Source organism: Orcinus orca, chromosome 19 (assembly GCF_937001465.1).
Source record: "Orcinus orca chromosome 19, mOrcOrc1.1, whole genome shotgun sequence".
Lineage (NCBI taxonomy): Eukaryota > Metazoa > Chordata > Mammalia > Artiodactyla > Delphinidae > Orcinus > Orcinus orca.
This window is the reverse complement of record NC_064577.1, coordinates 43,776,336-43,915,468: the sequence shown is the minus strand read 5'-3', so window position 1 is coordinate 43,915,468 and position 139,133 is coordinate 43,776,336. Positions and strand designations below refer to the sequence as shown.

Here is a 139,133-nt window from a genome sequence, read left to right as displayed (position 1 = left end):
ACACTCCTCATAGAGTTATCATAGAGAATTAGATGAGCTAATGCATGGAGAGCTCTTGGCATAGATCCTGTTTTCCAAAGGGGGAAAGAATGAAGGCACAGCACTTTTAATGGAATTCTTGAGTAAAAAAACTGAGGAACTTGCAGGTAGTGAATGGGAGATGAAATGAGGAGAAAGATTTTTGTCGAGAGAAGCAGGAGAACTCCAGGGCCAGGCTGTCCCTAAGAAAGGACGGGGAGTGGGCAGGAGGAAGGGACATACAGTGTGGGATTGACCTTCTTCGAAAGGGAATGAGGCTTGATGGCTGGAGGGACAACGTGAGGGACATACCTGGGGTCCCCACCATGTTGGCATGGTGTGTGCACAGTTGTATGGATCTGTGTAAACATGGGGCTGAGGCGGTTTCCTCAGCAGGATGTTAAAGTGAACACATCTGGGTGCAGGTGACCCTCAGCAGAGTCTGCCCAGGAGCCCTTTGCCAGCTGTGCCACATCAGCAGCGGGTTGGGGTGGGGTGTTGAGGACCTACTGCCAGCCAAAGCCAGAGCTAGGGGTTTGCTGAGGTGTCTGGGCACAGGAAGTGTCAGGCCTGGGCCCGTCTCTGCCTGGACGTGGCACTGTGGGCGGGAGCTTGAATGGCATGGTGTGGGGAGTCAGGGCTGCTGCCACACCCAGGACTGCAGATGCAGGAGCGGAGAGCTGGGCAGGCTCTGGCCTGGGCTGGTTGTTGGCTGCAGCCACTTACGGCTGTTCTTCCCATCTTGACGGCCCGGCCCCACTTACGGCAGGCAGAGATGAGCTGCTGCCACCTAGTGACCGGGGATTATAGGGACGCGTAGAGAGAGGCTATAGACCGCCCCCTCCCCCGTCTCACTGCAGTGTTAATGTACTTGTCATTCCTCCCCAGTAATTCTCTCAACCTTGCACACCCCCACCCCACCCAGGTTCTTCAGTCTGCCAAGGAACAAATTAAATGGTCGTTACTGAAATGAAGGCTGTGCATTCAAGGCTCCCTGCCCCCAGACCATTCCCCCAATCCTGGCAAAAGCACAAAGACCCCAGGGGACACCAGAGACCCCTCTATATCCCCAGGCCTTCCCAGAACTGACTCCCGAGGTCTCCGGCCAGGGACTCTGAGATGCAGAGGTTTGGTTTCAACACTGAGTCACCCCTTCTCACTGTCCTGGCCTGCTCTTTGGGCCTTCAGAACCAGCTGAGCTGCCTTAACTCAGACCTTAGGCATCCCTGGCCCCAGAGCCCAAATAAACCTGCTTTTGTCTCCTGCCAATGGTCTCTTTCTCTCTTGACCTGGGAAGTGTGTGTGTGTGTGTTGGGGGGGGGGGTGGTTCTGATAAGGGCTTCTGCACTGTGGGGGGCTCATCTCCTGGATGCCCAGTTCCAGGGTGTATCCTTGTGGTTGTGTGACTGGGGAGAGGGGTGGGTCAAGGGAGAGGAGACAATTTAACACAGTGACGGGGTGCGACACTGATACTGGGGCCCTATATGTGGTGTGGAGGGCTGGGTATGATTGTGTGACAGGGTAAAAGAGTCATAATGGGAGGAATGGTGCATTTGCGGGGGAAAGGAGAGCAAAAGATGGTGCACACATGGTGGCCCCGCTGGGATTCTTCATCTCGCTTTTTCCATTCTCAGCCTCCAGGAGGGAAGGGCGTAAGGTTTCCTCTGGACAAACTGAGGAACAGCACGCCTGTTTTTCTTGGCTTGCCTGGGAGATTGCCGCGGAATTCCTCTGCTGGCATATACCCTGGGCACTAGAGCCCTGCAAGCTTGCCATGGCTAGGCCCAGATACTAGGGGTGAGGAAGCACCGGCCAGCTCCCGCCTTGTATTTGTGTCCAGAGCACCCAGTGCGCTCGAGGGTGTGAAGAATTGCAGGTCCAAAGGGGGAGACGGGCGGAGGGGCATTCTATAGGCAAATGGAAAGGATGGAGTGACTTTCGGGGGACACGACTCCCCTTTTCTCTCCCCGTTCTAGAAACGCCCCTTTCTCCCTTTCTTTCTCTGACATATACACTTTCTGCGTCACGTACAGAAGTCCCCGAGAGTGTCTAACGTTTCCGCCTGGGACAGCTCGTTTCCCTCCAATCCCTAAGTAAATGCAACGCGAGTCTACGCCCCGCCCTGGCTCCGCCCCTCGGCGCCCCCCGCCGCGGGGAGCCCCTTCCCAGGACCTTATCCACGATCCTATAGCGCCACCTGGAGGGAAAGGTGGGAAACGCGCTCCCTCCGGGCCCACTCCCCCTACTAACTCCGCCCCCAGGGAGGGGACCGAACCCTGCTCCCGCGAGTTAATCGCTGGCCTCCAAACTCGGAGGCAGGGCGTTGCTCTAGCAACCAGCGGGCTGGATACGCCCTGCGAGCTCTGCTCCAGCTGTGGCTCACGAATTTCAGTGTGACGCTGCTGAAAGAAAGTGGCGAAACCTGGGTGTTAGTAGAGACAGTCCCTGCGGGTTATCACGTCCTACATTATAAAATTCTCCAGAACTGGATATTTATAATGGGTATGACTACTTTTGCAATTAGAGAAAATGATAAATATACAGTTATGTAAACAGATTATAAACACTCTGTACACAACCATTCCACCAAATAATGCGACTCCGAAAGGGAAAAAAAGAGTATGCAATTAAATGCTGTCGAGTTCGGGGGCCATTGTGGCGACGGGAAATGAGAAATTTTCCAGAAATACTTTGGCGAATGTTCGGCCTTATCCGGTGCCCGGCTCCATCCACCGCCTCTTAACGACCGCAAGAACCGGAGGGGCAAATTCGCTTCCTAGCAACCGGGTCGCGCCCTCTCGGGTGCTGCAAGCCCAGTAGTGCAGGGACTGGAATGGGAAGGCCCGGCCGTCACACAAACTGGCTCACCGAATGCTGTGGACTATGCGGTGCTTCCCCATTTTACCGAGAGGCACACCGAGGCTCTGAAAGGTTAAAGTATTTACAACAGTTTCCGCAGAGCCGGACTCAGGAGCGGGCACTGCTGGAGCGAGGTGGCTTTCCCGCGCTCCCTATCCAAGGGCCGTCCGAACCCCTCGCCCACACAGGGACAGTACGGGGTTAGGAAGAATGAGCCGAGGGGACATGGCAATGCGGGGAGGCCACCAGAGAGGTGTCCTCGCTCTTTGTGGCCAAAGGACTCTGGGGAGGGGGGCTGCAGCGAAGCAGCCGACCCACGCCCGCGTAGGGGAGAGGGCTGCGCGGAACCGCGCGGGTCTCCGGGGAGCGCCGGCAGGGTGGGGTCGCGGCCTCTTCCTACCGACGCCAAATTTGCAGGCCCGGCTCTCCCGGGCTGAGGCGGAGGGCCCGCTGCATCCCCAGCCCCCTCTCGGCGCCTGCAGCCTCGCGGAGCCGCCAGGACGGCGGGTCTGGTCGTCTGCCTCGAGCTCTGCCCGCTGGCCCCGGCGCCTCCAACCCCTGGGGTGCGCAGCACGCTGGGCAGGGGCGCCGCCTGCCCAGGTCCAGGTTTTGGGAAGGGCAGTCGGCCGTTCCTGGCGGGAGCGGCCCCGGGGCCTGCCTTCCCGTCTGCTCTCAACCCTGGGGCTCCTCCCCGCCTTTCTGCCCTCGTGGGCGACCCGGCGGGTCTTGAGTATCTGTGGGGAAGGGGCTTCAGGGCGCCCCCTTTCCTCCTGCCGAATTGGGACCGGGACACGTCAGAAACCGAGACCTCAGGGGCCCGGGCCCAGCCAGAGGGCGCACGCACACTTTAGCACTGGCCCGGGGCTCGGGTGCAGGGGGGACGATAGATACACCTAGACCAGGATAGGGACACAGAGGTAGTACCACCAGGCCCTCGGACCCCCTTTATACCGTTCTCAGCCGATGGCCCCTTCTCTGGCTCCTCTCGCCCCCTGCTTTCCGGCCATTGGCTGGCAGGAAGGCAGAGCTGGTCGGATTGGTCTGCGTCCAGACAGTGATGGATGGCTCCGCTCTGACTGGACAGCGGCCGAGACGGTGTCCGCTTCGCGGCTCAGTTTGGCTAAGGTGGGACCAAACAGCCCTGGGGAGTGGGTAGGTGGATGAGCTGGAGACCGGCCTAAGGCTCAATCTTTCCGTGCTCACAATCTCCCTTTAAACTCTACAGAGAAAAAAAATCCTACCCCTAATTCCCTGTAGATACCCTTTAACCCCGGAACCTGATGTAGGCAAAATTGAATAATTTACCCAAAGCAGTTTGGACACAACCCTATGGACCTCCCTTTCCCTCCAAACTGGGTCTCATTCATTTAACAATATTCGTGCATTCCGTTTGTTCGTTCACTCGTTCATTCATTCACTCAAATATTTGAGTGTTTGCCAGGAGCCTGGCACTAGGGAAAGAAAGGGAGACTGATTAGCAAGTGATTGGGCCCAGAGGTGGCAGTGGGGTGGGGGTGGAGGGTTGAAAGGAGAAAAGGGATGAGAGATATTTCAAGGTAGAAATACCTTTAAAAATCCAACGGTGGGGCTTCCCTGGTGGCGCAGTGGTTGGGAGTCCGCCTGCCGATGCAGGGGACGCGGGTTCGTGTCCCGGTCGGGGAGGATCCCACGTGCCGCGGAGCGGCTGGGCCCGTGAGCCATGGCCACTGAGCCTGCGCGTCCGGCGCCTGTGCTCCGCAACAGGAGAGGCCACAACAGTGAGAGGCCCGCGTACCGCAAAAAAAAAAAAAAAAAAAAAAAAAAAATCCAACGGTGTCCTTTATCTGAGTGGTGTTAAAAATTCAGAGTTTGCGTTCTGTGTTCTTTCCTGTGGGTAAGTCATTCTTAACGAAAAAAGTAAATTAATCAAATGGCTGCCAGGTTTGACTCTATCGTCAGCATCTGTGTGGTCCTCATCTGTCTGCTAATCTCTTCTTCATCTCTTATCAACTAAAACTGGAAAATACCTTAGATGAGGATCCACAGAAATCAGAGTGATTGTGAGCACGTGTGGACTTTATATTGTATATACAGACGAGTACCATCCCTCAAAACAGACTCTTTGGTAAGAAAAGCAGTATTGATAAAAGTAACAATAGTAGAAGCAAAATTAAGTTTCTTTTGGAATAGATAATTTCAATAGACATTTATTAACTGGCTGTTCTGAGCCAAAGACCTTTTAAAAAATGTATTAATTAATTAATTTGGTTGTGCCGGATCTTAGTTGTGGCTCGCAGGCTCCTTAATTGTGGCATGTGAACTCCTTAGTTGCAGCATTCATGTGGCATCTAGTTCCCTGACCAGGGATGGAACCCGGGCCCCCTGCATTGGGAGTGTGGAGTCTTATCCACTGCGCCACCAGGGAAGTCCCCCCACCAGACACCTTAATGGGGGTTGGTGGGAGCTTCTAAGATGAACTGGAAGACACGGTTCCTGACCTAAGGAGATCACAACTTGACTGGGAACAAAGAAATTAAAAATGTTGACAAAGGAGATGGTGTTACATAGTTATTTCACAGAAAGAAGTTGGGGGGAAAGACACCACAAAGGGAGAAAGTGTGTAAGCAAAGCAAAGAGGCAGAGAATCCCTGTCTAAGGAATTGCAGGTAGGTACATGTAGCTGGACTGGAGGATGTGTGTCTCTGTGGGGAGGTCCGGGTATGCTGAAGCTTGAAGCTTCTCCCTAAACAGGTTGTGACCGGATCAAGGCCAGTGTTGAATGTCACGGTAACAAATCACTGCAGTTTACTGAGTTGACTAGTCTGTGCTCCTTAGAAATACTATTGTCAAAAAAAAAAAAAAAAGAAATACTATTGTCTTCAAAACAACCTAACCACTTAGATGCTGTCAGACCTATTTTTACAACTGAGAGCCCAGGAATTTGAATAATCTGCCTCAGGGCACAGGTGAGATTGAATCCCAGGCTGGTCTGACTCCAGTGCCCACTCCTCTTTGCCCCAGCCACGGAGCCTGATTTGTATTCTGAAGGTGATAGGGATTTTCTAGCAGTTAAGGGATATCAACTCTGTGTTTTCAGCAAGGAACTCTGCCGGCAACGTGGAATGTCTACTGAAGGGGGAAATAACAATCTAGGCTCAGCGCAAGACCTACAGAAGGTAGTCATTTTCTTTTTTTAATTTTTATTTTATTGGCCGTGCCACATGTGGGATCTTAGTTCCCGACCCGACCCGGGATCGAACCTGCGCCCCCTGCATTGGAAGCCCGGAGTCTTAACAACTGGACCACCAGGGAAGTCCCAAGGCAGTCATTTTCATTATAGTCACTTCCCATTCTTTATCTAAACAGTGCCATCCAGCTTGATTGTGCATCTTGTCACCAAACAGCTGACAAAAATCAAGTCTACTCAGAGTTTGAAGAGTTACTGCTTTTGAATGAATTCAGATAATTGCAGGGAATCATTCCACAACAGGGCTTCCAAAAGGACCACTTTGTTAGGGACAATGATTTGACATTTATGTTCTGAAAAGTATGTTAAAAAGTGATAAACCAGTGGTTTCCAGTAGGGAGAGGGAAAGGGAGAGGGGTAAATTAGGAGTAGGTGATTAAGAGGTACAAACTACTATGTATAAAATAAATAAGCCACAAGGGTATACTGTGTAGCACAGGGAATATAGCCAATATTTTATAATAACTGTAAATGAAGTATAATCTTTAAAAATTGTGAATCACTATGTTGTACACCTGAAACTTCTATAATAGTGTACATCAACTATACCTCAATAAAAAAATTTTAAAGTAATAAATCCACTTTATAGCTTATATATTTGGCTCCCTTTTATCACCCTCACCTACACCCACTCTAAAAATACACACACACACACACACACACACACACACACACACACACACACAAATGAAAGAAAAAGAAATGGCAAGAGAGATCTGATTCCTTTTGACCAGATGCACAGTTTGTCTTTATCCAGACACCTGATTTTTTTTTTTATAATAGCTTTGTTGAGATATAATTCACACACTGTGGAATTTACCCTTTAAAAAAAATTTTTTTAAAGATCTTTATTGGAGTATAATTGCTTCACAATACTGTGTTAGTTTCTGTTGTACACCAAAGTGAATCAGCCATATGCATACGTATGTCCCCATATCCCCTCCCTCTTGAGCCTCCCTCCCATCCTCCCTATCCCACCCCTCTAGGTCATCGCAAAGCACCGAGCTGATCTCCCTGTGCTATGCTGCTGCTTCCCACTGGCTATTTTACACTCGGTAGCATAGATATGTTGTTGCTACTCTCACTTCACCCCAGCTTCCCCCTCCCACCCCGTGTCCTCAAGTCCATTCTCTATGTCTATGTCTTTATTCCTGCCCTGCAACTAGGTTCATCAGTAACTTTTTTTTTTTAGATTCCATATATATGTGTTAGCATACAGTATTTATTTTTCTCTTTCTGACTTACTCCACTCTATATGACAGACTCTAGGTCCATCCACCTCACTACAAATAACTCAATTTCGTTTCTTTTTATGGCTGACTAATATTCCATTGTATATATGTGCCACATCTTCTTTATCCATTCATCTGTCGATGGACATTTAGATTAGTTCCATGTCCTGGCTATTGTAAATAGTGCTGCAATGAACATTGTGGTACATGTCTCTTTTTGAATTATGGTTTTCTCAGGTTATATGCCCAGGAGTGGGATTGCTGAGTCATATGGTAGTTCTATTTTTAGCTTTTTAAGGAACCTCCATACTGTTCTCCATAGTGGTTGTATCACTTTACATTCCCACCAACAGTGCAGGAGGGTTTCCTTTTCACCACACCGTTTCCAGCATTTATTGTTTCTAGATTTTTTGGTAATGGCCATTCTGACCAGCGTGAGGGAGACACCTGATTTTTAAGGCATTGAAAACATGTATCGGGACTTCCCTGGTGGCGCAGTGGTTGAGAATCCTCCTGCCAATTCAGGGGACATGGGTTCAGTCCCTGGTCCTGGAAGATCCCATGAGCCGCGGAGCAACTAAGCCCCTGCGCCACAACTACTGAGCCTGCGCTCTAGAGCCAGTGAGTCACAACTACTGAAGCTCACGTGCCTAGAGTCCATGCTCTGCACCAAGAGAAGCCACCACAATGAGGAGCCCGCACACTGCAAAGAGTAGCCCCCACTCGCCGCTAGAGAAAGCCCGCGCGCAGCAACGAAGACGCAACGCAGCCCCAAAAAAGTGTGAACTGTGAACTTATTACATGTATGTGAACTGTCCCCCCCCCAAAAAAAAAGATTAAAAAAATATGTATCTTATTCTCGTGGCTGCAATGAGCCCTCATCCAGGAAAACTTGAGGGTAGAAGGAAACTCTGAAAGTCATGGGGGCAATGTCCCTTCCTCCAGGCAACAGCTTCTTAGTGATTGACAGGGATTCATGGGGTGGGTATGTTGGGGACATATGGGAACATATGTGGAGACATGGGTTCTCTGATGGAATGATTGGAAGAGACTGGCCTCAGCTGCTTCTGGGTCTCGATGGTTTAGGGATCATCCCTACCCCTCTGGAGGGTCGAGGCGTGTGTTCGGAAGGTTAGGGGGCTCCTGGAACAGTCTCTCCTAAGAAATGGCTGGGAAAGTCCAGAATTCAGAACTTGGTTATGGGGAAGCAGATGAGATTTTTAAAAACTTTGGAAACCAAAAAATATCTCAGGGTTCTCCGAAAGCCTGCAAGTAGAATAGACTCTCACAGGTCTGTCCAGAAGATGGCGCCGTAAGACCAGCCCCACTTCCTTCCTTTCTGGCGGGGCGGGGATCAGGATGTGGCCGTGGAAAGGCCCGCAGGAATGACATCTAGCTGAGCCTTGGACCCTAGACCACAGAGCAGAGCCTGGTGCGTGCCGGTGGGGTGGGGGGACCTTGGCTGGGAAGAGGGGCTGAGAGACCCTAGGAACTAGGGGCAGTTGTGCTGAGAAAACAGGGCCCCTGTTGAATACAGTGTCAAGAAAACCAGACCTCCCTTCCAACACTTCAGATTTGACCCCGTTCCCCAGGTAGCTTGGAGGTTGGGGAAGGGGGGTGAGGGACTCGAGCACTGAAGAAAGTTTATGCTTTGAGGTAGGAAAAGGAAGTTGGGTGGTTCCGGGAGAACAAGCAAAAGAGCTTCAGCTGAGGAAAGTGAAGCTCAAAGGATGACTTACCCAATGTCACACAGCGAACAAGTGACAGAGCTGGGACAGCAGTGGGGGTTTCCTGAAACCCTGCTTACCTCTCTGTGACCCTGGGCTCTCTTGATTCAAAACCCTAATTCACATGTTCTTTGCATGTTCTCAATCAGATTTATTGAGGTATAATTTACATACACTAAAATTCACACATTTTAAGTCTACATTTCAGTGAGTATTGACACCTGTCTGTAGGTAGTTTGTAGAGTTTCTAACTCCATAGTGTTTTCTGTTTGCTTGTTTTGGCCACACCGCCCAGCTTGTGGGATCTTAGTTCCCTGACCAGGGATTGAACCCAGGCCCTCGGCAGTGAGAGCGCTGAGTCCTAACCACTGGACCGCCAGGGAGTTCCCTCCACTAGTGTTTTTTTAAATAATGAAATAAATGACTGTCATCAACTGCGTTTATCTTCGAACAAAGGAAGGAGAATTTATATACAAAATGCAGAATAGCTCCTTGTACAGATTTCTTTAAATAGGATTTATGTAAATAACACACTTGTCAAGTTCTGTGAAAGAATTCTGTTTCCTCCACATAAGTAATTGTATTTGCACTCCCAACTGCTGTGAGGGAAGCAGGTGTGTCCTCCCCACTTGACAGGTGGGGCAACTAAAGCTGCTTTCTGGTCTTGGGAGCAGAAGCAGTGAGGTCTGAAACCCCATAGGCTTCACTTTGAAGAAAGGTCTGTCTTCTGTTAGAGCACTGCACTTGGACCCAGCAGGTCTGCCTTCCTGTTTGTTCCCTGGTGAGCCCAGAATGTTTGCTGGAGCCGGCAAGATGGAGCATCATGACTGACAAAATGGCTGGGATCGGGCTAATGGGTATGTGGGTGGGTGCGTGAGTGGAGGAAGGAGATGGAGAATCACACACACTTCCCCAGATTCCAGTAGAAGCTTTGGGGGCACTATTGCCCCCGAAGTGAATCAGAGAAGGTAAGGTCCTGGAAAGCCTTGCAGAACACTGTGCCACCCCCGCCCCTCCCCCCAAGGAGGATTAGGATGTAGGGCATCTGTTTGTATGCAACAAGGATGAAACAAGTGTTTATGAAGGCTGCAGAAGCATGCCAGGATGCTAGTCCAGGCACAGAATGAATTTCTAGGACCCGAGATTAATCCTACTCCATCCTGAAAAGCTGAAAGAAACAAAAAGGGTAGGTCTCTTGCTTTGTACCCCCTTTACCCTGGGGGGTGCATTTGGAGTCTCCTTTAAGTTCTAGCTGAATAAACTGAGAGGAGCTAAGGTGTAGCTCCTGGGAAAGAGACAAAGAGGGGCTAGGAAGGCAAGGAGGAAGTATCAGGGGAGAGACAGGAGGCTGGGGCTGAGAGAGCCCAGGGCTTGGGAAGGCTCTTGTCTACCCTGCCGCATGCATGCACAAGCACCCCTCCAAGAAGGGGCCCTCCAGAGGATGCTTAACTTAAAGCTGAGACCCTGGGCAGCAGCCGGGAGGGGGGAATTGGGGTGTCCCAGGGCAGATCAACTCAAGGGAGCTATTTGTAGAGTCAGAGTCTCAGAGTCTGCTGCGTTCTAGCTGCTTAGAGCTCTGGGTGGCAAGAGAAATAAGGAGCTTCCCTGATGACAATCTTTCTCCTCCTCCTCTTTCTGACTCTCTTCTTCCTTCCACTCTCCTTAAACCTACTGAATCCCTTAGGCAGCTGGGATCAACATAAGCTAGAGACTTATTCGTGTACAAGGGAAATTGGGGAGCCTGGAAACAGCAGAACCTGGGAGAGGAATCCGTGTACAGGGCAAATGAGGGGAGCCTGAAAACAGTTGAATCTAGGGAAATGGAACTGCCTAGTGAGAGAGCAAGAGGGTTCTGGAAACTGCCAAACCCAGGGAGGCCAATTTGTGTCCCTGGGAAACATGGGGAGACCTGGAAACAGCAGGATCTGGGGAGACAGTTCGTGTACAGGGGGGCAGAGAGAGAGAAGCCTGAAAACAGTTGAATCTGGGGAGGTAGATTCGTGTGCAGGGGGAGCAAGGGGAGACTGGAAACTGCACAATCTGGGGAGATGGGGCAGTGTACAGTGGAAGCCAGGGCAGCCTGAAAACAGGGGCTCTCAGGGGATGGATCTGTGCAGGATTACAGTTGGGGGATGGGGGGAGCCTGGGAAATCTGATGAGGCAGATGGGGGCAGGGACACAGGCAAACACAGGAGTGGTCAGAAAGGTGGTTGTGTGGAATTGCGGGCGCAATGGAACCCCCTTCCGAGTAGGTTTGAGTTAAGACTCCTTTGCAGCCCCTTCTTCTAGACAGGGCAGGATAAGGGAGTAGATCTCCAATGGGGACCCAAGATTTCACATGGCAAGAAGAGAAGGGTCTTTTTAATTTTTTTTTTAATTTTACTTATTTTATATTTGGCTGCATTGGGTCTTCGTTGCTGCGTGCGGGCTTTCTCTAGTTGCAGCGAGCGGGGGCTACTCTTCATTGTGGTGCGCGGGCTTCTTACTGCGGTGGCTTCTCTTGTTGCGGAGCACGGGCTCTAGGCACGCGGGCTTCAGTAGTTATGGCTCGCAGGCTTCAGTAGTTGTGCCTCTTGGGCTCTAGAACACAGGCTCAGTAGTTGTGGTGCACCGGCTTAGTTGTTCCGCGGCATGTGGGATCTTCCCGGACCAGGGCTCGAACCCGTGTCCCCTGAATTGGCAGGAGGATTCCTAAACACTGTGCCACCAGGAAAGCCCAAGAAGAGAAGGGTCTCTGTGGGCAGTTGCTCTCCTGGTCCTAAAATGAGCAAAGCCTGGAATTCTCTAGGGTAGCTGAGGGTTGGAGAGGGTGGGGATGAGGAGGTTGAAGGAGCTGCCCTGTCCCCCATCTTCCCCACCCCTCTCTGAGAGGGACAGCCCTCTTTTTCCCTGTCCACCAACCAGCCTGACCTCTCCCCCCAGAGGTTCACTTCTGAGTGACAGACGGACAATGACAAAGCTGCAGACAATCGACTGAGGGAGGCCCCACAAAAGCTCCCCCCCCCCCAGAGGGGCCCTGGGCTAGCGGGCCAACGGGTACTGTCACATCAGTGGAGCGCCTTCAGGTGACAGGCCTTCAGAAGACAGGGTGACGTCAGGCTTAGAGAGGCCTGAGATTCTTGGGATTCTGCCTGTGCCTCTTGGAAACCAGTTTCCCAGCCTACTGCCTCTGAGAGAAGAAAGGGAGGGGCACCAGCGGGCTCCTAGCAGAAATCGAAGCCGGCTTCCACTCTGCTGGCTGTGGGATCTTGGGCCAGTGATGGTCCCTGTCTGGGTCTCAGTTTTCTCATCTGTAAAATGAAGGATTGATCTAGAGCTCTCTCTAACAGGAGGATCCTAGCTGACTCAGGAGAGACAGCCCAGAGTAGCATTTCTTCTCATTCACTGATATTGCTCAGGACTTCACAGGCAAACACAGTGGGGGGAGGCTGGCATTTTGGATGTTGTGGGAGTGTCTAAGCAAGCTTTCCCTGGCTGGGATGAGGACTTCAACACTTCTTATCACTCTGAGGGGTCCCCTCCCTTAAAGCAAAATTATTCTTTCCGCCAACCACCCTGGATTTCCGGGCTTGTGATTTAGCCTGAAATGTGGAACCTGCACCCTGTCCCACATGCTTTGCCCTGCTTCCATGCTGGCCTCCCCCCAGCCCCTGTGTCCTCTTTTGCCTGTGGCCTCTGTTATTACCCTGTTTGTCCTGAAGCCAGGGATGTTTGGGAAGGGGGCCATGTTTGGCATCTTGTCATGCAGCCTCAAAGTCTCAGGGAGGGGACCCTCCTCCCCCAACAGAGAGACCTCGAAGTACCCCAAGGCCCTGTGGCCTCACAACCACCCCTCGCTCACTGCCAAGCCTGGAGAAGGCACATGTGCACCACTCGCGAGACTGCCTGCTGGCAGTGTAGCTGAGACCACCTATAGACCAGGACTGGCAGCGTGGGGAGCACACTGTGTATGTGATGGGGAGGGGATCGAAGGAACGTGGGCCTAACTCAGGCCAGGCCTGTCTCATTTGAGTAGCAGCCTCTCCATTCCTCCTCTTAGTCTGAGAAACCAGTAGGCGTAACACAGGGACACATGCTCTGATTTCTCCAGAAACCCTCCTCCCCTCCAGTCTGTGCAGAAGAAATGATTTCTAGCGCTTGCAGAATCAGAATGGAAGAGTCCTGCCCAGGTGGAGGGGGCCTAGGGTTGCTTGCCTCACCTCTCTCTCGGGGGTCTTCGGTGACCTGCCTCAACATAACCAAGGAGGGGGAGGAGGAAGAGTCTCTGGGGAATAGTGCTGGGAGCTGGACCCTGGGAGTCCAGTGCCACCAAAGATGGCCTCAGGTGCACAGAACCTCTTCCCAAGGGCAGCCAGTCGTTCCTAAACGCGGGAGCACACCGCCTCTCTCCCACTCCGCTCTCCTCCGCACTATTAGGGACGCACCCGCAGTTTTTAATGAGCCTCGAGGATGTGGGAGTTGGAAGGGTAGTGGGCTGGGCAGAGGAGGGTGGGCTCCGCCAGGAGGCAGGGAGGAGGGGGAGGGGATCTGATTAGAATCCGGGCCGTATGGCGAACTCTGCGGAGATGGAGGTAATCACTGAACGGGCGAGACAGCGTGCTCGGCGACAGCAGGCGGCCTGGCCGTCGCCATGGCAACCGCGGCCTCCGGGGCGCGCCGCTCGGCGCTGCTCGGCGTCCGCGGCGGAACATCTGCTTTGCACTGGGCTGCTGGTAGCCCGGGGGCGCGGGCGCGGCTGCTCCCCCCACCCCGCAAAAAAGAAACAAATTAGGCCAACTGTCCAATGAGGGGCCGCAAATGTATTTATTAATGCGAGGGAAAGGTTGTTCCGGAGCGCAGTTTGATTAATGTTTGAGTCTTCAGCTTGTCAGTCTGGTTTTGTCTCCCGCAAAAGGGGAAAGGGAGGGGGTGGGGGGGCTGGAAGGGGAATGGGAGGAAAGAGACAACAAAGCGGGAGGGGATGTTAATAGCCAAATAGGCTCTTTTTCATGTTTCCCTCAGCCTGCCACCCTTGATGGATGGCTCAGACAGAGACCGGAGCGCATCGGGGAGACGCGAGCCCCTCTGGAGAGCTGGGGGAATGGAGGAGGGGGGGGCTGCTGGAGCCTGGCTGGGGTCTGTGGGGAGGGGACTCCCGGAGGGCTGCAAGGAAAGGAATGGCCCCAGGAAACGGGCAACTCCTGGAGGAACCGGAGGAAATTGTCACAAACTGTTTACAAGTCTCCCCTGTTTGCAACCTCGGGGCCCCGAGACAGCACCGGAGGGTGGAGGGTATATGTCCTCGCTGGATTACAGGGAGGGAGGGGAGCTTTCACCCGTGGTTTAGGGCTGGGAGAAGGGAATATGGCTCCACATCCTTCTTTCTCTCCTCCACTGTTCTCTTTGCTCTCACCTCCTCTGCCATATTTGCCATCTTCCCTTTTTGCTCCATCTTCCCTCCCTTTCTCTTTGTCTCTTCCCCTATTGTTTCTTTCCTCCATCTTCCCCGCCTCTCTTGGTGACATCAGCTGGCTGTGACAGGGTCTGCCTTGCTGAGATGTCTTCTGTGAACACAGTCTGAACACATACAATGCATCCTATTTTGTGTCTTCTTTTCTGGAGAAGGAACCAAGTGCCCCATTGGAACCCCAAACTTGACCTGAATTACGAGAAAACACACCCCTACTCCTTCTCCATCCTCCCCACCAAACCCTCCACAGCCCCAGCCCACTAGGAATGCCGGGTGGAAGCTGAAAATTACAGATTTCTGGCCAGGCCTGGGAGTCAGAAACACAGGAACGGGTCTGTAAATGCAGATCGTTCTGAGGTTTGAGGCTTCCTCTTTACTATCCTTTGCCAAAAAACAAAATAAAAAGAAGAAAGTAGACCTTTAAAGCCCAGGCCAAATTTAAATATGACTTTGCTACTCATTTTATCTTGTTTTACAAAAAAGGATTGAATTTATACACCCAAAGAGCTTTGCAAGAGTGAAGTTATTAAACATTGTAAAGCTGTTTGAGCAGATCAAAGCCCCACTTTCCTTGGAAATTTTTTATTTATTATCATTGGTGTCACAATTATTATTATCTAAAGCCTTGGGGTGGGAGGATTACCTTTTTCATGGCCATAGCCAGGGCTCTGGAATTAGACCATCTGTGTTGAATCCTGGTTTTTCTGCTCACTATCTGGATGACCATGGGCAAATTACTTAGCTTCTCAGAGCCCCAGTTTCCTCATCAGTAAAATGGGGATTATAACTGTCCATAGATCACTGGGTTGTGGGAGGGATCAATTAGATAATCTGCATAAAGTGTATAGCACTGTGTTTGATGGTTATTTTGTGCTCAATACATGTTGGCTGTTATATTATTATTTGGTTATAGACCTTTTTCAAACAGATTTCATGATCACTAACCTGAACATGCATTGTGTTCCAATTATATAAATGGCATTACATCAAATATAAGATGAGAAGAGAGCTAAACATGATGTCTTCTCTTGAAGGGCTTACAGTCTTTCTTAGGAGAAAGAATAGATACATTAAAATTACAAATCATCTAAGGAGTCATGTGCCAAGTGCCAAAAAAGCAGTATAGATGCCAAATGTTTTCAACACTCAGCTCTGAGAGAAGGGTTGCAGGGTGTGGAGCTTGGGCCCCCCCATGGAGCCATGGAGCCTAGGTCTCTAAGGAAGTGACAGAGTGGAGTAGTATGGAGAGGTGAATGAATGGCAAGAGCAAAGGCCAAGAAGAAGGCTTGCTCATGGATGAGTTGTTTTGGCTGGATCTAAAATGGAAACTTGAGGAAAGTATTAAACATAGACACATGGGGAGATGTATATATATATATATATATATATATATATATATATATGTACATATATATATACATTTTTTTAAAGGGAAGATTAGTGATAATACGTAGAATATATCAATAGGAGAGAGACTGGAGACCAGGGAGCCAGTAAAGTGGGACCTGGACCAGAATGGAGAGGAAAGAGTAAATGTGAGAAATGTGAAAAAGTTTGATGACCAGATGTTAGGAAGACAGACAGGGAGAAGGAGAACAATTAGGCACTAAGCCCTAAGGCTTTGAACCTGGGTGCAGGGGAGGAAATCTACAGCAACATTGTTTGGTTATCATTAACTTAAGTTCCGGTTGGAGCCCCATATGCCTTAGTTTAGCAGGTCACTGTACAGCCTGCTGCCACAGGCTTGTTCATGTGCATTCATATTTATTGGGTGTCCATTATGGATTGAGTAGGTGGGAAGTCAATGTTATCCATCCTCCATCAGTGTGACACGTGTTTTGAGTTGTTGGGAATTGATTACCCTGTACATCTTCGTTTGCCCACCTACCTCCTTCATGCCTCAACTTAGAGGTTAAGGGTTCATCCTATGTGGCAAGTATAAATAGCCCTTTTGGGGAGCAAAACCTGGGGCTCAGCTCAAGCAGCCCAGTACTTTTAACAAATGGGCCCCAGAGAATGTGTCTATAACATAGGCGCTATTCTCCAGGAGCTGAAACGATAAGATGGTGTGCAGTTTGACTGTCAAGTCATGAGGCAAATTTATAAGCAAATGCTCTAGGAGTCATTCCTCTCTTTGAGGAAATTTCCTCCAAAGTCATCTCACCAGGTGGCTGCACTTGTTACAAATGCTTCCATTGCTTGAAACATTTGTGAAGGTTTCATGAGAATTAGCTTCAGAGTCTGTAGCACATTTGTTCTGCTCTCCTCAGGGGTACCAGATTTTCATCCTTGGAAGGTGGGATGCTTTGACTGTTTTTCTTAGGTTGGCATTTTCCCAAAAAGTTTCCAAACTGTTTTTAGCAAAGTGTTGAAATAAAACCACAGTCTCCTATAAAGAGCTTGACTACTGAACGATCCCAGACTGGCTCCTGGACAGGGGGTGAAGGGAGGTGGGGATGGAAATAGCTGTAAAGGACATTGCTGAGAAAGTTGATGAAATTTGAATGTGGACTGTGAATTACATAATAGTCTTGCGTAATGTTAAATTTCGAATTTTGGTAACTATACTGAGGTTGTTTGTATAAGAGAATGCCTTTGTTCTTAAGAAATACATACTCATGTATTTAGAGAAAAAGGGACACGAGGTCTCCAACTTACTCTCCAAAAGCTCAGGAAAAATATGCATATGTAAACATGTGAACAGAGAGGAATAAAACAAATGGAGGTAAATGTAAACAGTGGGTGAATCTGGGTAGAGAGCAAATGGGAGTTCATTGTACTACTTTTGATAATCTCTACTTGAATTTTATCAAAATTAACAGTTATCAAAAAACCAGCTCTATCCTCCATTTGAAGGAGAGACTCATTTAGACGTTGATTCTTTCAAAATAGTCCTCTCAGGAGGCACAGTATTCATCAGTGCTTTATAGGGGGTTGGATGAAGATGCAGAAGACGAGCTCATCAGATCTGAGGCTGAAACAGCTGGTGAATATTTTGGGTGACGGGTTCAGGATCTAAGACATCAGTAGGATGGGAACGCTGGCCCAAATTGAACACAGTGAAACACAATAACGCTCTATCAGTGTTAGTTAAATTGAATTAAGTGAGGTAAAATTTTAAAGGGTTAAATTATAAGTTTTATATTTATTACTAAAAGTATTAACTCAATAGACATGAGGATGACATGGCCTAAGGGTGGCATATACCAAAACAAATCAGTTGAGGTGACCGCAACCTCAGTATGCTGATACGATATAGAGGCTACTATGATCTGTAGTGGCCATAGAAAATTCTACAGTCTGATCTGCATTAATAAAAATACAGTATCCAGAACAAGGGAGGTAATAGTCTTTCTCTGTCTTGTGCCCATTGGACTTTATCTAGAGCTTCAGTTTAGGCCTGTGGCAGTGTTTATAAAGAAAGACATTGCTAACGAAAAGCGGCACAGAGAAAGAGAACAGTGAGATTTTGAAATGAGAGCAGTTGAGGAAGCGCTGAAGGAACTAGGGATGTTTAAATTCCCAACGGTTTCAGGCTTCCCTGGTGGCACAGTGGTTGGGAGTCTGCCTGCCAGCGCAGGGAACGCGGGTTCGAGCCCTGGTCTGGGAGGATCCCACATGCCGCGGAGCAACTGGGCCCGTGGGCCACAGCTGCTGAGCCTGCGCGTCTGGAGCCTGTGCTCTGCAACGGGAGAGGCTGTGACAGTGAGAGGCCCGCGCACCACGATGAGGAGTGCCCCCCCCCCTCTGCAGCTGGAGAGAGCCCTCGCACAGAAACGAGGACCCAAAGCAGCCAAAATTAAATATAAATAAATAAATTCTCAAGAGTTCCTATTGATGGCCTTCTAGACATTGGATTGGCAGTTGAACTGAGGAGGAAAAGTTTACACATTCTCTCTCCATTGCTTCACAAGGTAAAAATAGGACAGAATGATGGGAAGTACAGGGAAACTTAATACGAGAAAGGATTTTCTAAACGTTAAAATAGTCTGAAAATGGAAAAGGGTTACCTTGTGAGGTAGTGAGTTCTCTGTCATTGGAAGTATTCAAAGAAATATTATCAGGGCTACTGTAATAAGAATTCTGGCAGCAGGAAGGACTCTGGGTTAGATAGACCTTTCTAGTCCCTTGACATCTGAAATTCTAGGCAATCAAGTGTCTGTTTAGAAAAAAACAACCCACCAACCTCATTACTCTGTGGTCTTCATTATACCATGTTTACAGAAACTGCCCACGAGCCCTCTGCTTGTATGAGGCTTGGGAAGCCTGGACAAGGAGCCTCCACGTTTTGAGATCTGCTTCTCTGTCCCTGCCTCTGTTCCAGCCCCCATCTATGCCTTGGCTGCCTCTGCCCAGACTTTTCATATCTGTCTACAGAACAGGATCTCCTCTGAGAGATTTGTAACGATGACGGTTTTAGGCGAAGTACCAGTCCCCTACTTAGGCTGACTCTAACCCATGTTTCCAGTTGCTTTCTGAGCACAGTTCCCGCATTTGAGGAGTTTAGTCGAGATCCCAGCACTCCTGCTTCAGGTGGCAGAAAGCGGGGTAGAGGTGTGTGAGTTCCGAACCCGAAGTGGATCTAACCCCTTTGGACAGACTGCAAATCTTAAAACAAAAGGAAGGTAGAAAACAGAGATAAGAAATAGGCTCCCCTTCTCTGCTGTAGTCTCCCCTCAATTCTTTTCTGTTTTAATCACAGGAAGAATGATTAGTCAGCCGAGGAAGGACAGGGGAAGAAGGCAGATGAGTTTTATCTGGCTGGGGTCTGCCTGAACCGCAGCCATGTGACTACCTGGCTGACCTGGGGTCTCCATCATGTCCCTGCCTGTCCACAAGACGGATCAGTCTGCCCTTCTCCCGCCCTCCCCCCACCTCCTCCCCGCCTCATTCCAGGAGAGGGTTGCTAGGATAATTAAAGCCTACTTGTTTCTCTCTCTCCTCTCCTACTCCTTGGGGTCCTAGAAATATTTTCTTAGGGGACTGAAAAACTTCAACACTGTGGCAAATGAGAATCTGGAAGGTTCCCTTCAGCAGAAATAGTGAGATTAGATTCTTCAGAAATCATCACTAATTTTCCCCCAATGTTAACTGGGAACCTCTTGCTTTGCCCTTCATCTGAGCAACACAGAGCCTTTTCCCCAATATTCAGGCCTTCTCTGCTATCCACAAAGCTGCTGCCCTCACAGGGGCCATCTCTCTTATTCAGCATTGGAGTAAACAGGCCTGGGTTTGAATCCTTGTTCTAACCATTGCGAGCTCTGTGACCTTGGGCAAGATGTAAAGTCTCTCAGAGCATCAGTTATTCCACTTGTAAATCCTTATACCTACTTCACAGAATTTTTGCAAAGACACAACCAAATAGTATATGTAAAGCCCTGAGCCGGTGACTGGCCAAATCCTCTGGCTCACATGCGTCCGTGCTAAGTGGACAAAACAAAAGGGGATGGTGATGGTTAGGGAAACAAACCAGGAAGGATACTCAAAGAAGAAACGTTGAAAGGGGTGGATTTGCTTACATGTGGGAGGGATGGCAGAGAAGGAGGAAGAAACCCAGAGAAGGAAAGGAAGAGGAGGGCTCCCTGGAGACTGGCCGGCAGAGAAGGAAGGAAAGTTGGAATGGACAGAACAAGACAGAGGCGGGGAAGGAGATGGACAGACAGCAGATAGAGATGGACAGACAGATGGGAAAGGAAGATGTAATAACAAAGATCAGGGGAAAAACCCAGCTGGCGTGAGGCAGACAAGAGGTGCTGGAGAAGAGCGACAGAAGGAAAAGAGAAAACGGAGGGGGGTGAACGAAATGAGATGGGGGAGCAGGGACAGGACAGACAGACTGAAAGCGAGTGGGGAAAGCATAAGACGGACAGACAGATGGCAGGGAAGAGAGGGTGCCCTGGGTTGCCTACATTCTGCTGTGTTTACCAGCTAATTGAGTTAAATTGTTGTCAGAGATGTAATTAAAGGGTAGAGAGAGCTCTCTGGCAGGCCCCAAACAGATGGAGGGGGCTTTAATTGGTAATTAAATTCTTCCCTGGCAGCTGAGGAAGGAGCCTGTGCCTCAGCCTCACCAGGCCACGGGTGGCCTTCCCCCCTCTCCTGGCCCCTCTCAGGGGCTCTTTGGGGAGGGGGCTGAGCTTTGCACACCAGCAGCCTGGTGGGCAGGGAGGCCTGGTAACTGCAGGAGAATGCCAAAGCAACCCTGCCCGCCCAGGCTGGCTCAGCTCCCACGGGCTAATCCCAGCAAACCCACCCCCGGGCCCGCCCCTCCTGGCCTCCTCACTCCCACCCACCAAACTAACACTGACGGATGAATTCCTTCGTGGCCCCTATCGCTTCACTTGGGATCTCACGGAAGAATAATGGGCTCTGGCCCTGCATGCGGATCGGCTTGGGAAGGGTTAGTTGGTTTAGACAGGGACCCACGTGGACCCATCTGTTGGCACGGCTCCCATGAGCCTCTCAGCATCTGCCCCCTCCCCACTGCCCTCCCTTCCAGGAGGCACTGTGCAAAGATGCTATTCTGCCTGGCACATCAGTGTCTGGCGCTGACTCTGCTCCCATCCGCGCCTCCCCCCCTCCCCTCCCCAGCAGCAAATAAGATAGGATGGGATCAGCGGCCTTGATGGGTAGATTGGTTAGAGTTTCTAAGATGTGAGCATTTAGACTAATCAGCTTTCAACTCCAAATCTCAGTCTGACCTGCATTTCATTGGAGAGGGACCCTTGGGATGGCAGATTTCCCTGAAACCCACATGTTCTCCACGTGTTCCACTTCAAAGAAAGAGATAAGTAAAAAGGGAGCAAAGAGGCAAGGTTTTTAAAAAGAAAGCTGAAAGGGAAATTAGGCAGAAATAAAATCCAAGGCAGACAATGTGGAACGATTGTAAAATGCATGGCTGACTGAGTCAGTAATACAGTGCTGCCTCTTACGAAAACAAGCTCCACGCTGGATGCCTAAATAAAGAACGTGGGGGTCATTCTCTCAGTTTAGCTCAGCTGATCAGACAAAAGTTCTTTGTCTTGCTCTGGACTCCATGGAGCCCAGAGAGTCACGGAGGAGCTTGGAGGGGTTTCTGGAAAGGGCCAAGGAAATGACAGAAAGTTTCAACTGTATGGACTTTCACTCGGTTCATTGAGGCCCGCTCCGCTGTCCTACCTTCAGCCCTACACATGCCGTTCTCTGCCGGGAACTATGCTCCCCACACTTGCATCCTCCTTCCGGGACTATCTAAGGCCGTGGCCCCTCTCTCGTTTCTTCAGGACGCTATCCCTCACCCCCTCTCCCCAATCCCAACGTCTCTCCTATACCACACCCCAACACTGGTAGTTTAATTCTGACTCCCTCACAAGGCTGTACGCTCAAAGGCCAAGGATCAAGTCCATTTCACTCATTGCTGTCTCCCCAGAACCAAGCGTAGAACCTGGTAGTTAGTAGGTGCTGAATTAATTTTTGTGGAATGAAGAAATAAACCCAGAACATTCAACATGCTGGCAAACTCCAAAAGTCATCAGTAAAGTTATTATACAGATGAGGGGGCTAGAAGTGCAGCAGAGATTTAGGTTAGCTGTGGGTAAGAACTTAAAAGAAATCTTTATTTATTAAGGGAGAATGAGGAAATCTCCTTCAGAAATAGAAAGAGGACAAAGTCTAATTGATGGTCAGCACTGATCGTAGCCCTCCGTCTCCACTGCGGGCAGCCGAGAGAGTAAACCTCTTGAGAGTGGACCAAACACTAGAACCTCTCCCCCAGTTGGAGATTTTTAAATCAGTAAGTCTAGTGGCAGGGGCAAGAGATGGTTTTTTTTTTTTTTTTTTTTGCGGTACGCGGGCCTCTCACTGCTGTGGCCTCTCCCGTTGCGGAGCACAGGCTCCGGACGCGCAGGCTCAGCGGCCATGGCGCACGGGCCCAGCCGCTCCGCGGCATGTGGGATCTTCCCAGACCGGGGCACGAACCCGTGTCCCCTGCGTCGGCAGGCGGACTCTCAACCACTGCGCCACCAGGGAAGCCCAAGAAACTGTATTTTTAAAATCTTCCCAGGTAATTCTGATGACTGGCAGATTTAGAAGCTACTAGATTAAATACCAGGTTTCTTTCAGCTAGGAACGTTTGTTTTTCTTTTCTTTTGCTTGCCCCTGCCTCTCCACCCCCGCAAGAATGAATCAGTTGATTCTAATAGGCCCGAAAGAAAGCAAGCTTTGGGGATATTGACTTCTGTATTCAGGGAATCTAGGCAAATACAGAAGTGACGCTTGCTTGTCAAGTGGGCCCTTTCACCACAAGCTGAATGAGGTTCTGGTCCCTGTCGACCACCCTCTACTTTCTCCATTGAAAGGACTAAATTTGAAATGAATATGGTTTCAACCCTGGTTGAGCAGCCCCATTCCACAAAATGGTACCGAAATGCGAAAGTCAAGATCAGGAACTGTGGGAGCTTAGGATTGAGACCTGCATTTGAATCCTGGTCTCTGCCTCTCCTGTTCGGTGGTGTCCCCACCCCATGTCGGTGAAGCCATTGTGTTCCCCCCAGATGCTCCAGCTCTCTGTGTACCTGAATGCACCCAAGTGGCACACCACTTCCTTTCCTCCAGGAGGTCAGGAGGACAGGGGTGGGGAGGTGAGGCAGGGAGAGGTGAGGCAGGGAGAGGAGATGGGTGACACACCCTCCCCTAAGGCAATCTCCTCCTCCAGCCTCCCTTCGAGAAACCTCCTGATGCGAGACTGCACTAGAGGCCACCAAAGGCCTGGGACCTGCAGCGTTAAGCAATTACCGGAGTTACTTCCTGACTCATCAAAGCCGATTTGCCCACCCAGCCAAGTCTTGATTAGCCAAGTCCAGCTGTAAACCCCAAACCTCTTTATCGTTCTTCTTTCTCCCTCCTGCGTCGCCTCTGTGGCCTGTTACTTAGACTTGGAGAATTTAGAGCTGGAACGAATCTCAGCCTGCTGGTATGACAGTTTTCAAGTCCTGGCTTGGGGCAAAGTTTGGTGGGGAGGGGGCACTTCTGCTTTAACCAAAGCAATTCTGCTTTTCTCTGTTTTAATACTTAACACGTTAGCGTTCTGGTCAGTGGTGTGCTGGTAAAAGCTTAACAGCTTGTTCTCACTGGGGTGGTGATGGAGAAGCTCCGATCTGTAGCATTTGCCCATTTCTTTGGTGTAAATACTCCCACCAAAGCCCATTTCAAGCGATGGACTGGAAGTCACCCAGGGCAAAGTTGGGAAATGCACGTAACAGGCTCTTGAGAGTCAGGGCAAGTTAGCAAGTTACACAGCACTAGCTCTGGGCCTTCTACTTAAAAAGAAATGTGAAGACCATTGTCTAGCACTACCTTTTAAAGATGAGGCAACTGAGGCCCAGAAAAAGAGTTGCTGAGGGTCGTACAGCTAACCAGGGCCAGCATCCAAGCCTCTGATGCTGCACCACAGATCTGCTCAGCTTGAACTAGGCAGCGGGGAGGGAAACCAGAAATAACCACAGGCAGTGGCTCTGGGGATGCACAATGTCAAAATAGTGGCGAAAGGGTCTTGCAGCCAACCTTTGCTGGGTACCCAGCAAAGACTAAGCTTCTCCTTAGTCTTCATGGGGGTGAAGAAAAAAACCCCAAATCAAAAGCCCTCAAACTCAAAGAGCCCTATTTTCAACCAATGTCATTCACGTCCTCAGGGAGTGAATTACTCCCCACTCCCAGGCGGGATGACACAGGAAGCACCCTCACCCCCTTTCCCCAAGTCAGCCTAACTTCCAAACCTACTGGAAACCCTTGGGCAATGTGTTGTGCGAGTTGAGGGGGGCGGGGGAAGAACGGGGGGAGAACAAGCCCTTTCAGACAAGTCCAGGAATGATCATTTTAGCAGCTGTTTTATGTTCTTACTGGGTAAGAAGCAAGGAGGGAGTGTGGTGCGATGCTGGGCAAAGGGGCTTGGGCTTCTAGAACCCTGGATTTTAACTCTGGCTCTGCTACTCATTTGAGTGGGTCTCTTCCCCTCTCTAGGTGTCAGTTTCCCATCTGTACAATGAAAGGCTAGAACTTAATGCTTTCCAGGATCTCTTGCTTTTAAAACTCCATGAATCACTAAGGGGAAATGTGTAGGAGGCCACCCAATAATGTTTCTTCTCCCCTCCCCCACCCGTTGTCCCACTCTTTTTCTTGCTTCAAAAGGGCCCTTTCCTTGCAACTCGGAAGATGCTCCCCACTCTACAGACAATACCCCACAGAGGCTCCCTCCCTCCGATCTCTCTGTACATGGATAGGAGACATGAAGTCTCCCGGGACTGCCTTGGGGCTGCCCCAGCCAGGCAGCTGGCCTCCTGTTTCCTAGAGATTCTTTGTGTCTGTGTTTCTTCCCGAGGTGCTGGGGTCACGGTGCCAAGGAGAAGGAATGAGAGGTGAGGGAATCATCTTTTTTTCCCAGCCTCTGCCCATCTCTCCCCGCTCCAGTCTGGTTGCCAGTAGAGGGGAGGGAGGGTGGGGGGAAGTGGCAACAGAATCCCAGCCTGTCCTGCAGCTTCTCACTCCACTGTTCCCTCCACAGAAGGAACACGGGTCACCCCCAACAAGGGCCTTTATCGCCAACCTTGCCCTGCTGCTGCCTGATAGAGCCAAGCCCTCCCCCACCAGATCTCATTAAGGGGTCACTGCTTATGCTTCCCAGCCGCCCCCCATCCATCTTTGGCCACGGTTGACAGACTGGGCCCGGGGGCTGATGTCCGGCAGGTGACAGGGTTAATGGCAGAAGAGGGCAGAGGGCAGAGGGCAGCTAGCTCACAGGGGCGAGAGGGCAGTCTGGGGAGGCCCTGGGTCCATTCCAGCTGGGCAGCCCCTCAAATTATGGCACCTGGGGGAGGGATGAGTCCTGGACCCATCCATCCCCGGGGAAGCAAGGTGGGCAGTGTCGGCCATCTTGGGAGCAGATGGTGGGAGGAGAGACTGTTAGCCTGAGAGCAGGAGAAATAAGAAGCTTAGAAGGGGGAGAAGGGCTGGAAGGAGAGGGAAGAGAATCCCTGTCTATGTGCGCTCGGTGAAAAAATTGCTTCTTAGATCCCTGGATGCTCTTTGGCAAGAAACACTATCTTGCTGATGTGACCAAAGTCAGGTGAGTGTTTTGGAGTGCGTGCCCATGACCCGTCCTGTTTTCCCTCAAAGCTGCCTGTTACAGTGGCCCAGCACTGTGGTTAGGAGCAGGGTTCCAGGGTCAAACAGTGTGAGTCCAAGTCTTGTTTACATCCTCCCTGTGTGAGCCCGGGTTGGATACAACCTCTCTGAGCCTGATTTTCTCCCTCTATGCAATGTAGATCTAATAGTACCCAGCTCCTATGAGGATGAAACGCCACGATGGATGGAAAACACGGCACCTGGCCCACCATGAGTGTTCAATGAGTTTTAGCTGCTCTTGGTAGTAAGAGTATTGTTACAGTATTGGTATCACCTCTGTGGCCTCTCCTCCATCCCTGGGCTTTTCCCAGGCGTTCTGCCTCGGGACCTCCCCTCATTTGACCTCCTACATGCCCAGGATCGCCTGTCTGCTCACCCAGGGAGCTGCTGAATGCTGCTTTGGGGGCAGCTGCCCCCCCTCACAGCTCCCAGAGGAGAGGCCCCACAGGGGCAAGGGTTCGTCATCCCTCAGGGCCTTTGAAGCCCAGGGAGGGGAGGGGCTGCCCTGTGATCCCAACCTGGGGGGGTCCGGCTCAGCCCTCCACCTCCCACCGTGGGAGGAGAGCCGAGAAACAATGGGCAGAGGAGCGCTGGCTCCGGAAGACCGGCCAGCTGGCAGTCAGGCGCGGGTGTGGCGGGGAGGGGGGGGTGTGGGGGTGTGGGGGTGTGTGGGGGTGTGTGGGGAGGGGGGGCATGCCCTCCCCACAGCCAGCAGAAAGTCCTCCAGGAGAGCTGATGGTGGCTGGGGTCTCCCCACAGGGGCCCCAGATGGCCAGGGTATCCTAGGGAGAGGAGGAGAGGGGTTGTTGCAGTGCCATCTCTTGGACTGAAGTCCAGAGTCCTCCCGGAGGAGGTGCCAGGATCCCCTCCCCAGTCCCAGGGACCCCCTCCAGTGCACTCGGATCTCAGGGTGGGCAGAGGCACCGACTAGCACGTCTCTGCCCTCCTTCCCGAGCCTGGCTGGAGTGGCTCCCTTGGTGCTGATCGCCTCCATTAGGCCCTCAATCTTGCGAGGATAATGCATGGCCCAGGCTGGGCTGGGGGAGGAGGCCCTCCGGCAGGGGAGCCAGGAGGCCGGACGCAGGCGCCTGAGCAGAATACCAAGCAGCCAGCCTCAGCTCGAGGCTGCCCCGTGTGGCCAGCAAACCTGGGCCAGGGCAGGAAAGGCATGGAGTCGGGGGGTGGGGGGTCCGTCCCCACCTTCCACAGCCCCTGGCCACCTCTGTACCCTCATGCCAGCTCTACCAACTCCCCACTGCAGCTGAACTCCCAGGGCCTAAGGGGGGCTTCTCCTTGGGGACCTCACCTTCTCCAGGCTTGTCAGCCCTTTGTGGTACCAGAGTCCTGGGTAGCAGGAAACAGCAGCATCTGCCCCCTCAACTGGACCAGAGCCCTGCTCAGCTCAGAGCCTCTGAGGATGACCAGACAAGACCAGAATCAAAAACACCTTGAATAAGGGTGGGAAGACTCAGAACATGAGAATAGTTTCTCTTTCATTGACAAATTCAATCAACTATCACGTGTTCTTCCAAAGGCAGTATTGCTATGGTGTGGCCTGCTCATTGCTAAATTCAGTCCCCTGGGGATGTTGCCAGCTTCCTCTGATTGTCCATGCCTCTAATCTCAGTTCATCCCACCGCAACCTCTTCTTTTGCCTTCCGTTGGAAAAGCCTTTTATATCACCGTGTGTGTGACCACTGTGCACTTGACAGTAGCACCCTTCCACTGCCATGGGCGTGTCTGAGTCTCCCCACCCTGCCAGGTGGAAGGACAGGTGTTACTGTCCCCAGAAGGCAGCGGAGCCTAACAGTGAGGGGCTTGGGCCCTGGAGTCAGACAAATCGAGGTTGCACACCAGCATCCCTGCTTACCAGCTGTGTGACCTCGGGCGAGCTTTTGAATTTCTGGGAACCTGAGTTTCTTTATCTACTAAATGGGGATTAAACCAGCATTATCATACACATTGGTTATAAGAATCTGTTAAATAAGATAATACTGGGAATTCCCTGGTGGTCCAGTGGTTAGGCCTCAGTGCTCTCACTGCTGAGGGCCTGGGTTCAATTCCTGGTCGGGGAATTAAGATCCCACAAGCTGCGCGGCATGGCAAGAAAGAAAAAAACACAATAATAATACTATTAACATAAGGCATTTAGCACAGTGCCTGGCACATTATAAATGCTTAAAAATGGCAAAGGGAAAAAATAACTTTAAAAAATCCTTATGTTATAGGTGAAGAAATGAGGCCCCGGAAAGTGAGAGATTGGGCTGAATCATAGAACTAAAGACGGTGCTGAAGTGAGGTCTCCCGACTCCCAGTCAAGTGCTCTCTCCACAACAAACCTGACAGGTGACTTCCTGCCCCACCTTGGCTGGTTCTTTCTCACCCTCCTGCCCCACCCCTCACCCAAGTTCTCCTGCTTCCAACTCCGGGACAGCAGGCCCCGCGCCAGCCTCTGAGTTCTCCTCGTGCGTGAAAGGCTGACTCTTCCTTCCTGTCAGGACAGAGTGGAACTGTTTGCAGTAATGGGAGCTGCAATCAGAATTCAAGGCCCATAATTCACCGGTGATCAGATAGAGGAGAGGTGCCAGGACAGTTATATTAATAACTGTGTCATTAAAAACTAGCAAGTGAAGTTCTCCTAAAGCAGGTGCTGGTCAGGATGGCTGGGTTTGTTTATTTATTTATTTTTCCCTGCAGGAGCAAACAGGGCCACCGAGGGAGAACATTTAATTATCTCTTGAAATGATGCTAGTAATAAGTTGGGCGGGTTAGGAGAGCTGTCAACAGCTCCCACCAGACCTCCTTCGACCTTTCTGAACTCCTATCTTTTACTTGGCCTTGTTTTATAAGGGGCCAACGACTCCCTTCTGGCTTAGCTGTGTCCCTTGTTTAGAGCTGCTGTCTGTATAAGCAAAATGTGCCTTTTTTTCATCAGCCAAGCAAGTGAGAGTGACTGTCTATTCCTTGCCAGAAATCAGAATGTGCTGTGTGACATGGAAAAGAGAGGGGACTTCTAGGGACAAAGCCTTTGAAATAAGCGTTGTTCTGGAAAATCAGGTCCACAGAGATCCAATAATAATAACATAAATAACCCTCATAATGAACATTTATGAAGCATAGACAACGAGCTAGTTTCCCTCTGGGCACTTTGCATGTGTTAAACTATTTGATTTTCATAATAACCCTGGGCAGTGGGTACTATTATTATCCCATTCTATGAGTGAGCAAAGTGAGGTCTTAAAGCTGGTAGGTGGTGGATCTGGGATTGAGTCCCGGCCATTCTGACTTCCCAGTCTGTGTTTTCACCAGCTACACTGCCTCGAATATTCTTCTTCTCCGGGTATGGGAATTCCTGGCCTGAGCTAAGTAGATCATTCCTGAAGTCGGAGAACTCCTTCCTGCCTAATACAGTCACACCTCTGGTACCCTGAGTACCTCCTCTGAGCCAGGCACTAAGCTAAGAAACATGTTATGTGCATGATCTCACTGAGTATGTTACCCACGAGGTTGGTGGTTCCCACTCTGCAACTAAGTATATCAAGGCCCAGAGGGGTCTAAAGGCAGACTGTAGCTAGCAAGTACCACAGTCACAACCAGGGCTGACTCTGCACGCCCAGCTGCCCCATAAAGGCAGCTTCTCCCACTTCCCATGCCAAGATTTTTATGATTCTGGTACTCCGGGATCAGGTTTGACCAAGCCCCGTTGTCAGGAGTTTAACTCATGTCTAAGATGCCCAGATTCCCAAGGGTGGGGTCCTAGGCCAGGCGACCCAGCCAGAGACAGGCACAGACAGGAAGGCACAGGGAGTCTTTTAATTTTACATTAGAAGAGAAGGTTCCCTCCCCCATGCTCCTCCCCCTCCCCCTGCCTCAGCTCCCTTCCAATCACGTTAGAGACCCCAGAGGGGGCTTGACCTCTGTCCTCAGGGGAGGTCAGCTGGGGTGACCCTGCCTGTGTGCAGGATCCCGTGAGAGAGGCCCAGCTGCAGGCCCCGGAGGGCTGGAAGCGCACCCGGAAACGAGCTCGGGGTCACTGGGGGCGGCCGGGCTGAGGGAGGGGCTTCCCTGGCCCTTTGTGAGCTGACGGGCAGGGGGAGATTAGTTCCACAGGCAGCCCCTGTGTCTCCAGAGAAAGGAGCTATTATGGAGCGACTCAAAGTACAGGGCACAGCTCGCCCCACCTCCCCTTTTATCGCCATGGAGATGAGGGAGGCGGTGGGGGGAGGGGAGGGGGTTAGGCAAGCAAAGAAGGGAGGGAGAAGGCAAGGCAGGTGAAAACGGGAGGAGAGGGAGGTAGCGCGGACGTCGCGTGCGTCCGGGCGGTGCGTCGGGCTGCAGGAGAAGATGGCGGTCTCCACAGACAAATTATGAAAACAGAATATATAGCCTGAAAGTAGAATGTGGACCTAAATACCCAGAAGCACCTCCATCAGTTAGATTTGTAACCAAAATTAATATGAATGGAGTAAATAATTCCAGTGGAATGGTGGATGCACGGAGCATACCAGTGTTAGCAAAATGGCAGAACTCATACAGCATTAAAGTTGTACTTCAAGAGCTAAGACGTCTAATGATGTCCAAAGAAAATATGAAGCTTCCACAGCCACCAGAAGGACAAACATACAACAATTAATTTTAGTGGATTTAAAACTTGTCTTAAATCAACAACCTTCTATTCATGTTAATGTCTTGATTAAATATCACAATGCAAAATACCCACACATTAAGTAAGATAATTCCAGCTGGTAAACATGACCTGGACATCTGTAAGAGTATATTTAATATATGTACACCCATTATGTTTTCAGGTAACAGGAGGAAAATTCAGCACAGTTTTTTTTCTTGTTAAGGCACCGTCATTTAAGCATGAACCTGGAGTACTCAGAGTGGAACTCAGGTTTCCAGGTGGAAGAACAGCAAGAAGTGTCAGATGGCTGTGCAAGCAGATGTGTTTCTGAAGAGAAAGCCCAAGAAGGAAAACCCAGAATGGCGTGCTCTCGCTTAGTGAAAGAGCTTCCGTTGAAGTGGTCTAAAGTGGCAGGTACAATGAATATTGTCACAAAACGTGTTCATTTTCGAAGCGGTGTAGGTGCTGACTACTAGTAGTATCAAAAATACGTTCAGGATTGTTTTGATACCTGTATTTATAATAAAATTGTTGTGGGGAAGTGGACGGATTTCCGTTACAAGCTGTTCCTGGGTGTTCCATGTACCAGACGCGGTGAAGAGTTGTTTACAGTCTTTGTTGGACAAACCATGCATTTACATTTAAATGAAATCAACAAAAAGGAAATAGATATATGGATATGTGATTTTGAGATTAACGTTAGTCTTAAATTGTAAATAAAATGTGGAATGTGTCCTCAAAAAAAAAAAAGAAAACGGGAGGAGACGCCAGGAGGTGGGAGTAGAAGCCAGCACGAGGAAGAGGGGAGCTGGCCGGAGGGAAGAGCGCTGAGCTTTGTCTACCCAAGTGGCTGGAGGGAGCTCTCTCTCATGGCAGCCTCTCCGCATCCTGCCCACCGGGTCACAGACACTGCCTGGGGGCTACCAGGGCTTGCCCACTACCCTGCAGCTGGCCCTGTGACCTCTGAGGGTGAGGGGTCCGACCATCTGGGATTACCTTTGAACGTGGCCACGTGGAAGGCAGCTGGTGAACAGCTGCTAGGCCTTGTCGAGCTTCTGGCCATACCAGGTGCCCCCAGTCCTTGACTCTCAGAGTCATCTTACCCAATCTCCCATCCTCTGCAGCGTCCCCACCAGGTATTGACCCCGCGTCAGCCTCAGGTCCTCAGTGATGGTGACTGTCTCACCTGTGTGTGCTCTGAGGAGCACCTTTGGTTGCCATAAGAGGCTTCCTTATATTAGGTAGAAACCTGCCTTCCTCTTATGTCCACATACAGGCTTAGTTCTGCCCTCTGGGGCTGCACAACCGAATAAGGTAGGCATGTAATGCATCTTGTAGAAAGAAAGGATAAAAGTCTGACACTCCTTGACATGAACTATTTGGAAAAAGCTGCTGAGAAGGTAAATTTGTTGGGAAAAAAAATAATAGTCCATAGTTTACAAAAATATCCAAAGCTAACTGGAAGTACTGGGATGGGAAGTGATTCCAGCCATCGAACGCAACACTGGGTGGGCAGAAGACAGGACATTTCAAGATGCCAGTGTCCTGGGTGCTGCCCTGATGTCAACGCAGGGCCTTTGTATGTTTCTGTAAACTAGGCATTTGGTGAATACCTAGCCCAACGGACACAGATAGAGCCCAGGGTCGGAATTTGCCAGGGGATTGTGACTGGTCTTTGGCCCTATGCCTTGGTATCCCTGCAGCAACCTGGAGAAATGTCCTCCATTGCAGATAGGATGTTCTTGAAAAGAGGGGCTAGCTCCTAGCAAGAAGCCAGAGGCTGTGTGTTCTTATCAGAAATGTAGAAAGGAAAGGAATGTCCTCTTTGAAAGCCAGAAGTTTCCAGGCAGAAAGATTTGTGATTCCATAGTTTGGAGAGACTCAAGGCTTCTGGGCCAAGGAATTCCCTGGCAGTCCAGTGGCTAGGACCACTTGGCAATCTCAACCACTGCTGAGATTGATCCCTGGTGGGGGAACTAAGATGCCGCCCTCCCCCGCCACAAAAAAAGGATTCAGGGCTGACTGGGGTCCTCCAATTGGGCAAAATTACAAGTTCCAGCCTGTACTCTGGGAAGCCTCTGGCCTAAGGCTCTCCTTCCAAGGTTGGTCAGTCATGAGGCTGCATGGGGCAGGGAGGATAGAAGAGGGACAGAAGGCAAATCCCATCATGGAAGAAGAAGAACTTGGGGCTCTCTCGTTACCTTTTGGTTCCTCCCCGCACTGCCCCGCGTCGGGAGGCTTAGGAAGCAGCTGCACAGGCAAACATTTAGAACAGGTGCAGTTTGGGTGCGCCGGGCAGCAGAGATAACATGAGGCTTGTGGTCACGCTAACAAAGACAACATCCTATGCTCGAGAACAGTTGTTTCAAAATGCCAGGCTTTGGCAGATGTTGGAGACGGCCCTGATTCTTGCATTTGAGAGAAAAAGGAGAGGAGTCCAGGGCTCCTCGTTTGAGCCTTGGCTGTCAAGAAAGGCAGGTGTCGCTGCTGTTGTCTCTTCCCATTCAGCACTGGGGCTCCTGCCCAAATGCTCGTGTCCAGATTGTATTTATGACTGTTTTAAGAAGGAGTGACAGAGCCTTTTAATATCCCTGACAGCCCGGGATGTTTTAATAGATGGTGGAGCCGGGATGCGGGAGTTAAGAGAAGAGAGCTGAGTTGCTGAGAGAGCTGTCAGGCCTGGTTTCTATGACAGACCTACTGATCCACTCGACGACGACAAAATAAATACGGGGCCATGTCTCTCCTCGGCCCCGTCAGGTTGACAGACAGTTCGTCACCATTGTATGTCATCTTTCACCTCCTAATCACTCGGGCTTAGGGGACCTGCCTTTAACGGGGAGTCCCTACAGGATTTCCACCCAGTCTGCCTCCTGAGCATGAGGCCTCCCTTTCAACCACCGGTGCTCCAGCTGGCATTCCCCAATTTTCTCCATTTCAAACAGAACTCTTCTACCTATAGAGTTCTGCCTCACTTGTTGCTTTTTGTTAGAGGTGATTATAGGTCTGATGCGACAGCTAGATAATCTGCAAAATCAGATGGAATGAGTGGTGGGGACGGTTGCACAACGATGTGAATGCACTTAATGCCACTGAATGCACAATGCCATGTACCTGCACAAAGCGGTTTTTTTGGGGGTTTTTTTGGCCACTCCACGTGGCATGTGGGATCCTAGTTCCTGACCAGGGATTGAACCCGTGCTGCCTGCAGTGGAAGCGCAGAGTCTTAACCACTGGACTCCCAGGGAAGTCCCTGCACAAAGGGCTAAAGTGGTCAATTTTATGTTCTGAGCTGGGTCAGGTATTTTAACACACACACACACACACACACACACACACACACACACGCATGGATGGAGGAAGAAACAGAGAGAGATGCCTTGGACCTTTGATCCCTTCTAACATGGGTGTTCGACCGTGTAAACTTATGACCTGTATAACCTGTGGCAAGACTATTCCCAGGGTCTCTACTCCCATAAAAACAGTCCTCCGCCCTCCTCCCTGGGCCCAAGGTCATTTCTGGAGTTGAATTTCTGGAGGCCCCCTAGACACATGTTTCCAGCCCCAGGTTTGGGGCTAAAGCCGCATTGGTCACACCATCAGCAGGTCCTGGCAGGTGAGGCCTAAGGGGCTCTCTCACTTTTTTTTTTTTTGGTCAGGGAAAAGAAGGGCAGCAAATCCAGGGCCACGACCTTGTTCTTTCTCGAGTGGCTGAAAGAAACCCAAAAGATGGCACGGAGTACCCCCTTCCCCACGTGTGAAGTTGTGCTGGATCTGCTCCCCGCCACTCGGGGCTCCCCTCTCTCCTACCCCACAACGATGACGATGGTTAAGGGGCAGCCCTTGTGCTCCTCGATCCTGGTCCCCGGGCCGCAGCTACAGACAAGTGCCTCCCTCCACCCACACCGGCCCAGGGTTCTGCGTTCGAGTCCTCTGCCAGGAGAGAGTTAAGGGCTTGGGTTTAATTTGCCCGTTAATCACAGTTAAAAGAAGTAATGAGCGTCTCCCCAAAGCCTGGGTGTTTCTCTGCAGATTAAGCAGCAATTTGCATAGCCCCTTCATTCATCCCCCGCCTCCCCCTGTGGGGCGCTTGTCCTTTCAGACACAGCCAAGCGCAGCCTGCGGCAGGGCTTTGACAAATGGCTTTGCTGCGAGAGGTTTGGGCGAGAGGGAGGGAGGGGAAGGCTGGAAGGGAGAGGGCAGCTCCCGACACTTATGGATAGCTGGGGCGTTAAATAGTGCAGAACTTTTTATTTAGACAGGCAGGAGAAGTTTAAATATTCAAACTTGTTTTCTTTGTAGCCTGGGGAATGAGAGGAGGGTGGCAGGCAGGAGAGGTAAGAGTTTACTCAGGGCTGATGTACCCACCACCTGAGAGGAAGGGCATCTGGAGGACATGGAGATCTGTGGTCAGCTGGCACCCTGGGCTTCTTAGCCCGGGAGCAGGCTTGACACCCTCCTCCTGGGCCCTGGGATCTGCCTTGCAGCCTGGGAGCAGCTCCTGGGGCCTGATGACTCGGGGTGCAGAACAGCTTGTTCAGAGCCCAGCATGTGGGCAGCACTCAGTAAGCGGTGTGGGTGGGGGTGGTGACCCCAGCTTCGGCAGCAGACCTGGGTCTATGAAGCAATGAGATCTGCGAGAGGATGGGACAGCAGCTCTCCTCTCTAGAAAAGCCCTCAACCAAACAGGGAGAGAAGAGAGGCAGGCCCAGGAGATCCTCCCAGGTCAGGCATACTCACGAGACAGCTGTGGATTGGATTTTAGTCTGACCATTGGTTCATTTTAAAAGCCGGCTTAAACCCAATTTCCTTCCCAAACTTCTTGATGGGACTTTTCTTTTTTTGCTTAGTTGTGAGCCATTTTAGAAGGCAAAGTCAGCTGAGGCCCAGTTGACTTAAGTCAACTGAAGTTTGGAGAGGTTAAGTTTGAGATTCCAAAGGGGACACAAAAACGAGCAAGACCCAGTCCCTGCTCTTAAGCAGTTCAGTCTGGGGCGCACACCATATGAAGGCACTGTCATATAGTTGATAGGTGCTCCCCGAAGGGCATCTACACACAGCTTCAGGGATGCTGCCAAGGAGGGAGGGGCTCATTCTGCCTGGGAACTGGCAATGTCCACAGAGATGCGTTCAGGCCTCAACTGAGCTGGGTCAGAAAGGCTAGGTGGGGCCAAGAAGAGGTTTGGGGACACACGTGGGTTTGCTGTTTTGGGTGGATACCCAGGCCGGAAAGTTAGGGGGAGGTTCGAATATCAAGGGCTGGCCTGCTACACTAGGAATTTGGGGAGCTGAGGGGGCATCAGAGTTTCTAAGTAGAGAAATGATTAGGGTGACAAAGCACATGGAAAAGGTGGATTAGAGGTGAGCCAGCAGAGACTGGGAGCCTGTTGATAGAATAGAAATAGCAGATATCAGGGAGGGATGCAGGGTGGGACGGGGATGATAATGGGCTTGGTTTGGGACATGTTAGGATATCTGGGACATATGGAACCAGGACCCGAACACAGGTTTCTAACCTCAGTCCAGGCTATTTGCAGTCCACCACCCCTCACAAGCTGACAGGTGAGTCTTCCCGTGTCAGGCACCATCTGGGTGCTGCACACGTTCACCACAGCTACCCACCCTGAGGTTGGTAGTATTGTCCTCATTTCACTGGTGAAGGAAATGAGGTGCAGAGAGGTCCAGGGACTCACCCGAGGTCGCACTGGTAGCAAGAGCAGAGCCAGGATTTGACCCAGGCAGTCTAGATCTAGAGAAGATGCTAATCACTACCGCGTTGCTTTGCCTGCTGTCTTCTTGTTACTGTTATTAGATTGTGTGTGTGTGTGTGTGTGTGTGTGTGTGTGTGTGTGTGTACAGGAATGGGGAGGAGAGGAAAATAAACAAGTGGCAATTAGAAGATGAAATAGGGAAAAAAAAAAAGATGAAATAGGGGATGGGAATCCCCTGGTGGTCTGGTGGTTAGAACTCGGTGCTCTCACTGCCAAGGGTCCGGCTTCAATCCCTGGTCAGGGAACTAAAATCCTACAAGCTGCATGGCACAAACAAACAAAAAAATTTAATTAAAAAAAAAAAAGGAAATAGGGGAATTCCCTGGCGGTCCAGTGGTTAGGACTCTGCGCTTTCACTGTCGAGGGCCCGGGCCCTGGTTGGGGAACCAAGATCCTGCAAGCTGCATGGTGCAGCTAAAAAAAGAAAAAAGATGAAATAGAATTGTAGTAACAGGACAGGCGGGTGGATGAAAAGGCAGGAAGAGCCGCAGGATCTGTTTCTAGGGGAGAAACTGTGTAAGCAACACCTGTAGAATTAACGAGGGAGACAGACACGAGAGAGCAGGATTAGCTCCTGTTCCCCAAGGCCTGGGATCTGCTTTTGTTTTTTTGGTCCTCAGCTCCAGGCCAGTTCTCTGGAGCAGATCATATGAGTGAGATTTTTGGCCTGAATGATGCAGAGAATCCCCCTGCCCCGCACTGGCTTTGGGAAACTAGTTCTAGATGTGTAGGACCCCACGTCTCCCTGGCAAGCCCTCAGTGGGCAGCCGGAACCCAGATGAGTAATCATTAGCATCTACTTAGCCCACATTCAGGGTCAACCATCGTGGGCTGCAGTGCAAATGGATCCTACGCTTTGAGAACCAGACTTCAAAAGGACACAGTAGCGTCTATGCAGGAGGAAAGGCTTCATCTGAGCAGAGAGATGGTGAGTAGGCTTGGGCATTGGCTGGATTTGGCTGGGTGAGAGGATTTTGGAAAGGTGACTCTTTCCTTATCTGAAGCAGGTAATGACTGGACTTAGCTTAAGAAGTGAGAGCCTTAAATCTCTGGGAAGAGGCGGCACTGAAGTAATCATAAAAGTAGAATGTGTTCTTGACAGTACAATTCGCATCAAACTAAGGATTCCAAGGGTGTAATCTGGGCTCATCTCCTCTTTCTCTCTCCCTGGTTTAAAATTTTTATTTATTAATTTTTGTGGCCATGCCATGTGGCTTGAGGGATCTTAGTTCCCCGACCAGGCATGGAACCCGGACCCCTGGTAGTGGAAGCGTGGAGTCCTAACCACTAGACCGCCCAGGAATTCCCTGTTGTTTGTTTTGGCAATTCCAGAAACCTGACTGCTCAGAACTTGGTCCTCAAGCTCTACAAGGAACCTCTCACCTCCCCCTTCCAAGAAGGAAACAGAATGAAGAGTCCTTAGCTTTGTTTCACAAACCCAAAGTAAGAGCTCACATTTCTCCAGCGAGCACTTACTCTGCGCCAGGCACTGTTCGAAGACCTCTGTGCACATTAACTCATTTAATCCTCACAACTTCTGAGGCGACTCTGAGACGAACAAGCAGGAACCTAAATACAATCAGAGTGATGCTCAGGGAAATCTGGGAGCAGATCGGAAAGACACAGAGCTGCCCTCCTGAGGGGTCAAACAGCCAGGTGGGATCTTCAGTGCCATAGGGTGGTCGGGAATGTGGGACCCAGGAAGCAAAGCACAGGGTCAAAGCCAAATGGGGCTAAAGATTCTGGAGAATAAATCCAATGTTATGGAGTCAAAGGCTTTTAAGAAACCAGTTACATGAACCCAGGGGTTGAGTGGGCCTTCGTTTCACCAGATAAGCAGTGAAATGAGCCCAATTCCTCTGAGAGAACAGTCCCCTAGCCCCACTGCTTACTAAGGTGGCCAAACTCTGCTGAGAAAACCTTCTATTAAACCCACTTCCTGTCCTGCAAAGATGGCCAAATTTCAGCACATCCGGTGTCCCCCGTCGGCCCCAGGCAGGGCAGAGAAGGCAAGCAAGGCACTCCTCTGCGAGGGCAGAAGCGAGAGCTTCGGAGGCCTGAACCCAGCCTGCCATGGTCACATGACCACAGGCTTCTCCCCAAAGCTGGGCGCCAGCGAGCGAAGAGCCCATGTAATAGCTGGTGATTGGATGAGGGGCATTAGAGTGGGCAGGCGTAGCTTGCCTCGGTGAGCTGGTGGCAGCTGCCAGGAGCAGGCCAGAAGGCCGGTGGAGCCAGCCGCCAAACAGGTGGGCCAGGAGGTAGCGGACATTCTCTCAGAGAGAAAGGGACTGAGAGACGCAGACAGCGCCCCCCGCCAAGAGCCTTCGCAGCAGCTGAGGGCAGGATGCAGCCCGCTCAGGCCCCTCGATGTCCTTCTATTCCAAGGACAGTTTTACCTCGACATTCCATACCAATATTTTTCCATCTTCAGTTCCTAGACTTTCAATCCCCCCAAAAGGAGGGAGGTGAACAGGCGAAGATTGGGGGGAAGTGATGGGCTGACATTAATTGATAGGAGCGGCTTCGAGCAGGTCATGCCGCCTTATCTCTCTCTCCTCTGGATAGCGTGTGTCCGCTGGAGTCCGCGGGGTCGGTGATTAATAGGGGCCATCACTCACTGTCCAGGACGGCTGAAAGGCAGCAGGGAGGGGGCGGCCCTCCCCAGAACTGAGATAACAAGCAGCAAGAATAATGAGTGGTGTCACTCCACTTTTCATTTTGATGGAAAGTCATTACGGGAGTCAACGCCAGCGACAAAGAGCCATGAATCAACTGCTCTGCTATGAAATTAAAATCGAATTGCTGGCCACCCCCAACCCCTACCCTTCCTGGGAAATGGGGATGGGTAGGTGGCCGGGGAGAAGGGTGCTAGCCTGGGGTGGGCTCTACCCAATCACAGAGCAGCCAGTTATGGGTAGGAAGTGGACAGGCAGGTTGTGAAGGTGACAACTCCTGTCTCCACCTTGTTTATCAGACCCTTCCTCTGCAAACCGCATTTTCCCTCTGCCTAGAGGTAAGCTGTGATTAAAAGGAAAATACAGCTTTGCTGGCTCCAACAAGGCTGCCACTTGACTGCTCCCCTTGGGCTTCTGGCCTGGCTATGGAGAGAAAGGGGCCCAGCTGACTCAGCTACCCCAGAGCCCCTTGCTGAACCATTTGTAGATATTAATCGGGGCTCACCCCCGTCACCAGAAGCAAAGAGGAAAAGTCCCCAACCTGGCACTCCACAGGATCAAGAACCCCATGCAGCCTCAACCCCAGGCCCAGAAAACGGCACTATCAGTAGTGAAACAAGAGTCCCTTCCTCTTTTATTAAGTCCAACTAGATAATGAGGAAGAGCAGAAGCTGTGGTTTGAGGCTGATGGGTCACAGGACCAATTAAGACAGCTTCTTGCAGAGAGTACAGTGAGTGCCAAGGTAACCATCTGGGTGATGGTTCCATCTTGGGGCTTTCCGTCCTCCAGTCAGCCTGGTCTCTTGCTGGGAAGGGCCCCCGGCTGTCCCTCCTCCATCCTGAAGGCTGAGAAGACAGGCAGGAAGAACGGGGAGCATCTCACAGACAGGTTCCCATCAGGTTCACGGGGCGCCCATTGTACCTTTTGGAAATGTCAGCTTCAATCTGAAAGACAGTGATACGGAGTGGGCAGGAAGCAGAGACAAAGGGACCTCATTCTGCAGCAACTGGGCAGGCTTGCCTTCCCTGTCTCACCAGCTTCTGCAGCTCCTTGGTCTTCTCCAGCAGCAGGTCCAGCTTGGGCTCCAGAGCCGCCTGCTCCCGAAGGGCTTCCTGCTGCTTCTGCAGCATCAGCTCTTTCTTCAAAGCCAGTAGCTGGGACTGCTTCAGCTTCTGCTGGAGGAGCTCAGTCACTCGGTCCACATACCTGGGCCGGGCACTCAGGTAAGTGTTTGGTGTCACTGGGCAACCTGGGTGTCCCCATCCAACTGCTGAGGCTCAGGAAACCAAGTCTCTAATTGACCTCTCAGCCTCCACATCCTTCAATCCTTTCTTGCAAGGAATACCACTCCCACTTCCCCATCCTACAGGGGAAGCAGATTCTGCCTACATACCTCAAACCACCCCATCTTGCCCCAAAGAGAACCGCCATCCCTAGTTGGGATGGTGCAGTTATGGGAGGCAGGGATGAGGTCTAAGGGGTCATGGAGACGAGGAAACAAGGAGTCAGGGCTGGGGCTTCCCTGGTGGCGCAGTGGTTAAGAATCTGCCTGCCAATGCAGGAGACACGGGTTCGAGCCCTGGTCCGGGAAGATCCCACATGCCGTGGAGCAACTAAGCCCGTGAGCCACAACTACTGAGCCTGCGCTCTAGAGCCTGTGAGCCACAACTACTGAAGCCCACGTGCCTAGAGCCCATGCTCTGGAACAAGAGAAGCCACTGCAATGAGAAGCCCCCGCTCGCCGCAACTAGAGAAAGCCCATGCGCAGCAATGAAGACCCAACACAGCCATAAATAGATAAATACATAAATACATAAATAAATAAATAAATAAAATACATTTATAAAAAAAAAAATAGGAGTCAGGGCTGCCCGAGATGGCAGGGCCCTGCAGCATGCCCTGAACAGCCCAACATCAAGGGGAAAGCCAGACCTTGGTGAGGCCAGGATCATAAACAGGTGCTGCATTCGAAGACTGGTGAGCTGGCCAATCAGATCCTGCAGTGCCGACACCATGGTGACCATCTTTGCTTTGGTCTGGCCCTGCAGGATGGCTGGAGCCAGCTGGAACTGGCTCACAGACAGGATGTCTGCCTCCTCACTCATCTCCACTGCTCTCTGGGACAAGAAGATCTCAAGCTGAGGACAGAAGAGGATTTGGTTCAAACCGAGAAAAGAACTCAGAAACTAGGCCCTCAGGCTGGTCAAAATGAAGAATAAGGTGAGGGTTAGATGCTGGTTGAGGAGCAGTTATTTCCTCTGAACATTTTTATTGCTAGAAACTCACCAACTATAACGTGGGAGTTTGGGGCAGCATCCACCATCACCCTTCAGTCCCTCATTGCTGTCTCAGGCCTTACCTGGCCCTGGACCCCTCTCCTTCCTCCCAGGCTATGCGGCACATAACTACGATGCAGAGATTCAAAGGGTTCTCTCTGCCCAGTGAAGGTATTTTCTCTCCATGGGAAGAATGAGATTCAGGGAATAGGAATCCATGTTTGAGAAGCCCTGGATTAAGAAAAGGCTAGGAAGAATCTGAGAACCAGCCGCATATCTTGTCACTTTTAGTGGACCATGGAAACTTGAACTAGACTCGCGAGGACAAGGCCTTCCATGAGGCCCTCCCCAGCCAGCAGGCCACCGAGAAGTGGACAGACCCAGAGGTTAACAAAGACAAGCCCCCTGCTTCCCAGTCCCAGAAAGAAGAGCCAAGAACACTGGCTCCTTACTCTAGGCTGCTGGATACTTTAGCCACAGTGATGATACTAAAACACAAAGGAGAACATGTCGCACCAAACCTCCAACAGCTTCCCAGTTCCCTCAGAGTAAAAGCCAAATTTCCAACTCCCTTCAGCTCTCTGGGCTCTTCTACTTCCCCCAGCTCCCCTGCTCAGCCACAGTGGCCTCCTTGTTCATCACACGTGCAGGACACCTCCCACCTCAAAGCTTCTGCATTGCTCCCCCTGCCTGGAAAGCTCTTCTGCCAGATATCAGCATGGCTCTCTCTGCACCCACTGCAGGTCTTGACTTACTGGTCACCTTGGCAACAAGGCCTTCTCTGACCACCAACATAAAACTGCAGGCCTTCCCAGTAACCCCATCTCCCTCCCCAGCTCTCTTTCTCCATGGCACTTACGTTAACACCTGACATACTACATATTTTACTTGTTTTTCTTGTTTCTTGTCTGCCTTCCCCACTAGGATATAAGATCCATGAGGTCAAAGACTTTGATTTGTTCGCTGCTCAGCTCCTCAAGACAGTGCCAGGGGCTTAGGAAGTACATGATAAACACAGCTGAATGAATGGGGGAGCCTCCTAATACGTGAGTCCCTGCTCCAGAACAAGGAAAGTGCTCAGCACCCTTACACAAAAAGGAAGGGTCAGGTAAGGTATCTGGAGCGATGCCGCCTATGCTGGTGCCAGGCCTCCCCCCGCATCACCCAGAGGACAAAGGTACCTCCATGAGCTCATCGATGAACTGATTCCGGGTCTCAGGGTATTCAAGAAGTGTCAGAGCATCTGGGCCCCTAGCAACACCTTTGGGAGCTGCCAGGAAGAGAGAAGTGATAAAGTTGCTGAGGACTGGAGAAGACTCTCAGTTTGAGAAGTCCTGGTGGGTTAATATGGACACAGACACTGCACTAAGGCCACTTCCTGTTCCAACCCAAGTGGGAAGGGTTACCCTTTCCCATTTGTCTCTGCCCTAATCAGGCACTAATGCCAACCCAAGTCTGTGAGGAGGACCACAGAGCTGAGTTCCAAAGAATGGAAAGTTCCTTCGCTCTGGTGGACTTGAAGTCTCATCCTGCACTGCCCTCTAGTGGCTCAGATCCCTACTCTCAGCTTGTGGGGAGCGGGGACCAGGTCAGGCCTCAGAGCTTATCAGCCCTCTCGGAACCTCCCCAGAGAACAGCTGACCCACATTCAGTATCCAAAAAGTTGAGAGTTTCTAGATTTAATTTTAAGAACTTCTCTCCATCCGCCTGAACTCACATCATCATGATTTTGAAAAAACAGGTAAACGTCTGAGAAGCCCAATCATGGTAGTGTACTTTTTCTCTGCTTCTAGAGACACGGGGGCAGGCTCTGCCAGGGCTGCAGGGAGCGGTGCACTCACCCTGGGTTCCGGCTTCCAGCACGGTGATCTGCAGAGCAGCAGCATCGTCTCCCCAGTCTATCTCAGCACCCCCAGCTTCCTGGGTGGAGAGTAAAGAACCCCAGCAGTGTTGGGAGAACTTTCCCCAGCAAAGGGAGCCGGAATAATCCAAAGCCCTCAAAAGTTTAATGATGGGGGCTTCCCTGGTGGCGCAGTGGTTGGGAGTACGCCTGCCGATGCAGGGGACGCGGGTTCGTGCCCCGGTCCGGGAAGATCCCACATGCCGCGGAGCGGCTGGGCCCGTGAGCCATGGCCGCTGAGCCTGTGTGTCCAGAGCCTGTGCTCCGCAATGGGAGAGGCCACAACAGTACGAGGCCCACGTACCGCAAAAAAAAAAAAAAAAGTTCAATGATGGGGCTTCCCTGGTGGCGCAGTGGTTAAGAATCCACCTGCCAATGCAGGGGACACGGGTTTGAGCCCTGGTCCAGGAAGATCCCACGTGTCGCGGAGGAACTAAGGCCGTGTGCCACAACTACTGAAGCCCACACGCCTAGAGCCCGTGCTCTGCAACAAGAGAAGCCACCACAATGAGAAGCCCACGCATCGCAACGAAGAGTAGCCCCCGCTCACCGCCAACTAGAGAAAGCCCACGTGCAGCAACAAAGACCCAACACAGCCAAAAGTAAATAAATTAAAAAAAAAAATTCCTCTAAAAAAAAAAAATTCAATGACAGCACATTGCAGCCCTGATGGAGGTGGCAAAGATGGCACTATGGGCCCATGCATGTAGGTACCACCTGCCTATATCCCCACACCTGCCCCGAACACCATAAGAAAGAGGTCAAAACTCTGATCACTTTGGAAACTCTGCCCCACACTGGACTACACCTGGTCCAAGAACTATGAACTTCATGTGATGTCTTTAAAGACAGAGACAACACTTTTCTTATCACCAAAGCAGCAATCACAGAAAGTCCTCAGAGAGATGGACCGAGAGGGCATCCTAACCTTTGAGTCCGATTCCAGGGAGATGCCCCAGTCAATTCCAGCAGCCTGGGCAGAGATGCCAGAGTCAGCTCCTTCAGATGCCACCTCCACCCCAAAGTCGCCCCAGTCAATCTGGAAGGGGGAAAAAAGTGTTAGCTCGCAGAAGATGGGTGAATAAAGGGGCCTGCCTTCCCCTAGGCCTCAGCTGCTTCAGCAGGGAGTGCACTGTTTAAGCATAATGGCCTCCAAGTTCCCAAAGGAGAGCCCATCTTCAGAGAGCTCAGGGGACTGAAGGGTCCCAGTTCAAAGTCGACCAGCTTGCTGGGCCTCTTCCGAGCTCATCTGTTCTCTGGCCTCAAGAAAGCCAGAAAAATAAAGGGGTAGGGCCTTCCGGGCCCTTCCACCTAGTCTCTTACCCCTTTCTTCCCTCTGGACTCTGAACTCAAGTGGGGTGTGGACGGCGTGTGAGGGGAGGAAGCGGCTCTTACTAGGCCTGTCTTACCGCGTCTTCTTCCACCTGCTCAGGGGGCTCCTCGAGGTGCGGCCGCTCCACCACCGAGGGCTCCGTGCCCGTCCTCCACTCATACACCGTGGAGTTCCCCCGCGTCTGCACAAACCGTAGCATTGGCAGCACCTGCTCTGTGGGGCTGCAACAGAGCAGGCAGCTGACCCTCCTGCTGCCCACTCATGAGACCAGCATGGGCCCCGACTCTCAAATACCATGTGGGGAAAATACAAGTGGAGAGAGCACAGCTGGGGAAGTAGCTAAACTGTCCCCCCCGCTGGGGAGAAACAGGCCCTCAGTACCTTTCACACACAAACCCCACACAGGCCTGGTACAGGTCGATGGCTTCCCCCAGGGACTGGGCCGCTGCCCCAATCTCAGCCAACTGACTCGGCAGGTCCTTCACCAGGGCCAGCAGTTCTCTTTGGACGTTGTCCCCCTAGAGAGGATCGACGAGGTGGGCTCAGACAGAAGTGGTGGGAAGCAGAGTACAACAGATTAAAGAATATGCCTGAACATTAGAGATAGGCAAGAAAATGGCCTGAGAAGGGCCCAACCAGGCTGAGAGGGAAGCCCTTCCCAGAAGCAAAGGCGTTGGGCCCAGGAAGACAGACAGAGGCCCCAGGTGTCCGTCCTCCTGCCACGGCAAGAACCTGCCGCTCACCGTGATGCCCACTCACCGTGATGCCATACTGCTTGCACGAGTGGTAGAACTGCTCCCGCATCTCGGCAGCCCCCGCCTGGCCCTCCTCCTCCTTGCGGCTGTATTCTTGCTGCAGCTGCTGGCACTTGGCAATCTGCTTCTTCAGGGAGGGGATCTCGTAGGTGACGTTCCGAACCAGGAGGCTGGAGAGTTCCACTGAGAAAGAAGGGCCCAGGAAGTTCACCCCAGATCTGCATACCATAAGGCAGGCATGCCCCAAGGACACGCACAAACATACCCCAGTCGGGTGGCGAAGAGCACGGGGTTGGCCTCCCAGCTCTTCCCCTTCCTGGCTGTGGAACCTAAGACAGTCATTTAACCTCTTTATCCAATCCTCAGCTATAAAACAGGAGCAATAATAGTTATCGTGAAGATCAAGAGAGAGAACCCACATAAAACACAAGTACAATCCCTTGCATTTAGTAGGTGTTCCGTCAATATTAGCTATTACAATTATTTATACTATTAGAAAACACAACCCGAACTACAGTCAGCCCTTTAGTTACTCCCTCAGGCCCCTGATACAGCTCCCAGGACAACCCGTGCCTCTTGTGCTCAGTGGACGAGTCAGTCACCAGGAGGTGACTGGTGGAAGACCTGCACACACCTGCTTGGTGGTCGTCCTCCTCCCAACACGCTTCGTGGAATTTATTTTCCCACTTCACAAACATCTACACCCCAGCCTCTTCCCCCACGTGAACTGTGCCTCCTAGAAGCCCACTGTCTCAGAACTTGGGGAGTCGGCCTCCCCATGGACACTGGGACTCCTGGGCTGGGCCACCTTACCTAGGTAGGTGTTGTCCTTCTCATATAGGGCTACAATCTCCTGCCAATCCTAAGAAAAGAAACAGGAAGTGGGCCTGAACAGCACTCAGCAGCCGCTGAGTGCATCCTAGCTCAGTCCCCCAGCCGGGGAGGCTCTCCCAGTCTCTGCATCTCCTCGTCCTCCTCCATAATGCTAGCTGGACCACCCACTTTATTTTAAGAGTGTGGTGCCGACAAGCGATCCCCAAAGCAAATGTAAAGCCAGGGGTAGGATCTACTTTTGGCATAAACTGTGGGGACGGAGAGAAAGTGGAGGAGATATTCTATGTAGGCGTCTCCACTGGATCCTCAGCGAGACCAGACAGGCTCTGACCCCCTGGACTGGAGGTCTCCAGCTGCGTGTTACCACCGTCGCCCACACTTGCCTTCATTCGCTGTGAAGAATACCGGCCAAAAATATTTTTTGTGGAGGCTTCAGTGCCTTTGAGAAGCTCCACAATTCTTAGGCAGTGGAAGTAGTGAATGTCTGGAAAGCAAGAAAGAACAAAGACTTTGAGAATTACAGTGTCTTCCCCACCCACTGTGGCCACTACGCATGGCTGACTCACGTATATGCTAGTAACTTTAGCAGGCATAGCTCTCCCCTTCATCATTTTGTGTTGAACGAAACAAGCATCTATACCCCAAATAAAAACCTCTCTTTCTTTAGGGGTCAGCCCTATGGCTAAAGGAAAGGGAGCAGCTCAGCTGATATGTACCACCCTAGGAAAGGGGTGGGGTCCAGTAATGTAGCCCCAAAGCACTCACAGGATCCAGAGAGCAGCTGGGCGATCTCTTGGCTCTCTGGCATGTCCTGGATGGCGGCATTGATCTTCTCTCGGATGGTCAACACCAGACTCTGCCATTTCAGGTTGCAGTGCCTTCTGTCCACCAGCCAGTCTACAGGAGAAGCACCCAAATCACAGCATTTCCATTCCCATGGCCAAAATTCCATCACTGATTCAAGTGAAATATGCTAAGGCATTGGCTAAAAGTTGTATTCATATTGGTTAAGGTGTGGGGGTCACGGGAAGATGGGAATGAAGACAGGCCCGAAGGGATGCTTGGGGCTAAACAGACTCTGGCAACCTGACTTCATCCACAGTGTGACTTTTATAGAGCAATTGCCTCAACACAGGGATAAAGTAAAACTTTAAATTGGTCCTGACATCAAAGTGCCAATATGGACCGTATTCTCCATGATATTCTTGCTTCCACGGATAACTATATCTTTCTTACTGACAGCAGACGCTATTCAACTTCCACTTCCTCAGGGCTGGGATTAACCATGACAATGGAAAATACAAGATGGTTATGCCAAATACCAGATGAATGAATAACTGCAAAGCCCCTACTACCTACAGCGCCCTAAGGACTAGATAACACTGGTCTCTTCTTACCAGTGAAGTACCATCCTGCACACATGAATACCCGTGTGACTGACCTCCTGGATTCTAGGCCCAGATCTGTGTTTTTAGTAGAGGGTATAGGTGGATAAGAGCCATGTACATTTCCTCAGTAGGAGAGAGCTAAGAGCTAGACTTTGTGGTCAGATGGTCCTGGCTTCTAATTACTAACTTTCTTGGGCAAGTCTCTCAAACTCTCTGTGCCTCAGTTTCCCTACATGTAAAATGGGGATGATAAAGATACTGAGTACAAGGGGGAATGAAGGTAAAACACTGAGTGCTGTGTCTGACACATGGCAAGGGCTCAATGAATTGTAGTGATCTTCATTTTCATAATGTCAGGCACATAAAACAGCACCTTGTATAGAATAAACCCTCAATAAATGGCTGTTGTTTTATTGGTCCTTTTCATGACATCGAGTGTACGTGTGCTGGGCTTCCCTGGTGGTACAGTGGTTGAGAGTCTGCCTGCCGATGCAGGGGACACGGGTTCGTGCCCCGGTCCGGGAAGATACCACATGCCGCGGAACAGCTAGGCCCGTGAGCCATGGCCACTGGGCCTGCGCGTCCGGAGCCTGTGCTCCGCAACGAGAAAGGCCACAACAGTGAGAGGCCCGCGTACCGAAACGACAACAACAAAAAAAGAGTGTACGTGTGCTGAAGAGCTGGGACAAATCTGCAACAAAACTAAAGAAGCTCCACTAAGTGGCCACCTTGCCCTTGTTAATAAATCTGCCAGCTGGTCAAACACTGAGGGCCCACACTAGTTATCAGTTATATTCCCTCCACTGTATTCCTCTAAAATCTTCAGAAAGAAAAAGTCTGTAGATGTCACAGAAGTAGAAGCAAAGGGATGAGGCAAACAGATGTCATCTTAATGACAAACCAGCATCAAAACAATTAATCCAGGGCTTTCCTGGTGGCGCAGTGGTTAAGAATCCGCCTGCCAATGCAGGGGACACGGGTTCAAGCCCTGGTCCGGGAAGATCCCACATGCCATGGAGCAACTAAGCCCGTGCGCCACAACTATTGAGCCTGCACTCTAGGGCCCGCGAGTCATAACTACTGAGCCCACGTACCACAACTACTGAAGCCCATGCGCCTAAGCCCGTGCTCCGCAACAAGAGAAGCCACCGCAATGAGAAGCCCGTGCACCATTAACGAGTGGCCCCCACTGGCCGCAACTAGAGAAAGCCCACGCGCAGCAACGAAGACCCAACGCAGCCAAAAATAAACAAATACATACATATATATATATATATAAAGAAAACAAACCCAGGAGCTGTGCGTGGCCCTGGAGGGGTCAGAATGAAGAGGTCCTTCCCTGGCTCTGAACTGGGGAGGAGGTATATAGATCAGATACAGATGGCAGGGAGATGACCTGGCCACTAAAAGGTTTTTCTTTCCAACTGGATCTATGTTCCTCTTCCTCCTAAAATCAAGGGGAGATGGAACCTTTTTTTTTTTTTTTAAAAAAAGGGGTTTTTCCGGCATAATACAAAAAAGCATAGATACTGGAACCTGACAGACTTAGGTTCTAACTTCAGATCTGCCATTCAGTAGCTGACCATCTTTAAGGTAAGACCTCACCTCACCCTCTCTGTGCCTGAAAGATATGATTGACAACACATGTTATAAATGTTAAAGTAGAAAACACAGGTCAAGTACAGACTCTATGTCTATTTCCTTCCCGCTCCTCTTAGCGGGGCAATCCGGCCACAGATGGGGGCATAGAACAGGGCGAGTGGTCAACGCCTCAACAGGGGCCTTGGGATGTCGGGGCTCCAGCTGTTGGTGACGGGGCAAAGGGGCCAGGCCTCCCCCTGACAGCTGGCTGAGCGGGGGTGCCCCCTCCTACCGAGCAGTTTGCTGGTCTGGATGTCGATGGGCACGTGCTGATGGTCCTGGCGGGAAACACGGCGGGGAAGGGGGCGTGAGTCCTGGGAGCGCACAAGCCACTCGCGCGCTCATTTCACCGACCCAACCGCGCCCCGGAGGTAGCCCGGGAAGCAGGTCAGGGACGGGCGGGCTGAACTCAGTTCAGGGGTCCCAACCCAGCCCCCCACCTCCCCAGCTACTGTTCCCCCACCTGCATCTTTCCACCACTTCCGCTTCCGGCCGCCGACCCGGGCCCGCCCCGCCTACCACTAATCCAGTGGTGGTGTGGCTGAGCCTCAGTTTAGGTCTCCTCCGGCCACGTCACCGCCTTCCTCAGAGCCAATCGGGGCGCGCGCTCCACCCGGGCTTCAAGCCCCACCCACCCCGGGGCTCCGAGTGGCTGAGCCCGGGAAGGGCGGGAGAAGAGGAGACAGCCAATGGGAGGCGTGAGGCGGGCTCACGGCCGCGGAGGGGCGGGGGCTCCCGGAAAGGGCTGCAGTGGCGACGCGATTGCGGCAGGCGCCGCCCAAGAGCCGATCCCGGCCGCTTCCGGCCAGGCAGGAGTAGAGCCTTCTGCTCAAGGATTAACGCGTCTGCGGACAAGGTCCTAGCGCCCCCCTGAGGAACCTGGAGGTCGTTAGAAATGCCTTCTCTCTCCTTGCCTTGCTTTACCGTCGATCGATCGATCGTAGTTTGGTCTCTTGTGGCACTTGTCACACATTGCCTTCTCAGTATGTAATAGGCAAGTGTTGAACACCTGCTATGTGTTGTGTGATTAGGGCAGGGATCGGGAGGGAGGAGGGTCAAGGGAGGCGTCCCAAAGATAACACCTAAACTGAGTGTTAAAAGAAGGGCGGCAGAAAGAGGTGATGTGGGACGGGTGTTCTGGGTGGAGGAGACTGTACAAAGTTTTGCAGGCCACAAACCGCAAGGGGGTGCAGGGAAAAACCGGCAGGTAGGACTAGCAAGATAATTGGTGGGGTCCTGTGCAAAATTAAAATGCCCTTGTTAAAAAATATGAACTGCAGAGGTCTCACACGCATGAAGCCAGGCCTGCAGGCAGGCCAGCCTCTGTGCCGTGAAAGGTTTGAGGCACAAGAGACTGTAGAGGCGGAAGGGTAGTATTGTATCATATCATCTCACGAAGGAACTTGGACTTCACGCCTGCAGAGAGAGGGGAACCATTGGAGGGTTTTAAGGGTTTGAGCCTTGAGACAGGGAGGGACCTGTACAGATTGACTGCAAAGAAGATGGATTCATGGGAGATAAGACTGTCAGGAGGTTATCATGCAGGAGTTAGAGCCTGACCTGGGACAGAGGCATGAGGAGGAAGAGAAGGACTGGATTTCCGAGATGTTTTGGAGGAAAATGGACAGGACTTGGCAATCGATTGGCTGTGTGGTTTGGGGACAGCAGGATGACACCTAGGTGGTTGGATGCGAGTGCCTCCACCTAAGACAGGGTTGCAGGATGCTGAGCCGGGGTTGAGGAGGAGGGCATATCAGCTTTGAATTTGTGGGGTTGGTGGCCCTGGGAGACCCCCAGGTGGCAAGTATGCAGGAGGCACTTGGGTCTGTAGCTCTGGAGTTCAGGGGACTGGGGACGCAGCTTTGGAGAGCCGTAGGCTGACTGATCTGTGGTCCAGGTGGTGGCTGAAGCTGAGGGAGGGCATGAGATTGGGCAAGAAGTGGGGAGCGTGAGGAGAGAGGAGAGAGGCGGGGCTGGGGATCTCACAGGGCTGGGTGTGCCACTTTGCATCCCTCCCCTTCCAGGTTGTTAGCTCCTCAAGGGGGCTCTGCCTGGGTCTTTCTAAATGACCCCCCCACTCCCCCCACCACTCTGCCCCGTCTCATCACTTGGGGCTTAGTAAATTTTTTATTGAACTGTGTGATGTGATAGGGCAGTGAGAAGGCCTAGATTCCTGCCCACTGAGATCTTGGACCATTTCCATAAGCTCTCTGCCAGCCATGGTTTCCTCAACATGGAGATAACACCTATCCTGACCACCTCAGAGTATTTCTATTTACAAGCCTAAACAAATAAGCATACTAATGTACGTAACTCTTTATAGCTTACAACATGCTTTCATAGATTTTTCTCATTATTTGCAAACTGTGTGGGTGTATGTGTGTATAAAACATTAATCATTATTTTTATAGAATGGGTTGAAAGACTTCCGTAAAAATGGTTCATAGGGCAGAACTAAGGGCCTCTTCAGGGCTCTCTCGTGGGAATTTGGCTCCCATCTTAGAGTCCTGACTCAGGCTATAGGAATTGCCGGGGCTCCTCCATGATTAAACAAACACTTACTGGGCTCCAACTCTGTGTTCCTGGCTCCCTGGGACATCCCAAGAAGCATGGCCCTGCCCTACCCTCAAGGTGCATCTCTCCTCCTTGAACCAACAGGCAGGGCAGGACAGGAGGAGTCTAGAAGGCCCAGCGCTGGTGGGTTGGTGGAGGCAGAGACCACCAGCACTTCACCTCCCCCCACCCCCGCAGCACCCCGGGTGGCTCATGTGGAACAGAAGGATGTTTGAGAACAGCTCTGCCTGGCTCCTGGCCTCAGGGTGGTGGCCCCGGAGAGCGTAGGAGTGTGGATTTTGCACAGTATCTGCACAGTCTGTCCTTTTCTGAGGCCATAGAGAACCTCAGGGCCGATGGGCAGATAAGCACACAAGTGGTCTGGCATCCAGGGCATCGAGGTCTTCAGGACTCCCATCATCTGGAAAGTGGCAGGGAGAGGCTGTGAAAGGCTTCTGGCTGTGAATCTCTCAATTCTCTGCTGATCTAGCAGGTGGGGGAGGGGCAGCACATAGGAAGGTGAGGAAGGATTAGAGCAGGCCTGTGGTGGCTTTGGACAGGAAAGCACAGAGCCCCAGGGTGGTGTGTATGCAGACTGCCTTGTCATCCTTTGTTGTTGTTGTTTGTTTGCTTATTAAGCGATAGTCATTGTGCCCTGTGCCGGTGTAGATCTAAATGTTTTACAAACCTTATCTAATTTGATCCTTCCAAACAAACCTTATAATGTGGGTACTGTTATTAGGCAGATTTTAAAGGTAAGGGAGCCAAAGCTTAGGGAATTAAGTAACTTGTCCAAGATCATAGAGCTGGAGCTGGTGAGGCTGGGATCCAAACCCAGGCCTGTCTGCCTCCCCAGCCCTCATTCTTGTTCTCCGTGGGATGTGGCTTCTCTGGCAGCCCTGCCTGCTCCATTCAAGCACCACAGCTCAGCCACCACAGGCGCAGGCCTCTTCCTCCCTCTTCTTTGGCCTGATTCCCACTTTCTCCCCTGTTGTTGTGTCAGACACTTAGCACCCTCACCCTGGCAGTCCCTGCACTTTCCCAGAGTTCTTTCTTACCACGCCCCATTCCGGGCAAGAAGGCCCATTACTTATGTTCCTGTCATATCCATAAAAGGAGGGCTTACCCTTGACATTCAGACATTTATCTACCATAGGTTTATGACTTTGTGGTCCATGTCTTATGTGTGTTTGCTCACAGCCACACTGACTGTGCTGTGTGTGTGTGCGCACGCGTATGTGTGGTGTATCTGCCTGCTGGGCTGAAAGCTCTGGAAACCCAGCCTCCTCAGCTGGGCCTCTTGCTGCTTACAGTGTAATCTCTCGGGGTTGGGTTTTTCAGTCTGTCTCCGCAACTAGTCAGTGAGCCTCGTGTGGGCAGGGAGTACAGGCCTGTTCGTCTCTGTAACCCTAGCACCTGGCATGACACCCCATGTTGAGTGTCAGGTGCTTGATGGATGCCTGTGAAGGAAGGAATGAGAGAAGGTGCCGCTGGTGCAGGAAGGTCTTTAGTGATGAGTGGGGACCATGGTCACTTGGCCTGGGGGGTGGGCTGTGCATTCCCCAGCTCTATTCATCACTTCCCCCCCTACAGCTCAGGACTTGGAGTCACTTGGAGTTAGAGGGAGGAATTTGAGGTGAAGATGTCAGGGCTGGTTGGCTTCACGAGTTAACACAGGCCAGAAGGCCTATGAGGGCCCAGTCAGCTGGGTCGGGGCCAATAATTGCCCGATGAACCCTGGCCACTGTGCCCTCCCCATCCCTTCACCTTTGTTAGTCGTCCGGGGGGAAACAACTCACTAGGTGGCTTCATGAATTGGGTCGAAGGTGTCATCTTCTAAGATGCCACTGCATTTCATTATTTCCTCATCCCCATCATGGCAGGTAGAGGGAATCTGCTCTTCCAAGGGAAGGAAAACCAAGTCCACTGACAAACCACTCATCTGTCAGCCTCCTTTCCCATGCAGTTCAGTGTTAGTTACCCTCTATTTGTCAAGCACTGTTTGCCAAGGTGCTGGGGACCTTAACATGAAGACATGGTCCCAGCCCTCAAAGAAAGTGATGGTATGATGTGTGAGGGGCCCACCACATTCTAAATCCTGTGACAGCACACCCGGAGCCTAGCCCTGTGTTCATATATAGTAAGAGCTTAAAAAATCCATACAAACAAAATAAGAGGGATGCTCAGAGTGCTAAGGGAACAGAAAGGGGGAGTATCCAACTCAATTGGGGGGTAAAGGCATGGGATGGGGATGGAAAACTATCAGAGCAGGCTCCTGGGAGAAGTAACACTTGCGCTGAGTCTGGTAGGATGGGAATGAATTGTGGTAGAAGGGAGAGGACAGAGGAGAGGTGTATAAGTGATGGGCATCATTCTAGGAAGGAGGAGTAAATAACATGGGTAAAGCACATAGGTAGGAGAGAGCATGACTCTTCCAGAACTTTATTGTGGGAACATGGGATGTTTATGGAGAGAGAAATTAGGTTGAAGAGATTGGCAAGGTGAGAGCATGAAGAATACTCAGGTCCATGACAAAGGGTTGAAATTTAATCTTGTAGATCAGGGTACCCAACCAATAGGCAGCAGATCCCTGGAAAGCTATAGAATTGTGCAAAGAGTCCAGGAATCCATAAATGCAGTTGTATTATTTTAGTGCATGCTAGAAGGACAACAATCATATGGGGAAGTGGAGAAGCTTTTCTATGTTGAGAAAGGATGCTTTCAGAGAACAGGATACCCAAATGACCAATACATGTATGAAAAGGTGCTCAATCTTACTAGTAACTAGGTGTATAGTTAGCTAGGGCTGCTGTAACAAATTACCACTACCTACGTGCTTTAAAATAACAGAAATGTATTCTCTCACAGTTCTGGAAGCCGGAAGTCTGCTATCAAGGTGTCAGCAAAGTTGATTCCTTCCAAAGGCTCTGAGGGACAGTCTGTTCTGGCCTCTCACCCAGCTTCCGGTGGTTGCAGACAACCCTTGCTGTTCCTTGACCTGCAGCTGCATCCCTTCAATCTCTGCTTCTGTCGTCACATGGCATTCTCCCTGCGTGTTTCTGTCTCTCTCCTCCTGCAAGGACACTAGTCCTTGGGTTTAAGGCCCGCCCTAATCTAGTTTGTCCTCAGCTTAACTAATTGCGTCTGCAAAGACCCTATTTCCAAATAAGGTCACACTCTGGGGTTCTAGGTGGACATGAGTTTGGGGGACACTATTCAATCCAGTGCACTAGGGAAATGAAAATATATAAGACACAAAAATTGCTACTTCCCTTCCATCATACTGGCAAATATTATAACGTCTGTGACCCAGTTTGTGTTCTCCAGAAGTAGGTGAAGTTTGGGGGGCAAGATGCTTACTAGGGATCACTCCCTGTGAGAGGAACCAGACAGAATTAGGATTGAGCAGTGGAAGAAATCCAACTGTAATGCTGGCCTGACAAAGCTTCAGTCAATTTGGTGGAGAGCTCTGGAGTGACTATTGCCCGTCCGAGTGCCCTTCATGGGGCTGAAATGGCTGGTCCTTATATCCCCAGATGCAGGCTGCCCCAGAAGGGCAGGCTCTTGGGAGAGGTGCTCTCTGCAGCTGCAGCAGGCCCTGAAAGAGCTGACAGCTGGAGGCCAACCGCCAAGGAAAGCAGCAAGTCCTTCCTCACAGGGTGGGGGGAGTCTGGTTGGCACATTCACTGTCTACCACAGTCTGACAATACAGAGGTGGTCAAAATGAAGAGTGAGGCAGGCCAACAAATGCTCCCCGCCGACCCGCAAGATGCCCACATCAAACCCCTGGAACCTGTGAATGTGACTTTATTTGGAAAAAGAGTCTTTGCAGGTGTGATTAAGTAAGGATCATCCTGGATTATCTGGGTGGACCCTAAATATTCTCCCAAGTGTTCTTGTAAAAGAGAGGCAGAGAGGGCTTCCCTGGTGGCGCAGTGGTTGAGAGTCCGCCTGCTGATGCAGGGGACACGGGTTCAAGCCCTGGTCTGGGAAAATCCCACATGCCGCAGAGCGGCTAGGCCCGTGAGCCATGGCCGCTGAGCCTGCACGTCCGGAGCCTGTGCTCCGCAGCGGGAGAGGCCACAGCAGTGAGGGGCCCGCGTACCACAAAAAAAAAAAAAAAAAAGAGAGAGGCAGAGAGAGATTGGACACATGGAAGAGGAGAAGGTGATGTGAGGATGGAGGAAGCGACGGGAATGATGCGGCCACAAGCCAAGGAATGCCTACCGCCACCAGAAACGGGAGGAGGAACATCTTGGTCTTGGCCAGTGAAGCTGATTTTGGAATTCTGACCTCCAGAACTGGTGAGAGAATACATTTCTGTTGTTTAAATCCATCAAGTTTATGGTAATTTGTTACATTAGCTGCAGGGAACCAACAAAGAGTAACGGGAAAATTGCTGGTGGGGATGCTAGTTGGTAAACCCACTCAGAGGCTCTACCTTGGGGTGGCAGTGAGGATCCCGAGTTCTCACACGTAGAGCAGTTGGGGCGGTCCCTGGGACACTGGCTGTTCGTATTCCCAGTCCCCACTGAGGTGTCCCTGAAGGGGAGCAACGGCAGCCCCTCCAATGGCAACCTCGACATCCACCTCAGACCTGCCCCTGCCTACCTCCCAGCTGCGCCTGGTGTAGCTTCCAGAGGCCAGTCTTTGGCCTCGCCCCACTTATCCCCTCAGCCAAGCTACCCACCCCCCACCCCCCCAGGATCTCCCATCTTCTGGCCTTCCAGAGGAGGGGGAGTGCTGAGGAGAATGGTAGCCCCTCTCTTCTCCCTGGAGCCTAGATCTACTCCCTGGGCAGAGGTCAATAAGAGAGGAATGATCTGTTGGGCCAGATTAGAGATCTATAATCCAGTGGGGCCTGGTGGCTGCATGTCCCAACAGGCACCAAGGTCCTTGAGGCTCCCTTAGGTGTATTTTACTTGCTTTACTCAACAAGGACACATTTCTGAAAAAGTGCACATTGCATGTTTGTATTTGGAATATCATACTTGAACCTAGTTTTAGGACGGTGCATTAAAAGGTGGAAAATTCTAGAAAGCAATAAAGCAGTCTTGTGGGGGTGATCTGTTTAAGGGATATTCATAGTTTATAGCCTTATCTCAAACTCCTCTCCCAACCCTGCTCCTCCCAGAAACAAACCTACCAAAGGTCAGGGGTTGGGCCTGACTTCCCAGGCTGGTCCCTCCCAGGAAGGGGAGCTGGGGTGGGCCTCTACCCCTGCACCTGGTCCTGCTGGCATTCTTCGAAGGGCAGGCTACGTGGGTATCCACTGAATCCCACCCACCAGGGTGCATCCTCCAGACTGGAGCTGAGAGAACAGAATTCTGCCCTCCTGGGTCCCACACATCAGAAAGCCCTGAATTTTGGAGTGGGGGCAGGGAGTGCTTCCAGCACAAGCCCCTCCTCCTACAGATGGAAATGCTGTCCTGGCCCTTGGTTACAGTCCTCCAGGATAGTGTCATCCCATCATCCTTCCAGTATCTTCCCAACACCTGAGTTAAGTTTTTAGCCTCTTCTGGTGTCTTCTGGACTGGACATCCACTCTCAAATAGACTAGGCTTTCAGAGAAAGTGACAGATCTAGAAACCTTCTTGGGACAACTGTGTGTACCCCTCATGAGAGGCAGGAGAACCTTACAAAGTAATATCCTCAAGTCACATAGACCCCAGGGGAATTGATAACGTATCAGCAAGCCTGGTGTAGCTGAAACCACAAGAAGTGACATAAAGGTGTTTTCTTTCACATTTACCTGCCCCAGGGAGAGTAGGACAAAGGCAAGTGGTTACATTAAGAATTTCTTAAAGACAATACTTCTGTATCTCATTTGTATTTTTTTTAATTAAGTAATTAATTTATTTTTGTCTGCATTGGGTTTTCATTGCTGCGCGCGGGCTTTTTCTAGTTGCGGCGAAAGGGGCTACTCTTTGTTGCGGTCCACAGGCTTCTCATTGCGGTGGCTTCTCTTGTTGTGGAACGTGGGCTCTAGGCGCGCAGGCTTCAGTAGTTGTGGCGTGCAGGCTCAGTAGTTGTGGCGCACGGGCTTATTTGCTCTGCAGCATGTGGGATCTTCCCAGACCAGGGATCAAACCGGTGTCCCCTGCATTGGCAGGTGGATTCTTAACCACTGTGCCACAAGGGAAGTCCCTCTTATTTGTATTTCAAAGTTTGCATTAAGTACCTGCTATATATCAGGTCAGTATCAGTGATAGATAACTCTGGGCTCCAAGAGCTAACATTCTATAAGGGAGGCAAATACATGACTAGATCATTACAATACTATACATGTGGACTTCCCTGGTGGTGCAGTGGTTAAGAATCCACCTGCCAATGCAGGGGACACGGGATTGAGCCCTGGTCCGGGAAGATCCCACGTGCTGCGGAGCAACTCAGCCCGTGTGCCACAACTACTGAGCCTGCACTCTAGAACCCGTGAACCACAACTACTGAGCCTGCGTGCTGCAACTACTGAAGCCTGCGCACCTAGAGCCTGTGCTCCACAGCAAGAGAAGCCACCGCAATGAGGGGTCCGCGCACCTCAACGAAGAGTAGCCCCAGCTCGCCCTAACTAGTAAAAGTCCATAAGCAGCAACGAAGACCCAAAGCAGCCCAAAATAAACAAATGAATAAATAAATTAAAAAGTAATACTATATATGTGTGTGTATACATATTTAATCAATCATGGTATATAGCATGTTAAATAGAAGCATGTGAGTAAGCCCTGTAGGAACAAGAAAATTCCTGGTGGAGCAGGGGGCATAATAATTAATTTAGGTCTTGAGGGATGGATAGGAGTTTGTCTTGGTTTACTCAGGGTGTGGAGAGGCCATTCCTAATCTCGTCCTGTTAGGCAGCTTCTGCACCCAGGAAGGTAGGCAGAGAAAGACCTCATGTGCACATTCAGGGAGCGTTGGGAGAGGAGGCTGCAGGGGCCCCTTCCTAGGAGGGCCAGGCCAAGTCTGTTCCACTATGGGCCGTGGGGAGCCTTTGAAGGACTGTCCGCCTGAGGCCTAGGGGCACAAGGGGATATTTAGGATGGAGGCAAACACGTACTCAAGAGGCCATGAGAAGCTGAACCAAGTAGATGCAGGGTTGGAGATGGTAGGGCAGGTTTGAGAGTTGGTTAATTAGAATTTAGAATGTAACTTGGAGGGAGAGCCAGGGATAGGGGGAATCGTATGCCTTTTCTCTACCCAGTGCCTCGCTCTGAGCCTGGAACGGGACACGGTGCATGGAGGAAGGTAGGATTTCAAGGTCTTTGAAGCCTACTTCTAAGCGAGGGAGCAGGGGATGAGGATGCTTGAGGCTGTGGTGAACCTGGCCTAAGGAGGGGCTGGTGACCCTCAACCCCACCTCCAGGGAGATCTTGAGGAAGGCCCTTCAGGTCAGGAGGCAGCCACAGCCCCCCACCCAGCACCCGCCTGAGGCTTGGGGTAGGAACGGACAGCCTGGGAGGAGAGCCTGGGAACCGGTCTGCCAACCAGTTTAACCAGGGACTGGTTTCGACTCCGGAGTTCAAAGGAGCTGGGTGCACCCCGTCCCTCCCAGCCAATGGGAGCAGCGGCCCTTAACCCTTCCCCGACTGTGCCCGGGGCAACGTCCAGGCGGCAGTTCATTCCGGGGAAGGGTCTGGTCTCTTTGGGGCATGAAATGGGTGGGGGTGACCTTGGTTATGGTTGGGGGTTGCCAACAGGCACCTGAGAGTGGGGAAACTGAGGAGAGAGGCTCCCGTGTTCTCCCCACCTCAGACTTCTCTCAGGATTGCCTCCTCCTGGCTGGGCGGTCCCTGGAGGACCCTGGCTTCTGGGTGGGTGCGGGGGGTGCTGGCGTTGGATTTCTGGGGTGATGAATATTCATCAGGCAAGCCAGCCTCTGCTTCTGTTTACTCAGCCGGGAAGGGCTGGGTTTCAGGTTCACCTTGACTCCTGGAGCTGCAGCGCCGCTGAGCAGGTACCCGCTCCTGCACCTGTTTCTCTCTCACCTGCCACACAGCTGCTCCTACTCAGCTCTCCTGGCCTGAGCCTTGCCTGGCGTGGCACCCCGGAGGCACCCCTACCTCCCTCAGCCTCCCTCGGGGCAGCTCCTCCACTCAGCTCCTTCTCTAGGGAAGCTCTCGCCTTCAGCCCGGAGCGATCGGGATCACAGGTACAGGCAGAGGGTGGGCAGGAGGGGAAACCAAGGCACAGACCTCTGTCAGGGGACCCAGTTCTGCCTCCACAGCTGACAGGCCCAGCTGGGAGGGGGAACCAGGCACGCAGTCTCCCATCTCTCACTAGGTGGGCAGGCAGAACTCCACTCATCCCACTGGCTTCTTGGAGTCAATCCAGGCCTCCAACAGAGCTCCTTCTGGGAAAGTTTAACTCCAGAGCGGGGCTCTGTTAACTCTTGTGAGCTGGAGCCTACCACCTCCTACCCCCCAGCCTGGAGGATGTTTCTGGCTGGCCAGTAGGAACATCTCCCTGTCCTATCCAGGGTACCCCAGTCTCATGCAGAGTGAAGAAATACCACAGGGGCCCTGCACAGAGATGGGGGATGGGGGTTCTGAGTTCTGTCTTGCAACATGGACGCTGACTTGCTCCCTCAATCCCCCTCCACCCTTCCACCTCCACCCCTGTCAATGGTTAACTTGTCCCAGCTCAGAAGGAGCCTAGCCCAGTCTGGGCAAGGCCCTTAGGAGAGCACACAGAACCCAGCTGGCATGGTGGGGGCTGTCCTGGGGTGCCTACATGCATGCCAGGGTGCTGACCACCATAGGCGGGGGGGGGGGGCAGGCTGTCCCGTGAGGCCCTTTGTGGGTTCCCAAGCTGTGCAAACAGCAGAGGTGTAGCTTACATCTTCAGGGCTGATTTCTATCATCCCATGGATGGCAAGGCCCCGGGGCAAGGGCCCTGCCCTCAGCGCGGCCTGCTCAGGGTCCTGCACAAGCAGACGTGTCACCAAACGCCGAGTCTGTTCAAAATCCCAAGTACCTTCCCTTCCCCCAGGCCTCCCTAGCCTCCTGTGACTAGGCCTGGACATGTGGCTGTAGGCATCTGGCTCTTTGCAACTTTGGATACCTGGGAAGTTTGGCTATCGTGTCACTTTTTTTTTTTCTAAAGCAAATCAGATTTTACACTACTTTGGGGTAGCTCACTATGTAAAAGAATCTTATAGCCAGGTTATCTTGTGAAACAAAGAATAGTCCACTAATTTATCTGTTCCGCAAGTTCAGATTTCCATAGGCCAGGCTTGCCTAGGGGGCCAAACACCTGCTTACTGATGCGCGCATGTCCTCCTGGACAGGAGGGATAGCAAGGCGTGGCGAAAAGCATCTTGGAGAGACCAGAGTCCTCCAAGGCCAGGAGACAAGGGCACCAATGCCTTGGTGCCGTGGTAGAGGCTCCAGCGCAGGGTCCGAGGGCTATTCCGACCTCTCTCTGTGGTTTTCTGACACAGTTTGGTGGTTACTGTCGGTTCAGGAGCTGGATCCTCCACTCCCCAAGTTCCTTGGCAGTGAGAGGTGGTGGGGCTGTGGACTTTGCCCCGGACCAGGTGGTGACTGGGGCACCCACAGGCCAAGCAAGCGCCCTGTCCCTCCTTCCCAGCCCTCCCCACAGCTCCTTCCAGAAACCCATTCTGGCACACCAAGTTCTGTGCAAGGCTGTGCTCAGCCCAGGTGGGGCAGACTGCCAAAGCAAAGCTCTCAGGCTATCCCCTTGGTGCACTCACCTCTCCAGGGTGCCCTGAAGGTATTTATCTGACTGCTCACCCCGCCTTCACTTTCTTACTTTCTTTCTTTCTTTTTTTTTTTTTTTTTGCGGTACGCGGGCCTCTCACTGCTGTGGCCTGTCCCGTTGCGGAGCACAGGCTCCGGACGCACAGGCTCAGCGGCCATGGCTCACGGGCCCAGCCGCTCCGCGGCATGTGGGATCTTCCCGGACCGGGGCTTGAACCCGTGTCCCCTGCATCGGCAGGCGGACTCTCAACCCCTGCGCCACCAGGGAAGCCCCCTCCTTCACTTTCTAAGTGGGAGCTGCACTAGATCTCCCTGGGATTCTCTTGCTACTTGAGCTCAACTCGAGGGACGGAGCTGGCAAAGTGGGATCTGCTTCCTGCACAGAGAGGTGGGAAGCAATCCACTGGGTATCTGCTTTGGGCAAGGGGATGGGTATACGGAGGGCCAGGGGATGACCGCAACAAGGGGGCCATGGAGGCAGGCACTCAATTCATTCCAAGCCTAGGTCAGTATCCCGCTTTCATTTTTTCTGAATTTGATATGCCCCCCCTCTAAAAGAAATCCAGACTCATTATGGAAAATCTGGGAATCAAAAAATGGAGAGGAGGGCTTCCCTGGTGGCGCAGTGGTTGAGAGTCTGCCTGCCGATGCAGGGGACACGGGTTCGTGCCCTGGTCCGGGAAGATCCCACATGCCGCAGAGCCTGCGTGTCCCGAGCCTGTGCTCTGCAACAGGAGAGGCCACAATAGTGAGAGGCCTGCGTACAGCTAAAAATAAATAAATAAAATAAAAATAAATAAATAAATAAACGGAGAGGAGAAAACATCCCCTATTCCTTCTACATAAAGAGAACCAATATTAATCATTTGTCATATTTCTTTCTGGTCTTTTTAGAAAATGTAAATGTAGTTAAGACCATCAGGGTTTTTTTGTTTGTTTGTTTTTTGGGTTTTTTGGCCACGCCGCACGGCTTGCGGGATCTTAGTTCCCCACCAGGGGTTGAACCCAGGCCCTCGGGCCCTCGGCAGTGAAACGGTGGAGTCCTAACCACTGGACCGCCAGGCAATTCCCAAGACCATCAGGTTTTAAAAGGAGGTGACACGTTTGCCTGTGCTTAGGCCGGCTGACCATCTAGCTTTCTGTACTGTGTACTGTGGCTATCGCACCCTCCTCCTCAGGACTTTCACAGCCCATGCCACGGAGTCCTGAGAACCAGACCACCAATCCCTCCGGGCCCAGAGATGTCTCCATTTCTCATTGCTCTGCGTGCTTTTTCATTGATCTTAATTCCTCCAGTCTATGCTCTCTTCTTCTTGTGGTGTCCAGGCAACTTCACCTGCCAGAACTTCGACTAGCTCAGGCGGCAACTTTGTGGAAATTAGTAAAAGGCTAGGCCACATCTGTGTCACGACAGGGGTGAAGCCTGGATTTCAGCCCCCTTGCCCCACCTCTTGTGGGGTATCCTTATGGAGGGTCCAGCCTGTGATAACCAGATCCCACATGTACCTCTTGGCCGCACCAAACTTCCTTCCAAATGTTCAGGTCCCCTTCAAACCCCTGTCCTTGTGGAAGTCGTATGGGGAAGGGGACCCACCCCTCAATAATTATCACATTAGCATAAATGTTATTGAATACTTTGCAAAGCATGTCTACCTCATGGGCAGGGATTAACGTTACAGCTAAATGTTAGAGCTGAAAGGGATGGGTGAGAACACCGAGGTCCAGAGAAGTAACTTGCCAGAGGTCACGAGGCTGGAACAGTCCTCGGGACTTCCCGCTCCCAGCCTGACATTTCTCGCCCTTAGAAAAACCCCGGCTGCTCATTTAGTCGTGGTGGGGACCACTGGGAAGTCCAAATTACTCTGACCATCACAAATCCTATTTAATTTTGTAATGAATCCCAAGTAAAATGCACAGGGTGTTTCTGTCCGTCTGATACCAGCTGACCATCTGTCCACTCCTGGCAGCAGGGCCTGGAGGTATAGCAGGAACAGCATGGGAAGGTGGCAAAGGCCTGGTTGCTGTGTGACCGGGGCGAGCTCTTCCCCTTCCTGCAGCCCCAAGGGGCCTGGAGTGTCAAAGCTGCCTGGCAGTGGTGTTTGGTTGTCCCATTGTCCCCTCCGCCTGGCTCAGATGGCGTCCCCATGGATGTCTTCTTGGCCACCCCTTCCCCAGACCCCTCTCTCTCCTGATATACCCCAAAAGTATTGCATCACCTACCTGAATCCTGGGTTCATTTGGCCCCAGGCTTCAATTCTTTCAAGCCCAGGCTATGAAAATAGCCCACATTTGGGAGACTAGAAAGGGGCCCCCGCCCCTTCTCCCCACTGACCCCTTTCTCTACATCCCCTGCTCCTGCAGAAAGGCCCACCCTCGGGTGTGAGAGCACCATGACCGAAGTTGGTTGGTGGAAGCTGACTTTCCTCCGGAAAAAGAAATCCACTCCCAAGGTGCTGTATGAGATCCCTGACACCTACACCCAAACTGAGGGCGGCGCAGAGCCCCCAAGGCCTGACGGCGGGGGCCCCAACAGCAACTTTAACACCCGCCTGGAGAAGATTGTGGACAAGAACACGAAGGGCAAGCACGTCAAAGTCTCCAATTCAGGCCGCTTCAAGGAGAAGAAAAAAGTCCGAGCCACGCTGGCAGAGAACCCCAACCTCTTTGATGACAAGGAGGGCAAAGGACAGTGAAGGGGGCCAAGGAGGACGCTAGCACCTCCCCACTCCCTGCCATCAGCCGGATCTGAGACGGGAGCTCGCCACGCTGGCCTCTTTGGCCACAGCTGAAGCCTCGGCGGCAGTCGATGCCTGCTGGCAGGAAACGTCTGGTTTTAGGTTTGTATTTATGTGCTCCAGCTTTCTGGAAGGCCTGAGAGATCCCAGGTCCTCCCGCCCTCCTCCACCACACACAAAGGCACTCCAGTTCAAGGATGAAAAGTTCCACTCAGGAAGGACAGCCCTCCTCGAAGAAGTGGAAGCACCAGAAGGGAGGTGGGCGTGGAAGGAATGGAACAGGGAGCTGGACAGACCTCACCCCCTCCTGGGACACAGGGTCAAGGGTGAGTTTGAATTGCTGCTCCCTCTACTTTCTCTACCTGTGATTATTCTCTGGATCGATTCTGAGAGTGCATTTTCCAGAAGCCACGTGATGCGGGGTGGCTTCCTGGAGCTGAGGCGGAGATGCTGAACTTGAGCTCACCTCCTAACTCAGGTGGGAAACTTCCTGGAACTCTGCCCCCAGGTGCAGGGGGAGGGCAACCCTGGCACTCCCTAGGGGGTGCTGCAGAAGGCCAGATTAGGGACCCCATGGGTTCCTGCACATACCCTCAAAGGAAAGCTACACTGCCCCGCGGGTCCAAACTCAGAAAGGGGGTGGGAGGCTCTGACAGGAGCCCTCCTCACCCTACTAGTATTTAAGATGGATCAGCCTCAGAGGTGAGTCCTGCAGCCTTGCATTTTGTTTAAAAAAATCCTCGTAGGTTTCTCTCTTTGTAATAAACAATGCTGCAGAAGCAGAGAACCTGTTTATGCTCTTGTCTTGCATTTACTGAGATGCTGTTTTTCATGCCTTTACTCTTTTTTACTTTGTGTTCGAACTATTCCTCTCAAGCACCAGGAAGGGTCCCCAGGTGTAAAAATGTAGCACTTGGGTCACTAACTTCACCACCAAGCCATCTTTAGCATCTGGAGATGAAGAGAGTAAAGGAGGGAGCTAGTTACACCTCAGCAAGAGAGGCTGTCAGGGGCTCCAAGAGAATGGAGTAGACCTTTGGTGACCAATCCCCAAATCGCAGTGGTTTGGTTTGGGATCCAGATTCAAATTCTGGTTCCCCCCTTAGTAGCTGTGTGATGTGGGGGAACATTAAAGAGAAAAAAAAAAGCAGCAACAGCAACAATAACAAAAAACACCTCCTCTGAGCCTGTTTCCTCTTCTGTAAAAGGGGCTGTAATAATACCTATTTCACAGGGGGTGGTCAGTATTAAGTGGCCCATAAGTAGTCCTATAGTAGGTGCCCAGTGAATATCGGTTTCCTTCCCCTTCCTTTATGAAGGAACTCCACTATAGCCCACAGCTACCGTTTAAGGACAAGGAGAGAGCTTACTCTCTATGCTGTTAGGTCCAGACCCAGGAGCTGAGAACTGGAAAAAATTGGCCAAATCTTTGGAGCTCATGGTGGGAACAGAAAGAGACCAAGGTGACAACTAAACAATGTGATTCTGTGGCTTCCAGGTCAGCTCCTCGCAGGCTACTGGGCCACCCCAGGGAGGTACTCAGGAAATTTACCAAAACAAACAGACCTGTACAAGGGTGCCTTTGTTAGGTGGCCTCACCCAGGCCAGAGGGAACTCTGAGGATGAGTGTGGGAGACCAGGGGCCGGAGGGGGGGAAGGCGGGCTCAGGTGTGCTGCCTTCCCCAAAGCCTCTTCCCGTATCCCTCCCCACCACATGGAACTTTCTAGGGTCCCATCAATCACTCAGTCCATAAGGCCTCCCATGGAGGAGCTGACTTTCCCAGGGCTGCAGCTCTGCCTAGGGTTAGCAGCTGACACTCACAGAGGGCTTCTGACAGGCCAGGCGCTGTGACAAGTCCTCCACAGGGTCCGCCTTTAACTCATCACGGGTGCTATCATTATCGCTGTTTTCCACTTTTCCAGGTGCATTAGCTGAGGCTTAGAGAGGTCAGGTCACTAGCCCTAGGTCAGGGCTTGCAGTGGCCGAGCTGAGACGGAGGCCAGAGCTGTGCACATGACTGCTGCACCACACAGCCCCTTCCACACTTGGTTTTTATCTGCTTAGGGAAGGGAAACTGAGGCTCAGAACAAGGAAAGGAGCACAGTCACCTTCTGCAGAAGGGGAGGTGGGGTTATGCCTGGGCCTCGGGATCCTGGACGGCGAGCACCATCCGATGGGGCTGCCCAGACCCTGGAACCAGTGAGGGAAAGTCAACCAGCTTCAAAGGTGAGTGTCCCCTGTGACCCCAGGCCGTAGGGACCTGCCACTTCAGCCATCCTGAGGTTCCCTGAGGCAAGGGGGGTGGTGAGGTTGGGCCCTGGGCCACTGACCCGTGGTTCTGTCTCATGCTGGCAACGCATGCACCACCACCCCTCTTAGGTGAGAGAGTCTGCAGGCCCCCCTGCCCCATGCTTGCCACCCCACTCCACGGCCCAAAGTGATGTCCGCGGAATCTTCCAGGGAAACTCCACATATATCCCTAAGCTGGGGGATGGATGAATGGGGGTGGGGGGAGGTACTAAAAGCCGAAGGGAGATCTGGCTGCCCAGGGAGTCAGAGCCAAGGCGGCTGCAAGTTTTCACGAGGCCGGGGCAGGAGGAGGAAGCGAGGGTGCAGGTACGTGTGGGAGCCGGGAGAGGCTGCGGGTTTTCGACCACAGTTTCACTGGGACAAGACCCAGGCGTGGCAAGGGGGAAAGGGGGAGCAGGGAGGGCCGACCAGAACTGGCCTGCGCTGCCCAGGAGGGGCCAACCCTGGGCTTCGGGCTCCCCCTGCTGGACGCCCAACCTCCCAGAGGGGAGAAGCCAGTTGGGAGGAGTTGCTTAATTCCCCAACTCCCCTCAATCCTGGGGGGCGGGGACGAGACTGGGCTGGATTGAACATTAATATCATGCGTGGCTGACGAGCTTTTATTATAGATTCGGCACAGTGATTGTCAGAGGAGAGGAGAGGAACAGCTGAGACCAGGCCCAAAGCAGGGGGGATACACAGCCCCCAACAATGCAAACAGGACACGGTAGGGAAGGGCACCCCAGCACCCTCTCCTGCAGGTGGCCACAGGATTACTGTTGTGCCTTCCTGCACCCAGGCTTAAGGGGGGCCAACACCCAGAGGGCCGCCCTTGGAGGAGGGAGTCAGTAACAGACACGGAAGCACACGCCCATGCAGTGGAATGAAGCAGTTTACAGGGTAGCAAGCTCAGGGCCAATGTGTACAAACAGTCAGTTCTCTGATGCCGGCTTAGTCACAGCAAACATTTGCCCAGCCTGGCTCCCCTCCGAAGCCTGTAGGCCACTCACCCAGGTTGTCCCTGGTCACCAGACTTGGGCTCGAGGAAAGCAAATACTACAGCTCAGCACAGGCCTCGGCCAAGGGTGACTGAAGAATCCAATTGTGAGGGTGGGAGGCCGTTGCTTTAGAAGTTGAGGCTAGTGCATTGGGTCACCTGGGGGCGGGGGTGGTCTTGTTGAAAGCTGAGTGAGATTCAGTGGGTCTGGGCTGGGCTCCCAAGTGATGCTGCTGCTGCTGGCCTGTGGACCACACGGCAAGTACCAAGCATCTACTACTGGGGGGTCTCAACCTCGGCTGCACAGAATTCCCCGAGGACCTTTTAACCTTCCCCAAGTCCGGGCTGCACTCACACTGGTCAGATCATCTCTGAGGGTGGGTCTGGGCACCAGGGTTTTTAAAGCTCCTCGGTAATTCCAGTGAGGATGAAAACCAGTGATCTAGGAGTCATCATCAGTTGGGGGTGGGGGTGGGGGTAAAAGGATGTGTGAGTGTCAGAAAAGTATAATTTCTATTATTTAATTTTATACCTGGAAAGTAAAATACATATAAATGTATGTATATATGTATTTCACATACATATAGTTTTTATAGCTTCCTGATACGTAGGTACCAGCACAAGTCCCTTCTACAAAACTCCTGCCTGACAGTGACAGAACACTCATTACCTAACCTACACCCTCCTAGGCAGCCCCAATTGTTTGAAATCTCTTCCCATATTGAGATGAAATGTACTTCTGTGCAGCTTCCACCTGTGGGGCCTTTGGAGCGACAGAGAATAAATTCAGTCTCTTTTCCACATTGCTGTGCTAATGGAAGGCAGCTATCAGTTGGGTTAAGTGGTATAAAAATATCCTATTAGTAAATGAGATAGTTAAGGTACTTTTCGTTGCAAGCAACACAAATAGATAATGGCTAGTTTAAGCAGAAAAAAAAGATTTTTTTTTCTGTAAAGAGATAATGGGTTTTCTGAGGTAGGAGGAGGAACTGCACAGCCCAGACACAGGAAGGAGGGGTCCAGGGACTGCTAAGGGAGTTGCAAGAGCAGCACCCAGAGGCTGTTGCTTCTAGGCGGCCATTATTGACTTGGCTACAGACACTCCTATGCTCTGAGTCCCTCCGTTTCAAATTTCAAATTGGTGACGAGAAAAAACAATTGGCTAGATTGGCTCAGGTGCTTCTGCTGGGACCAACGGGCTTTGGCCGGTACGACTGTCACGTGATAACAGACAAGGCTGCGGTGGGCCCAGGCCCTGTCACCAGAAAAGGGAATCACACCAGATGCTACCCCTAGAGGGAGCTATTCCAATAAATCATAGTTAAGGTCAAGAATAATTATGGGATTATTTTACATTTGTGATTGTCCATGCCACTGTTAGACTCCCCTAGACCAGCTGACTACAGAGAACTCTCTGAAGGGCCCTGAATATAAGAGGTGGGAAGGGAAATGCATTGAGTTTAGAAGGGCCTGGCTCCTGATCCCATACCCTCTCTTAGCACGGATCCCAGCTCCAGTCAGCGCCAGCAGATTGGGAGTCAGGGTGCAAGTCTCTCATAGAGCCAGTCTTCCTCCCCTCGGTGGGTCATGGGCCCCAAGGGGGAGTCTCCTGTCGGTAGGCCCCGTCGAAAAGCGATCCGGTCATGCAGGCGGTTGGTTTGGCCTTGCCAGAACTCCATTACTTGGGGGTACAGGGTGTAGCCACCCCTACAAGGAGAAGCAGAGGCTTCGGTGCTCTGCGCGTTTGTCCAGCCAGGCAACCCCACCACCCTCCGCGCCATCCCAGCGCCCCGTGAAGGGACTTGCGGGCGTGCGTCAAACAAGGGCTGCCAGGAAGGAGGAGATCTGTAATTCCACGGGCAGCGTGGCTTTAAGTAAGCACGAGGGCCCCAGTGTCCCTTTCTAGATGACCACCAGGTATCACTCACCAGTATTTTGGCTTCGGCACCTCTTTCTCCTGGTAGAGTTGCTCCAGTTCCTCATTTTTCTTTCTCAGATACTGTCCAGGGGAAGGAGATGGAGGAAGGGCCAGACGCAGTCAGTGATTCACTTAATCACCACTTACTGAGCATGTGCTCTTGTGCCAGGTGCTGAGGACACTGGTGCGCAAACCCGGCTGGCCTCTGACCCTCCCGTTGGACTGTGCCCCTAGAGGCCAGACAGATACAGGAGGCCTGTTCCCTGCTCGCCAAATCCACGTCCCCCAGGGAGACCATCCATTTCACTTTGCTGGAGAGAGAGGGCCCTGGCATCCCCTGGGGACAGCCTCTGGGGCTGAGCCAAAGCACTACCACCCAGAGGACTAAGGAGAAGCCCCACTCACCTCCCGATCGGGGATCACGGAACTCTGGTGACTGACCACAGCCCCAATCTGGCTGCTCTTGGGGCGGGAGTGGAAGTAGCACTCGGCCTCCTCCTCGGGCAGCTTCTTCACGGGACCCTCCACTCGCACCTGCACAGGGATGGTCCTGGTTAGACGGCATTCCGTGCCACCTGCCCCCCCAACCAGTAGAGGCCCCAGTCCTCTCTGTTCTTCTCTTTATCCACTGCCCCGTCACGCCTGACTCCAGCTAGCCCAGCTAAGTGAGAGCCGTTTGAAAGGCAGGATGTTTGCCCAGCCTGGGGACCCTCACCAGGTTCATTCATAAACTCAGGCCCTTCCCACCCCTGCCAACCCCAGTCTGTCCCAGGAATGCACACTCACCTGACGGTTTAGGGGCTCCCAGTAGAAGACAAGGGAAGCAAAGGGATTAGAGTCCTGGAAAGGAAACAGAATCCACAGACAGTCATCAGGACAGAAGTGAGGATGCCTCCAGCATGGGGGGAAGGCAGGGAGTCTGCATCGCACAGGCCCACTGCAGATGCATTTACTGTAACGTCTCATTTTTAAATCCTCAAAGGTAGGCCAACTTTTACAGGTGTGGAGACAGGCTCAGAGAGGTTAAGTCACGTGCCCAGGTTCACACGGTAAATGGGCCAGAGGGACTCCAAAGTGACGCTTGCCATTTCTCTCACCCATAGATTTGCAAATCCTCAGAAATGTATGTTTGGCTGCACTGGACTCAGGGAAGGGCACTCATTTTGGATTCACGAATTGAATGCATACGAAGTGCCAACTCTGTGCTCAACACCAGGAGAGGTGCTGGGGGTATAACAGAGATACCACAGATGCAGCCTCTGACCCCAAGGAGCTTACAGTTTAGCAGAGGACACAAACATTAATCACATAATCCCATAAATACATGCATGGTTAGAAACTAAAAAAAATGGCAGCAAGGAAAGTTGCCAGCTATAATGACTGCAAACAGTGCAAGGGGCCGACTCAGCCTGGGAGTCCAGAAGGCTTTCCTGAGGAGGTAACGTGGGGGCTGGACCCAAAGGAACAGGAGCTACTCAGGTAAACATAGGGAGGTAGGGGTGCCTACAGAGAGCACTCATCCACGGCAGAGAGAAGGGCAAGTGCAAAGGCCCACAGGCGGGATGGTGCCTGAGCACAGCCGGCAAGTGGGTTGGGGCAGCTATGGCATGAGAAGGTGACCAATGAGCCAGGGCTGGACCCTGCAGGCCCAGGATTTACCGTGAACCCTCACCAGCTCTTGTCCCTTTCGACTCTCGAAGTTAGTGAAGAAGCGGAAGCCATCCTTGCCAAAGCCCTTCAGCAGCACCATGCGGGCAGACGGTTTCCCATCTCTGTGGCAAAGAGCAGAGCACCGTGGTCAGAGCCCCTCCCCACAGGATGTCTGAGCACCCCTACACCTGTACCCCCTGATTCTGCACTGTCTGTGCACTCAGGCTGCCCATTCCCACTTGCCCATGGGAATTTGTCCTGGAGGTGCAGTATGACACCATTGCCTAGGGCTCTGTAATGCACCGAACTGGGTTCCCCTAAAATTCAGTTTTGAAGCCCTAACCCGCAATGTGACTATATTTGCAGGCAGGGCCTTTAGGGAGATAATTAAGGTTAAATGAGGTCATAAGAGTGGGACTCTAATCTAGCAGGCCTGGTGTCCTTATAAGAAGAGGAAGAGACACCAGAGCCCTCTCTCCCTGCACACACAAAGGGAAGGCCATGTGAGGACACAGCAAAAAAGGTGTCCATCTGTAAGCCAGGAAGAGAGGCCTCACTAGAAACCAACTCTGACAGCACCTTGACCTTGGACTTCTAGCCTCCGGAACTGTGAGAAAATAAATCTCTGTTGTTTAAGCCCCCCCAGTCTGTGGTACTTTGTTATGGTGGCCCAAGCAAACTAGCTCTGGGGGACATCTGGGGGCACAGTACAAGAGCCCTGCCTTCAAGGCCTTGTGCTTTAGTGAGTGGGGGACAAGCAGAGTTGAATAAGAGGCTAATATAAGAGATGTCTCAAGGGGTTTATGATGGATTGTCAAACGAATGACACAAACAAGCACTGCGCTAGATTTCAAGAGAGGAAGAGGGCTTTATGGAGAGGTTCCAGGAGATCTGCCTCTCAAAGAGCAGATGGGAACTGGGGAGACCGGGAGATGCGGGAGACAAAGGTCTGTGTATTGGGGGGTGGGTGCATGGAGGGCAGAGATGAATGAGGCACTACATTTTATCATTGAAATGGAATTGAGTAAAGTCTAATCTTTGGTTTAGAGGTAAGGACACTGAGGTCCAGAGAGGACAAGTTACTTGCCTGAGGCCACACAGCATGTTAATAACACAACTAGAATCATAAAGTTGTCATCCATCAAATTGAGAGCTTCCTAAGTTTCCTACTTCATCTGTACCCACCTTCAGAAGGGCCCACAGCTATGCCTACCTGGTACAGGTAGCAAGACACATGGCATTGGCTTCCCCTATGTCAGGACACTGAACAGCCTCCTCAAACCAGGCAGCAAACTGCTTCATGGGGTTCAGGGAGGTCAGCTGAGTCTCCTCAAACGCCTGGGAAGGGAGAGTTTTATTTCACTTAACAAACACATGTAGTGCATACTGTGTATGTGGCTCTGTTCTAGGCACTTTTCAAATATTAACTCATTTAGTCCTCATAACAACTATCTCATAAGAAAAAACACGAAAAGGTGACTAGGTCCCACACCTACTGATGGACAAATCAGGGTTTCATGTCATGGGTGTCAAACCTATCACCTGGGGAGCCTAAAAAATAAGACAGATTCCTGGGCTCCACCCTGTAAATTCTCATTCAGTAGGTCCGAGGTTTAATGAAAACTTGCATGTTTAACATGCATTTCTGGAAATGCGCACATGCAATCAGATTTGGTAACCAGGCCCGGGGCCCAAATTCCAAAATAATTCTCTTGGTTTCTCTCCTGAGGAGGGAAAAGGCAGTAAGAGCCAGGAGCTTTCTCCTCCCCTCCTGCGTAAAACAGCCCTCCTACCCCACGTGTTACTTACTTATCAAACATGTATAAGCTAATTATCACTGTTCTAAGCACTTTTCAAATATCAAAGTCCATAATATCCCCGTGAGGTCAGTACTATCACTTCACAGGTGAGGAAACAGAGGCCCAGGGAGGTGAGTAAACCGCCCAAGGGGTGCGCGGAGCGACCTGCAGGATATCCAGGCAGACCCCCGAGTGCGCGCCCTGAGCCCCTAAGACAAGCTGCCTCTGGAGTCCACCTTCATCCTCGTTTCCCCGGAACACCTTCCCCCTTGATTGTCTTTGAACCCCCTTCTCCCACGGAGGTGACCCCGAGCCCCAAGGGGTGGACCAGAAACCCCAGGTTATCCCTCCCATTCCCCTCCGCTCCGGAGATGACTCGGATCCCCTGTGCCCCCGCCCCTGCGGAGGCCCTGCGGGGCGGCGGCACCTCTCGGTCCCCGCGGTAACCCTTGCGCATCGGTCCCAGGTCCATGACAGCACCGCGACTGCACAGGTGGCGGAGGCAGCGGGGCCACTCGGCGGGTCGCCCGAAGGTCACGATGACGCCCCGTAGCCCGAACGTCATGGGGCCGCAGGCCACGTGACCCGGCGTCGCTCCGCGCTGGGTTCCGTTGGGTTCGGAACCAGTTTCTTAGCCCGGGAATCTACGCCGGCAGGGAAGAACTTGCCAGTTGCCGAGCCAGGCCCACAGGCCCCAAGTCCTCCGAGCCAATGGGAGCCAATAGGAAGCCAGGGTTGGTGGAGGGAGCCGGGCGCGGAGATGCCATTGGTCAGAGTTTTCCAAGAGCGAGGCCAATTAGAGCAAGAACGGAGGAACTCTGCAGCCAATGGACGGCGCCTCCGGGGGCGGGAGCAGAGAGACAAGGAAATGCTGTCACCGCCGTTAACACGCACGTGGAGTTTGTTAAAGGTATAGGAAATGAAGCGGTCCTGGCCGGGGACGGGGAATGAGCCGCTGGGGGCTTGAGGGGAGTAGTCAGTATCAAGGGGCCGGCCCCTAGCAGGTGCCTGAAGGCCAGCTTAGTGCAGAAAGTACCCGTCGGAGGAGGCTGGTGCCAGGAAAGGACAAATGGAAAACGGAATTAGGGGCCAGACTCGGAGGCAAGGTGATGTGGAGACACAGAAAGGGGCGATCTGGTGGGAGGGAGAAATTGGCGTTCAAGAGTGGGACAGGTTGCAAATGACTTGTGGATCTCACGGGATAGGTACTGTATAGTGTGTGAGTATGGGGAGGTACTCTGGGGTCTGGGGAGGAGCAGTCTTACCAAGACTATGGTAAGAAAGCAGATGGCTGAATGAGAAAGGGGAAGAGGGAAATTTGGGATCAAGCCATCCCAGACCAGAACCATCTTCCAACTCGGAATCCTCTCTCTCCAGCCTCATTGCTATAACCTGGGTCAGAGCATGCTGCTCCCTTTCCTCATGGTTTCCCCTTTTGTGGTTGCAGCAGAGTTCACACTAGCCAGTGTTCTGGTAGATGGAAAGATTGCCCCACCTCTCCCGGGCCACCCCCATCTTTGTCGTTTCCCCTTTTTCACATTTTGCCCTTTCTAGGTAGCTGGAGTGTAGCTTCCAGGTCAGTGCCAGCCATAAAGGAGGGCACAGGGGAGCAGGTGGCTATGCAAAAGTCACTTGCAGGCTGTGGACTCAGGGCTGAGAAATAGGACACCTGCCAGTGCCCATTCCAGCTTTGACCTGGCTGGGGCAGCCTTGGGTTAAGGCCTCTGTGTAGTCCTGCTTTCCACCAACATCAGGAAGGGGAGCTGCAGGAGCCATCTAGGCAGGCACCCCAGGACTGTGCCAGGTAAGGGAAACTTCCTGCCCTGCCCAGGTGTCTGCATTACAGCCAAGCTTCATTAAGCCCAACATTAGATACCTATCATCCTTTATTATGTGCACATAGCTTGAGCCAAATAGAATCTGGAAGACAAATTTGCTGCAAAGAAATAATACATGTCTCAGGGCTTAACGATGTTGATCTATGGATCCTCCGCTGGTACAAAGTTTTTGTGTTGCCATCATTTTTCTCTGTCAACACAGTCGAGAGAGAGTTGACTGGGCTTTCTTTCTTGTTGAAGTTGTCTTTCCACATATGAACATTGCTCCCCTCCTCCCAAGGCCCTGCACTTGAACCTGGGTAAGCAGTGATTAGTACCCTTCAGCTCAGATGATTTTGTTCATGCAGCTACACTCTTAGCCCTGCTTGGGCTATGCTACCCTGGACCCAAGATTCTGGGGTACCAAGACTAGGATCATTTGAATGGTTTGCTTAAAAATTAAAAGCCAAGGGCTCGGTATAGTGGGGTAGACATGTGTTAAAGACTTCTTTTGGACCAGGCACTGAGCTAGGTCTGAAAATATGAAGATGAAGATTCATGGTTCCTGCCCACGAGGGGCTTATAGTCTACAGTGGGAGGCAGATCTGTAAGCTAAGGAGTTACAGGAATTTTAACAGATGTTTCTGCAAGGTAAGGGGGAGCAAAAAGGAGGAAGTGGTCTCCAGAGGTCACACAGTCAGTAAAGCCTTCATAAAGGGAGCAGACATTTGATTTGTCTTAATGAGTAAGGGTTCTCCAGATGGACAATGGAACAGGCATGCCAGGAAGAGGGAGCAACTCAAGTGTGATGCTGCTGTAGCTAGGTAGTGAGAAAACAGACCAGGCAAGTAGTCAGGGGCTCGGTGCCTGCTGAAGATCGGGTAGGTAGCAAGGACTAGGCTCTAGACAACTATTCTAAGTTTTTATCCTGTGCTGCTGTCAAACCAGGGTGTCTAATTCCTGGTTTTTTAAGGCCAGGTAGAGAGAAAAACTCTAGATTCTGACAGCCTCTTCCATCCTCGGCTGTTGGTGAGGAAGTTTGCAACTGGTTGCCTTTTTATATTTGCTCCTTCATCTTGAAGATAATAAGTAGGCTTGTATTGTGCTTTTCTGCATAGTGGGATTTGGTGTCTAGATCACAAAGCAGCCCCACAGTGCAAACCAGAGGGGGAAACGTGCCCACTAGCTGTGTTGCTACTGCTGCAACCCCAGCAAGGGGTTTGTCTGCTTGGGAGAAATGAATTTTTTATTGGTACTGCTTTGTCTTAAACATTTTGCCCACCCCCCCCCCGCCCCCACACCCAACTTTGTAAAGTTGCTAATCTTTTATCGAGAGTCTTCAGTGAATAGAAGCTATGTTGCAATACTGCATTGTACAGAGGCACCCCGGTTTCTTAATATGCAACAAAAGGCTGGCTGTGAGTTTGGGGGCTATGCCTTGCCTGTTTTCTTCTGATGCTTTTGCATTTATGTTCTTAAGTCACCTTTTAGTCTAATTGTTTGATTGAATTATACATTTCAGTTACATCTTGGTGATTGGATTTTTTTTTTTTTTTTTTTTGCAGTACATGGGCCTCTCACTGCTGTGGCCTCTCCCGTTGCGGAGCACAGGCTCCGGACGCGCAGGCTCAGCGGCCATGGCTCACAGGCCTAGCCGCTCCGCGGCATGTGGGATCTTCCCGGACCGGGGCACGAACCCGTGTCCCCTGCATCGGCAGGCGGACTCTCAACCACTGCACCACCAGGGAAGCCCCTGGTGATTGGATTTTTGTTTTGGGATGTGGCTCTGGTGACGGAGTGGGTGATAGGCGAAGGAGGGCAAGACGCTGCTGTGTTCTCTCTAAGCCTCAGAGCCTGATGCCTGAGTTTGGGGGGTGTGGGGTGGAGAGGAGGGATTTGACTCAGCAGGATGGCTTTAGGCGACATGGGCGGTGCTGTTCATTGAAGTAGGGGAATGTTGGAGGAGAGGCTTAAGGGAGAGATGAAGTCGCCATCAGACCTGTTGAGTGGGAGGATTTATGGGACAGCCACATTCGGTTGGGTTGGAAAATCAATTCTGGAGCTGGGGGAGAGGTCTGGGCTGACGGGATGGTTTAGGTGTCATGAAACTCCAAGGTGGCACTTGAAGCCATGGGGGAGGATGACAGTGTCTGGGAAGGGAAGGGGGCCTGGGAGAGTGGTAAAGATGCTCCTGAAGTATAGCACCCAGCTTTCCAGGGGACCAACAGCAGGCCAGAAGGGGTGTGCTGGGGGCCCAGAACTCAGGAATTCTCCGGCCTAGCTTTGGGTGAACTCAGTGTGGAGCCTCAGGACATACAGACAGGTGGGTACTTGGTGCTCTGCCAGCAGATGCCTGAGCCCTGAGTATGGTTATCAGGTGACCCAGAGGGGGATGCAAGGAGGCTGACCCTTTCCCGACTGTCCTGCTTGCAGTTATGGAGTTAACCCCTCACACAATCCTTTGCATATGCTCACCGATTGCTCCCTGAATCTGTCCCATTGTTTTCATATGTGTTCCCCCTGAGAAGCTCCTTCGTGGGAGGGACTGCTTAATTTCCCTGGCTCCTTCTCAGAATCCCAGCCAGGAAATGCTAATCTGTAATGTTTATGCATAATCTGCTTTTCTTAAACTTCTCTGAACTTGGTGAGTGGGGCTTGGGGTTTTTTGGCACCTGGTAGGAGCAGGGCCACCAAGAGGGTCTTTGTTGGCTGGAGGGATGTTAAGGTTTCCAGGGTGAGTTGGCTGGGTCATCTCTCTTAGCCCGGGCACTGGCTAATCAGAGAGTGGGCCACAGGCAGGGGGAGGAGGCCTGATGAGTTCTCAGCAGGCCCAAAGGATATGACCTGGCGGTTCCTTAGTTTCATTTAAGAAATCCTGGTCAATCCTCTTGGCCTGACCTGTGGTCATTTCTAATTTCCTCTTGGCCACGATCCCGATTAGCAGGTATTTGACGCTCTCCTCCAAGCCCTGATTCTCTGCCTCTCCCTCCATGGTTTGCTTTCTTTTCACCCACACCCCTCTTCTTTATTCCATCCTCCCAGGCTCACTTCCTGCTCTTCTACTCCCCGAGGACCTCTTCACTAGGAAACCCAACTGCCACCTGTCCTGAGATTATTGCAGTTCCTTTAGTGGCTTCATCCCAGCCCCAGAGACCTTGGTCAGGTGACAGGAGGTCTCTGTCCCAAGGCAGTGTCTGACCCCCAAGTTAGGTTCCCTGGAATCCACCACCATCTAGACCTCAGCCACGAGCCCCTGATGGGTGCAGGGACCTGAGATGCTGCAGGCAGCTCCCATCATTAAACTCAAGTGTGGGGCCTCAAAGGTGATTGTCAAGATGGACTGAGTAGTTTGAAGGAAGCCTGAGATCTATTTGCTGGTTTAGTTAGACAACAAAAAAGTACTTTGCCCGATGTGCCTTCAGGAGGGGAGGGTCTTCCCCAGCCCCCTTTTATTTCGGGCTCATAATCCTAGTATCTGGATGAGCCGCAGCACTGACCATCACTGAGCAGACAGGAGGGGGTGGTGAGGGGTGGCCTTGGTGCACAGGACCCTGGGGAGGGAACTCGGGCTGTGTGACCCCCCACTCTCAAGCTGCTGGGAGTAGCCTGCCCCCAGATTTTCAACCAGGGCCAATCAGGTGTCCTGGGGAGGCCTCTGGCCTGGGGCGAGCTTGGGCCACATCAGTGTCAACAGTCCCCACCCCCTGCAACTCCAGTAAATAAGGGATGGATTAAAGCAGATGAGGGCTAATTTGCCACCAGGTCTCTCCGTTCTCTCCCCAGGCCAACAGCCGTGCTAGGCAGAATACACTTTCCTGCTCCCTTTTTTTTTTTTTTAATTAATTAATTTATTTGTTTATTTTGGCTGTGTTGGGTCTTCGTTGCTGTGCGCGGGCTTTCTCCAGTTGTGGTGAGCTGAGGGCTGCTCTTCATTGCGGTGCCCAGACTTTTCACTGTCGTGGCTTCTCTTGTTGCAGAGCACGGGCTCTAGGCACGCAGGCCGCAGCAGTTGTGGCACATGGGCTCAGCAGCTGTGGCTCGCGGGCTCTAGAGCGCAGGCTCAGTAGTTGTGGTGCACAGGCTCAGCTGCTCCACAGCATGTGGGATCTTCCCGGGCCAGGGCTCGAACCCGTCCCCTGCATTGGCAGGCAGACTATCAACCGCTGCGCCACCAGGGAAGCCCTCCTGCTCCCTTTCTAACTCAGGCATCCCACGGGAGGCAGAGATGGTCAGGCATAACTTTTGAACCCGTGAGTCTCACTGGAGAAGGGAAATCCCGAGTGCCAGCACACTGTTCTGCCCGCTGAGGGCTGACACCTCATTTCCAAAGGATGCCAAGGAGTCAGGTCAGTTTCCACACTTGAAGCATAAAGCACATGACTTGGAATCAGTTCCCAGGAAAGGATAGTTCTTTGTGCCTGAGAGCAAAGCCGGTGGGGAACATGTGGCAGAAAGAGGTCAGTTGTTAACATTCCCCTTCTCCCACCAATCCCGATCAAGAACACAGTAAGGCAGTTTTCTAGTCACACAATCTGCACGTGAGAGTAGATAAATATACCTCATGCCTTCCTCCTCCCGCCAGTGCAGCAATGAGAAGTGGGGCTGCTGGGCTGGTTAGGAGGCTTCCATGTCAGGGTAGAGACAGTGGTTGGTCTGGTATCACCCAAAGGGCTTAAGTATGCTTGGGACGGGACTCCCTGCCTGTTAATAAAGAAGTGATGGGGGCAGAGGACCTGTGATCTGAGATCCATCTCCTTTTTATTTCTTCAGCTGATGTGAGGGTGCACTGGCTCTAAGGACAAGCTGTTTGCTTGCAAAAATGCAGGCGCTGGTGACAAAGGAAACACAGTTAAGGAGACTGATAGCTCTAAACGAGCCTTGCCACTCTTGCACAGAACAGCCACCCTGGCTGTGTCCTTTCGAGGCTGATTAAGAGGCATTGTTGTTACAAGAAAAGCACGTACTGTTCTCTATATGCTTGAGAACAACTTGCCTCTTCCTTCAGCTCAGATGCTCTTCAGGCTCCTGCTAGGTGTAAACACAGGTACTGAGCTGGGTCCCATCGCAGTCTGCCTACCATCCCAACCCCTGATCTCCTAATGAGCCCTGTCCCACCCCTGCCCACCCCCAAAAATCCCCACCAAAATTTCAGATCTGCAGCACTTGCTAAAACCAAAATCAGCCTGCTGCCTTCCCTGCGGTGCTGGGGTGAGGGACAGTAGAAGAACAGAAACTGGGGCCAGGGTTCTCTCTCGGGTAGAGCTGGGTTCTGGCCTGGCCCTCCACCCTGGGAAAGGACCTTGGGGAACTGTGTTTTCTCCAGACTCTTTAGCCTTCTGGAAGTGACTGAGGCAAGGTCCCTTTGGATTTCTCTCCTAAGCTTCTTACTAACGGGCTCTGAGGCCAAAGCCCTGCTCCAGGGGTTGGAGAGTTGAGTGGAGGAATTCACTTGCTGGTAAGGAAGGCACTGCTGTTCATTTGAGTCTCTGGGCAGAGTATGCCTGCTTTGATCTGGGCAAAACTGGCTTAGGGGAGAACACAGCAGGAACGCCTGCACCAGGCCCTGCCCTCTGGAGTAGCCCCCCAGGTGCTCTGGGGGCTTGTGCCAATGCCAGGAGGTCCTTGTGGCTGAAGCCCTTTTCGGGCTGTGGCCTAGATCTGTCAAGGTCAGGAGGACCAGGTCCTGCCCTGGTCCCAGTGCGGACAGCTCCGAGAGACCAGGGCTCCCTCCTCAGGATTCCCGTCTCGGAGCTCTCCGAGGGGAAGGACAAAGGAAGCTGCAGTGCCAAGTTGCAGATTTTGCCTCAGGCAACTAAATTTATTAGCAAGAAAAAATTTTTGTCAGCCCAGCGCTGACCAACAAAGTACATTGTTAATAAAGGATAACAAATCTGTCACTTAATTCAAAAACATACCTCAAGCAGTTACAACTAAAAATAAAGTTGGATTTTTGTTTAATTTAAAAGCCTCAAAAATAACAAGCAATATGTTTTTAAACATGTAGTAGACACAATTGTCTATTATACAATATACACTGTACACAAGTAGGGCTTGGGCTGGTTGGGGTGGGTGAGATGAGGGGGAGGGATGAGGTTCAGGATGGGAAGGTGTTTTACCTGAATCCAGATTCGAGTTGAAATGCTGTGTCGTTTAGAAAAGAGAATTACTAGAGTGAGAAAAAAATTCATATGCTCATCATTGCCCCCCAAAAACCCTAAACTAAAAGCAGGCATGGGGGAGGTGAGTAACAAGAACAGGAAGAAGGGAGCAATTAAATAAAACTTCTTTAAAGCACACACAATACACAGTGTTCATCATCGGAAGTAGAGTATAAGGCAACGTTCCCCATAGAAAAAGAGGGGAATCAGGGAGTCCGTGGGTAGCTTTACTTTTTAAATAGAAAGTTGGAATGTGCTGGAGGAGAGCTGGGGTGGGGCAGGGGAATGTGGAGTGGAGGCGGCCTTTGGAGCCTCTCCGGAGGTGGAGCTGGATGCCAGTGGTGCCCTGCGTGCAGGGCCCCGGGGCACCCGCAGTGGCTGAGGGGGCCAGGGAGGTGCAGGAGAGGGAGGGGCATGGCACAATGCGACTCCGGCAGTGTTTGGGGGAGGGGGGGCTCACTTTGCTCCTCGATGGAGTGAAATTCACGTTTTTCCTTTGGAAATAAGGGTTCCCACTCGTCCTGGTTTAGAACGTCTCATTGGGCACGGCCACTGTCCACGGTCTGGGCAGGCCGGGAGCTTGTGGTGAGAGGGGAGGGCCAGGGAGGAGCCAAGGGGCTTCAGAAGGAGGTGAGTATGGGGGCGGTAGAGTCCCTTCCTGTGGGGACAGTCGCAGAACAGGAGGGACGGGAGAGGGCGGGCCCAGGGCAGCCATGGGCCTTCTTTCCTCCAGGGGCCCAGGCAGGACACAGGCAGGGGTCTGCAATCTGCGAGGCCTCCCGCCTCAGTTGGCCTTACAAGTTCTTCGTGACCAGGTGGGTCTTGTAATGCTTGGTGAGGTGGTCACTCCTCATGAAGCGCTTCTGACACTGGGCACACTCGAAGCGTTTGTCCCCTGGGAAGAGGAGATGCCCGTCACTCACAGTGCCATGCCCCGGAAAAGGAGGCACACACGTGAGGTGTGAGGGGCACCTGTGAAGCCGTGTCACCGGCCTACCTGCTGCTCACACAGTGCTCCCCGTGATCCACTGATGGGAACCTTTGTCAGTCCTCATCCCCTCCCCGCCATCACCCTCCAGTCTACTTTGTTTCCATTCCTTGTGCTGTGCCAAACGCTATACTTGCGCACCTGCACCCAGGACGCTTCCCGTGTAGCCTGTCACCTACTTTCTTCTGATCTTCGTCCCTCTGACTAAACCCGGCTCAAAGTCCGCCCCCTCACAGGGAAACCCCACTCCCCTCTGACCTGCCAGACTGAGCCGCACACCCGGGCTGGCTCTGCTGCTGTTCTATTTACTCTGCAGCCTGCAGAGGGTGGGCGTGACCTGCCCCGCCACGCTGGCCAGGAGCCAGAGCTTTGGGCCTCGTGTCCCCAGGCCCAGGACAGGCATCTGCTCACTGGGGGCATCTGCCAGAGCGGCAGTTCTCGAAGCATGTGCTGTGGACCACCGGAGACACCCAGGGCAATCTCGGGTGGCAGATGCATGAACGATTTTCTACTTTATAGTTTTGTATTTGTTTGCCAGTACATTAAAACACTTAGCTATCAACCCAAGCCAGTGATGTGAAAAATAATACTGCACTGGACATAAAAGAGTAAAAATAGTGAAAAAAATAGTAAGTAAAAATAGTGAAGTGATTTAAGGAAAATCATTCGGTAAATAACAGTAGGAAAGGCAATGTGGGATAGTGACTAAGAGCGTGAACTTGGGAGCCAGAGGGCCTGGGTTGAACCAGCTCCACTAGTCACTGGCTGTGTGACCCGGCCCCCGCTCCATGCCTCAGCAAAATGGGCACAATCAAAGTGCCATCCCCATGGAGTCGTTATGAGGATGACATTAGTTAACGGGTAGAATGTGTAGTACAGTGCCTGCACAAGATGCCACTGACCGTTAAACACATCTGCAGCTCATGGCAGAAGCCATCAAGGCTGTGCCACGCAACTGACCTCACTTTGGGAAACACTGCAATAAAGGAATGGCTTGCGAGACTTTCCGGGTAGTCCTGCACCCCGAGGAGACAGTCTGTAGCCCTCGCTCAGTGCCGCAGTTCCTTGGCCAGGCCAGGAGTCTCCATGTCGCTGAGGACAATGGAGTGGGGGTGGGGAGAGAGGCAGGGAGCTGAAGTGTGGAGTGGGGGGGCGGGGGGGCTGGAGGGCACCGCAGGGGAGGGAGCAGACCTGTGTGGGTGCGGGCGTGCCGCTGGAGCTCGTCACTCCGTGTGAACCTCTTCCCACAGAAGAACCAGTTGCAGACAAAGGGCCGCTCGCCAGTGTGCAAGCGCACGTGAGCCCGCAGCAGGGACGTCTTACGGAAAGTCTTGCCGCAGTCAGGGATGTGGCACACGTGCTTCTTCTTGCCCTGCTCTCCAGACCTGGGAATTGGGTTGAGGGTGGGGTGGAGGGAATGGGAAGCAGAGACAGTGGGGAGGTAGAGAGATGGGGGCGGGACAGGATGGAGAGAGGATGTGGGGTCAGGTCGGAGAGCATGGAGCCGCTACCTGGTCCCCTCTCTGTCTGTGTCCCAGCGAGGGCTTGGGGAACAGGACACACGCCAGGCTGGCCACCTGGCCCGTCTCCTCAAATCACCTCTTGTCCCCATCCTTGCAGTTGGGACACGTGCAGGCCATGCGGCGCCGCTTCTCCCCAGGCTGGGCCTCTCCAGCCAGGGCCTGTTCCATCTGCAGCTGGATCTGGGTGGGGCTCAGCCCACTGATGGTCAGGTTATTCCCAGAAACATTCTGCACTGTCAGCTGCTGCTGCCCTGTGGGGAGGAGTGGAGCAGAGTTCAGGGTGAGGAAGCCCAAAGGGGCAGAAGAGGGAGCCTGACCCCCTTCTTCCTTCCAGCACATAGTAAGGTTGACAGTCATAGCAGCTAGTATTTTTGAGAGCCTGCTATGTGCCAGATACCATTTTAGAGATCTTAAATGTATTAATACACTTAAGTTTCATAACCCCATGAAATAGGTGCTATCATCCCCCTTTTAAAGGTGAAGAAACTGAGGCTCAAGACCACACATGTAGAACTTGTAGAATCTGGATGGGAACCCAGTCAACTTCAGAGTCAATGCCCAGAACCACTATACTACATAGGCCAAATTCACTTCCAGACGTTGCCCACATGGGTCTTGGAGTGTTCTTCCAGAATCTCCTCCAACCTTAGGCCCTTGTGAGACACCAACTCTGCTCCCAGGGAAGTCTCCAGGGATTTTTGTTAACAGAGGGAGAGTCCGTTCTACGGGCTTTGGAACAAGTCAAGCCCTCTAGGACTTGCATAAAGCCATCAAAGCAGGGGGAGTGCCTGTGGGTGGACTTCTCCCAGGCCACTAAACCAAATGCATAAAGTGCTGGAAATTCATTCAAGGAGGAAGGGAGGAGATTCAGAGAGCTCCCACTACCTTGAAAATTGCCCTTCACCCAGCTAAAGAATGCAACGAACCATTTGTGCTAGGTACCTACAATGTTCCTTTGATTATGTGCAAGGCTGCTTTCATACCGTAAATATCACCAAATGTTACCACTGAACTGAGAAGTGCAGCACAAGCCAGTCCAAAGGCTCCCTCCTTTCCTTCCAACCTTAACTCAAGGCTGCCCATGCCTGGGGCCAGGGGCCTTCCCTCACCGCCAGTATTGGTGATGGTGACAGGCACACCCTGGACCTGGACACCGTTGATGTTGATGGTCTGCATGGCCTGGGCTGCCGCTGCCAGCTGGGCTGCGTTCAGGCTGATGATGCTCCCGGCAGGGGCGATCTTTGGCAGGGGACGCTCTTTCCGGAGAATCGCAGCCGAGTGCTTTTTGCTGGTCCCGCTCAGATGAGCAGCACGGGATGGAGGGCTGCTACAAGTGGTGGTGGAGGTGGTCGCAGCTGTTGCTGGGGGGCCATCCTGGACAAGGACCGTCTGTACCTCACCAGAAGGTGTACGGATGTAGACCTGGGAGGGGCCAGAGAGAAAAAGTCAATGCCTCCTGAGAGCCCTGGCTCCTGCCCCCACCCTTTTTTTGCATTAAAGAATGTTTATATCATCCATTCCCTGGTATAACACTCTTGTCGTGTCCCCTGCATTGGCAGGTGGACTCCCACCCACTGCGCCACCAGGGAAGCCCTCCTGCCCCCTTTCAATGCAGCATCATCTCCCTGCCCAAGGGAGAAGTGGGTGCCTTTCTGTCCACCCAAGTCTTCTCCAACTAGCCCAGGCCTACGTTCACCCACTGTTGATGTTCAACAAAAAGGGCTGATGGCATCCCTGTACTAAGCTGACAAATGCCGACTGTTGATTTGAAACAAAACATTTAATTTACTTAGCATGGAAAAATATAATGCCAAACCTCCGAATTGAAGAATCAGATGGCAGGTAAATGATGACCCCACAAAAGATGCGCTGTGAATGCTCATCAAAGAAATGAAAACAGCCTTTAGGAGGCACAATTAGTGGAGAGACTACTGTCTTTCTCCAATTTATACTAACAAAGATGGAACAATAAAACATAATGCTCACTGTTGCTGAGACAGTAGGGAAATAGGCACATGTTCTTACGTCAAGGGGTGTGAAGTGGTCTAGGCTTGCTGGAGGGAAATCTGGGAATATGTGTCCAAAGCCTTTAAAAATATGCATATTAGAGCCTGAGAACGAGAATGAACCGTGTGGTACTGGATGGGGATTAGAGGTATTGATGGAAACTCTTAGGTTTCAATATAAATAGAAAAATATAAATATAAGTGTATGTATATATGTGTGTGCATTTCTGTATCTATCTTGGTGTTACAGATATATGTATAGGTATATTTATATATACTTCTTAACTGTGTCCACTGAGAAAGGCTGAAAGCAGCAAAACTCCAGGAGCAATGAGCTCACCTAGCACCCATCTCTTAGCTTCTAAATCCCATGTTCCACTAAAAGAAACCAGGGCTCCTTGAGAAATAGCTGATTCGAGGACTCTGGTCAGCGGAAGTACAAGAAGACCTTGGAACACCTCTTATACCAGAAAGTAAGGAAATGCTCAAAGAATGGTGGTGACATGTGAAAAGAACACAAGAGCCAGCTTGGAGGGGCTCCCACTGGCTAAACATAGGATAATTTGAACATCAAAATAACAATACTAATGGATTATAACTCAGTGAATAAAACAGGAACCTATGAATCCATACTGACATAAATAAACAAATGGAGAAGAAAATGATAGAATTTAAAAAACTGTTATCACATCCTCCAATAAAAGGAACTAGGATTCCTAGGACACATGGTTGATCCCAGGACTGGGGCTGGGAAAATACAAGGAATGAAGTACTGACACTTGCATGGGCGAGCTCAGAAAACGGTGTACTAAGTGAAAGAAGCTAGCTGCAAAAGGTCACTACGGTAGGATTCCATTTACATGAAATGTCCAGAATAGGCAAATCTATGGAGAGCGAAAATGGATTAGGGCTTCCCTGGTGGCGCACTGGTTAAGAATCCGCCTGCTAGTGCAGGAGACACGGGTTCGAGCCCTGGTCCAGGAAGATCCCACATGCCGCGGAGCAACTAAGCCCATGTGCCACCACTGCTGAGCCTGCGCTTTAGAGCGCCACAGCTACGGAGCCCATGTGCCTAGAGCCCATGCTCTGCAACAAGAGAAGCCATCGCAATGAGAAGCCTGCGCACCGCAATGAAGAGTAGCCCCCGCTCGCTGCAACTAGAGAAAGCCCACGTGCAGCAATGAAGACCCAACACAGCCAAAAATAAAAATAAATAAATAAATTTATTTTAAAAAGAAAAGAAAAGAAAAGAAAATGGATTAGTGGTTGCCAGGGCTTGGGGCAAGGGGGAAATGAGGAGTGACCACTAAAGGGGTCTTTCTGAGGTGATGAAAATGTTCTAAAACTAGATAGTGGTGATGGCTGCATAACTCCATGAGTATACTAAAACCCACCCACTGCGTTGTACACTTTAAAAGGGTAAATTTCACAGTATGCGAATACCTCAATAAAGCTGAAAAGGGGACTTCCCTGGTGACACAGTGGTTAAGAATGCGCCTGCCAAGGCAGGGGACACGGGTTAGACCCCTGGTCCAGGAAGATCCCACACCCGTGGAGCAACTAAACCTGTGTGCCACAACTACTGAGCCCGCGTGCCACAACTACTGAAGCCCGCACACCTAGAGCCCATGCTCCAAAACAAGAGAAGCCACCGCAATGAGAAGCACGTGCGCTGCAACGAAGAGTAGCCCCTGCTCTCATCAACTAGAGAAAGCCCGTGTGCAGCAACGAAGACCCAATGCAGCCAAAAATAAATAAATAAAATTTAAATAAATTTATTTTTAAAAAAAGCTGATAAGAAAAAAAAAAGACTGGGAGTATGTCACACAGATGCAAGAGCCAACCAGAAAGAGCTCCAAATGGCCAGAGTTGAAACAATGTGAGCAACAAAATAAATAACGCAGTATTGGATTGTACTCCAAAGTATAAAATAAATATACATGAGTCTCTACTGACATAAATACATGATCGAATAAAAAAATAAATGGTGGGACCTCCCTGGTGGCGCAGTGGTTAAGAATCCGCCTGCCAAGGCAGGGGACACGGGTTCAAGCCCTGGTCTGGGAAGATCCCACGTGCCATGGAGCAACTAAGCCCGTGCGCCACAACTCCTGAGCCTGCGCTCTAGAGCCCACGAGCCACAACTACTGAGCCCACATGCTGCAACTACTAAAGCCCGCATGCCTAGAGCCCGTGCTCTGCAACGAGAAGCCCGCATACCGCAATGAGAGTAGCCCCTGCTCGCCGCAACCAGAGAAAGCCTGTGCACAGCAACGAAGACCCAACACAGCCAAAAATAAATACATAAATAAATTTATATAAATAAATGAATAAATGGAAAAGAGACAAATCTTCCTTATAGAAGAATTCCAAATAATATTATATAGATACCTTCCCTTCCAGGATGTAGAGCTTAATTCTCACCCCCACTCCCACCCCTGATGATGGGAGACTTAGCAACTTACTTCCAAAGAATTGAGGAAGGGAAAAGTAGCAGCTTTGATGAATGAAGAAACCTGGCAGACACCACCTTAACCAAGTGATAATGGTTAACATCAGGGATGTTACATCATCAGAGATGTTGTGTGGACATCATGTACCCCTCATATAATGTGATGAAAAGAGGCGTTTCACCTCCGTGGTATTCTTTCCAAAAACCTATAATCCAGCCTGGGGGATATTCTATAGGATACCTGACCAATGTGCCTCTAGTCTGTCAAGATCATGGAAAACAAAGACTAAGAAGCTATCCAACCAGAGGGGCCTGGGGAGACATGCCCACAGTGCAATGTGGTATTTGGACGGGATCCTGGAGCAGAAAGAGGACATAACTGATTAATTGATTGGATGGTGACATCCAATCAAGTCTGGAGTTTAGTGAACAGTAACATGCTAATGTCAGTTTCTTAGTTTTGACACGTGTACCCTGGTATGTAAGATGTTTAACAAGGTGGTGGTGGGGGACCAGGTGAGAGGTATAAGACACTCTGTACTACCTTTGCAACCTTTCTGTAAATGTAACTTTTTTGGCCGCACAGCAAGGCATGTTGGATCTTAGTTCACTAACCAGGGATCAAAACCAGGCCCCCTGTGGTGGAAGCGCAGCGTCTTAACCACTGGACCGCCAGGGAAGTCCCATGATAAGAGATTTTTTTAAATTAACTTTTTATTTTAGAATAAGTTACAGGAATTCCCTGGTGGTCCAGTGGTTAAGATTCTGTGCTTCCACTGCAAGGGGCTGGGGTTCGATCCCTGGTCGGGGAACTAAGATCCAACATGCCTTGCAGTCTGGCCAAAAAAAAAAAAATCTCTAACACAGTGAAAGCTACTAAAATAAGCAGGCGAAAGTCTGATAAGGAATGAGATATTTACACAGAAAGTATCTCCTTACAAAATACTAATCCATTACAAAGAGAAAAAAAGTAACTTTAAGGTTCAGAAACCCGCTAAATATCACTTTAATCATCACCAGTACTGAGACAGATCGAAACCATGCACCTCCTTTTGGGATGCAGTGAGAACACAGCATCACTTCTTTGATATTTCTGCAAAAAAAAGTGTACAACTTGCATCTATCCATGAGGGAACATCACACAAACCTAAACTGAGGAACACTCTACAAAGTAACTGTCCTTTTAAAGTGTCATGGTCATGAACATCAAGTAAAGACTGAGGAACTATTCCAGGTCAAAACAGACTAAGACGACATGACAATTAAATGGAATGTGTGATACTGGATGAGATCCTTTTGCCACAAAGGAATCATTGCGGCAAGTGATGAGCAACCTGAATGGGGTCTCTGTATTAGACGTCAGTGTGTTTCCTTGCTAACTGCCTATGTCTGAAGGTTGTGCTGTTGTCCTCCTTGCGTATAAGAATTACACACTTTCTATAAAACATTTGGAAGTAACAGAGGCATGGTGGCAAGTTACACTCAAATGATACGGGGGAAAAGTCACTTGTTTAAAAAAAAATTCTACTGTGATTTTGATTGGGGTTATTTTTGATCCTTGGGTTATTTAGGACTGTGGTTCTCAGTTAAAAGCAAACAAACAAACCTCATGTTATCTCTTAATAAATACACATCTCATCCTCAATTTTCTGGTATGTGCCCCTTTTGCAAATCATTGCTATTTTCTGCATATCTGAAGTTTCTGTTACTAGAACATTTTCTTTCCCACAATGTAGAGCAGAGGTCAACACACTTTATCTGTAAAGGGCAGAGAGTAAATATTTTAGGCTATGCAGGTCATGAGGTCTCTGCTTTGTGGTGCAAAAGCCGCACAAATGGGCATGCCTGTGTTCCAATTACACTTTATTTACAAAAACAGATAGATGGGCCAGATTTGACCTCAGGGCTGAGGATTGCCAATTTCTCTGATACAGGGTATAATACATTTTTTAAAACGTGCATATCCTTTTACCCACTTTTAGGAATTTATTTAGCGATAAGATTAGAAACAGCCTAAATCTACCGTTGGGTAACAGAAAGCACCTCCAGATACCAGAAAACTATGTCATCATCACAAAGTAATGCAGTAGCTAAATCCTTCTGCATACGTATGCCTTTTTCCTTAGGAAGACCTAGTTTTAAGCCCTGCCTCCCTCAGTCTCCAGACACAGGACCTCAGGGAAGGGAGGGGAGGCACTGCAGAGAGGAGTTAGCGGGTATCCCTCAGTTCTTCACCTTTAAGGTAGGTCTGATAAGGGAGCCTCACACGTGTTGTAACAAATTACACGATTCATAGAAAACCCCTTGGCAGTATGCAATATGCCAGAAAGGAGGAGGCACTTGAGGGCAGGCCTCAGATTTCCCGTGTATCCCTTATGTCCGCAGCTCAAACTTAAGGGCACTTCTCCACCTGGGAGACTACACAACTCCCTACTTCCGTCACTCACTCTGACGCCTCGGTTCTCTCTACAGACAGCTGGATTGTAAATTCCTCCATGGCAGGAGCTGGTTTTTATATTTAAAAAAATCCTTGTACAATTTTAAGTGTAGCCCCTGCCATACACAAGAGCCAGGGTGGGCCAGGGTGGAGTAAGGACAAAAGTGTACGTCAGAAGTCTAGTTGAATCCTGGCTCTTTTGTCATTTGGGCTCCATGAGCGCTGGATACTGGGTAACTTCTCTGAGTTCCAGGTTCTCCATCTTCAACATGGGCCTAATCTCTGGCATTTACTAGGCTTACACAAAGCATAAAACCTGCCCTGCACAGCCAAATAAATTTTAGTATTACAGCACCTTAATGAACGCCAAAAATAAGCTCCTGTTCAAGTTAGCATCCCAGAAGAATCTATCCTAAATGTCCCTGCTATGAAGCTAGGGTGCGTCTTCCTAATTTTTTTTTTTTTGTCATTAACAATGATCAGCATTTTTCTCATTGGTTTTCTTACTTTACATCAAATTCTATGGTTCTGACTAGAATTTTTTCATTCTTGCTATCATTCGGAGTATGTAATTCTAGAGTAAAAAATTAAACTTTATTATTAAAAAGTATGTATCTACCTGCTACTCATCTCCCTGCCAAAAGACTCCCATAAAGAAAGTTTCCAAAATATAGGTACATAGGCATGTCGCATCTGATTTCTAAAGATAAGCAGTACGTGGCCCTATGAACTGGCAGAAATGGTCACTTATTACCCACCCCAAACAGTACTGACTCCCAACACTCAGGTCAGATCAGGAGATGCATCAGCATCATCTAGGAAAGCAAGCCAATGGGGATGGAGCATCAGCCGTTTAGAGCTGAGGAGGAGAGGGAGGCGCGTGCAGAGGGTGTGCGTGGTACCTGAGTAGGCGACGGCTCAGCAGCCTGGATCTGAAAGTTCTGGGAGGGCTTCTGGGGGACGGTGGGGAGTGTGGCGGATGCCGCCTGCACCACCCGCAGGGCCTGCTGGGGGATCTGCACTACCTGCTGCTGCTCGGCCTTGGGGGGCACCACCTGGACCTGCTGGACCACAGCGGGCTGGCCCCCACCAGGGCTCTGAACGATGAGCAGGTTGTTTCCTGCCTGGATGATGTTGTCCGCCGTGGTCTCGATCAGCACCGTCTCCACCTGTTCGGTCACGGCCACGGGGGGCTGGGAGGCAGGAAGACTCTTCTTCCTGGCTTTCTTGTTAGTCTTAGACAACGGGGCCGGGGGGCTCTCCGTGAGGAGCTGAGCAGGGGCCCCGGTGTCGCTGGTGTTCACGAGGTTGTTGACAGGCAGAGTAAGTGTCACATTGCCCCCTCCACCTGTCAGCTTCACCACATTGGCCGCGCTCTGCACCGGAGTGGTGGTCGTACTCGACTTCTGGACAGGGGCCGGCTTGATGGGGACAGGCTTGTGACTGGATGGTGAGGGGGTGATGATGGCTTGGTTGGTGCCAGGGATGATCTGGATCTGGTTGGTGAGATTGGGCTGTACCTGGATGGTCTGAGAATTGCTCGCCTGAATCTGAGGGACCGTCTGGTACTGGATACTGGCATTCGATCGGGTCCCTTTGTTGATCATGGTTGGGTTCTGGATAGCGAACACCAGCTGCCCACCAGGATAGGACGCGCTCAGCTGTGACCCCTGAATCTGAAGTATGTTTCCTTTGGAGGACAAGATTCCAAAGCTATTCTTGCCGGGACTGAGAGGGAGAGGGGCAGGTTTGATAGGGACGAGTTTCCGAGGTGCGGGTTGCGGGGGAGCAGGAGGCGTCACTGCAGCTTCAACAGCCGGAGGGCCAATTTTGCTACATGTTGCAGCGAGCAGGGCTAAGGGAGATGGCTGCGAGTCCTGCAAGACACCACGTGGAGAAAAGGAGTGAGACAGGAGGCCTGCTGCCCAGCCGCCCCACCCTTTAAGATCCTCTCCTCTTCGCAGGCTCCTCCCCACCGGCGGGCAGGGAGCCAGCATCCTCTCCGGGCAGTGGCCCCTGTCTCCCCTTCCCCGCTGGTTTCTCCATTGAGAAATTAAGGGAGAAAGGGTGAGAAATGTCTTTCTCAGGAAGGAACTCCCCAGAAGCACCCCTTGACAGGGTGAACTAACAGCATGGGCTGACCGCTTACTCCCCACTGGTCTGTTAGTGTCTAATGGGGACACGGAATCACCCTCAGCTTATAGATGGAGCTCTGTTAGCTCACCTTATTGAGTCATCAAGTGAGGAAGGACTGAGGAAGGGAGGGAGGCAAAAAGAAAGGGAGGGGGACAGGAGGAATAAACCCTTTGGAAGAGTGTTTTCCAGTGCTTGGGACATGACTTTTTTGATCAAGGAGGGCTGTTCTTTTGAAGCTACAAGGAAAGAGCCTGCAGGGTGCGGGGACACAGTCTCTGTTTTCCTTTTATGGCCAGTGGGGTCTGGAGGAAAGGACTTGAGTTTCATCCTGCTTTTCCCCCTGACTCAACTGTGGCACCTTAGATGAGTGGCCCTAGTTTCTTAGTTCAGAAAAAGTGGAAAACTGAACCCTCCCCGGTCTCATTGCCTCGGGGAGTTACAGTTAGCTAGGGCAGAGCTCAGATGCGGTCTCATGTCAGCTTCAGTGAGTCCTTCCAGGCTGATGCAGCCCCCAACCCTCAGAGCCCACTGCTCACTCGCCTGGGTGGTGGAGGCGGCAGGCTGCAGGTAGTCACTGGGACTGACAGCGGCAGTGGCAGCCATGCTGGTCTGTGGATCTGTTGGAAGAAAAGAGATAGAGTAATACCCGTGATGCCCGAAAAGAACCCAAGTCCCCTTGCCTCAGATTTTCTTTTTGCCTCTATTTGGGCTGCCTCCCCATGAGAGGTTAATGACCTTTTCCCACACTTCCCCACTCAAGGTTAGCAGCCCTACAACTCTTTCAGTAGATGACCTTCTCCCTGTCTCAGACTCAGCCACCTGAGGCTGTGAGGATAGCGGGTCCTGCCTCTATCGGACCGTCTCCTCCAACCATCATAAAGTCTAGGATAACGTGAAGATACCAAGATTATAATAACACTGGCTTCAGTAACTACGCTGTGCCACCTAATGGAGCCCTCTCTGCCGGGTACTGCTGACTCTCCCCAGCTAGACTGGAACCCCTATACGGTGGGCAGGGGAAGCCCCCAGCTAATCCTGTGGCTCTGACCCAGGCTTCCTGCTCACTCCTCCCGTAGCGAGATGCCAAGCCAGCCTGGGAAAGAAGCATCTCCGGGCCAGGATGCCTGTCGAGGAGGACACACCCACTCCATGCAAAAGTGTTGAGCGCTTTGTGCTCAGCTTTCGCCACACAAGCACAATGGCCCAGGTATAGATTATAGATAGCACACAGGGAATTACTTTAAATGAATTTACAGTTTTACATAGGACAACAGGCATGGCCCCATAGGTATCACCGAGATTAGGAGAGCTAATAAATGAATATAATGAGAATGAAAATATAATAAATCCTATTTTTCCTTAAATGTGTATATATTTCTACATATGAATATAGCAGGAAAAAGTCTAAAAACAAAAAGGGGCTAAAATGTTAAAAGCCATTATCTCCTGGTGGTAGGTTTTTTCTTCACTTAAAGAATTTTTCCCTCTGTTTTTCTGTATTTTCTCATTTTCCCCACAACGAATACACTCTACTATACGTGTTTTAAATAAAGGAAAATAAAGAACGTTGAGGAAGTAATGAAAGGAATCTCTACTCTGAACTTAAGTCTGATCTAAGAGAAATACAAATAAAATGGAAATCAGGAGAATTTGGGGGGAAAGGATCTAAGCCATCTTATAATTTATAAATCACTAAGGAAAAGAACACCAGGCAGACAGCCGGACTTGTATCTTAGACCTTTGGAAAGTAGGTTTCAGGAGGTATCGAAACAAGAAGGGTATTACTCAGAGACTGGAAGAGGCAGAATGACTCAGGCATAGAGCCCCTGCTGGGCATCTGGCAGGAAGAAGACAGAGGTCAGGAAGAAGGCGGAACCACTCACGTTTCAGCTGCCTCTGGCTTCTCTCTTTGGGGGAGTGACTCTTAAATGGGAAAGGTAAAGAAAAGGTAAAGCGGGAACTGCAGCCCAGGACAGGTAAGTACAGTAGGCTCATCAAAGCCTTAAATGGTTTCCAGGCCCTAAGGCCACATGAACTGCACTCCAGAGTAGGGAGACACTTTGCAGGCACACCTGCAAGCTGTTTAAGGAGCCAGAGGAGAGCTCTGGGCAAAATCGTACATGTGGATCCTGAAATATTACAGACACTGATCCTTAGCAAAATCCTAGAACAAATGACTGAACAGCAACTACAATTACTGAGGTAAGGAAGCAGTGATCACAAAGAATAAGCTGGGGTTGCCAAAAACAAGTCATGCTGAACAAACCTGTTTCTTTTTTGGGGGTTTTGGTTGGCTACATCAAGAGAATGGTATACACTGTGTACTTTATAACAACAAGGCATCTGACTGAAATGTTCATAGTATTCTTAGGAACGAGAAGGAAAAGAACTGCAGGCAGGATGATAGTCTGGTTTGGGGGCTAAGCTGAACGTGCCTCCACCTAAGTGCTGAGACCCAGGCCATCCTGAGCAGTTTGCTGCTATGGTGTCAACCAGGGTCTCAAACTACGGGTGCACGCCAGGACCAGGATATGCAGGCTTCTCCTCGGAGGTTCGTGCTTTCTCTAACAGAATGTTTTATTCTTGTGTTTTCACCGTGATGATCATCTTTTAAAAATGAACATGTACTACAGATCGCTGGGTGACTGCTGCTTAACCAAGATTTGCACATTTCTGGGCCTGTGTGTGTGTTTACAACTGTACTGGTACCAAATGGCACCACTCTAACTACATGGGCTAATTAAGACAACTCAATTCTGCACATGTAATTCATGATACATCTGTGCAAAGTGAGGAATGACAGCTCTTCAGAAGCCTGGAAAGACCATGCTGCTGGGCACTAGACACTGCAGGGTGGGCATGCGGAACTCAAGGAGCCCGGATGTCAAGTCTGTGCTGCGCTTACGCTGACAGCAGCAACTTGGGCTCAGTCAACTGTTTTCCTCCCAAAATGATGTTGTTGATTTGAGTTTTATTGGCTTTTCTGTAGTTATTTAACTAAATTTTATAGGAACTAGATCTATGAGTTGATAAACAGATTTATGTGCATACATAATTAAGGCTGCAGCCTTATAATGAAAACAATCTAAGTTGACTGAAAAACATTTTCCCTTTAGAGCAGTGTTCAAACTATTTAGACCATGAACCACAGTCATAAAAACAATTTACATCAAGACCCAGTGTACGCATATGCACCCCCCCACACACGTCCCTGTCCTGTGCTGATGTAATAAGAATTTCCTGAAACAAAATTTGCCCTTGCTACATGTCATGGGCTTTGGTATTTTTCTACTCTATTTCATTTTTTAAAATGCCAGTTGTGACTCACTAAATTGGTTTTGTGCCCTACAGGCTGGAAAACACGGCTTCAAAGCAGTCTCTCCACCACCCAAGTTTGGGAAACCATGCAAAAGACCTAGAAGGCAAATTAACTTTATGGATGTCACAAAACTGAGGACTGTGAACACAATGGGTGTCTGTATTAGGGTTCAAAGAGATCTTAAAAAACTGGTATGTGCAGTGCTTAACAGCATGAGGCTCCAGACCGAAATGAGAATGCAGACTGTGGGATCGCTGGGGCATTCCTCTCCCAGCCTCAGTGCACCGTCTGTAAAACAGAGGTAATGTCACCCTTACAGGATTCTAGGAGGCGTCAGTAATATGAAAAACACTGAGCACACAGGGGGTTATCAATAAATGGTGGTTTAAACTTTGAAGCTGAGTAAACACTGCACTTGGGTTAAGCAAAAAAAAAGAAAAAAAATCATGCATATAGGAGAGGAAGACAGAGCTTAATAGCGGTTCTCATGAGAAAAAGCCCCAGTGGTTTTGACTCAAAGTTAAATGGGAAGCAGTTAGAATCTAGATGTGGTGGCCGAAAAAGCTCCTGCAATCTTGGACTAAATTTCCAAAAGTTCAATCATAGAAGAAAATAATAGTCCTCATCTGCTCTGCACTCGGGCCCCATCTGGAGTGTCAGGTTCCGTCCTGAGGGACATTTTGAAAGGGGGATTTTCAAATGGAGCTCGTTCAGAGGAGGGCAGCCATGGTGGTGACCAGGACACCAGAGGAGCGATACCCACCAGGGTGTTTATTCCATACATACGTTCAATGGGTAGACTTTGGGGTGGAAATTTCAGTTTATTAGAGGGGACAACTTTCAAAAGATGGAATCAGTTGCCTCCTGAGGTAATGTTCTCCCTTCTCTGAAATCATTTAGCCAGAGACAGGATGTGTGTCTCTGTCAGAGATGGGATGTCTAGATGGGGTGGGAACTTGGACTAAATGATCTTGTTTGAGAATTTAAACTTGTTTATAATCCTCCAACCGTGTTGCCGATAAAAACACAAGATGAGTTAGCTGCCGGCAGGGCTGGGAAGGGAAGGCAGGGCCTCTCCCAGGAGGTTCCCCTGGGCTTAGGTTCACTTAGCTAAAAATGGTGAATGACTCTCCCTCAGACATCCCCTGTTATGAAACTGAAGGACACTAGAACAGGACAGAGCGCAAACAAAATGAAAACTGGCCCAGTGCTTATTCACCTCCCTTTCCCATCTCCCTCTCTCGCCCTGCAGTCATTATCACCCTGGACTCAAACTGTCTGGAGACTGGGCTGGGCTAAGAGGCTCTTCAGTTAATAAGTTACAGCAGGGACTTCCCTGGTGGCACAGTGGTTAAGAATCCACCTGCCAATGCAGGGGACACGGGTTCGAGCCCTGGCCTGGGAAGATCCCACATGCCTCGGAGCAACTAAGCCCGTGCACCACAACTACTGAGCGTGTGCTCTAGAGCCTGCGAGCCACAACTACTGAGCCCACGTGCTGGAACTACTGAAGCCCGCGTGCCGAGAGCCCGTGCTCCGCAACAAGAGAAGCCACGACAATGAGAAGTCTGCACACCGCAACGAGGAATAGCCCCCACTCACCGCAACTAGAGAAAGCCCATGCAAAGCAATGAAGACCCAACGCAGCCAAAAATCAATCAATCAATCAATAAAATTAAAAAAATAAATAAACTTTGTAAAAAAAAAAAGTTACAGCAGAGTCTTGACGCCCTTGCAGACTGTGGGCACTCCACCCACACCATCTTGGTTGGTTTCATTTGCCTTCCCCGCTGGCCCCTGAAATACTCCAGATCTCAAACCAGTGGTTTTAAGTATCTCTCCTAGAGTCACTCAGAGTTTTGTGGCCCCTGGGCTGTGGACCTGGGCGACTAATCTCCCTGCCACTGCAGAATTATATCCTGGGATTACCCATGAAAGGGAAAAGCAGCATTTCCAATTGGTGTTTGGAAATGAACAGTGGTTAAGAAGTAGCATAGATGCCTAACTGCAGGACTATATTCAAAGGTACTTTAGAACCTCGTTAATTTGGAGCCTTATATTTAAAATGTATAATTTGGACATAAATTGGGCTTAGCTTTTCCTTCATACTATTCAAAGTGAGGCTAAATAGTGTATGAAGCCTGCAAAGGGACTCTAAGGCATAGTTAGGGAACTGTTTTATACCACTGCCACTGTTTCAATGGTACCATTTGCTTTTAACAGCAGTTTATATCTGCTCACTGAAACCTACATTTAGCAAGGTTGGTGAGTGGGGTTATTGCATATTCTTGGAAGAAAAGGCTGCATTTCCTTCAGAGTGCTATCATTCAGATTTTCATTAATTTGGGTTGGCTAAAACCTTCTCAACAGTCCTCTGGCTCGTGAAGTTTTACGGTTTTTTACTACACAAGCAATAGTTAGCTCTCTTAGGCTGCAAGGAAAATTTCCAAGGCTATCAAACACGGCTTCCAGACAGGGGTTGGGGGGTGTCCAGTGCCTGACAGGACCACACCTGACTTTCCTTTTCCCCATGCTGGAAGCCAATTTAATTCCAAAACCAGGGGAAAAGCATCCCCTGAGTGTCCCGGCTTTTGAGGTACATACAGATCGTTCATCTCCACCTCCGTCCCTCCAGCTACAGCTTCCTCCCTTCTCGGCCAAACTTAGTGGAAAAGCTGCCAGCACTTTGGTACCCCCTCCTCTCTCACTTGGACTTTCACCCCAGCTCTCTACTGACACTGCACTTGCCCAGGTCACGAGGGACCTCCTCATTGTTAAATCCAACTGACCCCCTTCAGCAGTTTCTGACCCGTTGACGACTCCCTCCTCTTTGAAATCCTCATGGACTTTCTCCTACCTCTCCGGCCAACTCTTCCCTTTGTGGGCTCCTCTTCCTTTTGCCACCCCTGCAATATGGATGTTCCTCAACATCATCTTTCTCACCCAACACCCATTCCATGAGTGACTGCCCACTCACATGGCTTCAGGTACCTTCCACAGGCTGATGACTCCCAGGTCTATGAACTGCCTACATCTGCCCTCTGAGTGGCGTACCAGTACATCCAGCCCTCTGTGGGCCTTCCACTTGGGCTGGCCACAGAACTTCCAACACTGAGCTGTCACCTTTGCCCATTCTCTCCCCAGCTTTCTCACCCCCAGCCACCACGGGCCTCCTTCCAGATCCTTGAAGAGCCTCCATCTCTGCCGCTGCCCTTTCCTTGCTTAGAGCTCTCTTCTCTCTTCACTAGCTAATACCCACCTACTCACCCTTCAGGTCTCAGGCAGGTTTTTTTTTCCCCCCAAGAGCCCATTATGTAATGTAACAGGTATGTCATTTCCTCAGAGAGGCCTTCCAGGACCCCTGAGATGAGGTTAACTCCTCTGGTAACTCACCACCCGTTAAATAATCATGGGCTTAATGTCTCTCTTCCACACTCATGGAAGGGTGGCCCAGGTCTGTCTTCACCGCTGAACTGCTACATCAAACCTAACACAGCACAGCGACACTTCAGTGCCTGCAGGCTGAATGAATGATGAATATTTTTGGTTAAACCAGCCTCTCAATCACAAGGAAACCTGAACGCCATCCTCATCACCGTTCAGTCTTCAAGTCCTCCTGGGTCGACCTCCTAAATACAAACCTCTCTCCATCTGCATTATGCTGGCGTTAACCACCTTCGGCCCAAAGTCTTCAAAATGGCCTCCCAGCCTCTGGCCTAGCCACCTCTAATCCAGCCTCCACCAACTGGTCTGAAGACTCTTTTAAAATGTAAATCCCACACAGTTACTCCCCAGATTAAATCCTTCAATAGTTTCCAAAGGATTTTAAGATAACCTTATAAAGGCCCAAACAAGCCACCCCCTCCCTCCCTGCACCTCCCCCTCTCCCACTTTATCTCTTGCCCTTCCAACCCTCCGGACAAACACTTCAGTTTTCTCCATTTCTGGAACTACAACGTGTCCTCTCACTCGGAGCCTAAGCACACTTGCTCCCATTTGTCTGGCCACCTCCGGTCCCTCTTCAGAGCTCATTTATAACTCTCCTGACATCTTCCCTCCTGCTCCCCAAGTCTGGGGCAAGTGCCCCTGCTCTGTGCCAGTGTATATGCCCCACGGCACCCCTCACAGAACTCCCCCCACCCCCCATGACGGAGCAGGGAGTGCAGCTCTGTTCTAGGGCTCTCTCCATAGGCTGACTCAGGGAGCAAGCACCACGTAACAGGAAGAGGCCTCACGTGGGACCCCGGAGCCCTGGCCATCAGACTAGGGGCTGTTCCACTGGTCTTTCACTTGAGAATACTACTCTTGAGACAGGGGCTGAGAGAGAAGGGATCCAAAGAAATACCACAACAGCAGGCTCTGGGAAAGAACTTGGCTCAAACTCCACAGCCAGGCCTGGGGGTACTAGGTTTTTATTGCCTCGTGGGGTCCCACCACCCTGGCTATGGCCATCTTGGCTGTCTGCTATGGTATTTCCCCTGGAGGAATTTCACTCTGTGTAGACAGTTCTCCTGTTGGCTATTTTGGTCAGCTCAGTTGGGCCTGAAGCCAACAAAACCGTTCCTAAGCCCAGTCTTTTCCAGTTGCCTAGCCTGGAAGAATTCAGAGCTGGTGAGGGAAAAGCAAGCCACAGCTGGTTTTAGAGAACAAAGTTGGACCTCAAAGGGAGCTGAGAAATGGGCTTAGAGAATCAGCTTAGCTGGAGAAAGGATCAAGAAAGACTCCAAATTGCTCTAAGCATTTCTGAGAAGCAAATCTCCAACAACTATACTAACCATATAAAGAGCTCCTAACAGTAAAAGGAATTTCATGGACTTTTCATGAAATGAGAACAGTTCTGGGTGTGGCTAATGCCACAGGCTAAAGAATGGAGATCTTGTCTCCACCCAGTTATTGAGCCATCCTGTCTTCCCTGTTCCCAACTTTGACCCCCAGCCTCAGCCCTGATGTGAGTCCACAATTTCATCAAGAAGTTAAAATTCCCTTTATAAGCCAAGATCCATTATTTCTCTCCTTTTCAAGCAAAACTCCTTGCAAGGGTCACCCATACTTGCTGTCCCTCATTTCTCTCCTGCTAGTCTTTCTTGAACCTGTTCCAGCTAGCTTGCCCCCTCCCATCCACACGACAAACACTGCTCCCACGACCAAGTGACCTCCACGTTGCCAAGTCCGATGGTTAATTCTTAGACCTCAGCTGGTGTTGATCTGACAGCTGGCCCCTCTTATCTTGAAACACTTTCTTCACTTGGCTTGTAGGGTGGCCTCCTATCTCTCCAGCTGCTTCTTCTAAGACTCCTTTGCTGGGTCCTTGTCTCAAACTCTAAATGGTCGGGCTGCTCCAGGGCTCAGTCTTGGGGCCTATTTTTCTTCTGTCTACACCTGTTTGCTGGGGGATTTCATCTAGTCTCAGAGCTTTAGAAACCAATAATATATACAGGTTCTATATAATGACGACTCCCAAACTTATATCTTCAGACTTGTATATCTTACTGCCCACTGACATCTCCACTTGGAGGTACTAATAAGCAACTCAAATCTACCTAGCCCAAAACAGAGCTCCTGTTATCTCCCTAATTCTGTGCCTTCTTCTGACTTCCCCACGGCAGTGAATAGAACTCCATCCTTTCAGCTGTTCAGCCCTAAAACCTTGGGAGTCATCCTCGACCCTTCTTTTTTCCACTCTACACTTGTCAGTAAACACTTTCGGCTCTACCTTCAAAATATGTTCACAATCTGATTGCTTTCACAACCACTTCTTGTTAACAACCAGGTTCACGTCCCCATCACCTCTCACTTGGATAAGTGCGAAAGCCTCCTAGCTGGGCTTCTGACCTTGTCCCTGCTGGTTTATTCTCAACACGCATCCAGAGATCCATCAGACTTAAATGAAATCATGTTACTCCTCTGCTCAGAGCCCCCAGTACACTCCGTCTCCCAGTCAAAGTCCACACCATGACACATAAGGGGCCCATGTGACCTCTCTGACTTCTCCCCGTCACTCTCCCTCATTCACCGCTTCAGCCACGCTGGTCTCCCTGCTGTTCCTGAACATGCCAGGTATGGCCCCTCTTCAGGGACTTTGTACTTGCTGTTCTCTCTGCTTGAGTTCTCACCACCCCCTCCCCAGACTGAGCCTGGCTCAATCCCTCCTTTCCTTCAGGGTTTTACTCAGACTACCCTCCCGGACCACCCTATGTAAACCGCTCCTCTCACTTCTCCCGTCCTCTATTTGGTTTTTCCCCTTAGCACTTCTCATTGTCTAGTATCTACTAGTTAGCCTTACTGTCTCCCACTAAGATGTAAGCTTCCTAAAGGCAGGGACTTCTCTCTGCCTTACTTAGTGATGCACCCCCCACCCACCCACCCCACAACCTGGCACACAGCAAGTGCCCGATATATGCTTGTTGAGTGCATAAATGAATGAATCCTGGAGGCTGCAGAGCGGGAGAGCCTGAGTAGAATTTAAGAACCAAAGGAGAAAACCTGCAGACTTGCATATCCTGGCACTAGGCTGGGATCCACTCACCAGGTCAACTCTGCCGATCCAGTCCCAGAAGGAACTCAACCTTGCTAGTCACCTCACACGGGGACAAGAGCCTATGCGTGGACCAGCACGGTCCCGTCTTTCTCCTGGACAGAACTCTCAAAGCACATACCTCATCACCACACACCGGGCACCACATCTCAATGCTTCTTTCAATTAACAAGTACTGGGAAGAAGTTCTTTTCCGAGTGAGTTAAGACAACGTGCGTACCTGCTGTCTGAATACCTCTTATGTGTCTCCACCCTGAATCTCTCTCCTGAAAACGTGACCGTGTCGTTGCTAGTTTGCATCCTATCAGACTGGAAGGGACCCTGGAGAAGTGAGTGGGGACACGGGGCAGCCAGCAGGGGATGGTGAGAACTCATCACTGACAGAAGCAGTCCCAGGAAATGGTACAAAAATACTGGGCCTCAGAACTCTGTCGAAAACAGGAGAAAAAAAAACCAAGACATACTTTTCCCCCCTAAACAATATCATTAGGTACAAACACGTGCTCTCTGCTTTATTTGTGAGTCACTTCACACATTCACCCGGGGCTACGATCGGTTCTGAAATGAGTAGTGACTTCATTTCCCCTGGGACGAGAGGGCTGGCTCACCATTTACTTTTTTGATGGCTGGGAAATGTTTTGGTCTGTTCTGAGGCTAGTCTGAGAAGACTCCCAGTTAGACACTGGCCAGGGGCAGAAATATTCCACATCCAATCACGTGGCCCTGCCTGCTGTCTCTTACTGCCTATTTACACCCTCTGAAAGGCAGCTTTGTGATTCCACCAAGTCCCCTAGGAGAGGTAACAAACACCCCAAAGAGGAAGCTCTGGAGACAGGACATTTGGGAGTGTGGAGGCCAGTGCCTGCTGGTTCCTGCGCCATTTTCACTGCATGGCTGAGACAAAGAGACCACCTAACAGCCTAAATCACGGCACGGGGACAAACACTTCTCAGTGTGGTGGCGCTTCTGGCTAGGGACAGCATGCAGTTCCGATGTTGAAACAAACTATAGCTCGGGGAAATGGCCAAAGGAAGGATTCAAACAGCTGGGTCTGCAAGCACGTTCTTCCTGTGACACAAACAGCCCTGACATCTCAACACTGCTCGGAGCTGCTCACAGAGGGTAAACTGAGAAGCAGCAAAACAGGGCACTTAGCTCTTTATACTCCTCTGCTCCTGAGTGGAGCTCATCTCCCAAGAGCATGCCAGCTTGAAGCCCATCCTGATGAGAAGCAATCCCCTATGCTAGTGGCGGCCTCAGAGCATCGGCAAAGAGCACGACCTAGACGTGCAGTGAAGTGGTAGCGTCCCTCAGGCTGCCAGTGCTGACTCTGCTTGCTCCTGGGCTCTCTTCTCAGCCTCGAGTGAGGCAGTAGAAAAATCAGTTTTCCATTCTGGAATCCTGTCAACTGGAACAAATCAACCAGTACTACCTGGGAACATCTCCACAAGGGCAGTCTCTAACCTCCTTCCTACTCAAGCGGACAGTGCCCTTGAGTTAGGAATGCCCCACGTTTTTACCCACTTCATTCATCTTTCCACCCAGCTCCAACAGATAACTGACAGCAAAGTGATACCTCCCCACCCTGAGGTCTCCTAAGAGAATGCTGCTAGCCAAAAACAGATCTGATAACCGAGGAAGTAGTTCTTCAGAGAGAAAGAGACTTTCAACTATGTTCAGAAATATAAAGATCTAAGTGCTGGGCGCTATGAAGGAAGAAATAAAGAGAAAGCTTCTTTCCCTTCCTTCAGCAGAAGGAAGTCACAAGAGGAGTTGCACGTGGATCCAAACAAAAGCAAAGCAAAAGCATCAACAAGTGTATCCACAACGGTGTCCACTTCTCAGCCCATCTTGGCTTCCAGCCCACCATGAAGCCAAGTGTCCTGGCTTAGAGCTTGCTGGGAAGACGTTCACAAACCCAGTTAAGCTGCTCACAGGGACACTCCAGATGTATCACCCAATACACTCACAAGAAAATACTGGAGTTTCTCCAAATAGATTTTGCTCTAAGTCTGCAGCCCACGAGGTTTCAGACCGGACAATGTAATCATTTAAACTCAGAAGTGTTCACATCTCTACATTTTCTGATACTCTACACACCCAGTGTTTCTCTGCATCTTTCATTCTGTGGCTGTTGTTCCATCTCCTCCAAAATAATTCCTAAGTTTTTCAATCTTTGGAAGTAAGGCTTCCAATTTGCGTGTCTACAGAGAAGGGGTAAAGGTAAGTCTTAGAAGAACATGCTACATTTCCATCATATAGATGGGAGTGGGCAAGGTCTAGAAGACTGCTAAACCCAAGCCAATACCAGGGTCTACTGGTTAGCTGCAACAAGCTTAAATGTTTTCAAAAAGGCCCTGGTTGGGCAATACTTGTGTAAAGCAAGCTTGGGAATGATCACATACCTATAGCAAAGAACTGTTTAGGGTACAAGAGACTATGCAACTTCTCTGAAAGGCTGCTATTCATCAACAGAAGAACTAGAAATTTCAAGGCCAAAGATATCAAAATGAACTGTCCTCTCTGCTGTTATGCCATGAGGTTCCTTCCCCCAGGCATTTGCCACAATCTTCTTAAAGCTTCTTCTCTCCTCTGACAAGCCTCCAGAGGCCCCAACTTAATAGAATCTGAGAGAAAAGAGCCTGCCGGTCTATGTGCTGTCAACAGTGAGGCCAAACTCTTCCTCCTTCCTCCTGGAGTCAGTTCTCCCTGCTGAGCAGTCAGGTGACGCTCCAATTATGAACTAACTCTACTTGGGTCTCCTTGGCAAAGAGACTGTGTCTTTAGCAGCCTAGCTCAGGGGGCTCGTAATTATGTCAGACCAGCTTATTTTTTTTTCTTCTCTTTTTTTTTTTGTTGTCATTGCTGCTTTTTTTTTTTTTTTTTTTTTTTTTTTTTAGTACGCGGGCCTCTCACTGTTGTGGCCTCTCCCATTGCGGAGCACAGGCTCCGGACGCACAGGCTTAGCAGCCATGGCTCACAGGCCCAGCCGCTCCGCGATATGTGGGATCTTCCCAGACCGGGGCACAAACCCGTGTCCCCTGCATCGGCAGGCAGACTCTCAACCACTGCGCCACCAGGGAAGCCCTGTTGTTGCTGCTTTTAAACAAAGAGGTTACGCCTCTGTACAACCAAGTGGAAGAACCAGAATTAGAAAACTTACCAATCGCCCCAGCCAATGAGAATCCATTTCCAACAGGTATTAATGCCTGTTAGAAGCCACTGGAACAATGACATCATCAGCCCAATTGATAGGTTGTCTGACAGATTCGCCCCCTTCATCGCACACAAGAATTTAAAACAAAACAAGACACTGCAGTTATATTCATTATTGCAGACACCAGGTTTGTGTTATCAAATCAAAATTACTCCTGTGGTGTGGACTCCACCACCATTCCCTGCAAAGCCTAACTGTGAGCTGGCCAACACCCTAAACTTTCTAGCCCCAAAACTCTTATCCAAAATACCAACTCAACATTTAGCCCTCCACTGTGATACTTAGTGCCTTCTCTGGTACAGCATGCAAGTTTTAGACAGTGCATGCCAGTGTACCTTGCAACAATCATCACCCTTCTATCTGCAACGAAACCCATGTCATGGGGGACCATGGGCCAATTGTTTAAAGCAGAACTCCCTCCCTCCCTTTTTCTAAGAAAACAAATAAGTGAGCAAGAAGTAGCCTCAGAAGAAACAAACTGCGGGAGAATGTGCACTGAGAAAACCCGGACTGAGTCCCTCTGGATCAAGTTAATTAAGAAACAATTAGACATGACAGTATATTGGAATCAAAACCAAGGAATGAAGTGAGGACGAGTTTCTCAATTGCCCAGAGGAGAAGACGCAGTTCCTTTTCATCTAAAATTAGAAAGCCACCAGGAACATAAGCCAAGAAGCATGGGTAGGAGGCTGAGAACCGTAATGGGGACGAAGGTGGGGTGGAGGAAGAAAGTAAGTATCCATTTTGTTTTATTTCTTCTATCATTCCTTAGGTTTGCTCCTGGCCTTTGGGATTCAGCAGTCCCCTCCCTCCCCCGCCTGGGATGTCTGGTAACAGGCTGGGAACTCTGTCAACAAGTTCTTAAACGTTTCACAATTCTGCAAAGAGCTGGCAGATAATCTAGTTGGAGGTTCAAGGATGCAAGTGAAAATATTAAAAGGAGGTTTCTGCCCACTCCGCAGTCTCAGGCGAGAGGTCATCTGCCTAGGGAGTGCCCTCGTGTCCTGACACCATCTCTCGACTGGGATACATCGCTAACTAGGTTGGCTTCCACACCCAGCAGTGCCCATGTGGTTGGTGCCGTCGGAATTTCAAGCATTCCCCCGCCCCTCTCTGCACACGGGAGAACCTTGAATTGCGGATGGGCACCTAGAGTTAGAGGGCAAGAGGGTCCCCGAACACAGAACAAGCGCACAGGACGTCGACCGCCTCCTCAGAGCAGACCGAGGCAACGTCCCCGGGCCTGGTAGCGCTGACGCGTGTCGGCCACCGGGCGGAGGGGGTGCCAGGCCCGCCCCGGGTGCCCGATCCTCTCGCCAGCCCCCGGAAGCGCCGCCCTCCAGCCCAGCGGGCTCGGAGGGGGCGGGGAGTCGAACGCCCCCTTCCGGGTGCCTCCGCCTGGCTGGCCAGCCCCGCTCCTCCTCCGGGCGGGAATCCTCCCTCCCCGCCCCTCCCGGAGCCGGGCCCCGGCGCCAGGCCCGGCCCCAGGGGGGAACCCCCAGCCCCGGCTCCTCCTCCCTGCGGCTTCTGCCCGTCTTTCCGACTCTTGAGAGCCGGGAAGACCCCGCCGGCAGCGGCCAGGACCCACCGCTCATTACGACATCTTCCTCCCTGGCCTCCGCCGCCTCCGCCGCCACCGAGAGCCTGACACCGCCCGCTTAGCACCCGCCAATCCCGGAGCCCGCCACCGCCCGAGCGACGGCAGCGTTCACCAATAAGAGTTCGGTACATTGGGGACCGACAGCACCACCAACCAATCAAAGAGAGGCACCTAGAGCGACGTTGGTTTGGCCAATAGAACTGTGAAATGTCACTGATGGACGGTAGAGCGCGCCAACCGGAAGCCTACTGAAGAGTGAACGACATGTTCGCCAGCCAACTGGCGGGAGGCAAAGTCCCGCCTACAAGGTAGTTGATGGACAGCAACAGGAAGCTGGATGGGGCGGGGCTTAGCTGAGGAGTGGTTTTGTATTGGTCGTGGTTGACCTTCCACCCACCTCTAACCCAGAAGATGAGTGATAGATCTGCCCTAAAGCCAATCAGAAGTCATCAGGGTGAGGCCGAAAAATGCCCCATAAATAGCATCTACTTTGCGCTTCAATCCAGTGTAGCCCTGGTGTGGCAGGGGCCTTTCGGTGTTCGGTCACTGAGCCCAGTGCCTGTTGAGTGGAAAGCCACCAGTCTTTAATTTAGTCTCTCGCCCTTCATCGCTTCTGGAGAGGGAGGTGAACCTCCGGGCGACTTTGTACAGCGAGGCATTGGAGTCAGACACAATAGCGGGAGTTGGGGCTAAGTGACACCTCTCAGAGGGGAGTATTTTCGCCGTCTCAGTTCAAACCCCTCTTAATCCTCACCTGGTTATTGCATCTCCCCGCTAACGTGGGCACCAAAATCACCTGAGGCTCTCTAAAAGTAGATTCCCGGGACCGCCTCCCGTGTGTGGGGCACGCCTGGAATATGCATTCTAACCAGCGCCTCGGGTGGACAGAATTGGCCTCTGTCCCACTTACCTCCTTGAACGAGGTGCTGTGAGTTCAGCACTTGGCCAAGGCGCTACCCGGGTAGGTTTATCTTCCCTATGGTTGTGTAACTTTGGAAGGCGTTAGTGAGAAGGAATCCATTCTGGTTTCAGACCAGCCTGGGCTCGAAACTCGCACAGCCTACTTACAGAGAGGCAGGGTACCGAAACTCCGTGCGCCTTATGTCCTCATCTGTAAAATGAGGCTAATCACACCTACATCTTAGAGCAGTGGCTTTCCTTTTTTTTAAAAAAATCATAACCCCACAGTGAGAAATATATTTGCATCTGACCCAGTACACTTATACTCCTGTGAGTGTATGATAAAACTTTCCAAAAACAATACTTACCCTTCCTACGCGTGATGGACTGATGTTTTCTATCCTGTCCTATCTTATTCTTTCTTCCCTCCCGCCCTCTTTCCTTCTTTCCTTCCTTCCTTTCTTTTTTTTTTCAATTGAAGTCTAGCTGATTTACAACATCGAGTTAGTTTCAGGTGTACAGCACAGTGATCCAGATAGATAGATAGATAGATAGATAGATAGATGGATATTCCTTTTCAGATTTTTTCCCTTATAGGTTATTACAAAATATTGAGTATAGTTCCCCTTGCTATACAGTAGGTCCTTGTTGGTTATCTATTTTATATATAGTAGTGTGTATATGTTAATCCCAACCTCCTAATTTATCCCTCCCACCACTTCCTTTTCTTGATCATGACTGGCAGTTTGAAGAACACTATCATAAAGGGTTGGTGTGATAAAATACAGAGCAGAATGCCCAGTATATTGTAATTGTGGAATAAATGTTACTAGTCTCTTCCAGTCTACCCCTCTCAGATTTAGCCTTTGAAAGAACAAGACTTCAAAAGATATCACTCCTCTAGTTAAATCCTTCATTGGCTCCCTGCACCCTTCTGGATAAAAAGTCCATACTCCTTTCTAGGCAAACAATGTCCTTCACACTCTTTGTGTACCTTTCATGCTTTACCTCCCTCTGCCACCCTATTGTCCTTCCACAAATCCTACCTTTTTGCCTCAAGAAAAGATTCCACAGTTCCTAAACACTTACGCATGTCTCTATTTCCCTTCCTACTTTTTCCTTCCTTTTTCCTGGTAAACTCCTATGCATCCTTCACGAACCTGCTCAAAGTCTGAACTCCTGCTGAGCCAGAGCTTTTTACTTCTCTGGGCTGCTCTTGGCACATGCAAAGGGCTTCACTCACTCACACTGCATTGCACACTTTTATTCTTACTTCTTACTTCCCTACTAGACTGTGAGCTGCAGTGGAAGGTTAGAGGCCCATACTAGAGGACCAACAGGAAATGTATGCCGAGTTAAAGAATGAATGTTTGCATACAATTACCTCTACATAGGACTTGTTTTTATAGACCGTGCATTCTGTTCCCAGGCCATTGTTCAAGTTAAGATTGCTTCACTGTCAAGCCAAGGACTACACCCGGGTTCAGGGACTCAGCTATTTAAGGGTGCAGGGATTTGGGGGCCAGGGAGGTGGGGTTGAATATCCTGCCGGGCGGCTGCCAAACCTCTTATGGGATGAAAGCTGGGGCAGCTGTGCTTCTCCTACCCCAGAGGCCCCATCAGGAAGACAGCAGAAGTGGGGGGAAAGAAAAAGTTTGCGTGTGTGTGGGTGGGGACGCAGGGTACAAAAACGTAGAAGAATTTGCCAGCAGTTCTGAGTAATTTAAATTGCTCTTCCCTGCCATCTTTCTTGTTCTTACCAGAGGCACAGCTGAGGAAGGGAGCATCTTCTAAGGAGAGGACCCCGTTATACTTTTGTCAGGACCTTTGGTGTCTTTGAGCCTCAGTTACAACACCCTAAAACCACCACACAGTTTTGCTTCCCACAGATTGCTTCCCACAGATGCCCCCATACTCTACAGAGAGGAAGGAGGCTGGGCAGCCGGCCCCTAATGTCTGCTTTGTCCTAGCTGCGCTTTAGACTCACTTGTGAGCGTTTAATAAATTTTAAAGCCTGGGTCCCATCCCAGGCCAAGGAAATCAGAATCTCTGGAAGTGTAACCCTGGTGATGGTATTAAGAAATTCCTCAGGTGATTCCAACAGGCAGCCAAATTAGAGAACCACTCGTCAGCCCAAAGTTATCTTCCGACGGTGGTGCTCAAGTAAACCGCTGTGAAGCCTCGCATCTGTACCCTCTGCCTCTACCCACTCCTGTCCCTCCCCGTCCTGAATTTCTCCCCTGCCCATCCTACCTGCTTCGATCTCCGTGGCCCCAGAGCCAGCAGGTGGTTCCAGCTGTGGGTCTCAGCACCAACCAGGAGAAACGTCTCTTCCCTGGGTGCATCTGGAGACAGTTTCTCCCTCGGTGATATTTCCCTTGTTTCCAATGCTTTCAGCCTCTTCCTGTTCTAAGTTGTCACTTTCTCCCCATTTCTAATTTATAAAGCTATCCATTCGCCACTCCTAAAATCCCCGTATTTGTCTTGTCCACCATAGCACCTTCCACTCCCAGCACATTGCTTGATATATAGTAGGTGCACAGTAAATGTTTGCTGACTGACTGAATGACTGCATCTTTTTAACCTTTTTCCTGTACTTATTCCCTTCTCTTCCAAGCCCAGCTTCCTCCACCTCCACTTCACTTCTCCTTCCCTGTCTGCCTCTTAACCCCCTTCCCTCTTCATTTTCCCATGCTTTTCCTGCTTCCTGACATTTTCCTCGTCCTTCTTTTCTGCATGTGGCTGCCCCCATCTGATTCATCAGTACCAGAGAGTAAGCATCTATCCCTGAGGATGCCTAGGGCACCAGAAGTAGGGAGGGATGGCTGCAGAACCACAGTCTGCCCTTAAGAAGCTCCACATTCCTTGTGGGGCCTCCTATGAAAGGAACCACATGGTGCAGCTGGTGTTGGATGTCCAGAAACTAGAAGAATATCAATGTCCCAGCCCTTGACTATCTGTTAATCCTCACTCACCCCTACAACCCAAGCTTTATTGTTATTTTTGAAGAAGCCAACTCAGTCTTCTAAAGGCTGCACGTTCTGCCTTAAGAATTTTCCCAGTAGCCTCTGCTTCTCCCCTTTTCTTCCTTTGGTTTTCTACATTCTCATTTCTCCTCTTTCCACCTAGTTTAAATGAACCATTTTTTTTTTTCTCTCCCAGGTCCATCTTTGATTTCAATTATCCAGGTTTCCTTAGTCTTTTTCTGAGCATGAAAAATTAACAGAGGCTGTAAAATGTATCTCCCTATTATACTGTGGCAGCTACCCCACTCCACACCGCAGGTGCACACACACAGCCACCCCTCCTTCTCCACTGCTCAGGGATGCCAGTCCTACACTGACTCATCAACTCCCTTTGCACCCTGGCTCCCCTGCCCAGACGGTTGGCTGTCCTCTACCAACTGCCATGGAATCTTCCAGCAAGGACGTTCCACTCATCCTTCCCCCACAGGGTTCTTCCTTTTTCCCTGGTTCTTCCTACTCCCAGTCCCCTTGGGATGAGGTCTGTGGAGACTCAGGAGGAAAGGGCAGCCCCCCCAGGAACCAGTTAGGATGGAAGGCACTGGTGCCCCCTCAGCCTTTGTGTGTCGCCACCAGGGGGCGTCCAAGGCATTTCCAAAAGCGAATGCCGGGTTTTTTAATCTTACTGGAGTAGGAAGGCAAGCACGGAAATTCAGTTTAACAAGCATTCATTGAGTGCCCACTGTCTGCCAGGCTCGTGCCCTGATTCACCTGGAAACAGAGTATGTTCTAGCCTCTACAAAGACTCCTTGAAAAGAACCATTTGCCTCTCCAAGGAATCATTTCCTACCAACCAGCTCCTCTTACTGCCTGGGTAACAGCATCCTCTCTCCACCTTGGCCTCTCCCCTGCACTCAGCCCCTCTCCACCCTTCCTGACCTCGGGACCGCAGCTCCTTGTCTGCTTCTCTGAGCCCAGGCTTCCCACAGCAGACTGGAAACAGCCCTAGGGACACAGAGGGCTTGTGAGTTTCCCTGGGCGGGTACTTTCTCTTCTGGGTCCCCGACCCCCTTCTGTCAAGGCCTCATCTCAGTCACCATCTCTGGCTTCCTGAGAGTCCCCCAGGCACCCTGAGCGTGGAGGGTGGGGATCCAGTGAGGTCATTATCTGGGATGCTGGGCTCAGGAGCATGACCTTCACCTGGAAGCTCCAACCCAGCTAGCAGAGACTCGGGAAGCGGTGACAATAACAATAATAATATTAATAAAACGTTGGGGCCACAGAAATGACTGTGAAGTGCTCTCTAATGATCGCTTATATTTATAGCTCTCCTTCTCCTCCTAGACACTTCAGAGCCATTGCCCAGTGAATCCTCCTAGCTTCCCTAGGAGGGACAGTTAACCCCATATTTTATGGCCAGAGAAACCGAAGCCCTGAAAAGGTGAGGGAGTTGGCCACAGTTACACAGTGCATTCATGGTGGCAGAATTTGTAAAGTAGCACTTTATTTTTCCTTTCCTCTAATATCCAGACCCACCTAAGTGTGTGTGCCCAGGTATACACACACACACACACACACACACACACACACACGCACGCACGCACATTCTCACTGTCCATCCCAATCAGCCTTGCCAGGGACCTCCACATCTGGGAGAAGCTGGACCCGGGGCAACGAGGAGTGCCATCCCAGTCATGATTGAGGAGGGCTTCTCAGGGCCAGCCAGGGCTCTGGGGAAATCTTTCACTGTTCTGTTGGACGAGCCTCGCATCTGGCAACGTGCCAGTCAGGACCAAGCCCCTCCCGACTTCAGGACTCATGAGGAAAGAAGTGTGGGATGTCTGGGGGCCCCACCCAACATGTCCCCCGCTGATAGTGCCAGGGACGTGTTCACCCTGAAAACCAGTATGGATGAAGGATCCCATTGACCCCGTCCAGTCACAATATTAGGGATGGCGATGTGATTCCAGTGAGGAGATGTGGTAGTCCCAGGGAGGAAGGAGAAGGTCTCCCGAACAAGAATGACAATTATTTGGCCTACACAGGAAGACAGTGTGGACAGGAGCAAGGGGAGGAGGGGAAAGATGCTGCTGGCACACGTGACTGAATCTCAGCTTCACCAGGAAACTATATAAAAAAATAAGGACATGCTTTTGCTTTTTTCTAGTCTGAACTCGGAATGGAAAGGGGGAATGTGCTTTGTTTTTGCAGGAGGGAGTAAGTTTATCTCATCTAAGAGCTTCCTGGTTTACAAAGTAATGCCCTGGAGCAGGTGACGAGGATGAGGGCAGTGAGGTCAAAGTGGGATGACCTGTGGCCAATGTGAACAGGGGTTCCAATTGGCTTGGACGCTGGGACTGGAAGAGTTATACGTGGGTGGGTCCCTACTTGGAAAGAAGAGCAGTGGAAACCAAGGTGACCACAGCCTGGCCTGGATCCTTCAGGTCACAGACCCTTCTTGACTGGTCCCCACCCACCAGCTCCACTCCGGACTCTTGTCTCCCCCCTGAGCCCGCAGGCAGGGCCTGGGACCATGCCCCTCCCCCCAGCTCCTGGTCCCGACTGAACTCCAAGGCTCCACATTGCTGAGATTTTACTAGAGCTCCCAGCTGGCTCCCACCTTTGATCTGGCTTCAAAAAATAAAGAGCAGTACCAGGAGAGTAATTTTGCCGACCTCCTGGGAAGGAAGGCAGGCTGGAGGCAGGTCCTGACCAGCCCGGCCCCACTCCTCCTTGAGCCTGCAGTCTGAAGGGGGTTGGGGGCCAAGGGAGCAGAGCCATCTTTCCTCTTTGACTCCCCCTCTCCCTGCTGGAGCGCTGACCCAGAGTTAGTCTTCCTTCCCTCCCTGCAGCCAGCCAGCAAGAGAAAGGACAAGCGGGCAGTACAGCTGCGTCCCCACCTTCTGCCCAGTACGGGGCTCCCCACCCCAACATCTTCCCTGTCGGGTTGGGCTCAAGCAGTGCCCTGCTTGGACGGGCAGTGCCTCTGTCTCCTCCCCACCATGCCCCTGGCCTGGGGAGTGCTGACCGACCACTCAGGGTGGGGCCTGCCAGTGGGCGAGTCTCTGTCCAGCTGGCGGGGCACCCGAGACATTACTCAGTAGGCTGTCTCGGTGCCAGCTCTGGTCTTGGGAGGCTGGACTACGGGGTGGGGAGGGGACGCCCAGGCTGGATGGAGGGTGGGGTCGGCCTTTTATGGTGCTTCCTCCCCGTCCCTCTCCCTCTGGCGCTGCAAGCCTGGCCCAGGATTTCCATCTTCTGGCAGCAGCCCCGCCCCCTCCCAGTTCAAAGGCTCTGGCCCCTCACCTGTCCCGGGATGCCTACCTGGCCCTTTCAAGTGGTTAGCGGTGTACCCCTCCCCCACCCAGCTGAGGTTTAGGGCTTCTCCGTGCAGGTGAAGGGGACGTGGGGGACCAGGGTGATGGGGTGCAGAGTCCAGAGTCAGGGAGAGGCAGAAACGCACCCTCGAAACAACTGAGCTGTCCCCAGTGAGGTAGAGCCTAGATGCACATAATCCTTCCACGGGTGAGGAAGAAGCCAGAGGTCTGGCCCAAGGGAAAACTGGCAGCTGAGTTTGGTGGGCAAGAACTGAGGGTGTAGGGCTGGGGTCAGGTACCTTCCACTCCTGAGTCCCAGCTCAGCCTTTGGGCTCATTGGATGAAATGCGAGGCAGCCCCTGAGCACAGGGGCTTTCTGTGTTTCTGTGTCCTTATTGGGCCACCCGTGTCTCCCTTCAGGTAACACTCCTACCCCATATACACGCTCTGAAAGTACTCCCTAAATGTTGAGACTCTTCCAGAACTGGCCAGAATCCACCCACACTCCTGCTCCCACTTCCAGGCCACTGTTGCCCTTTCCTCGTCTGGGAAAAGGGACCTAGGAGCACGAGCTCCCCTGTCCCCAGAGGGAGGCCCTCCTGGACATTGTCCCCCTGCCCTCCCCCACATTGCTCCAGGCATCTCCCCCCGACCTGGGGGCAGAGAAGAGTTCAGGGTGGGGGAGGAAGTTGGGAGTCACCTAGACTCAGGTGGGGCAGGTTCCCCGCAGTGCTAACCATCTTTCTGGCAGCTCCAACCTGTTCTCTTGGTGAGTAATTTTTTTCCTAGAGGAGAAAGGTGAAGGCCTTGGTGGGGAGTTATTCTGGCTCTGAAGTGTCCTTGCAACTTCCCCAGGCTCCCTCCAGGCCTTGTGCAAGAGCTGTAAATCTCTCACCACCCACAGGCCTGTGGGGGGGGACCTGCTGCTGAGACTTTCATGTTGGGAGGTTTTATGCATGCGCTCCTCCCGCCTGGGGCCTCTCCCCAGCCCGTAAAAATCCAGTCCCATAAATCTCAGTTGCCCCCCTAGGGGCCGAGCGGCGTTCCTCCCACTCCACCCCGTACCCGTACCCGTAAGCATCCCCCCAACCAAGAGACAGCAGACACGGAGCAGTGGCAGGGAAAGGGTGGGGGGTTTTCTGGGGCCTCCCTCTCCCTTGCTGCTCTGGGATCAGCTGCTGCCTAGCTGGGTTCTGACCCTGTCACTGGATGATCTCTTGTGGCAGCTTCCAGCACTGGAGGGGCTTCTGGGGGGGTCCTTGGTGGGGAGGTCCTTGGCCTCCACTGCCTGCCAGCATCCACCTGAACCTCCTGAGACAGGTGGCTGTCTGTCTGCCAAGCCCCCAGGGGCAGTCAGAGGTGGCAGGCAGCCCAGTGACTATGCCACTCTCCTGGATCAAAAATGAGGAGGCTGGGACTTCCCTGGTGGCGCAGTGGTTAAGAATCCACCTGCCAAGGCAGGGGACACGGGTTCAAGCCCTGGTCCGGGAAGATCCCACAGGCCATGAAGCAACTAAGCCCGTGTACCACAACTACTGAGCCTGTGCTCTAGAGCCCACGAGCCACAACTACCGAAGCCCGCACGCCTAGGGCCCGTGCTCCGCAACAAGAGAAACCACTGCAACGAGTAGCCCCCGCTCGCTGCAACTAGAGAAAGCCCCGCGCAGCAACGAAGACCCAACGCAGACAAAAATAAATAAATAAATTTATTTAAAAAAAAAATGGGGGAGCCTGAAGAATGGGAAAAGGGGTAATCGTGGATGAGACCTGGAGGGGTCATGGATGACCTGCATGGTCCAGTGGGTTCAGTAGTAAAACACAATTTGCACCTTCCCAGTCTGATGGGGGAGGCTGGACACTCATCCAGGACTGAGGCAGAGAGAAGGAGGGTCACGTTGCCGGCCTTGGGGTGAGTCTCAGGGCAGGGGCAGGCAGGGAAGGGATGGGCACAGGAGGGGCTCAGGAAGGACAAGGTGAGAGCTGCAGAGGGAGCAGGGTGTTTCCCAGTGGAGGAAACAGCCTGTTTGAAGACTCGCAGGGGGAGAGGATGCAGCCTGGGCGGGGGACTTGAGCAGGTTTGCGAGAAATGTAAGGAGCCTGTGCTTGGTTCTGGGCTTTCTGGAATCAGAGGCAGGAAGAGAACAGCCTTCCTGCTGGAGGTCGGGAGAGGCAAGGTGGGTGGTGGGAGAAAGGGCACCGGGAGAGTCGGACGCAGCCTCTAGGGCAAAGAATTTCCCACTCTGGGGTCTCACTCACCCTCCTGGCTTTCGGGGCTCTCCAGCAGCCCAAGCTTAGAAGGGTTGCCCCCAAAATGGGAGGGGAAGAAGACTGCTGGCCTGGTGGCTCTGTGCCATCTCTGGCTGAGACCCAAGTAGACAGGTCTAGTCCATTATCTCCAGAAGGAAACAAGGAGAGCTGTGTTCAGCATGGCAACCTCAGAGAAGACCTTGGGAAACCCAGGTTCTCTGCCCCGGAGGGCATCTCACCCACCCCTCCCCCATCCCACCATGTCCAAATTCAGCCTGACTTACATCCCATCTCCTCACTCCCACTGTCGAGCTATGACAGTGCTAATGGCTACAATTATTCAACACTTACTACAGGCCAGGCACTGCTCCAAGCACTTTACATACACTTAGCCCCACTTTACAGATGAGAAAGATGAGGCATAGTGAGCTAAATAACCACCCAGGGCGCCCAGGATCACCCCGCTGGGTAACGGCATAGTCAGGCGCAGCCCAGCTCCGGAGCCCGTGCTCTCCTCTGCTCTCTACCGCAGAAGTAAGGGGTGCGATCACCGAGGCCAAAGCAGAGGGTATCCCCTGCCTTCCTCCCGACTCCCACCGAGGCCAGCAGGGGTGGTGTCCTCTTTCCTCAGATTAGGAACAGAATGGCCTAATGTTCTGGTCCTCTCTGGGGGCCCTCTGCCTCCCAGGGGATGCCCACCTCAGAAGCAGCATCAGGCACCAGCTGCTGACTCCCACTGGGTGCCCTGCTTCCGCGAGTGCCCAGCCACCATGGGAAAGCTGTAATCACAAAAGTGAAACTGACTCAGCTGGTTTCCTACCCCCACGAGGGAAACGGGGAGCAGCCTTGTCTGGCACTTTTTATTGCCCACACTGAGGATTGTCATAATCCTCAGAGTCTGGCCAGGATGAAGAAGAAGAAATGGGATTGGATGGAAGTCCGAGATGCCCTCAGAGTTCATCCCAACCATCCCCCTGCTTCTGGGTGGGAAAAGCTTCCTTCAGGGGAGGCCTGCCCCATGGAAGTCAGAAGGTCTTTGTGTCTCACAAGAGTCCTTCAGCATCAGAAAGGGGTTTTCACTTGTCCTCAGGGAAGAGAAATCCCAGGTCTGTTTATTCCTAGGACAAGGTCGACAGGGAGCCAGGTTCATACCTGGGACCCAGACACAGTAGTGGAAGCCTCTGACTGGTGCCACCTTGGATGTTGGCATCAAGGGTCAGGAGATCACTGGTTTTTCAAGTACAGTCTGACTCCTCTCTCAGACCATCCATCCCCTCCACTAGACTGAACACTGCTCAAGAAGGTGTCTTCCCAAGAGAGGGTCAGGCCTCGTTTGTTCTCTGCCCCTTCCCTCAAGTGGGCCTCCGCTGCTGTCCATCAAACAATGGTTCAGTCTTTGGCCCAAAGGGGGGGCTGCATGCTGGCTAGGAAGGGCAACCACAACCTGTCAGAGCCTTCACTTCCTCATCTGTAAAATGGGGTAATAGTAAGACCCACCTCAGGGGTTGTTGTGAAGAGTCAACAAGAAACTCTGTGTGACTGGCCCACGATAAAGGCTCAGTAAATGCAAGCTCTTATTAGCTCTTTGGGCAGCTGGCAAAAGGGAAGAGACTCCTTCCTGGGCAGCAGCAGAAACCAGATGGGAGGGACTTCCTTGGTGGTCCAGTGGTTAAGAATCTGCCTTCCAATGCAGGGGATGTGGATTCGATGCGGGGAACTAAGATCCCACGTGCCACAGGGCAACTAAGCCCACGCGCTGCAATGAAGATCCCTCGTGCCTCAACTAAGATCTGACACAGCCAAAAATAAATAAATAAATGTTAAAAAAAAAAAAGATAGAAACCAGATGGGACCCCAGCCTCCTAGGTGTAGAGGGGTAGCCCTCAAAGTGGGAGTGGCTCTGTGTGGGTCTCTGCATTTCATTGCTTCAGAAGACTGGGGAGGGGTATGGTGATGTCTTTCTTTTTAAATTATTATTATTATTTGGCCGAGCCACATAGCTTGCAGGATCTTAGTTCCCCAACCAGGGATTGAACCCAGGCCATGGCAGTGAAAACATCAAGTCCTAACCACTGGCCTTCCGGGGAATTCCCAGGGGTATGGTGGTTTCTTTGCTAGGGTGGTAGTAGTCTCAAACCCAACAGACATGCTCATCCAGCATGGTAGGGGGTTGGGCGTGGGCAGGGGAGTGGACACAATGACCTCTCCCAGACCATGGATTCTAAACTCACCTGAAGGAGGGAGGAGGGGAGAGAAGGAGGTGGAAATGCACCCGAGCTGAGCACACACACATCCACCTACTCTGTCATGGATAGAGAAATGCCCGAGTTCAGAGCAGTCCACAAGCTGCTTCACACATGGATACTGCCTCTCATCACACGGAAGGGGGCCTTCACGTTGACAGATGTTGGGAGGAAAAGGAGGCACTGCCTCCGCAGATGGTTCTGCCCTGAATAAGGGTGCTGCTGGGTGAGCCTGAGTGGGTTGACACTTGGCTTGGAGCCAGGGCCCTCAGGCGGGCAGGACAGGCTAGTGGGAGGAGGAGGGAGCACCATGACATTACAAAGGAGATGGGACAGACCCTGTGCCCTCTGTCTTGGGCTTCTGAGGAAGAAGCAAGTGGGAAGGGGAAGGCAGGGTGGGAGGAGGTGCTCTGAAGCTCTTGGGGGAAAATGCCCTCTCTTCTTTCTTCTCTTTAGTTTCAAATTAAAAGTCACCCCCACTGGAAAAGAAGCCTTTCTTATAAGTTCCCATTGCTCCCTGGGCTTACCTTTGGGGTGATCTGTTTACAGGAGTAGAGAAATGAATGTGCCTGTCTTCCTCCACCCTCCTCCCTCCCCAGGGCTGTTGGCTACGCCTGCCAGTGGGCAGGGTTCTGTGCTCAGTGCTGGGAGTAGGTCCAGAAGGAGATCGTTTCAGGGAGCTCTTGGTTAGACAGGGGAGACATGGCTCTAGACTACAAAGATTTCCCAGTCTGAAGGGAAAGACAGAACACATCCCTGATTCATCATCAGAGTCCAGAAACAAGGGCAGACAGCAAATGAATGGAATTCTTGAGGTGGTGCTGGAAGAATAGGAAGAAAATCTAGGGAGGGGGCTTCCCGGAGGAGAAAGTGAAGTAGATTTAGGGGGAGAAGCCAGTGAATGCCATTTAACCTTAAGCTATACCCATTTATCCGAAGAAGAAACTGCCTGAGACTTCATGGTAAATCTAGGCTAGGACTCCAAATCGCCCCTTTTTCCCAGGCTAGGGGGAGGGAACAAAGATAGGTATGGAGGAAGGGAAGAGGCAGGCGGGCAGGGCAGGGCACTCCCAGGGAGCGGGAGGGGGAGCATGTCATTTGGTGAATTTCCTCCCTGGCCCACAGATGAGCCAAAGTCACTGAAATGAAAAAGAGAACGACTTCCTTGGTGGCACAGTGGTTAAGAATCCGCCTGCCAATGCAGGGGACATGGGTTCAAGCCCTGATCCAGGAAGATCCCACATGCTGTGTAGCGACTGAGCCTGTGTGCCACAACTACTGAGCCTGCGCTCTAGAGCCCACGAGCCACAACTACTGAGCCCATGTGCCACAACTACTGAAGCCCGAGCGCCTAGAGCCCCTGCTCTGCAACAAGAGACGCCACCGCAATGAGAAGCCGGCAAACCGCAATGAAGAGTAGCCCCCCCTTGCTGCAACTAGAGAGAAAGCCCGCGCGCAGCAACGAAGACCCAACATAGCCAAAAATAAATAAATTAAAAAAAAAAAAAGAGAGAGAGAAAGAGAGGCAAGTTGAACAGGTCCCCGTCTGGTGAGTCAGGCAGCCGGCTGGCCGTCTGATCCTCTGAGCCAAATCCCCAAATCTCTGGAGCTTTAAAGGCTCCCTGTGTCCAGCTCTGACCACCAGGTAGGGATCTGCCCCCTCCCTGACCCCCTCCTCTTCCTGCCCTTTTGCTGCACTCTGACCTCCAGAATGGGCCTGAGGGACCCATTCTGGAAGGCTGAGTTACTCCTCCCCCTACCCAGATTTGGGGTAGACCTGGATAAAAATGGCAGGATGAAGAGGCTGTGCAGATGGGCACAGGGCAGGGGTGCCAGAGAAATCCATGTTGTTCAGTCTGGCCACGGCTGGGTCCCACTCCGGTACCGCAGTGGAATTTAACCCTATGTAAGAGGGTGCCAAGAGCAGGAATATGTTGTGTGGGAGAGAAGGAAGAATTCACATGGGTCCCCAGACCCCCTTTATGTGGGTGCTAACTGCCATTAGAGGGAGTTCATTAGAAGGAAACACTGCAGGGAATTCCCTGGTGGTCCAGTGGCAGTTAGGACTCCACGCTTCTACTGCAGGGGACCTGGGTTCGATCTCTGGTTGGGAAACTAAGATCCCGCAAGCCGCGCGGTGTGTCACAAAAAAAGAAAAAAAAAAAAAAAAAGAAGGAAACCCTGCAGGGAACTGGATCCTATGGCTCTGGGTCTGACCCTTTAGGAACATCAGAGAATCCCTTATCAGCCCCTGCTTTAGGGAGGCCCAAGCAGGGCCAGCCCAGGGGGTCTCCTGAGACACTTCCTAATCAAGACACTTGAACTGTCTGGCCTCTCAGGGGGAAGGACCCCCTGAGGTGGCACCTGGGTCATCCCCCTGTCCCCAGGCACATTCACAGGAGTGGGTCTCCTTGGCAGAGTCAAAGGCTCTCTATGTCCCACTCACAACAGGGTGGGACATGGGGGAGAGGGGCAAGAAGTGGGATGTGTGCTCCCCACTTCGTTGGAGGAGAGGAAGGGAGAGGGTATCCCCTGAGCCCCTGGACCCTCTCCCCCAGCCCACAGGAGCTAACACCACAGACCTGCGCCTGAGTGGCGGGGGGCAGGCTCGGAGCCTGACTGAGCCCCAGTCTTAGGAGGGAGGGAAGACGGTGCGAGGGGGTGGGATGTCTCTTCCGCCTGGTAGATTAGTGACTCTGAGACAGGAGAGGGCCTGTCACCGGGCCCATAAATAAAGCAGCTGAGTCTCTCCCTCCATCTGTGTTTATCTGTCTGGCCTCGGAGTTTCCGGGACAGGAGATGTCTCAGCACCCCCAGCATCAAAAGCCAGGCGTGGAGGGGAGGGGGGCAGCCTCCTGCCTCTGCTCTCTACCTCTGATTCTGCTTCCTCAGTCCCTTCCTCTCAGCCCCTCTCTCTTTAGCCTGGTCACTGACTGAGACCAGGGGGAAGGAGCAGGTAGGGTGGGGAGAATGGGCTGGGTCTCTGCCAGACGGCTCTGCCATCCATCCCCACTGGCGCTGACCCTTCATGGACTCCAGAGAAGGTGCCCTGAGGCCCTGAGGGAGGTGAAGGGCAAGACTCAACAGGCTGCTGAGAGACATGAATGTGCAAGGTCCTCCCCAGGAGAGGGAGGCAGGCCTGCTCCTTAGGATGGCGAGGGACCGGGAGGGGACCAGCAAGCAGAGAGCGGCCCTGAGGAGAAGACCCTGCATCTCCCCTCCAGCTCCAGCTGACTCTTCCTCTCAACACCCTCCTCCCCTCTTTCTGCCTCCCTGGGGCCTCGAAACTTCAGGCTGTTCTTAGAATCCAAAACATACCACCAGGGCTTTTAAAATTGTAGTCCCCAGACCACTTGCATGAACATCACTGGGAAAGGGAGGGAGAGACGCTTGTCTAAACGCACAGTCCTGGGACCTCATAGACTTACTAAATCCAGAGGGGCGTGGGACCTTTTGTTTTAATGAGCATCCCAGGTGATGCTGGTGTAATTCAAGCTTGAGAACACCCGCTTGTGCTATATGAGGGCAGGTTCTCTTGTCCACCACACCCTCAGGGCCCAGCTCAGTGCCTGGGACATAGTAAGTGTTCAATAAACACCCGTTGAGTGAATGCATGTCTAGACAGTGACTACTCTTTCTTTCACTCCAGTTTTCTTCCCTGGCCTCTCCAACAATCCCAAATCCACAGGGAGGGGGAGTTCCAGGTTCCTGCTTTCTGCTGAGGTGGTAACACATCAGCCAGACCCTCCCCCCACCCCACCCCAGTGTCACAGGTCTTTAAATAGAATACGTCTGCGTTCACCACTGACATCCACAGGAACACTCTAATGGCAGGGATTTTAGGCTCATGGGCAGGTTGGGAGCACCCACTGGGGCAGGTGAGACCCCTCAGAGTCTGCATGGGGAACCACCTCTGTCACCCAACGACAGGGAGTGATGGTGGGGTTTGGGGCTCCTGTGCCGAGGGCAAGGAGTGGCAGGAGGCAGAGAAGGGGAAACTCACAGAGATGGAAAAGTCCAGAAACTGTGTGAAAGAAGAGCCACAGCTGGATGAGGTCTAAGGAAGAGGAGAGCACACCTGTTGCACAACTCAGGTCAGTGGCCCCTGGAATTTTCCAAAGGCCCAGATATCCCAGCCAGAAACACATGAGTAAGTCACTTCTCTTTAAGGCTCAGTTTCTCTGAATTGCAAATTACCATCTCTGGAAAGAAAGGAGAGGCTCTTTCAGATGTGGAGTCCTCTCCTTGGCCATCCAGTATTGCTGCCTCTTTGTATTTTGTTTGCATTGTGTTTGCATTAATTTCATTGGGCTGGACCAATATATGCAGTACACAAATTAATATCAAGTGGCGGGGTTCCAACGTAAGGAGTCTCTCTGAGGTGAAGACAGAGAAGATGTGGATGAGAGACACTCAGGAAGATGCCTGCAGCTCCAGTGGCACCCCCAGGCTTACTCTGACAGCCTTTCCAGCTCTGGAGTAGAGAGAGCGGTCTAGGACTTTAGGAGCCCTGGCACTGCAGGCCCCAGGGTGCCTAGGAGGGGAGTGAGCAAGGGATCCAAGCATTCTGGGGGTGGTGAGGGCAGCTCTGATGAGCAGGGTTCTCAGGCCCCCCAGGGCAGCCGAGAGCCTGGGAGCCAGCCCTAGGAATGTACTAACATGGCAGATGGCAAATACTTGCCCTGAGGCCCTAGAGAGGGATGAGGGAGACAGGAGGCTGGAAGAGGGGGAGGAGGCAGGTGCCAGGCCAGAGTTTCTTGAGGAAGGAAGAGGCAGAATGACTCCCGGGCAGCAGAGGCAGCTGGCAAAATCAGCCACCCTGGCCATGGCAGAGGGTTGAAGGAGAAGTTGAGAAATCAGCCAGTGAAGACCTGGGAGAGGCAGGCTGTCTGGGTCCCTCCTCCCCTGAGAATGGCTCCTCCTGAAATAGGCTTGGGGCAAGTCGGGGAGGCAGAATCCTCAACCCCAGGGAAAAGTCCTAATCTGATGGTAGAGACACAGTTCCACCCTGATGGGGGCCTCTGTCCCCAGGACACAGCCCAGGTCCTTGGGAAGGCCCTAGTCCAGTGGAAGAGACACAGTCCTTGCCTGCAGCCTGCGGTGGAGGGTGGAGGCACAAGGGGATATTACACACATCCTCAAAATTACCTAAGAGTTCTTTTAGCAACAATAACAACAAAGCCAAACTTAGGGGACAAGCAGAGCCTTTCACAGATGGTGGGAACCCCAACATAAGGGAGCAATCAGCTCAGCAGGGTTAATCACAGCAGGCTCCCTGAAGTGGATTTTGAGTGAGATTTTGACGATAGAGGAAGACAGGGGTTAGGGGTTCACTCTCCGTTGACCTGGAGCAGGGAAGGGTGAGAGCTGGTGGGGATGAGGAGGGGGACAGTGGTCTCAAAGGCCCCTGAGCAGCAGCATTGGATGGCCCTGGTACCAGAAGAGGACTCCGCGTCTGGAAGAGCATTTTGCCAGAGCTGGTCATTTGACATTCAGGGGAACCGAGCCTTAAGGAGGAGAAGTGACTTGAACAAGATGACCCAGCCAGTTAGGGGCAGAGCTGAGACCAGAGACCAGATCTTAGGGCTCCTAGTCTGCACTCTTTCCCCTCCCCCAGTAAGCACACTGATAACCTAGGGCTATTGTCAGAAGGTTCCAGGAGCCCTGCCATCCTCCAGGTGGGCTGTTAGTACAGGGGAGAGGACCCGAATCTCTTAAGGCCTCTTTTTCCCCATCTGTACTTTGGGCCCTTTCATCTAGAGAGGGGAAAGTCCTTTGCAGGAAGGTCCTAAATGAATCCAAGGTAGTAACAGGATTTCTAACAGTTTTCCTGTAGCTAACATGGGTGGATGGAAAGAGAGAGGGAGGTCAGCAGACGCCGGGGCACCCCCTCACCCCCCACCCCCACCCCCCACCCCCATCACCCCCCACCCCCACCCCCACCCCCGCTGATCAGGCATACCGCACTTCTTCCAAAAGGGCCTGATCCAAGATTTTTGAGGGGAAAAAAAAAGAAGACAAATTTGCATTTGATTTGCATATCGATTGTGTGAATTCCAGGCCTAGGCACGTGCTCTGGAATCTCCCTGGCTCCTGCTCCCTCCTCTGTGGTTTTCCCCACCTGCCTGAGAGCCTCCCGGTTGCCAGTTGTGTGGCCACAGCTGGAGAACAGGGGTGGAGGGTGGGGTTCAGGTGGTGGCCACTGGCTTCCTCAGGACCGACGAAGAGCCTCCCATGGCCCAGCCCTGCCCCGGCCCTCCTGCATCGCTCCCTGGGTGCCCAGGAGGCCTCCTGGAGGCCTTGTGGGAGGCTCTGGGCTGGCTGATCGATGGCTGTAATCATGCTGAGGGCCTCCTACAGCTCTGCCTTTCCGAACGGGGACCCCCACTGAGGGTAACCCAGCGGGAGTCCCTGGGGCCCCCCTGCCCGCGGGGGCCGGCGAGAGCAGAGTCTGCACCCTTAGCCTCCACGCCCTCGGCGAGGCCCGGTGCTCAGCAGCAGTGGGCCGGCGAAGGGCTGTCCCCTCCCACTGGAGCCAAATAATTGCGTCCTGCTTTGTTGTGTGGTGTCTGGGGCCCGGGGCCTCTCATTTGTGGGGACGTGCTGTGGCGAGAGCCTCCCAGCGTAATTACCCTCCTCCCCATCGCCGCCGCCGCCGCCACTGAGCCTCCTGCGTCCGCTGGGCCTTACTCACCCCCGCTGGCCTGCAGCTCCCCCCGCGGCCCAGACGCGGGAAACTCCCCTCCCCGGTCCCCAACTGTCCTTTCCCGGCAAACAACCTCTCGGCCTCCCCGCTTCCTCACCCCCCGCCGGCCCCAAGCCGGGTGGGGAGGAGAAGTCCCGGCCGGTCGCGGTCTGTCTCCAGGACAGGGACCTGAAAGGATATTTCTGGTCTGAACAAATCCTCCACCACTGTCCCTGCCCGGGAACCTGACCCAGACCCGGGCCCTGGGCACGCGCCTCCCCTTGCGCAACATCTGGACAGGAGTTGCACCTGTCCAGACTCGCTCCCAGTTAGGGTTGGAGCTACCTGCGACCCTGATACCTGGGAGAAAACACTCCACTCTAGCTTCTTCTTCTTTCCCCCACTCCACCCTTTTTCCATTTCTCAACCACCTGTTTACCTACTTGCTGTAAGGAAAAGGAAGAAAACAGAGAGAGAGATGGAGGGAGAGAGGGCCTGAGACACACCCACAGACAAAGAAAGAAACAGATTCCAGCAAAGAAACAGAGACACAGAGGGGCCACAGAGAAGGATACACAGAGAGCCAGAGGCACACAGAGACAAAAGGATGGAGAAGTGGAGAGGCCTTCACTTAAATGGTGACAAAAGAAGAAATAGAAAGAACAAATATAATTAGAAAAGGCAAGCCTCTTGTTTCTTGTTGTATTTTTTTAAATATCTTTATTGGAGTATAATTGCTTTACAATGGTGGGTTAGTTTCTGCTTTATAACAAAGTGAATCAGTTATACATTTACATATGTTCCCATATCTCTTCCCTCTTGCGTCTCCCTCCCTCCCACCCTCTCTTGTTGTATTTTATTAAATCTTAGGTAACTCTTGGAGAATAGACCATTGAAGTTGAATGAAGGCTGGACGTGGAGGATGGAGGGAGGTAGTGAGAGACACTGGGATGGGCCAAGACTCTTTTTTTTTTTTAATTGAAGTATTTTGACTTACAACATCATATTAGTTTCAGGTGTACAACATAGCAACTCAACATTTTTATAGATTATACTCCAATTAAAGTCACCAGAAAATAATGTGTATACTTCCCCATGCTGTACAAAGACTCTTAAATTATGAAGAGACAGTCACATATCACAAAGGTTTGCACACAGGAGGTGTTCCATGAATCATAACTGATGGCAGATGACCCCTCTCTTCTGAGGCCCAGACAACTGAAAATTTAGATGGCAGCAATAGGGATGTAGGATGGACTTCCAGAGGAGGGACTTTCCAAGCATAAGAACCATTCGTCATCCAACAAATATTTATAGAGCTCCTACTATGTGCCAGACATTGTTCTGGGTGTTTCTGATACAATTGGTGAATAAAATGAAGATCCTTGGGAAGACTTGAGAAGGTCATGGACTCTGCCTGCTGGAAGGAAGTTCAGAAAGTACAAATCCCTCTTCTCAGTGTGTTTTAGGGGAGCTACTTAGAGAGGATGAGTTCAGGGAGTGCTGGGATTTGCCAGAAAACTAGGGAAGGTGAGCTTGAGGCTCCAAGTTATGGAGACCATCGAACCAGTGTAGACCAGGTCTCCCCACTGAGTTCGGAGGCAGGAAAGAGTGGGTTCCTCCTGAGGTCACACAGCGCAGGCAGAGTTTCACTATCTGGTATGGCTGTGGGTTCTGGGGTACCAGCTGAGAAACCAAAAACATTTAGTCCAACCAGATAGGCAGTATCAGGAGGAAGAACCGTCACTGTGTTCACGCATTTCCCTCCTGGTCCCTCCAAGCACTTCTTACCACCTCAGTTATCAGGAAGTTTTCTGGAAGGTCCAACTCAAAACCCTCTCCCTCAGTGGCAGTGGAAGAAAGCAATGCCTCCTACCCTTTTCCAGGGGGAGGAAGGACAAAGAAGCAAGGATGTCATTTGATGAGGTAGAGACCAAAGGCTCCTTCACAAACACCCCTCCACCTCTCCCCAGCTACTTCTTTTAGGCCCTGAAGCAGAGGAAGAAGATGAAAGGGACAGAGCTGACTTGGGGTGGTAGGCAGAAGGTGGGAGCTGACTGGGAATGGATTTCAGGAGCAGATAGAGGGAGTGGGGCAGAGGAGAGTAGAGATTCCGGCAATCTCATTGGTTCCTTGGGCATCAAAGCATCCACTGGTTTTCAGCAAAGTAGAACTGGTTAGTGTGTTAGTGTGAGTATTGGCGGTGGCGGTGGCAGGAAAGGGGCGCAGGATCTTCCACCAACGTGCTCAGTCTGTAGAGCTTCATATCCATCCCCCTTCTTATCCACACACACAAATACAGTCGAGAAATTCTCCAGGAATCTGGCCCCACTTGGTCTTCATTCTGGAGTGACCCCTGTGATCTTCCAGCTGAGGAAAGAGACAGATATGAGAGCCCCTTCAAGGAATCATAAAGCAAAGTTTTGGCTTGACATGTAAAAATATTTTAATGTAAACATTTATTGAACTATGAGATGCATATAGAAAGGGGCCGTAAGTATATGATATAAGTAAATCACAAATTAAAAAATGAAGTGAAAGTTCACCAAGTGAACACACTTGGGTAACCAGCACGCAGCTCAAGGAACAGAACATGACCACCACCCCAAAGCCCTCGCTGTGTCCCCTCCAGTTACTACCCCACCCAAGAGTAACAGAATATTCTGACCTCAAAGAGCATATACCGTTTTTCTGCGGATTTTCCACCTTCATATAAATGCAGTTGTGTACTGTGTACTCTTTTGTATATGGCCTGTTTCACCCCACATGTTTGTGAGATTCATCCTTTGCCTGAGTTTGAACCTGTCTGTGAGGGGTGGGATGGGATGTATCAGAGATTATCCCCTTTAGGTCTCAAACTCAGGCTCCCCTGAGATCCCTTTCAGCACCTCCAGGTCCCAAACAGGATGAACACTCTGGGAGACCTTGTCCTCTCAGGGCTTCTATCTAGGATGGGATCTGGGAACTGCTGGTCCCCCACCACACCCCTCCAAAGGGACTCAGAAGAAGTCCCTGACCTGGGTGGGGTTAATTAGACAGCGCTTTGAGATCTCAGGATGAAAGGACTGCCTAGAGCCATTGTCCTTGGCCTGCTGTCCAGCTTGGTGGGGGAGGGGAAGAAGTACTCTATCCCCTCAGGCCCCAGGGATGGGGCATCAGGCTATTGGGATTGGCATCGCCAGGTTCTGGAGGATTCTTGGTTCTGAGAAGCTCCTGCCCAAAGAGGCAGGGAGCCCAGGGCCGAGAGACTGGGGAGTGGGGAGTCAAGGGCCCACGCCCCTGGGGTCTGCCTCCCTGCCTCCTGGGTAGCGCCCAGACAGCCCGACTCTGGTGCCGTGTGTGGTTTCAGGATAAGCTGCCGATGCCACCCAGAGCGCCCTGCTGACAGACAAGGATCTCGCCTGCTTTCAAAGACGCCCTTTCATCTGCCAGGGCTAATTACACCTGCAGAGTGGAGAGGGCAGTGGAGCCAGCCCCCTCCCTCCTCCCCTGTGCCAGTGCCCAAGCCCCCTGCCTCAGGAACCCTTCTCCTCCCTCCCTTCTGCCTGCTCGAAAGCTCCAGCAGCAGCTCCAGCACCTGCCTATTATGGCTCCTCTAGTGACAAGTGGCCCTGTCTCCTGGGAGGGAAGACCCGTGAGAGCAGCGGGCTGGAGGGTGGGCCTGTGTGTGTACAGGAAGACTGGGGCTTGAGGGGTCTGGGTGGCATTAGGAGGGCTGCTGAATGGCTCTAGAGAGTAGGTGAGGGCCTGAGAGCATGAAAGTTCAAGTTCCCGATGGGGGCAGTTTAATGGTGGCCATGAGCACCTAGGCTCTGAGTCAAGCAGCTCCGGGCTAGAGTCTGTGTTCCATTACTTTACCAGCTGCATGACTGTGCTCTGACTTATTGGAGCCTCAGTTTTCTCTCCTGTAAAATGGGGCTATTAATACCTACCTCGTGATGGTTGTGAAGCCCTGAGCCTTTAGCAGGGATGCATCTGAGCATGGGAAAGATGTCACTTTATGTGGGAAGGCTCTTTGGACTCCCAAGACTGGGTAAAAGTCCCCATAGTACTTGGTGCTTACTCCCCTGCCGCCCTTAACACACTGCTTTGCAACAATCTGTTTATTGGTCCGAGTCTCCTATCACCTTGTGAACAGATTCCTCGGGCGCCATCTTGGATCTGCCTCCAGCCCAGTGCCCAGAACAGAGCAGGTGCTCACTATAGGATCTGCCAGTGTGGGATGGAGGTACATGAGTGCAGGGCTCCTCTGGAGTGAGGGTCGCTGTGTCAGCAAGAGAGTGTATCTGACTGCTGCAGGTAACAGTCACATAGTGAGGGGGGTCCGTGTGTGGGCTCGTGCACGAGTGGTCGCTGTGGGCAGACGGGGAGTGGAGTGACTCCACAGCATCTTTCTGCGTTTGAGTCTGAATGAGCCTCTCAGTGGTAATGACCTATGAGGGTGATGACCTATGAGCCTCTCAGTGGTGACTCCACAGCATCTTTCTGCGTTTGAGTCTGAATGAGCCTCTCAGTGGTGGATGAGTGAAGGGGTGTGTGCATGTGTGTGTATGTGTGTCATGGCAGAGGAACTATGTGATTGCATGTGAAAGTGTGCAGGAGGAGATGTATCCATCTATGTCTGGGCGCGTGGGGATGGCAGGGGTCACATGCAAGTCTGGCTGCACCTGAAAGTCTGTGAGGGCTTCCAGTGGTGGGGAGGTCTTTAGAGAAGCAGATAAGGTCCCCAACTAGGGGGGCTTCTCGGTAAGAGCCCACTCCTTCCCCAGAGTGGGGTAAATGGGAGGCTGCCACTACCCTAACACCACAGTCCTCCCATCCTGGGCCATGGGAACTGGTGAGGTGCTAGAGGTGGGTTTCCTTGGGAGGCCCAGGGAGCTAAGGTAGGTCCAGAGGAGCTGGGGGCAGGAGGGTAGGAGTCCCCTCCTGACTGGCTGTGGAGCCAAGCAGCAATCTGCCCTTGCACAGGAGACCTGATTCCACACTTTCAATATTGGCTGTGGGGTTCTGCATTCGGACCCTTAATGGTCCTACTAACCAAAAGCAAGGAAGTTTTTGGTGTCTAACCCAAATCTCCTGTATCCCAGGCCAACCTGGGCCCTGCCCTGTCCTTGTCAGAGTGCTTACATAGACATGAATCATTGATCGTGGGTACGCTGGATCCTCAATCAGAGGGCGCCGATATCACAGTTTCCCCACTTTCCTTCTAAGCCTCATCATTTCTCTTCACCTTCCCACATCCCCTCCTCTGATTCTACCCATCTCTGGAAAGTCAATTCCCCAAGCTCATCCTGATAGCAGGTCCTTCCAGGAGTCTAACTGACTTCATGTTCTCAGGGCCTGTTTGGGGGCTGGGTGCAGGGGGACCCCACTGGAACAGCGTGATGAGACGGGGTCTGACAGCCGGCTGAGGTCACTGGCCGCTGAAGTACGTCAGCAGAGGGTGTGTATGTCCCAGCCGGCCACACAACCTCCCTTTCATCCTTTGTTCTGCCTGCCCGGCCCATTCCCACCGTGGATTCTCAGATCCCCAGCGTGGCATGTCCGATGAGCCAGAGTCTTTGCCCAGACACGATCCTTTCCCAGCCCTGGCCTCTGCTCACCTCCTCCTTCCTGTCTCCCTCCCAGCCACGGGGAAGCCACTTTTGGGGTGTGGGAGTATAGGGGGTGGGGTGAGGTGGGGGCAGTGGCTTGCAGTCTCCCTCCCGCCCCTCTCCTTGCCAAGCCCCCACTGGCCACCAGGGGAATTGCGGTCGGACACAAGGAAGAACTTTTAGGGGTATCATCCGGTGGGGAACTTGGGCAGGTGGCAGGCCCCACTTCTCCTGGGAGCAGAGGAGTGCCGGTCAGGAGCATGTGCCTGGGCAGAGAGTGGACAGGGGGACTTCTCCTGTCTCCCTTCTGTCCTTAATGCTGTCCCCAACCCTTCGTTCCCCACAGATGTCTGGCTGCTAATATTGGACCCTCCCAGCTGCCCGGTGACCCCATGTCCTGCCTCCTAGCCCCTTCCCAGGCATCATGATACCTCCCCAACCCGGGCCCATCTTCCTCCTCGTCTCCAAGAATTCTGTGGCTTGGATTTTCTACTCCAGACATCTCCTCACATATTCCTTCCCCTCCTTCTCCAGGGAGTCGGTCTTCACCTGGCCATGCGTCCTCCTTTCTGCCTTGCCCTGTCTCCCTAGTCCTGGTGTCCCCTGTGTTTTCAGCCAGAGTCTGCCAGCGTCTCTTCTGGTGTGTGTGTTGGGTCTTACAGAAGTAAGCCAGGAGTTCCCCGAGGACGCGGCCTGGATCTCCCCCCACCCCTATTAGAAACACCCCAGAGATAGGAACCTTGATATTTTCCCAATTCCCAGAAAAGTCCATGAGAGCAGGGTTGGAAGATGTGAGGGAGGGCAATTATCAGGGAGGTGATGGGAAAAAACTGACAGGAGCTAAAGCATAGATAAGGATGTTGTGTCCCTGAGCTCTGGCCCAGGGAGCAGGGCAGAGAAGAGGAAGGAAGAGTTATGAAAGTTTAGTGGGGAGCGGCGGGGCGGAAAGAAAGTCCTGATGGCTTCTCTGGTGAGTCTGACAGGAGGTTCCCTAGAAGAGTTTCTCAAAGCAAAGGCTGAGAGAGGTGAGGTTTCCTTCCTACCCAGGCATGGGGGAGGCCAGCTTTGGGGGTCAGTTGTTGAGATGGAGGGAATCTGTTCCACTGGTCTCTCTTTCTTGAGCCCTACTTGCCTGGCAGTAGTATTGGGGTGCCATGGGCTCACTGGAGCCATTCCAAGTCATAAAGTGCTAACAAAAGTCCCCAGGCATCCTCCAATCTTGGCCTGGAAGAGAACCCACTGGGTTCTAATCCCGGATCTGCCATTAATTAATTTGCTGAGTGATCTCTGGCAAGTTCCTCAACTTCTCTGGGCCTCCCTTTCCTGTCCCCACCCCTCCATCCCATGAACAGGTGCCTGAGGGAGGAAGTGGAGCTTCTCCTGCCTGGCTCTGAGGCAGGAGGAGGTGTGAGATGACCTCCCCAGAGTCCCTTTTGATGCCGGTGGTCAGAGCCTTTCCCTGGTCAGCGGAGGAGCTTGACAAGGAGGACAGAGTGCTGTTTCAGTCCTGGTGGGGACATTAATCTCTCCACACGTCCTTCCCTGCCCCTCCTCAGGTGCCTCCTGTTCCCTGGGCCCCCTCCCCTGACACTCCCATCTTCCTGCCCACCTGGGGCCCTGCACGGGAGCAGGAGAAAACCCTCGGGAGGGAGAGAGACTAGCCCAGCACTTCTGATGAGCAATAATTTGTTTTATGACAGAAAAGGAAATTGTCTTCAGTTTCACAAGAGCGAAACGAATTCGTTTGAAGTAGTTTGCCCTGCGGCAGGCAAGAGAAGGTTTCTCCTGAGCTTGCCTTCGCACTCCTTCTCTCCCCCTCTCTCCCTCTTCCCTTCTAATTACTGCAGCTTCCAAGCCGTTGGCATGAGTCAATGCCACACTGTCAGATGTGAACTGCCCCAGGATCTCACCTCTTGGGTGTGGATGGGGGATGTAGCCACGGGAACAAGGTGGGGTGGCTCTCAGTTCAGCTTCTGCCATGCCCCAAGCCTTACCTGGTACCACCACGGAGGGAGCAGGGGAGCCTGGGCAGAGGGCGGCTCGCCAGGGCCCTGGAGGGCCAACAGCTCCGGGCTTGGGAGACCACTAGCACCTTGATGCACAGGGAGGGGACTGTCGTGGCCTGGTGGGCTTTACCCCATGGACCACCCATGTTTCCTGATCAGCCCTCCTTCCTCATCCTCTCTGATTGCAGCCTAGAAGTTGAATTCCCAGGTGGCATCTGGGCAAGAGAATGGACAATGGCCACCTACTGGCGTCAAGACTTAAAGATTCATTTGGGGGCTTCCCTGGTGGCGCAGTGGTTGAGAGTCCGCCTGCCGATGCAGGGGACACGGGTTCGTGCCCTGGTCCGGGAAGATCCCACATGCCACGGAGCGGCTGGGCCCGTAAGCCATGGCCACTGAGCCTGCGCATCTGGAGCCTGTGCTCCGCAACGGGAGAGGTCACAACAGTGAGAGGCCCGCGTACAGCAAAAATAAATAAATAAAAAGATTCATTTGGGGCAGCCAGGATGGGGAGGAGAACACCTGTGGATCACCGGTGCCCCTACTAAGAAGTCCAGTAGACTGAAAAATCATGGACCCTCCTAGACTCATTCTAAGGGCCCCCTCCTTCTTTCCTTCCACCTATCCATCCTTCCGTTAGTCCATTCAGCAAACTCATAAAGCCTTCATAGAGTGCCAGGCACCTACCTTTGCAGGCACTGGGAGTGTGGAGCGATGAACAAAACCCCCTGCCTCCAGCAAGGAGTATGTTAGCTACAGGGGGAAGGGGCTGTGCTCAGCACGTTCTAGGACAAAGCAGGCGCTTACAAACATCTGCCGAATGCCCAATATGAATCAGAGGTAACACTGCAAAAAGTCAGCCGGTGAAGGAAAAAAGAACCCCTTGTTTAACCCCTTCCCTGCCATGCCCCATCTCCCCACTCCCTTCCTCTCCAGGGAGTCCTCCTGCCGAGGTCCTGAGCGAGGGTGGAAGGGGCAGCTGCTGCCTGGAGAGCAGGCAGACGCCAGGGTCCCGGCTGCCAACCTGGCACCGCTGCTTGGCGCTGGGCGCCCTCTAAAACAACAAACTTCATGTCTCTAATTCAGCACTTCCTGTTTGTCTTGATATTGTCTTCTGTCCTTGAAGCCCACAGGCCCAGTCAGGGATGGGGCAAAGGGCCAGAGCTTTGGGGAACTCAGAGAGAGGGAGAGGCCAGGGTGCCCTCCCCTGTAGGTTTCTAGGCTGTGTTCAGGGACACTGGGCAGAGGTCAGAGGTGTCATATTCCAGGGTGCTCAGTGAGGAGCCTGAGCCCCCTGCGCCCACACCATAGAGAGTTTCTAGATTCTGGGTTCTGGTCGTCACAGGTTCTCGGATCAATGATATTCCTTCCCCTCTATGACTCTTGGTTTTCTGAATGCTGCAGAACGGGGAATTCAGGGTGGGAATCACCAAGCTTCACTGCCCTCTGTTTCTCATTCTCAACATGGCTGGGAAGTTCTTCTTGATGTCTAACTTGAGTACCTTTCACTAGCCTTTGGGGAAGGACTCCGACTTTGGGTGCTTTAGCACCCACGTCTTATGTGTCTCAGGTTCCCGAATCAATATTGTAGGGACTTTACAGATGAAGCTTATTCTAGACTTTAAAGTCCCCCTGGGACCAGCTGTCTCCCATAAAAGCAGCCCATGCCCCCGCTGTGCGAGCATGTCCACTATGATAGGCGTCAAGATGGCTGCCCTGTGGGTGGTAGGATCGGGGCAAATTCCAGACAGGCCCCCACCCTGGCCAGAGGGGCAGCCCTCTGCCACCCCCAGAGCTCCAGGTAATAACCTAGGGGCCATGCCAGGCTCGCCAGCACCTGAGCCACCGGCAGCAGATAATGACTGGGGAGCTGGGCAGGCAGAGCCAACCCCTCAATCAGGAAGCAAATTAAAAAGGGGAGGAATCTCTCAGACAGACCACAACAATGAGACTGGCCCCCTTTCCAGGGCACTGCCTGCCTTCCCCCTTCCCTGTCAGATTTCGCCTGCCAGCTCCTGAATCCCAGCCCTCCCCTCTAATTCCCCTCTCGTGGGATCCAGCTGGAGGTTATCTGGGTGACCCTGGCTGCAGGTTGGTGGCAGTGCCCGGCTGGCCACGACACAGGATGCTGGACCTCTCAGTGAGCCTCGTCCACCAGCCTGATCTTGGATTCCTGAGAGGGCCCTGGGCACAGTGAGGGGTGAAAGACAAAGGGTCAAGGCATGCTTTTGTGCTTTTAGTGCCACATCTTGATGCCCACGAGGCAAACTCTGCATGGCTGCGACAATAGGATTTATAGAGAACCCACCAACCCCCGGCCTGGCAGCCCATTCTCTGCAAAGGGTGCAATTCAATTCAGTGCAACACATATTTATTGCACACTCAGCACTAGTCATTGTCCGAGATGCTGGGGGATACAAAGGTGAACAGAGAAAATTCCAGTCTCTCAAAGGGCTCATGAGCTGACACACACACACAACTAATCGTATCACCCATCAGGCAGTGTTAAGGCCTCTATATGTTAGAACTCTAGGAACACAGAAAAGGGTAACTTGGAGAACTGGGAAGTCTTCATAGATGAGGGGGACATATAAGTTGGGCTTCGAAGGATCAATAGGAGTTCACAGGCAGAGAAATGGGGAAGAACATTTCAGACAAAGAAGACTATAGGGTGTAAAACTGTATGAACAATGGATGGAGTAGAAGCCCCCTGTGGCTGGAGCCTGGGGAGTGAGAGGTTTGAGGTTGGAAAGGTAGGCTGAGACCAGATGGGGAAATGGGGCTTAAATTCCAGGACCAATGGTACAGACTTTCTCTTGCAAGGAATGGGGAGCTATTGAACGATTTTGAGCTGAGGCATGACATGATCAGGATCCTGCCACCCTGGTAAGAAGAATTTTAACTGCCCACAGAGGGACAAAGAGGATTCTGCTTTTTCTGCCTCTTCTTTTCTCCATGGCTGCTGTCTAGCCAGCCCTTTCTCCCAGCTCCCACTCATTATCCTTGCTCCTTTTGTCCCAAACCTCCAACTCTTTGTTCCAAGCAGGCCGACAGGGCAGAGCGCTTCACTCTCTCCCAGCTCTCACCCCAACCCTTCATGTCTCAGACATCTTGCTAGGTCCTTCAACCTCCATCACACAAGTCGGGGAGGGGCTAGGTGATGGGACAGCTGGTGGGGAAGCTGGGCTCGGTTCCTTCATGAGTCTTTGGGTGTCAAGGCTTCTGTTGTGTCTTCCCTCCCTACCCAGGTTTCTGCCTTCACCATTACCCTCCCCGACTAAGGAGCTTCTGGAAGCTTTGATTCCAGGGAAGCACTTTTCCATTCACTCATCTGTGCCCTATCTGCCCCTTCTCAAAGAAAGGTGCTGAGCTAAGGACTGTGTGGCATGAAAAGGATATGGTTCCTGCCCTTCAGGAGCCTACCGACCGTAGGGAAGATAAGACAACTCTGTGGAAACAGGGCACGTGACAATCACTGCCAGGGAAGTTCACAGGAGCAAGCCAGTGACGTGCTGGTGAGAGAAGACTTCATAGAGAAAGCGTGAGGCTGGAGCTTGGAGGATGAGAAGCTTTCTTGAGGGCAGGTGGGGTGACAGGGGTGGAAATAGTTGGCGCAAACTAGGAAGGCTAGACATGTTTGGTGATGGAGGCCCAGTAGGAGGGTCTTAAATGTCATGGCTAGCATTGGGGAGCCATCGGACGTGTTTTTTTTTTTTTTTTTTGCGGTACGCGGGCCTCTCACTGTTGTGGCCTCTCCCGTTGCGGAGCACAGGCTCCGGACGCGCAGGCTCAGCGGCCATGGCTCACGGGCCCAGCCGCCCCGCGGCATGTGGGATCTTCCCGGACCGGGGCACGAACCCGTGTCGCCCGCATCGGCAGGCGGACTCTCAACCACTGCGCCACCAGGGAAGAGCCCCAATTGGACGTGTTTGAGATGAAGTGTGCCAAGGTGGAGGGACATTTCAAGATGATTAATCTGGTATTGGTCTGCGGGACACCTTGGGTAGGTGGGCAGAGAAGTGGGAGAAAACCCATAGGAGACCTAAAAAATAATCCAAATGAGAAGCAATTCCTGGCAGCTACTCACCCAGGTGGGCCCGCTGTCCTCCTCAGAGCGAACTACCTACCACTTAATAAATCCTCGCTGTGCTCTGTCAGAAAAAAAAAAAAAAGTAATTCCTGTCACCAAGTTGGCACCTGTCTAGAATTTTCACAGATCAGTGCTCATTTCCAACTCAATCATTCGCTCATTCATTCAACAAATATTTAAGCCACACTTACCAAGTACCAAAAACCATTTTAGGCTATTTCTTCATTCTTTTCTTCTCTCTCTCTCTCTCTCTCAGGTAAACTCTCACCTGCGCACATCTGGGGGCCTTAGCCCAGCCTCTTCCTTCCCCCCACCCCCAAGCTAATCCAGTAACTTCTGCCTTCGGAGCGGGTATATGGAAAAAAATTAGAGAACTACACACAGTAAGGATTTGGGGGATGGCACGAGTTAGGAAAATCTGAGGGCAGGAGGGTAAGCAGCTTGGGCAGCAGAAAGCTCTTGATGGGAGGGAAAAAGCAAAGTTGACAGCTGAGTGTTGGGGCAACCCGGGATCTCTGGGGGAGGGAGGATGGGGGAGGAGGAGAGAGGTGGAGAGAAGAGTGGGAGCCAGGCCTCTGGGTGAGAATGGGGGCCAGGAGGGAGGGAGGGACAAATTAGAGAGCTGGAGAAGGAAGTAGAGTCTTAGCAGCTAGAGGTGGGTGAGGGAGGAGGTGGGGCTGGGAGGCGAGGGCAGAGGAAATGGGCCCAGGCACTGGAGACAAAAGTCTGGGCGTCTGAGCCTCTGAGGAGCCGCCTGGAAGGTGCAGGCAGCGGCAACATCAAACTTGGGATTGGAAGGTTGGCTCTGGGAGTGAGCTGGAGCTGGGTGGGGGTGGCTGCAGGGGGAGCTGAGAGCAAGAGAGGGGCTTGAATCTACCCCGAACCCTGCTGGCTCTTTCCTCTGAACGCCTGGGCTCCAGAGTCCCACCCCTGACATGTAGGTTGAGGCCCCATTGGGCACCGCGCCCCTCCACTTGCCTACCTCATGACTGGTGGTGGGAGAGCACTTTGTTCCAAGGTGCAAATAGAGAGGAGATAAGGGGGTCTCCTGCCAGACAGGGTCCAGGTGAACCAGGATCGGGGAAAGCCCCTCCCCGCCAACCAGGCAGGGTCTCCACGCACTCTTTACTGATCAGAGAGCTGGGGAGGGGTGTGGGCCAGCAGGTCCAGGCCAAGGGCTTCATCCTTTTCCTCTGCCCAACCCCCCACCCCACAAGATTCTCCCATTTCAGACTGGACCTGCTACCTAAGCATATGGAACCGATTGAAAGAATTTGTATGCTCACCTTATAATTTATGCAAATCAACTCTGTAATTAACTATAATTTGGAGGCATCCTTTGGTATTTGAGACATTTATCCATGAGGAAATGCCCTAGTGATAATGCTTCGTATTAACATTATTTACTCCACCTGTGTGGTCTCCTCGCCTTGCTTCCCCCCTCACCCTGATTTTCTGGGCTGGAAGGTGGGGAGGGCCAGGGAAGCCCCTCCCTGGAGCCTGCCTCCGTCCTGACACCTGGGCTCCCCCAGGGAGTTCTACTCGGGCCCTGTCCTCTTAATTTTCCCTGGGATTAAAGGAAAGGGTGCAGCTCTGCCTCCTAAGCCCCCGACCACTCTACTCTCTCCTGCCTGATGAGTGGCTTTCTGCTGAGCTTTTTCACGCTCTTAAGGGCCTCAATGTTCTCACCTCTGAAATGGGTAGAGGAAGGACCTGTTGGGGCCTTTACAGGATAATTACTGCAAAGCTAAAGAGAGGACTGGGAATCTTCAGTCTAGAGATTTCTAGGGGTGTAAGGGGAGGAGCAGGACAAGAGTTCTGGGCGAAGATGCCCTGACTGAATGGGATGTGGTCACGAGAAAAGTCTCCAGGCCACTCTCCTATGTGGGTCATAATTCCTAGTTTCAGAGTGCTTTGGGAAACCAGTCTTATCCTGTTTCATCTGCTTTCCCCTTCCTAGTCTTCTGTCCCTCTCTGCTCCAGGACATGCTCCTGTTAGCCTAAAATTCAGTTCACGTAACTCGTTGGGGACGATGGGGGTCCACCTAAATTCACCTCCAGGCCCCTTCTCCCTTTCCAGGCCATGTTCCCAGCCTCTTCACTCTCTTGGAGTTCTGGGATTCCTGAATTATCCATGAAAGTTCTTGGCTGGGCTCTGCCTCTGGTTCTAGGTGAACTCTTGTCCATTCCAAGCTGCCCCATGCTACCCTAAGTCAGGGAGAGGGTCTTCCCTCCCTATTTGACAATGAGAGATCCCAGATCCAAAATGTGAATTCTATTGGACACTCCTGGTGGTTCCAAGTTGAGAAGTAACTGAAAAGGAGACAAAGGAAAGGGAGGAGGGACAGGGCTCCAGCAGAGGAGGAGAGA

General features: G+C 51.7%; 6 protein-coding genes and 1 long non-coding RNA gene across 19 annotated transcripts in view; 4 read left to right on the top strand and 3 right to left on the bottom strand.

Moving 5' to 3' along the window:
- The window catches only part of COPZ2 (COPI coat complex subunit zeta 2), a 9,834-nt gene extending 8,547 nt beyond the window's left edge, over positions 1-1,287 (top strand). For all 8 annotated transcript variants that reach the window (XR_004478596.2, XR_004478597.2, XM_004282681.3 and 5 more), the window contains one exon: positions 944-1,287. Coding sequence is in view for 6 of the 8 variants with exons in the window: in XM_004282681.3 (XP_004282729.1) it covers positions 944-991 (48 nt within the window). In the remaining 2 variants the exon portion in view is untranslated. The remainder of the gene's footprint in view (positions 1-943) is intronic.
- Positions 1,288-29,865: 28,578 nt separating this feature from the next.
- LOC101270915 (ubiquitin-conjugating enzyme E2 variant 2-like) lies at positions 29,866-30,387 on the top strand. Its single transcript, XM_049702522.1, has 2 exons — positions 29,866-29,883; positions 29,966-30,387. Exons 1-2 carry the CDS (start codon positions 29,866-29,868, stop codon positions 30,299-30,301), a joined length of 354 nt encoding a protein of 117 aa, XP_049558479.1. The 3' UTR covers positions 30,302-30,387.
- Positions 30,388-39,352: 8,965 nt separating this feature from the next.
- On the bottom strand, positions 39,353-49,443 carry CDK5RAP3 (CDK5 regulatory subunit associated protein 3). 2 transcript variants are annotated; one of them, XM_004282683.4, is made up of 14 exons: positions 49,336-49,443; positions 49,105-49,150; positions 46,609-46,740; positions 46,227-46,327; positions 45,823-45,871; positions 45,014-45,192; positions 44,636-44,772; positions 44,331-44,475; positions 43,850-43,960; positions 42,863-42,941; positions 42,203-42,291; positions 40,678-40,883; positions 39,780-39,951; positions 39,353-39,689 (listed from the first exon to the last, which is right to left on the bottom strand). In XM_004282683.4, the coding sequence occupies exons 1-14, from the start codon at positions 49,339-49,341 to the stop codon at positions 39,624-39,626; spliced, it is 1,518 nt and encodes a 505-aa protein (XP_004282731.1). In that variant the 5' UTR covers positions 49,342-49,443; the 3' UTR covers positions 39,353-39,623. The 2 variants fall into 2 exon arrangements, with proteins under 2 accessions (XP_004282731.1, XP_033266967.1); XM_033411076.2 differs by lacking the exons at positions 49,105-49,150; positions 49,336-49,443 and adding an exon at positions 48,522-48,554.
- A 9,167-nt stretch (positions 49,444-58,610) lies between these two features.
- On the top strand, positions 58,611-64,669 carry PRR15L (proline rich 15 like). Of its 2 annotated transcripts, none has more exons than XM_033411077.2 (2): positions 58,611-59,376; positions 63,503-64,669. In XM_033411077.2, exon 2 carries the CDS (start codon positions 63,532-63,534, stop codon positions 63,832-63,834), a length of 303 nt encoding a protein of 100 aa, XP_033266968.1. In that variant the 5' UTR covers positions 58,611-59,376; positions 63,503-63,531; the 3' UTR covers positions 63,835-64,669. The 2 variants fall into 2 exon arrangements, with proteins under 2 accessions (XP_033266968.1, XP_004282732.1); XM_004282684.3 differs by having other exon boundaries at positions 58,707-59,571.
- Positions 64,670-66,770: 2,101 nt separating this feature from the next.
- On the bottom strand, positions 66,771-73,237 carry PNPO (pyridoxamine 5'-phosphate oxidase). The gene is made up of 7 exons (XM_004282685.3): positions 72,958-73,237; positions 71,945-72,069; positions 70,754-70,853; positions 69,868-69,921; positions 69,487-69,615; positions 69,092-69,162; positions 66,771-68,870 (listed from the first exon to the last, which is right to left on the bottom strand). The coding sequence occupies exons 1-7, from the start codon at positions 73,093-73,095 to the stop codon at positions 68,702-68,704; spliced, it is 786 nt and encodes a 261-aa protein (XP_004282733.2). The 5' UTR covers positions 73,096-73,237; the 3' UTR covers positions 66,771-68,701.
- On the top strand, positions 73,230-79,493 carry LOC125962192 (uncharacterized). Its single transcript, XR_007473692.1, has 2 exons — positions 73,230-74,334; positions 75,913-79,493. It is a non-coding gene; the product is annotated as an uncharacterized LOC125962192 (long non-coding RNA).
- Positions 79,494-80,137: 644 nt separating this feature from the next.
- Positions 80,138-109,981, bottom strand: SP2 (Sp2 transcription factor). Of its 4 annotated transcripts, XM_033410724.2 has the most exons (8): positions 106,707-106,730; positions 105,065-105,177; positions 92,588-92,664; positions 90,814-91,788; positions 84,126-84,438; positions 83,093-83,267; positions 82,685-82,878; positions 80,138-81,400 (listed from the first exon to the last, which is right to left on the bottom strand). In XM_033410724.2, exons 3-8 carry the CDS (start codon positions 92,648-92,650, stop codon positions 81,300-81,302), a joined length of 1,821 nt encoding a protein of 606 aa, XP_033266615.1. In that variant the 5' UTR covers positions 92,651-92,664; positions 105,065-105,177; positions 106,707-106,730; the 3' UTR covers positions 80,138-81,299. The 4 variants fall into 4 exon arrangements, with proteins under 4 accessions (XP_033266615.1, XP_049558491.1, XP_004282734.1 ...); XM_049702534.1 differs by lacking the exons at positions 105,065-105,177; positions 106,707-106,730 and adding an exon at positions 109,872-109,981; XM_004282686.2 differs by lacking the exon at positions 105,065-105,177 and having other exon boundaries at positions 106,707-106,792.
- Positions 109,982-139,133: the final 29,152 nt, after the last annotated feature.

Excerpts from the sequence above, each read along its gene's own strand:
- SP2 (XM_004282686.2), bottom strand. Across the intron at positions 91,789-92,587 it reads CTGCCGCCTCCACCACCCAG|GACTCGCAGCCATCTCCCTT; the intron begins GCGAGTGAGCAG and ends GGTGTCTTGCAG. Across the intron at positions 83,268-84,125 it reads CACCATCACCAATACTGGCG|GGCAGCAGCAGCTGACAGTG; the intron begins GTGAGGGAAGGC and ends TCCTCCCCACAG.
- CDK5RAP3 (XM_004282683.4), bottom strand. Across the intron at positions 43,961-44,330 it reads AGCAGGTGGAAGAAGACGCG|ATTGACTGGGGCGACTTTGG; the intron begins GTAAGACAGGCC and ends TCCCCCTTCCAG. Across the intron at positions 40,884-42,202 it reads TCATCGATGAGCTCATGGAG|CTTGAGATCTTCTTGTCCCA; the intron begins GTACCTTTGTCC and ends TTCTGTCCTCAG.
- PRR15L (XM_033411077.2), top strand. The coding sequence starts at position 63,532 with ATGACCGAAGTTGGTTGGTGGAAGCTGACTTTCCTCCGGAAAAAGAAA.
- PNPO (XM_004282685.3), bottom strand. The coding sequence starts at position 73,095 with ATGACGTTCGGGCTACGGGGCGTCATCGTGACCTTCGGGCGACCCGCC. Across the intron at positions 72,070-72,957 it reads GTTACCGCGGGGACCGAGAG|GCGTTTGAGGAGACTCAGCT; the intron begins GTGCCGCCGCCC and ends CTCCCTTCCCAG. Across the intron at positions 69,616-69,867 it reads GGGAGCCCCTAAACCGTCAG|GTGCGAGTGGAGGGTCCCGT; the intron begins GTGAGTGTGCAT and ends ATCCCTGTGCAG.